We start from the raw sequence: 144,179 nt of genomic DNA on the forward strand, positions 1-144,179 counted from the left end.
TACTTACCCTAGGCCCGGGTAAGTTGCACAAACCATTGGTAGATTGATTGGTATTATATGATGATGTATATCAAGAGATATCTTAAAGACCATGTTAAGATGATGGTGGTTGTGGCAGGTCTGCAGGGGCAAGTGTGGAGGACCCTTCCGGATCAGTGGTCCGGCCTTGTTTACTTATAGCCTAGGACGACGGGCATACCTGTTTTACATGGGAGCTGTGCCCGGGTTTCTGGATGGATCTGGGTGTTTCGCTATCGGTGTTACTCTGTAATGATGTGAATTGGTAGACATCAGTGGCTGCAGCGTAGTTGACAACAGGCGTGCTCGTCCTGTGGGGGCCGTGTACCGTTTGGTGAATTATCAATAGCTGTCCGCACTCTTTCTATGAGAAATTTCTTCACTGTGAATAGTATGATTTGTTTCAGATATTCAAAATTATCACGACACTTAGAGCAACTTTTACTCTCTGAAACTTACCGTAAGTCATGAATAAGATCAGGACTAATAATGAGGGCAGGCTTCGGCTCTCGTGAAGTCCGGAATGTTCATTGCAATCAAGATTGGGTAAATCGAGCTTTATGACCTGGCGCCGTCGTGCTGAAAGGATCATTCTTGGTTATTAAACATTTTATTACTTTCTTTAAAATTTAGCGATTCGGCTTTCTTTACCACCCCACTCTATTTTAGCATCACAAAATACTTTACAATGTAAGAAAACGAAAATATATGACGACACGAAAATAAACACAATGAACAATCATATAAAAATCACGGGTTCCAAATTCAAGAGTATTATTTTTTATTTTTAATTATGACATTGTTTAGGGCCAGACTAATAACATATATACGAAATATTCGCCTACGTACTAACACGTACCTGGATACATCACGAAATCTCTGGAAGCATAAGGCTTAACAGACTTGAAATACGGGAGGTATATTGCTTTCGCCGAGTAGAGCTTAGGTAAGAAATAACAAAATTACACACTCAAGGAAAGTTGAAGTGTCGTTAAGTTTGTGAAGCAGGTGGGTTTCAGTTACTTAAAAAAAAAACTACTTTGAGGACATCTTTCATTTATTTCCATAAAATGCACATTCATATATTTCAATGTTTACACGTGAAGAAATTTTACAATTGGCGACACAATGAATTTTCTACACAAACACCGAGACCTTATATCTTGAATAGCTTCACATAGAGGTGATTTCACGACTAATTATTACTTAGCTACAAAGAACACATATGAGAGTCTCTAATTGTTGTAACAGTACATTTAGATTGTATTTTTATTGTCTGTATGTATGACAATATATAATACAAAAATACTACAGGTAAAACACATATAGATTGTAGATTTACATAAATATTGTAGAATGTATTAAGTTTGTGCAAATACAAGTACATTTATTCAAAAGAAAGTAGATAATAAAGATTTTTTTTCTAAAATGCGTCAAAAATATTTTTAGAATATTTTATTTAGAGAAAATGTTTGACAGTAATGAAAATATTTTTTTTTAATAATGCTAATTCCTGATGATTGGATGGAAGCTGGGCTGCCAGTCACTAAGCATAAATAAGCTCTCATCTCAATCATAATCTTATTAGGTAAAATAAATAAGTCGTCACACCAAATTCAGTTGCACAAATATTGAATTATATGGAATTTTAATTATTATTATTAATGAATTATAATGTCTTCTTTCATTGACAGAATTTTAAACTCAAGGCCTTTAAAATTTTTAGGCAAAAATATTTCTACATACTTTTAGTAAATCTAGATACAAAAGGAAAATTAAAATAGAAACCGATATTGTGCAAAGTAGTATTACCAGCAAATAATATACATGAATAAGATATATGTTTAGAAATACAATTGTATGTGGCGCGATCTGATGGTACACGAAATGGTTACACCTAGTATCGATCGGTTTCTATTATCTCGACAATTATAGCTATCATTGCAACCACTATGGAAAACATTTGCGTCTGGAGTAACCTAACGGAGGTAGAAGAGATTCTATCATTAACAAGGAAAAACATACCATATATACCTGCTATATCGTAGTAATACGAGAAGGCCGTCTTCGCCTGCAAAGATGGCGGGTAGTCTGGGGTACTTGCAATTAGTCTTAAGCCCAAATTTGCTGGACACTATCGCCGTAGCGTATATCGAAAGTGAAACTATATATAAACAATAATAAACACATTCTCTAACAGCATATATTAATCATACAGATATGCTCTGATATTGATACCTATTACATTGGAGTTTACCCGTCCATACATGACTTTCGCTGTAGTTTTGTTTGTAGCTAACACAGTAGATCTAATTTGACTTAATTATGTCAACGGTCGTTACATCAATATACGAATTTACATTTATATGTACGATAATAAACTTTAATTATTACTAACATTTTTTTCATTAAAAAATTTAACAAAAACATCTCAACAATAATGTTACGTAAAACTTATCAAATAAACAATAACTGGAAGCTAAAAAATCTCAATATATATGTTATTAAAGATTTAATATGTAACACTAAAGATATTAGTATATGTCAAATTCCGAATTAATATTCATAAGAAACTATATTTTTATTTGTACATATAATGAAGTTTGTAAATGAAACTGGCAGAAGTTATAGGAACATAAGAGTGATACTTCTTTTAAATTAAATCATAGACTAACTTGATAATAAAACTATTTCTCACAATCAAGATTATAAATGACAATATAAAACATCCACTGATAAATTTAAATATTCAAAACACTTAAATAATATCACAAAATAGTAAAAAATATATCAACTCGACAAAACTCTTAAAAATTCTGTACAAGATATTAAATAAAAATAATTTCTTAGCCCTGTCAATGTTAAATAACTCAATAATAAACAGAGATCGAATATTCGGATGCGAAGTGTCCGGAATTTTTTTTATAAACAAAAAATCCTTGTTGGTATTGGTAATTTGCGGTTGATGTATTATGAAAACCCCCCACTAGATGGACATGTTGACATGGTCAAGGTCACAGGAATTCGCTGGATAAAGACAACACTAGACCAGTCATCGTAGTGATCATGATGATAGGGTTCTTTCATTAAAAAATCTCGGGAATTCTTGATGGATAAATTTAGTGTTCTGATTATAAAAAAGGATGTATATTTAATAACGATTATGGTAAGCCACTATGCGCGCAGAACAGAGAAGAGATCATGAAGTCGCAAACGCAGCAGGACATATATCCACAAACTGGACAGACGATCTTATTAAGATCAACAAACGTAGGACCGTTAGAAATCTATATACAGGCCTATGTCCATTCGTGGACGTGTTTCGGCAAAAATCATATTTCGTCCGAATCAATTGTATTCTCTTAGTCGACAAACTTCTAGCATAACCGAAGATCATATTTTTCGGTCTTTGGTGTAATTTGCGTGTGTTTTTCATCTGTGGTGTTTTATAGCCTTTGGAAACCAGCTTGTTCGGGAAGCCGAAAGTCATCAACACTTATGTTAGAGACGATTCGTGATGACTCAAGGGTGAGACAGCTCATAATCAGCGCAGAAATTATATACTCATCATCATCTTTCTTGAAGAACAGCACCACCTCGCCATGCTCCACTTGTTTTGGCTCCCAGAAACACAGCTTTCAGTACCAGTTAAACACAAGGACACCCCAATAGGCCAACAGAAACAATATTCTCTTCTCGTAAGTATTTTGCACTTTATATACTAAAAATAAGAAGAATTGCTCGTCTGAAGTGGGCGGGGCACATAAGTTATGCTACCGACAGCCGTTGGGGTCAAAGGTTCTCTAGTGGCGACCACGAGCTATTGGTGACGTGGGTAGGCTCCCATTAAAATATCTTTAATAGTATTTTGACTACTAGTTTTTTATCCTCTAGCAGTCTGCGACAGACCAAGTTAGGCGAATAACTCCGTAGCGACCTAAAAGAATGCACAATAATTGGTCGTAACTTTAGTAACGCAAAGACCGCATCTACATTATGCGATTATTTATTGCCTATGCTGGCGCATCGGTCGACTTCGGCTATCTCCGCGCCGGTCGTCGCTCGCCATTATAACCTATGCTCGGCGCTAGATGCACGCTTCTTGCTATCGTCATTTTTGCCAACTCATTTTTAACGTAATAAGCCTTGCATTACGTATATTTTACATTATACATATTTTCGCTTTGCCATAAAATCCTATTTAATGTTTTTCTCCTTGGCTAAAATTAGTTTCTATCTCTTTCTATGTGTGCTGTGCTAAATACTAAATTAAACAGTTTAATAGTGAACTTTATTCTTTGTTCTTTCTTATCAAACTATCGAACTTATAAGTTAGTGAACAAACAGATATTAACTATAACTCCATGGTCACTGAAGCCTCCTCCATAATTTCAAAGCCACGAACATGCATCCGATTATCCGATCTCCGATGATAATATTAACTTTAGTACCTTGATGTAGTAACACTAAATATATAATTAACATTAAAAATTTCCTAAATTGATGTAATCATAATTTAGGTTCTATTATTAGAAATATTTTTGGCTTATTACAGCCTTGCTTCGCTTAGCTCAAATACCCTTAATCCTTACTGACGATCTGGACGATTGTTTTAATAATTTTATTACCCTTCTCATAATGCAACAAGTTCAAACAAGGGTCATTGATTTTTTCTTCGAGCAGATTTATTAGTTCCACTCTTATAGTCTTCAGCATCTCTGCGACCTGTTGAAACAAAATTAAGATATCATCATTAAATTAAAAATAAAGTTAATGGTAAATTAACCTATTTACATAAATTATTTCTTACAATTCTTCTTGGCAAGTTAACTTTTAATCAAGCATTTGCCCCATAAGAATAATTATAACCACCAAAAACTTCTTAGTGGAGAGTGTTGACCGATACTATATAACCAGATATTATAGATTACAGTCAGAGTAATAATGGTAGTAAAAGCACTGTAAAGCGATAACGAACTTAGGATTTGTTTACATATGAATAGAATATATCTAGATATACGATTTGTACGGTACGGATGCAATGTCCAGCCGAGATAAATGTTTATTACTAGTTGGATGTTTATGTTTACGTAAAGACTTACCGAACTTTTAGCTGGATTATTACCTTTTTTTGACCCCCTTTTTTTAAAGAAAAAGGATATATACATATATATATTTATGCGTGTGAGTTTGTGTGTGTGTATTCATATATATACGTATTATTTAAAGATATATATAGTGTTACAGGTTCCTGTTCATGTTCCTGTTAAAGCCACAGACTCAAAAGTTAGAACTTCAGTTTGCAATTGGTGAGAAGATATTTTTTTGAACAACCACCGTAGAATTGACATTACCTCATGCTTTTCAACCTGGAACATTATCCAACCATCTTCCAAAGATACAATAAATGTACCATTATGCAACTCCACGGCTAAACTGCAACCTGCAACATACGTAATAACATCTCATGTATATACATACTACCTTTATTTTTCGCTATATTCTGAATTGCTTTAGAGTAATGTTAGTGACAGTTATTTCAAAGTATTTATATACCCTTTTTATATAACATTTCTATGATGATGGCGATAATTAGTCGTGATCTGATCAGTATCGAATTTGGAAAAGAAACCTATTATAATTTTAGTGGTATATATTATCGACATATAATAAATAACGTGCCTTCATATTTATGTACATAAAATAATTTTTTTATAAACAAATATTGCATGTACCGAAATAGAAGACTGCTACAATAAATGATCATCAGTTTAAAGCTAAGGCCGTATTAAAATACGCACCAGAAAATAGCACCAAAGGCAGTTGCGGCACCATAGAGCACTCCCGGATGAACACCCTCGAGGTTTTAACCTTCTCCTGGTAAACCAGATAGGGGCTGACGAAGTGTCCCACTACCGAGTTGACGGAGGAAGGATGTAAAGAAACATAGCCGTCGCTCTTAGTTTTAAATTTCAGTTCATCTGGAGTGGGTTGACGTGGTATAGCACCACCAGCTTGCTTGTGAAAAGATTTCTCTGGGGTAAGAACCTGGAATAGAATTATTAGTAATTACTTAACATCTTAATGCTTTTGTTTAATTGATCAACATTTTAGTGGTAGATTAGTGGAAAAATATTAACTAAAATTACAAATTGATTTCAGCCATGGCAAGCCCATACTTGCTGCACGCCTAAAGACGAAATCTAGAAAGACTTTCATGTTAATGTTTCATGGCTCGTATATTCGAGAGAAGATAAACCGGTCTTATTAAAAATCTATGGAAGAGGTCTATGTCCAGCAGTAAACTAAGACAAAATAATGATACTCCTAATGATATTGAATTGAATTGCCAGTTGCCTATAAAAAATAACTAATTTTGTAAAGCATAGAGAAAATTATAATGAGCTTATCTTTTATTTCAAATTTTAACCTTATGTAATACGCTGTTTCAATTATATTTGTTTAAATTTCTTATGCACATATTTCAGATAATCATATACAGGGTTATAATTGGTTATAGATGTAAAAGCTTTAAATGGGTGACTGTATATAATAAAAGCGTTTTAAATGTTGGATTACAATTTTTTAATTTTAAAATTAAATCCATACCTGCAGACTTCGTACTGCTAAATGTTATTGGCTTGTTGCATTACAATGGAAAAAATAAATTAATATAATGTATTTCAAAGTGATCACTTTAAACAGGGCGATTGTAAATAGTTGCGAGAGCATTAAATTTTTATACTGTCAAATAAGCTATACGTTCGACTCTTTAAGGCTTTTACACCTAAAATCACCAATCACCTTGTTTATATTGACTATGTATAATCACATTTTTTCATGAAACTTGGCTCTAAGAAAAAAATTCTTGACCCTAGGATATACCAGTTTCGTGACGATTTTCTTTGTGATTTTTGAGGTGTTGGCCTCATAGAAATTGCCCACGATCATAAATTACAGTTTTTTATCAGTGATTTATCACTGCTCTAAAATAAAAATAATTGAATTCGGTTACCTTAACGACGTTCGGATATAAAGCCGCGCACAAAATAGCCGCCAATAGCTTCTCGTTGTTTCCATTTATGTTTAACTGAAAACAATTTCTGATTTTAAAGATAACATCTCTTAACGTATATAACAATATTGTATTGTTCTCACTTAATTTCTCGGCATTACATTAATTAATGGGTCCATCGCGTTATAAGGAGTGGAGTCAGGTACGGTTATCGGGGCTGACGACCCGCGTACCAGATTTAAGGCCTCTTTGCGATGCATTGGTCGATCACCTTCATCGACCAGATTACTCTCCTTACTTTATCAAAATTTAATTGATTCTACTAAATAACTTTGGAAACCCATTCCAGAAATGAGTTGATGTACACTCTCTACAGGCCTAATTCCTTTAACAGGTTATAGAGATTTCGCTGTGATACCTCTCAGTCCTTCATCCTAAACAAATTAACTACGACTTTATTTTTAGTTACTTCGTTGACTAAGTCATAGTAATTGTTCACCATATTTATGTGGGCTTTAGGTATAAAGTTTCAGTTTCTGTCTTCTTTTCGGCCGATAGACGCCCACCCAAGGCATAAGCCTCCCCCAAGAATCGTTACGACAACTGGTCTGTCAGTATCCAGGGACTTCTTTGTGAGTTATGTACTACCAACTATGTCGTCAGTTCACCTAGTATAGGGCCCACCCACGACGCATCTCTCTCGTATTCGTCTCTTGAGGACCTTTTGGCCCCAACAGCCACCGGTTGCACGAGCGATGTGCCCCGCTTATTACCACTTTAGATGAGCAATTGAAACTACGTAACCAAAATTTATATGCCCACTGAAAGTCCAACATCTCAGTCCTAATCATGACCATAAAAATGAAAATATACCCAGATATAATAAATTGAAATTAGGCGTTATTTTATATTAAGCAAAAATTTAATAGGCCTGATGTGGGTAACTATTTTTTTACCTCTTCCCCAGTAAGACTAGTAACGGAATCTCTCCTCATCTTCCGTCTCAAGGCTGGCATGTCCGGGACGAAACCGATGGATGCCAAAAGACCCAAGAGCTGATGCTTGATATCGGCCAGCATTAGCAGAGTTTTGTGGGACAGATAGTTTTCGTTGGCAAACACAAGAGCGGCATGTGTGCTTGACTGCATCGCGTACTGCCATTTCTAGAAAAAAAATTGTAATTTTTACTGCATAAAAGGAGAAAAAACAAATAGACCTATTGAGCTGTAGACCACTTGAGACGGTGTAATCAAAAATAAAAAATGCCCAACAGTTAGTGTTCCTGAATTTTGCTATGACTCCCGCCTGCGAACTAAGGAAACGCTCGCACAAACTCACCTAGTGGATAGAATTTTTTAAAACTCTTTGGGATATTCTGACCAAATTTCGAGTTTCTAAGCCTTGAAATTGTAGAAGCTTGAATTGGAACTTTTACCTCATCGTCACCATTTACCAGATCTAGCGCCGTCGAATTATCAACTTTTCAGATAATTAGAACATACATTATATGGTAAAAAATTAAATGGAGAGCCCACCTTAAATATTTTTTCAATTAAAAATTGTAATGCCTTTTCAAAAAGAGAATCAAATAACTGCCTTTACGCTGGCAGAGTGATAGAAAATGGTGGAAATTGTTTGTTAATTAGTGTTTAAGATTTATTTAATAAATAAATGATTTTCGTTCTTTAAAAACTCGGTTAACTTTTCAACTATATTAAAATATTTTTACAATTCTTATAGTAGATAGTTAATTAATTTTGAACGTAGTTTTGATTTGGCTTGTGGAATTTGTTTGAAACATAAGGAAATTAAAAAATATATATGTAATGAAACGAAAAATATTATATATATGCAATATTTAATCATTTCTAATGATTTTATTAAGGTCATATTATTTTAACTCTATTTGTATCAATCACGAACACGTAAAAACCGTTAGGTATTTTTACATTTATTTTGGCTATGTTCTTGTGGAACATAATTTTCTGTTTTCAGCAAATTATGTAACTTACTCTATAAGCTCGCAAAGTCGTCAATTGGTCGCTATTTGCGCAAGAAAATTCTCTTCTCTTTGCATCTGCTTCTGGCTGAAAAGAGAAGAAAAGTTTTTTTAGTTGTGAATAATTTAAAAAAATAGATCTCAATAAACATATTCTATAGTATTTACATTCATTACGCCACTAAGATTTTCAAATAAATACATTACATCTTTTGAAATCGCACAATTTTACTATTTCCAACTGCTTTAATATGGTTGTTGATAAACCCGAATGTTATGTGCAAACAGTTTCGAAAAATTCAATATAATGTTCTAAAAATATTTACAAATTCTGATGAACATAGCATATTTTTAGCAACCACATAGCAGTCTCTTGTACAAAAATTAATATATATACCCGGTACATACCACAAAAAACACTCATCTGAGTTTGTTGTGCGCTTTTTTTAGATGAAAGCGTATTTGGAACTCTCTTATATTAAATTGAATTACAGCATTCAATCTGATACAAATTTCTATAAAATTTTGTTCTGGGATTCTTCTCACTACTTACATAAGTGGCTATTGTATATTATCCTAATTGGATGATAATAAACAAATATTTTGTGAACTGGCCATACTAGTTAAATTAAATCCATGCTAAAATAAATAACTGATACTGATGTAAACGATTTAATGATATTTAAAAGTACTTTACAAATATGGTGTATTATTATACGCCATACTAACTATTTAAGTTCACGGACTCTTCCGCTCCGTGAACTCAGTTCCGATGATGCTGTAAAAGCCTCCCAGCTAACAGCATCAACTTCAACCGAAAAGAGTCAATACCAATAGAAATTGCTTAAATAAATCATCTTATTACATGATTTACTTAGCGAGGATTTTAAATACAGCAAGATAATTAACCTCTCAAATCACGTTCTTAATCTTAACTAGATTTTTTTTATATTAGATAGGTTGTTTCTTTACTTTAACAACTTTCCCAGCTGAAACATAAAATAAATACATGCTTCATTCATAGTCATCATATTTTCAGCCGTAAGACATCCACAGTTAGACACATAAGCCTCACTGGATGTTGCCAATAGGACCAGTTGGAAGGGGGCTTCATCCAGCGACCTTCATAAGGTCATCTGTCTACCTTGCAATACTAACTCATCATCATAATCTCGATCGAAAGACGATCACTCCAAGACCCTTCATCAAAGATAGCCACGTTGACTAGTCATGCGTCTCCTGTATCCAGAGAGTTCCCTATAATGCCGGTTCACCTAGTAGGGGCATCCACGTCGCATCTACTGACTTGTTGTCACCACTTGAAAATCTTAAAGGCTGTAATACTAACTGATAATACCTAATTCATATAAACTTACCTTCTTCCCAAATGGTGTAACGAATGGACTCTTATGGCTTAGAAAGGCAGCTATACTTAATGCAGAATCCACACAGCAGAAAATAGCACCGAACAACATCAGCTTTCCTATTCGCACGTCAACCGGCAATGCAGCCAAATGTTTGCCGAGCGCTGTCAGGGCGAAAGCCTTGTCTAGCGCACCGACGTCTTGTAATCGAGCGAGGGCGCCATCAATGTTAGACTTTAACGGCGGCTCTATTGTTTTGTCTGAAAAAATTACAAACTGTTTTATGAAAGATCCAGTATATCTCATCTATTTTCTAATCATAAGTCATAATTTAATTTTCTAGCGGAAATGTGATATTAACTTTGTCTATATGACTAAAAATGACTTTAAATATTAGTAGAGTAACAAACAGCTCAAAGGTCAAGCAAGCTTACTACGTCAGACGATCTATGGAGTACTTGGTTGTAACGTCCCAGAGTACGAACCTCTGCCTGAACTGGGACACGATAAGCTTTTAGAAATAAACAAAACTGTAGATGTAGACAGATTTTCTATTCTAACTGAATTGAAATACTATTGTGAGAAATACACCACATGGTTATTCCACAAGGAATTATTGTTTCAACAAAATTGCATAGCTATTTATATACCCGCGGGTAGAATTTCTTAGTGTTTAGACAGCCGTGCGACGAATTAATAGAACTCTACGGCGTATTTTTAAAATTTATTAACATATCAAACACCTAAGTTATGTAATTTTAAATCACCGTCATCATTATATCAACTGATAGACGCTTTCTGCAAGGCGTCCCAGCCTGTCCCAGAGTAAAATAACCGGTTTAGTGCTGCCTGCATCCAGCGATTTCCTGCAACTTTAAGTAAATTGTCCGCTTAAATAGTAGGTGGCCTACCCACCCCGCTTCTACTTGGTTGATGCCACTCAAGAACCTTCCGAACCCAACTGCAATCGGTTACAAAGCAATGTGCCTCGCCCCTTACCTTCACTTCAAAAGATATAAGAAAGATATTGTTTGAGCTACGACAGTAATCTCGGTTCTTCTGCGGATCTAGTTATTTTTAATTAGCTCCGAGCATAAGTCTCTCCTGTCGCACTTTTGGTGACCCTGAGACTTCCTATAAGGCCCCTCGCAAGTGACCACGTCTCGGATCCGTTAGTTATGTGTTTATTATACTATTACAATAAATATTCTCGTAGGTTTTTTTCTATTATAATATAAATTCTTCTTAACTTAGTGGCCTCATTTCTCAAATTCGCTGGAATATAATAAATGTATATATTAAAATAGTTACCTAAAACTTCATTCACGTTCATATCGCGGAATAGCGGCAGTATCTTGATCTTCAACAGCAGCTGTTCCAGCGGTATCCTGTGTATCTCCGGCACCGGCTGTTCCGACAGATGATGGTGGTACCGATGAGAAGTGAACAGGTGTATGCTAACGCCTGGCATCACACGACCTGCTCTACCTCGCCGCTGCTTGGCATTCGCTCGGGAAACCCACACCAGATCTAGAGATTCCATATTCCGGTTTGAATCGAACCTGAGAATTAAAAATTCAATATTTTTATATTATTTTCTCATTCCTATCAAATAAAAGGTCACATATTGATACTGTTTGTCTTTGTTTTTAATACCAATATATTAAATTATAATGACAGTCATTAATTTTACAACTTCTACTAATTTTGCCGCAACTTTTGAATTGAATTACTTGCCTTTAGCCGCTATATCAAAGTATACAAAAATATAAAACAAAATAAATGTATAAAACAAAATAACTTGATTAAATTTAGGTTGGTATTTATAGAAATTTACAAACATGCCTGTACAATGTATATGTACAAAAAAATGTAGAAAAAAATAATTTTCATATACCACATTATGTTAGGGTTAAACGGATCATAATAACTCTCATAGAAGAATTATTTATTACTGTTGTTCCCATCGGGTGAATTTAACGTACCATATTAAAAACAGAGATACTGTTTAATTCTAAAGGTGTTTCTACGTAGGTAACAAAGCAGACACTTTATTGTCATGTCATCATTGTACCATTAACGTTATGTCAGCCGACAAACGCCCTCTCCAAGACGTCTCCGCCAAAGATCGCCACCATGACCAGTCTTGGGCTGCCCACATCTATCACCTTACCGCGACCTTGACAATGTCATCGGTCCACCTATTTGGACGCCTACCCACACCGCATCTAACGGCTCGTGGTCGCCACTAGGGAACCTTTCGGTCAAAACGGCTATGGTTACATGAGCGATGTGCCCCGCCCACTGCCACTTAATACGATCACTTCTAAGAATTATACCGGTGACCTCGGTTCTACAGCAAATACTTAAACTTCAGTTAAATATGGAAGGCAATCTTATTTTATATTTATTTACCTTTTCTCCTTCATCCTGCCACAGTCGATAACAAATACACAATCGTCAATAGTAACCGAAGTTTCTGCAATATTAGTGGACAGCACGATCTTGCGAACGCCAGGCCTTGGTTTTTTGAATACCACCGATTGCTCTTCACTCGACAATGTGGAATGGAGTGGCACTAATGTATATTTACGGGTCCTGGAAAGTAAGACATGTCTGATTAATTTCAGTCTAAGAATCAACATATTGAAATCTGATAATCTATAACAGAATAGATTAGTTATAAAGAGGGGATAGAGGAAGTTCAGTGCTCCTAGCCAAGTGATGATGTCAGTGAAAAAAACCACCAGTAACAAGATTTTATACCTCTAAATTGTTTTACAATCTTAACTATATGGCATCGGTTACGTTCAGTGACTTTTTTTTTCAAAGCTGACCCTTTATTTCCCATATTAACTTTTTCAAAAATGTTATGAACAATTTGAAACCTACGTACATGTTAATAAGTCTGTTAAATCTATAGTCCGTAAACTTCATTTTTATGTTTTATAATGTGCACTTGTTGCTCAGTATTAACATAAAAGGAAATTAAAAAAACTAATCTTTTTATTTATACTACGACACGCGACGTTTTGTTTAAAAATAATAATTCATGTAAGTAAGATATTTTAATTTCACTATTTAAAAGTTATTTATGCATACTTCAAACTGAAGATTGGATTTTCTAGCAACTGATCATGTAAGCTCATGATTTCAGCGATTCCTGGAAGAAATACCAATATCGCACCCTCCTTTGGCCATTCATGATCTCCTTCTACTATGTATGTGAGGATGTGTTCAATCAGCTCGAGATTTATCTGCAAATAAACAAGAAGATATTTTTTTTGTTATAACCATCAGGAGATAATTTCCAAAGCGTTGACGGAAGTGCTGACAACTCGCGTTTGCGAAGTTAAAGGTTGCAATGCATATGAGTTCACCTTCACCCACCAGACTCACCTCCATACCTAATCAAATTTGAAATAATCCTATTATTGCTTATTCGGAAACCCTTTCCAAAAAAGAGCTGATATTTATTTTTAGAGGTCTAAAACCATCAGCAAGTAATACAGGAGATTTTGTTATTATACCTTTCGCTCTTACCTCTACCACATATTAACTATGAATATATTCTTAGTCATTTTATTAACTAGGTTGTAATACTTGTTTACCTTAGTTGTACGTGTTTAAGATATATTAAATTCCCAATATAACAGAAAACTCTATCAATAGATGTTTCAATGTTTTCAAAAGTAATATGTGTGTAGAAGCTAACTCCGCATTATCCTAAAGGATTCTATATTATTTCTCATATGTATCCATCATAAGTGTCCAATCAGCCTCAACTTCCGCAATGTAATTGTGCCTTTGTTCACAAAATATGGGTCTTTTGTTCGTTATGATTTTTTCCTGTACTCTTTCTACTGACAAATGAACCACTTTACATATAATCATAAATTCCATCATAATGACTGAAAGTTACATGGATTCCAAGGATTCGAAAGAAGAATCCGCAAGCAGGAAACTATATAATTAAGTCTTAATTAAATGTTTAAGTTATATTTTCGTTTCAAACCTTAAACGCCCACTGTAACATATAGACCTCCCCTAAAAATATCTATGACGAGATATACCAAAATCGCCACGCCTGGCAAGTTGGTTGGCAATTAGTGTTGTATTATGGTCTTTTGCGTACCATAATACCAGACTGCCCATCCTCTGGAAACTTCTTTGAGAGCAGTGGTAAACCTATATAATAATGCACAGAATTATGAATTAAATATTAGTCTATACTGTAAATCTACCCTACAATAGTAAGTCTCTGTCCTCTATGATTAGACTATCACTGCTCTAGTTCTTCTGCTAAAGTTCTCTAAATATTAATAAATACTATATACATGTCATTACATTACCTTTTCCGAATCCATTAAGTACATATTCTTGCAAGTGGCTTTACTGCAATGTGGATATCTTGCTAACATCTGGGATACGGTCAGATTGTCATCTCGGATGCTGGCTTTAGGAGCCTCGGTGGCTTCGGAACGGACATCGCAAGTCTCCAGTTCGGTTTCCAAGTCCTGACGCTTGTCTTTTTCTCCTGGAATATAGTAATTTGAACTATATTTTTAACAAAAGCAGCAATGTATCTTACTAATAAGAAAACACTAAATAAGCTTTTAGTATGTAAAGTCAATTATTAAGACGAGGTATAACTGAAAATAATTTATTAAAACGAAAATGATTCATTTTGGATATAATTCTGGGTCATTTCATGTCCTTAGTTAAAAATTTGTAGTTGTTACTTGATATATTAATTTGGATCTGATGATTTAAAGTTTTAATTTACTTGACATATTTCTTTTTTTATAATCAGATTTATATTACTATTATTTTTCTGACGAAATTATTACATGGTAACATCATATAAAAATGATGCTCTAAGTCATTTGTATGTTATACATTATGTATCATTACAATATTTACTTAACCTCTGTTATGAAAGTTCTAAAGTTCCGAGTGACCATATTGTGAAGTTGATTCATAAAATACAATGCACTAAACAAGGAGTTAAATTTACAATAATGAGTATAATTACGTATTAGTAACAAAAACATGTTTTAAATCAAAATATTTAAATACCTTTTTGATTATACATCTTAAATTTCATTTACTACAGTCTGGGAGTCATTTTTTAAAAACAAAATCTTACTAAAATTCAAAATTTCACAGTTTCCTAGCCATTGCCAGTTTTGTTATAATTATTTACAAACCTTTTTTAACTTTTCGTGCATAAGGTCCATTTTCTTCTAGAACGTAGTTGGTTTTTTCCATTATATCCTCCAAAAATAGTTGTTCGACAGGGAATGTTCTGCCTATTAAAAAAAAGATAATATTTTTAATTGAAAATCCATTAAAACATTTACAGCGCATTTGTTAGTGACTATAAAACAAAAAACATATTTTTGGACACTTCCGAGATCATGTATGGTTTGGAGCCCTCATCGCTCTATTTCAAGGAGAGTTCAGTTGATTCTGGTTTGTACCAAAAAAATATTTTGTCATTCATCTATTGACATACACAAGTAATTGTGTATGTGTAATCATCATCATTTCAGCCATGAAACAAAGCCTCCCCTCTACTTTTCGAGATCCTTTAAAAGGCCATTTGTTCTTTTTGTGGATGTTCTACGATGCGTCGCATCCCATCTCTATTCCGGAACCTGAAGGCACCAGCGACCATCTGTTCTGCGCGCTACATGGCCTGACACTGCCAGTTAAACTTGGCAATACACTGGGCTATACCCGTTATTTTCGTTCGTTTACGGATCTCTACATTTCTAGTTTGATCTAATAATAGTGTAGTACATAAAATAACTGTTGTTTACACCTACCTGGTATCTCTAGAACTGGAACCTTGTCAAAATATTCAGAAAATAAATCAGCATTTAATGTTGCACTCATTAGAATAACTGTCAGATCTTTCCTCACTTTGATCAGGTCCCTTAATATAAGTAAGAGGAAATCACTTTCTTCGGATCTTTCGTGCACTTCGTCCACTATTATATGGGTGATTGATTCTAATTGTGGATCATATTCAAGCCTGCGTAGTAAAATTCCGGTAGTGCAGAAAGTTAATCTAGTTGTGGACGATATTTTGCTTTCTAATCTTATCTACAAAACAATGAATGAATAACAAAATAATAACAATGATATAGGACAATAAAATGTTGTGTATTTTTTATCTAATTCTTAAATCCTAACTTTTTTATAGTTCTACAAGTAAAATTATATTATTGAAGGGTTTGATTATAATAATGCCTAATAAAATAAAAAAAATCATCAGCGAAATTGATAATACTGCATCTCATTTTTCAGTCAAAACAATTATGGACATAATATGTACATTTGTATACAGAGTGATTAATTGATAAAGTTTATATGTAATAATATTTACTTTAAAGGTGTAAATGTCTAACTAAACACAACCTATCTAAATATCAATGGTTTCAGGAATATTATAAGAATATGATAACATGGTAATCAAAAACTTATTGAAAATTCGATTTACTGTCTAATAAAATTAGTTACTGTTTATTATCTGTCGCTGCAGGCTTTAAATTGTTAGAAATAATTAGCCTGTCGCATTCCGATATAAATAATAAATTAAATTCAAATATTTTAGAGTACAAGTGAAAACTTTTACACATATAAACAACGGACCTGTGTAAAGTATATGTACGTTTTGTTAGACTAAAATCCCAGTAACTATGGTGTCCTTCAAATCGAAACATAATTTATAGATACAACGTATGTCGCCATATGTACGTCTGCCATTACTAATAATAATTTAATAGTAATGTCGAAAACGTTAATGATTAAGAATAATAGCTATGTTAATATTTGGACTGCTGTGAAGCCTATTAATACCTTCGAATATAGCCCATCAGTATAACTGTATTTGCACGACAGATTTAATATCATAATACAGGCAACTTAGCTGCAACTTAGCGGCAACTTAACTAAGCGTGCGTTTACATGCACCTTTTGTATGGTGTAGATTCGTTCTGCTCATAAACTAACTAATTGTTCCTATTAATTGAATAGTTTGATTTTTTTGCCTCATTTTTATTTAAATTCTTTCTTGATTTTTAGAGTATTATAACAAAAAATATCAAGTACGTGAGAAAACAGAGTAATAATTGACAAAAAAAAATCACTAAAAAGTGCACTGAAAGAAGTAGCCGCATGTAAACTCTATTTTAAAATTCTTACACTGTTTACAATTGCAGATACACTCAAATGTCATCTATCCTTTTGACACAAAGGTGGAGAAAGCATATATAATAACTCTGTCCAGTAAATAGGGTATAAATTGGATTGACATTTTATAAAAATTAGTCTTTCTTGTCTAAAAACTATGTTCGATATTCAAAAAACTCTAAATCTACAATGGGTGTAATGTTATGATGTGTTTTTGTACCTGGTATCCAACAACTTTCCCAATTCTTTCTATCCTCTCATCAGCGACCCTTTCTGCAACTCCAATAGCTGATATTCGTCGAGGCTGAGTACAAACTATTTCCACATGCTCTTTGCCACCCTTACCAAAATTATCTAACCACTCATCTAGAATATACTGTGGCACTTGTGTACTTTTGCCACACCCTGTTTCACCGCTTATAACGATTACCTGTAAATTGATAACAACATGTGGATATTATTTTGTACTAGTTTTATATAACATAAGTAAAATAAACAAACCAAACAATTAAAAAAATGAATTTCTTGCCTGAAATCAATTGCTATATCTTTGGAAATATTGATATCCGACAATCGAATTATTGCGATAACACTTTATTATATAGTTACAAAAAATTTCAGCAACGTTATTAAAATCTGGTACATAAAAAAAGTGTATATCTTTAAAAAGCTTATAGTATTGTCGTATTTATATTTTAATAAAGCTTATAGTAAAACCCTTTTTAGATTGCTATGCATTTAATTTAATTCTGATGACTAATTTTATATGATATCTATTAATTTAAAAATAAATCAAAATATGCAACAGTAGTAAGTCTACATGCAATTTAGTAATATATGTGATTTCACAGTATGTCGTTTCAGCCCATAGAAGCCCACTGCAGACCTCCCTCAAAATTATTTATGGGAGAATATAACATAATTGACATGTTTGCCAGGAGGATTAGCGATCTCAGTGTGGTATTAGGGTGCCCAGAGAACGCTGCTGCCCATCCGCTAGAAACTTAGTTGTGAGCTGGGGCAATGTTACATAATTAATGCACAAAGTATGACTTATATAAGATTGTATGCGGGGAATCGAGCTTGCGACTTTCGATTGCAAGTCTCTGTCCTCTTCTGCTGGATATTATCAATATGATTTATAAAATATTCTACAAGGCATGAGTATATGGTCATCAGAATTTATAAGAAAAATATTTTAGACAACAAATATATACATCTTCACTATTTTAGTAAAATTAATAGTGATGAAATATAACATATTAAATTTTAAAGTTTTTAAATTTTAATACTGTTACTAAAATCTCAAAAATTGTGATTTTGTATGTGTTTGTTATCACAATCGTCTGACATCAATAAATATTACATTATACAAACTTACAGTAAATATTCCTTTTTATTTATATTTTTATAATAACTAACCTGTGATTTGCTTATAGCATCTAATATCTCAGTTTTTTTACTCCAAGCAGGAAGTGCCTTCCTGCTTGTAATCATCCTACAATATTTACTATTATCACGCTTCTCTAACCATCTCTTAGCTATATCTTTATTCTCATTTAGTATTTCATTAAAGTCTACTTTAGCTCTTGTATTATTTCCCTGTCCTTTCTTATAGTGGGATGGGTATGTTTTCTTATCTATATCTGTATTCTGCACTAACTGTGGATACAGTGCCTCAGAAGGTTCTGGAAATGTCCTTGTGTCAAATTTTATAAAGTTTGTAACGTCTTCTTCATTCTTTAAAAGTTCAACCAAGGAATATATACATGGTATACCATCTTTAGCTAAGGTTTTCGCTTCATCAAGAAGTCTTAGAGTTATTTTAAGACATGTTATTTCTGGTATAACCGTTGTTGAAGTACTTGCTCTTAATAAAATTAATGGAGGTTCAAATGGATAAGCAGTATTATCTGGGAATCTTATCTCTAACTCATATGTTATACTTTCAATGGTTTTCGTTTCTAATTCTTTGGGAGGATCATTTTCTGTGTTAACTTCATGAAGGAATCTACACTTTGTACCAAACCGACAAGGTCCTTTAAGATAAAGTTTGCACACTTCTTTTTTCTTCTTCACATTACTGTTATAATTTATGTTTTCTTTTTTACTAGATACCAATTCACTATTATCATACATTTTTGTTATATAATCTAGATTTACATAGACACACCATAGATTACTCTCTTTTACTTTAAAACTGCTATCATAAATTGATTCCAAGACTGCTTTTTCATCCATTCTCATTTCAAGTAAATCTGATATAGGAGGAAGGTCATCAGGTTTATTTTGTAAATTAACTTTAAAATATTTGTAGAACAGGATTTCTAATGCTTTATCAACATTTTCACCAGCTACATCTAATGCTTCTGCACAATGTGCTTTATGAAAATTATATCTGGGAAACAATTGTAAAAACAACCATTTAGCCTTAAAAATATAAACTTTAATTACTATTTATCTTACAGAGAGGTAGGTTATAAGTGTGAAAGCTTTATTAAATGGGTGAATGTAAACCCAATTAATGTCATTTATTAAGGTAACAATATGCAAAAGTCAATGGTTTCAGAAATGATAAATAATGTTATGATAATTTAATAAAAAAAGCATTTTTAAAGTTAGGACTACTATATATTGAAATTAATTGTTGTTTACTATTTACCGCTGTAGACTTCATATTGCCGGAAATTATTGGCTAGGCCCATTCCAACAGAAAAACTAATTTAATGCAACATATTTCAGAATGATAATTTTATATAGGGTGATAGGTGTAACACATTCAATCCTTGAAGGTCTTAAAATTTATAACCAATCGTCCTGTATGACTTGAGTTAAATTTAGAAAAAAAAACCTTTTACCTAATAAAATGACTTTAAATTTACATTTTTTTACATTGGTATCATTCTATCAGCTGCATATCAAAATATTAATCATATTTACTCTGCAGTTATTCTCTCAATTGCCCTCATTTTCAAGCATAATACCCACAGTAAATAATTACAAATATTTGCAGTCAACATAAATGGGAACCATATACATTCTATGAAATGTGGACATAATTAAATAAAGTGGAATGAATTATGTTTTTAATAGTTCAAAACATAACATAAATGACACAATAAAAACAACATCAAAATGATGCTCTATACTGTATCATTATCGCTAGCTAGTCTTATATATAAAATGGGCACAGCATATTGATCATTACAATCTTAAAACTATAACAATTACACATAGGCACTGCACGGCATATAGAAATTAGCTAAAATATACAGATTTCAGAACATAGTCAAATATATAGATGACACATTATTAAAACTGCAGTAAAATGATGTGAATGGAAATTTATGGCACAAGATTATTCTTGGATTGGATTGTTAAAAACAGAAGAAAATATTGCAAATTAGTTATGTCCATTTTTGTAATAAAATTGTGTCTGTGATAGAGGGCCACTGTTTGATTAGTCACTGTGAAGTGCGCACTGCTATAGAATTATATTCTTATAAGAAAGACTTAAATTTAGTTTAAATATTAAACTGAAAATATGAAACAGATATTCTTTTGGAAATAGATTACTCTTCTTATAGAACATAAATTAAAAATAACTCACTTCTCCAATTTGGCTAATGCAAAAGCTCGTAGTCTTGCTTCTGAAGTTTCAATATCAGGTTTTGGTGCGAGAGAATAATCACAGCCACCTTGAACTACCAGGTTGCCTCTTTCCATCCAGTAACGATTACTCAAGTTGGAACCTTTGTCCTATAGCATATTAAAACAAAAGCTGTTTAAGTAATATTTTTTTTACAAAACATACCATATGGAAACATGTTTTACTTTCTTTATTAGTGCTGTTTATATTTATTGCAAATTTATTATTTATAATTACATTAAAGCAACCAAATTTTTTTTACTTTATTTCCTCGAAATCGTATTAAGTATTAAATACCTTGTAAATGCTCGCACTTCCTAATTTAAAATCTGGCCCATGAATAAATCTCAATGTATCCAAAACTAGCTTCTGTGAATCAGAACTCAGGCGGATTGTTTGCATCTCCACTTTCAAATTGGGATGGGATTCTTGTTCAGGTTCATCTTTAGGTTTCCTGTTAATAACATAAAAATTTTTGCCATTAAACAATATTGAGCAATATGTTCACAGATTATGGCTTGTCCTACCTTATTCGTGCATCAACAGGTTCACGAAGAAAGAAATCCTCGGCTAACTGTTTGCTTTGGTAATCCATTATTAAGTATATTACAAAATATGTATAAAAGAAAAAAATAAATTCAAGAGCAAGATATCGACATTAATATTGTAATGTCAAAATTGCCGACACCAAATCGAACTATTGAGTATTGACAGATGTATACTCATTGACCAAGACATGTACCGCTTTGTATATTTTTAATAAAAAGTAATTTACCACTAGCAAAATTAATTTTTGTTTTAAGATATAAAGGTAAGAATATTATTTAAGAATAAAAGATATTTTAATTGACATGCTTATAACGAAAAATGTTTCGTCGATGGTAAATAACAAAACAACAACTAGTTTATGGTACGGTACATGTGCCTTTTTCTCATTTATTTATCATTAAAATTATGTACTTGTCTTAGAAATATTAAATTCTGTATGAATAATCCTATATAAAAATTTAGAACATTATTTATTATCATGTTATTTTCATAAACAAGTAAATTTTGTATTATAGTTGCTAGTCTGTATAATGATTTTATTTAAAAAAAGACATTGTATTTATTCTTAAGCACATTAAAACGTAGTTATGTATCTCATATACGAGAATGACTGCTGGATATACTTCCTAGCCTTGCTTCTTTATAAATGTTTCCCTAACAGATATTTTATTGCCAAAGTTGAAAGCTTGTAGTTAAAACAAAAAAAAAATATTTATGTGCCTTTATTCATTGATTTACTATCTTAATAATAAACAATTGTTACTAATAAATACAGTTTTACGTAACGAATGGTCACTGTTGCCCCACTGACGAGAATATTTTGAGGGTTCGCCCGCAGGTAGTAGATAGCGTGTAGCTTAAATTTCGTTTTTGATTGCAAAGATCATGGGAATTCTCAGAAACCACGGCTTAAAACCCTATTTACTATTTTAGTTATCTAATTGAGTGACTGCTGACTTTTTAGGTCGCTTTGGATGGACGATTTATAAAGTAATCTCATGCAAAGGCCCCAAAAAGAAGACCTCGGCTTGGGCTGAATAAGAACTCGTTTAACATTTTGACCCAAGGGCGCCCGAGGGCTGAACTTTGGCTTGGTTATTTGTTATTGTCTGGCTAATACCACTTCCGAAAGCATTGAGACTCCACTCCTTTTCTTTTGTTTATAATTTTTGGGGACTGGGGACATCCATCATCATTTACCTGCTTGTTTTTCACTGGCTGTGATTTAATCTAAATTTTGCTTGTCTTATTATCGTAGCGTCTTCCGATCGCTCGATAGCATGTCTTGGCCTCAGAACAGCACGACGTTTGAAGATCACTGGAAGTTTAGTGTTTGTAATTTACGGTCCTAACCGTTAAGGAATTTGGGTGTAAGGCAGCAGAGCAAAAAAACACAAAATAGTTTTCTGCAACCTTGTAATGATATAATAATATTTTTATTTTAATGCTACATCAGTGCTTCCCAATGTGGTTACTACACCACGGAGAGGGCAAATCTCGACACGAATTTAATCCTTTCACTACGGAGCATTTAATTTTTCTCTCCGTAACAATCATCCTTGTCGAAAATATTTTGGCGTTAACAACAAAATTGGCGATTCAATAATATTCATTAGAATAAGAATCTTGTTTCATTGTCTGCTTAGCTTGAAATATTCACCTTCTGTCATATTTGCTGCTAATGAGACAGTAACGCTGTACAGCAGAGGTGCTAACTCCGAAGTTAGGCAAACGAAGGCAAAATCGTGTTTGTAACTTAATACATTGTTATAAAATTCGTTCAGATCCGATTTTATCTGGTTACTAAATCTGCGTCATTTTTTTATTTTTATAGAAAATAATTAAGAAATAAAACGATTTAATTAAATTGATTTATATATACAATAGCTTCCTCGTGACATACGCAAGGGGTCACTATTAATTGACCTATGTTCAAAATAATATAAGTAAATGAACAAAATAAATATAAAAATTGTTGAAATTTTTGAGAATGAATTCGAACGCACAAATATTTTATATATAGTTAGTCTTTTACATTGATTGTTAAGTTTTAAGTTCTCATTTCTCACCGAAGAAAGTTGTTTGTACATTGAACTGAATGAATGAAAGCAGTAACTATACTCAGTACATTTATATATCTTTTAGTCACACATTCGCTTAGTTACTATGACTTTTTTATCAATGTTCCCGTGATTGCTGTTATTTTATATGTAATTATTTTAACCGCAGGACCTCCACTGGATGTTAAAGATAAGTTTCTAACGAAAGCCAAAGAAATTTGCAAAGCTATGTAAAAATTGTACAAGTTTAACTATTGTAATTATTACATATTTATAGATAATTTTAAAAATAAACATAAAAACTATTTAATAAGCCATATCGTTGTTTTCCAACGAGGAAGATTTTTTAGATTCAGAAAACGTTAAAAGCAGATTTTAAAAAATAGAGAATTTTGCATATAAAATTTAAACTCTTAAACAGAGTAATAATATAGAGATTTAATTAAATTTAAAAACAAACTATCAAGTCAAAATAAATGAGTTTTTAAGTTTAGTAACTTAAGTGATGATACAGTTTTTGTAATTAGCAATAGTGTTTACCGGGAGGCATTTTAAGTTTCCCAAGCTACAGAAGGAGCTTAACCTAAAACTCTTCGTAGCCCTGCTTCGTACCTCTAGGGCTTCCTCAAGAACCTCTGCTCTGGTTTCTACTTTTGTCATTTCATTGGATTACCGAAGTGTTTGTCTCCACATACGAAATGGAAATAAAAAAATCTCTTTTAATTAAAATAATTAATTGTCTTTGAAAATGTGTATCCTTGACAATCATATATTTAAATCAAACGACCCCGCCACTTCATTGTGTATTCCGACAGCGGGTCGTTCGCTCGCTAAATCGTTTTTAATGGTGTAGCGCTACGTGGTCGCTACGGTGATGAATAGAATGCCAATGGGATATGAGAGACAGGCCGTCTATTCGTTTCTGATATCATTTTAGTCTTGACATGGATATGATAAGGCAAATTAAAGTTGGCGCCATTGTGAAGTGGTTTGTGTAAGAACTACTTTAGCAACTTGCGTACGCTATCATTATAAACATTGTTATTGGATTAGCCTTGTAATGTTCAAACATCTGGAATACAAGCCTTCTACTAGAGAACAGATATCTGCGGCATGTCTGGATGTCACGAATATTAGATTTTTGGTCAATACCATATTTTATATAATGAGTTAAATTTATTCCTGACTCCACATTGGCATGTAAGAGTATCTATAAATAAACGTGATTATATATAAAATTTTCTGTATAATTTATTTATTAAAAATTACAACTTATTTATGCATTTTAGTCATTTCTTACTACGCATTCTGTGTTTAACTTGTTGCTGTTAGCCCGAAAGTTTTAACAACGAAAAGGTCCGTGAACTTAAAAACATTTCTGGTAAGACGTTGGCGGCTGCACTAGTTCTAAACCGTGTCAGACAAGGAGGTTTCAATGATGAATAAAACCTAAAAATCACATTGTCGAGTAATAAAAGATACACAATACATGTAATAAATTTAATATAAGAATTAGGAAACTTTTCTTTAATTTTAATTGTAAATACAGTGTATCGGTAAGAATCTAAAAATTAAAGAAATGTAAATAAAATGTAAAAGAGAAAATAGTCAAAATAGAAATGGAAATATAATATTGTGACAAATGTGGCGAAGGATCAAAGCATGCACAATAAAGTTATAGAGTGAAAAAAAATGTGAAGGATGAAAGAAGAAAGAATGAGAGAATATATGATGGACGGAAAAGGAGAAGTGAATAAAATATTAACCTGAAATAATTACTGAACGTAAGGTCCCTGTCCTTAAAAATTAGAGACTCATGAAAATAACTGTTTTGCAGTCACAGGTTCGTTCTCCTGAAGCGACAAAATGTAATTAACATAACCATAACCATAACGGTCAAATGACCGATTTTTAACTTTTGCTTTAATAATGTAAAAATGCGTTGAGAGATGAATCAAAACTTTTATTTTTGCGTTTTTTTGTAGAAATGGTCAATACAACAATATTTTGGTCAACTATAATAAATTTAATTTTTATTTCCCTTCTGACAACTACATTTCATACGTGCAAGTAGGAACATAAAGTCGGGTCATTTGACCCTCTATGGTGGAAACAGGTGCCTAGTAAGTATTGGTATGATTAGAACTTTCTTTTATACGTAATTAAAATTTTCATTCATTTATACGTAAATATGCATGTTTGTGTGCGTGTGTGTGAAACTTACATTACACACTTGAAATAAATTCAGTGTTTGTTTTCATACCATATTAATGAAACTTATTAGTGTTTGATAGATTTTGTTTGATGATATATTTGATAAAAAATTGCAGAAATGCACAGTTAGACTACAAATAGCGCTATCATATGAGTACTTCATTAATTTCTTAGGATTATATATGAGTGCGAAAGCATTCAAGTGAACGTCAAATAATCTGATAAGATATAATGACTTGGTCACTCAATGACTTGTTTATAAAAAAAAATTAACCCTAATTGGGGCAATAGAAGTGTAACGAATATGTTTACTGCATGATAAACATTGTCTGAAATTAGCTTGGTCTTTTCTACGGCCTTTCTTTAATAAGGCCACCGGTAAAACACTGCGTCCATCCGAACAGACGTAGTCACATGAAATGTCCGGTGAAGTTGAGTTAAAGTTGATATCGTTAACTTAATTAAGTTATGACAAATTGCTATTAATAAATTTCTTTTATAGGATGATTGGTTATATGTGTAAAAGCTTTAAAGGTGTGAATGTATAACTTATTGGTCAACAAAAACCTTTATAATTTTACACATACTTCAAATCACTCTGTGTAATGTGATCACTCTGAAATATGTTACATTATTTTTTTGTGTGCTAGAATGCTATAGCCTAATAACTTCTGGCAGTAATCTGCTGGGACAGATAGTAAACAATAATAAATTTTGTAGTAATCGGAATTTCGAAAAATTTTCATCTCAGTATATTATCATTACATTGTTTATTATTTTTTTTAACCTTTTTAGGTAAAGTGCACCATTCATTGAATGATATCAAATGAGCTATATATTCATCTCTTTAAAACTTTAATACCTATGTATAACCAATCATCTTGTACAGCATACGTGTCACATGTATTCCTCGAAGACCCATTTGAGATACTGTGTACTCTATACTATTGTTCAAATCTTTTAGATTTATTGTCCCATGAATAGTTTAATATTTTTACACAGTTTTTCAGCGAAGGTTCTATTGTATATCTCTATATATCTTTTGTATACTTACTCTCCTATACCTGCCAGCTATCACGTCATATTTAGTACTGTGAAAAGCTATTGGTATATAATCCAATAAAAAAAAAATTAAAACGTAGTCCAGGAGATAAATTTATTTATTAATACATGTTAATAATAACGATTGTTGATAAAAAATAGTTTTAATTTCATCATAATGATTTCAAAAATTTTACTGTAAAGCTTTTCACACATTGTTTTCTTTTTCATAGAAACGAACTCGCTTTTTATTTAGATTTAGGTATGGGTTAGATTTTAGAGCGTTTCATTAAACTCTGCGGCTTGTATGGGAAATAAAAGTGTTGTTTTTACTATTTTGCCTCCTTTCTATCACATCAAATTATTACACATATAGAAAGATAGCTAAGTATTCCGCATGTATAAGGAACTTGTAAAATGAAAAAAAAAGACAAAATGATCAAGCCGTTCTCAAGTAGCTTTCAGGATGCTATGTAAGCTCGTGGGTGTTCTAAGGTATGAACGTGATACGCAATTTTTTTACCGCATCAATTTTTAAATTTTATAATTACCTTCATTAACTTATCACCTCCCAAATGGTTATTACACATTGCCTTCAACATTAAGTTCGCAGTTATATTTTGTATAACAAGTGTATGTAGAGATAAATAAATTATGTAAGTATGCCGTTCACGTGTTGTCCTTTTCACTTAACAATGAACAAACACTTTTTCATATAATTATAAAACATTTATTACCGCAATATGCAAAAGCTACATTTATTACCGACGAATAAGATATCAGATATATCAATTCACCAGAGCCTGTAACAACTAGGACCCGTTGGCTTGACAGAAGATATGTTATATATTTTACTAATAATTTTTCAATTAGAAATATCGGAAGATTTAACATATCAGTAATTAAAACGTACTTTATTTAATGTTGTAGTAGAAGCTTTTTCTTTAAAGTTTCCATAGATCACATGACGGTTCTTTATTTTATTTATCCAGTGCATTATGTTAATCTGAATCATAATAAAAAGATCAACTTATATTTCATATCCATTGTTCATAAGTCATAGAGATCAATGACCATGAGACGACACAACAAGTCCGACAGGCAAATATTTGCTTGGAAGACCTAATCGCGATTAATCCGCGTGTTAAGGAATTAACGTGAAAGCCTTTAAACAGACGTCAACGTCATGGAGCATCTGAGTACTTTACATTTTTTATTCGTCAGCAATGAAACGTTTTTAGCGTAAAACTTAAAAAGGTTTCATTCCTTTCACTACGGCATCCTCACAGGACAAAAGCAACAGTGTGTTGTAAACATTAGATAACACAATATTTTAAGTATTATACTTTTATTTATTTATTCCGTCATAGCTGCCAATTTACACATAACAGAACATAAATATTATTAGATACTCTACGTCAATTATTAAATACACATTATTATCTATTTAAAATCAAATTACGACAGCAGACTTAAAAATGAAACAGAAGCATTATTAAAGTGACTACGGAGTAATGTTGAGTGTTTGTGGAGTATGTATTTGATTTATAATATTATTATAATAATGTATTTTTCTATAATAATAATTTTATAATAATATGGTATATGTAAAGATTTATTCTTTTTTCCATCATCGTTTATTTTGGTTTCACCTGAGAGTGGGAATATCACGTAATACCCTTACCCTGAAATTTTATTAATATTAGTAATATAACTTTTTATAAGCATCTGTACAAATAATGTGATGCCCTGGCTTGTAAATTAGTATTGGCTACATTACAGAAACTACTATTTCCAATGTTAGATTAGTGAACCTCACGATAAATTTTTTCAACAAGCAGTTCCAAGGTTTTACCCTTGTCACTACATAACTATGTAATTATCAAATATGATACCAAGGAATGTTGTTAAGACCCAATTTAGTGACCATTCTGGAGCTAGCGATAATGACTTGGGTAGTAAATGGACCTTTGATTTTTAGATAATAAGCCGTACTCCCGTCTCCATCTTGAACAAAATCTTTATTAATTGTGGCAACAACTTTCATCACACGATTCATAGGGACCGAGAAATAAATCTATTGATATTCTTCTCAAGAAATTTATGGGTAGAGCCTATATCTAGCAGTAAACGTCCTGTAGTTGAATTAATAACGTTGATGAGATGATCTGCATACAAATTGTAAAAAAAATAGTTGACAAGAGATCGAGTCGCTAAATAAATCAAATACGAGTAGTATAGCAGATAAAACACCCTAAAGCACACTTGTGTACACAGGGTGATTAGTTATAGCTATAAAAACTTGAGGCTTAAAGATGATAGTAAAGATGACAGTACATTAGCTTCAAAGCATATTACCAATGACATTGTATAGAGTGATCACTCTGAAATATGTTAATTTATTTTATATAATTTATTTATATGAATGCAACCAATCGCCCTATATATCGAACCAAGAATAATAATTAACGTTTGCCAGTGACATACTGCCGATGAAATTATTTGTAAAAAAAATATTGGTGTCCAATGAAACTAGAATATTAATACAATTTTTTAAAATGAATTTAAATAAACTAAGCGACCATGTGTAAAGCCAGCATAAAACAGATTCGTGTACATTCAATATCATGTTTCGGAACGCATCATTCGCGGATTCCAAATATGCTGAAACATAAAGCTTTTAGGGTCAGTCATGATATAAATTTGAAGCAAACTGTGTTTTGAACATAAAATATTAAAAAAAACGTCTTAATAAGGTATTTATTGTATAACATAAATATTTGCGAAATTTAATGTATCTGTTATTTTATTTTTGTTTTCATGGGTCAATAGTTATAAATAGAATGGTGTTTTTGAAAATAAACAGGTAAAGCATTATAAATATTTCTCCTGTGTCAAGGTTTCTTTATGTCCGAAAATAGATAGAATTCAGCATAATCACTATGAAGACGATTCCAAGGTTTACCGCTCTATGATCTTCGTAAAGATTTTGTGTTCGTTGTTTCGTCATTTTATAGCATATTTTAAAAAAATTGCCAGGAATTTGGAGAATCGGAATTGGCAAGTTGGAATGACAGCGGGCAGGCCAAATAACGCACAGAATAAATGGCCGCTGGGACCTTATGGTACTGGAGTGCGATCCATCGCTCTCCAAAGTAAGGGCTGGCAAGTGCGTCATACGTCAACCCACGACATGAACAGAAGTGACGACATTAATAAGTTCGACTTTGCGTCCAGCGGTTTCACGATGAATGCAGGCCGCTTACCACTTGTACAAATGTAATTTAAGGGGAGTGGGGCCCAGAAAACAACCTTGTATTTTCTTACAATGATTTTAATTAAAAAAAGTATTTTTAGATAAAAATCATTATGCCTTGTATTTATGAAACTTTGAGAAGATGCTAAACTTTACTTTTAATAAAAAATATACCTTTTATTTAATTCAGACAATGTTTTTTCTTTCACTCTTTTTATTTGGGTTTTATTATGTTTTTCGTTAGAAAAAGAAACGGCAACACTCACTGGCAACGGATACGTCGGAGTCAGCCGTCTGTGACCAGACAACGCGGACGTCTTGACATTTATCGCATTGTTTCTTAGGGTTAGATCAATTCGGAGAAACATCTGTACCTCTCAAATTCCGCAACCCATCGCCAAACGAATCAAATGGTTTTTTTTTTCATCAAAGTTTTTTTAATGCCTTCATAAAGTAATCTATTAATAGTCAAATAAAATATGGTCCCCTTAAAATGTGTGAAATGTACATAAGTACTTTATGAAACTACAAGCAGTGGTAGCCCAACGGCAGAGGATTGGGACTTGTGATCGTGGGTGGCGGGTTCGGTTCCATGGATACAATGTTAGATTATTCACACTTTGTGCATTAATTGTATAAGAATGCCATTGCTCACAAACAAGTTTCCAGAGGATAGGCAGCAGCGTCTTCTTCGTACCGTGATACTACATGACCATCGTCAACCCGCCTATATTCTCGCCATATATATCTTTGGGAAAGGCTAATGATAAATTGAATACCTTACCGGTTTAAATATACAAAATAAGTTTATTATTTAGTATCTGTTTCTGTAATTAAAATATTGTTTTGATTGTCCATATTTATTTTTAGGTTTATAATACAAGTATATTATACTTATTATTATATTTGGAATTATTTTAGTCATTATTTTTTTATCTTCATTTTTAGCAATAACATTAACTATACCTGTAATAATAAATTTGGATGTGTAGAAACTCTATTGATTATGTATGTTACTCACTTTATAAAATTAAAAATACCGTTCTTATTCAATTTAAATAAATATGAAAAAATAATGTAAATAAGGTTTACTGCGTTAAGTTATTTTTGTCTGATTCGCAACAGGTGATATATGTTTAATTGATTATTAAACTGCGTTCATAAAACTGTATTTAAAAAGGTCATAACCATAAAAATTTGATGTTTACGCCTGAGATATGATGCTTTTAACAAATTAATTAACCAAATTGTACGCATGTTTATTGCGTAAGTATAAATTTACTGTTACATTTGATTTATCATTTTTAAATAATTTTCGATTTCATAGTTTTTTTATTAAATTTTTAGATGTAAAATTATATGCATAGTCTGTATTGTACTCGATTGATTTAGTTTAAATATACCTTAAATCAAAGAAGTATAATATAATATTAACAACATTTGAAGTGTAATCCTTTTTCTCTTTAAATAATTATGATGTAAGACAGAACTTTCTAGAAATTAGACTTTAACAAACAAATATTAACTAAAAGTAACAAAAACTATTTAGGTCATTCGCCTTGGCCTTATTAAATTTTCCTACTTTTTGAAATTCAAACCATGTTGCTGATGTTACTATAAATTTCTATTTGCAATTGATATTTAGATATACAGAAATGTCATTGAAGTTGGCCATTGTTAAAAATACCTGATAAGAGAGCTTAAGTTGTAGGTAAAGTATGATACACGGAAATAAATGTCAAAATTTAAATATACATTTTGACATGTTTAACGACGTGTAGGGAAGCGTACAGGGGACGCCCATTGATGTACAAAGTCAAGAAGGTCGATATTTGAGGAAGGTTAGAGAGTAGATTTGTCGACGCGCCTTGAGATGATGCTTATTTATGCTGAATTTTGGACTTAGTTTTCCTTTTATCTTAAATATCGTTGTTAGATCTGCTATTTTTATTGTTATTACGTTATTTGGATGTACTAGAATCATATTATCTAACCACGTATTAAATATATTCGTCTGTCTGTCTCTTTTCTAATTAATATTCGTCTGAAAAGGCTGCATTTGACTAAGCTTTACACAAATAAATGTTGTCGATAAAAACATGCATAATAATAATTTTATATTAATAACAAACGAAAACGTTATTTAACGGAAAAAATCTCAAAATGCTATTTTTCATGGATCTGCATAACGCCACTAACGCCAGAACAGTTTTAAAAATCGATTCGCTGGTTGTAATGACAAAATTAAAGTAATAGAAAAAAATATTATTCTGATAGAAACATGCTCGTGATTTTTATTGAATGGTGTTATAAATAATATGTTTCCAGGTAACATTGTTTAGTTAACGTTCTCCTGTGTTAGTTACTTAATATAAATAATTAATTAGAATCTTAGTAAATTGAAAAAAGTTATACCATTAACATGGTTTATTATAATCATTTTTGATACGCAACGGTGTCAGTTTTATTTTCTGGTGGATGAATAAATTATGTTAATGCTTTTCCAACACGGTAAAAAACAAATTACAATTGGCGTAGTCTAAAATATGAATTTTTTAATATTGATGCCACAATGCATGCAATGTATATATGCATGTATATATTTGATTGACATTACTTAAAATTTTGTTGCTTTTATTTATTCAAAATTTTGATAAGTAAAATACTATAGTATAGTTATTAGCAAAAATTAAGTATTCCCTTTGAATTTAAAAAACATCGAGTTAGAGTTTTTGATATTTTAATATCTCGGATAAACTAAGTTACCTAAAGATGACGATAGTTCATAAACAGAAAATTTGCATCTCATTATTTTTAATGCCTATGTAAAAGTAACACTTTTCATCTTAGAGGCAAGTTGCAGATGTACGAAAACCGTAAATGCAATCAATCTGGCAACTTTCAAAAGTTGTATGAGCTACTTTTTTAAAAATAATAGATACGTCATTCGTGGCAGCGTTTTACAAGTTTTCAAAATGATTGCGTTGTAAAAACACATGTCGCACAACACAGGTCGTTGGATGCGGGCAGCGTACGATCGGTCAGCGTAGAGATATTTGGGAGAAGCCTATTACAGTGGATGTATATTGCCTAAAAAGAAGAAGAGAATGAAAAGAACCGCGCAATAGTTGACGCGTGTACCGGCGGAACCTTAGGATCTTTGAAGACGTTATACTATATATATATATATATGTATACACATATATATATATAAATATAAATATATATATATATATATATGTATATGTATATATACTGATAGTCGAATATAAGAAGATTTTTAAGAAAATGTGCTGTAATAGAAGTTAGTTGTAAATACCAACGTTATGACGTCGCAAAGCTGATATCAGTTGTTTAAAAACGCTAATGCGACTATTTCTCTAACATATAGTTTATAGCAAAAAATAGAATTAGTAAGCAATAAGCGTGGTTTACCATTACAAAATTTAAACAAGCATTACGCACGTAGTATCGAAAATCGACACTTTACTCTAATTCGAATTACTATTCCATCGTTCATTGTTTTTATTGAAATAAGTGTCAAATATTACGTTTTTTTGTTTATGTTTGAAACCATAAATCTGCGACCAGACAGGTCGTTGCATATATTGTATGAAAGAAGAAAGTATTGAAAGATTATAATTTATAAATTTGTAAGTAAGGTTATGCGTGTATAGATACATGGTTATTAAGGTTCCACAAATTAAAATGTTCTCAATACCCTTATGAAATATTACTCTTAGATTATAGTCGGCCTGATGCTCTAGTAATGTTATATATTTACGTATACCAAAGCCTACGCGGCGCTCAATTTTTATAAATAAAGGTAATTTTCAAAGATTATCAAACCGCAGAATTAGCAATATGAATAACGCGCTATATTGATTCGATTTCGGTATCCGAAAAATTAATATTTGGCTTCTTTAATAGACGTATATTCCGCAGCGTCGTTGTCTGTCTCTTTTTGAATTTTAAGGTATATACACATACCGGAAAAAATGGGATACAGTTCTACCTACGTAAAACAAATATAAAAATGTGACAGATCACTTAAGGTAAATGATACGTCAATTAACACCGTCAAATAATCGTGACTGAAATATACCTATCTCATTCTTCGTTATAACTTTTTGACGACAAGGACAAAATGTTACTCTTAGATGCCCAGGTCCAGTTTATTAAGTTAAGAAACGTTATTTAAAAAAGTTATTGATGTACTCGTTTTTAGAATTTTAATTTAGAATTGCAAAATTACAGTAAACAACACAATCTTAAAACATATACAAAAATGAAATATCCCATATTTTTTTGATATGAAAAGAGGTATATGTTGAAGAAATCAGTGCTTATATTTATTAAAACATTCACACCGTCCTGGGAATGTGGCGCTGGAAACAGATGCTCAAAATCTCGAGAACGGCGATCCCTACGACGTTTCCATTTTGCAGGATTCAACATAAAAGAGAATTTATCGTCGACTGTGCAAATAAGAATCCTCGAGTTCTTTGAACCTATGTAGTGAGGATCCGATAGAACGTTTGCTGATGCAAGATAAAGTGGAAAGCAAGCGATCTCGTAGACGCTCTTCAACAATATGGACAGATCTCATTCAAACTGCTACTTAACATTTAAATGTGTGCCCTCACTCCGTCAAACACCGTACATACATTGCGTGCCGGCCGGGGCATAACTAAAGACCCCTCTGACACAGAGTGAACGACTAAGAAGAAGATAATTTAACATAACCTCTATAGTTAAACAAGAAGTGTTTTCACTGACAGAGACTTTATTAGAAGAAGATTCAATTAATAAGCGACATAACAAAGAGCACGATAATTTTTTTTGTTCCGAACAAAATTTTGTTGTTGATAACGCTAACGCATTGAATTAACTATGATGACTTTACACGCGTCAATTATCATTCTCTGCAACCCAACGATGACGTAGTAATGACACGTATTTAATGACGTATTTTATAAGGAAAAAACAGCCACTCCAATATATAGTTTAATACAATTTGTGTGTATATGACAAAAGACGTTTTTTATAAAATTACATGCATAATTCATATTAAATAAAATATATTTATACAGGCTGATCGAATATCGATGCGAAAACTTTAAAAAGGGTTATGTATACTCCTTTATCTCTTTTCTTTACTATGTTATCACTAGATTATTTTTTTTTTCTGAAACCATTTAATTTTCCTTTACATACATTCATTGACAGCTGAGTAGCTTTACATTCAACTCTTAAAAGTTTTTACATCCATAACCAATCATCCTGTATTTCACTATTACTAAACCAAAAGACTGAACGCCTGCCTACGGCTTTTCTCTTACTGGAACATTGTTATACTTGAGCTCTAATTTTGGGAAGTACTATGAAGAAACCAGCGCTACGTGATATCCAAATCAGCGAAAAAAACCTATCACCATTATAAATGTTTTGGAAGCTAGTACTGAATAACATGGCTCTTACCGGGCCGAGTCAAAACGCCTTGGCCGTGCTTTTTGAGAATTATTCCTTGACAAACTGGTCTTCAGTAGACATGCTCTTTGCGTTATATTTATCACTACTTAGTATCATGACGCATTTTTGGAAAGTTTGTCGCGCACTATGTTACGTCATCTGTGCTGGTTAAACAGGCCTTTTTAGCTTCACCCGGAGGAAATGTAATTTCTTGTTCCTGAAAATTACGTTCCACTTTTATGGCTATCAGGACTGAAGGAATTATTTCAGATACATCTTCCAGTCCGGCGCCCGTTGCTGAGCAATTTTGTATCGTAACGAAATATCTTTTCTTTTCCTCCTTAAGAAAGGTTCACCGAAAGTTTCACTGGATCTCACAAGACTGACAATAGATAACGGACACCCTCGTCCGCCACTCAGAGGGTTATGTCCCAAGAGAGGTCTTAAGGTAACAAAACTCACAAGTTTTTCTTCTTAACACATTTCTAAGTAATAAGTCTTTTCCCGTTCGCCCTTAACCATTATTCGTATTTTTAAAAATTAATTTTCCCACAGACCCCGATTACCGCGTCTACGATGCAAGCTTGTCAACAATACTCTACTTCCTCGAATATACCTTCGCTCTACAATAACCTTCATTAGCCAATAATTGAATATACTGAGTTCTCGTCACTCCACTCTAATGTGTCTGGCTCCTCACGATAAGACAGGAACTAGTTGGAAAATCCTTTGGATTTTTTTTAGTAGAAGAGTAGGCGATAGGAATATTCTTAGCAAATTTTAAGCGTCTGAGACTTATGGTCCCAGAGGCAACATCAGATCAGTCAGTACATAGGTGAAAATATGATTTATAAATATGGTTTTCATTTGTTTAATTATTTTTTATTACATAAGTTATTTTCTCCATACGTTTTAAGTTTTCTAGAAAGACGTTTACTCGTTGTTGATAGAGAATGATTAATCGTCACTTTCTATGATGATTGTTCATTAAAACTCAAATAAAAATACCATATTTACCATCTCTCTAAATGATTGTGATTTCGATAATGTTTGAAGCATAGTGAGTAATCAAATATAATTGCTAAGAAATTAATATTGTCAGCTTATTGAGCAGCGTTGTAATTATCTTTTGGAGTACATGATTATAAAGCAGAGGGATCTAACTTTTCTCTTCGAAGCCTTCTATATCTGTTTGAATTCTTTCACGCCATCCGTTCCTGCTGAAGGTCTGGATTGATTATCTTCTTATAAATTTATAGCTTATACTAATATCATGACCAATAATTCAAGCTATTGTTGTTATGCTGTTATGGTTTATAGTTTGATTTATAATTCTTTCTTCGTTAATTTCCATTAAAGAACTAAGAAATTTCGGTAAAATTAACTATACAATGATGTAACACCGTCTCGTAGACAAGCGGTATCAAGCGCAGAATCCGCTTTAATCCGTGGCCATAAACGGAAATCTTTCGCTTGAACGCGTTAGCATTATCATTATATCTCTACATATAAATATATACAGCGATAGCCTTACACATTATCCTTTACGACGAGTTAATGCGAGACGTCGTCGTCAAACATTTAGAGCTTGCTATATAAAAAAAGGACGTATACGCGGGCGGACCACGATTTGCGCGCGCGCGCCTCTGGAAATCATTCAAACGCATCGAGCGCTCGAGTCGAACGTGAACTCGAGCAAAGTGACAGTTACTTTTTTATTTAAATATCTCATTGGACGATGCATTTACATTTAAGCAGATTTAAACTCGAAGTCAATGTGCCATAGTGTTGCAATAAGTCAATGCATAATCTACGACGATGATCGAAAACAATCCGCGAAACGAAGGGTGCTTGAACCGTTTTACGGAGACTTTGAAAGTATTGAGATTCCTGATGCTGCAATTAGTTTTGCCAATGAACAGAATAATTTGGATTTTTATGTGATTCAAATGAAATATTTGTGGATATTTATTATTGTGAACGCTGCACTGTGATAGTAAATAATAAAGACGAAAGTTAAATAAAAACGAAATCAAAATGATGTCCAAAAAACAATTGGCGTGTATGTTGGCCTTACACATAGTGTACCTCCTTGTTGGTGCGAGTATATTCTACCACATCGAGAGTCCTGTTGAGGTGGCGCAGAGGGCCGAAGAAAAACTGGAAAGACTTGAAATCCAAAGTGAGTCCATTGCCATTTGTTTATTTATCGTTCCTACACGTAAACGGCCTTAGCTGTCAATCGCCGCATTAGAAATTATATCCTTTTTAAACTACGGTACTGGCTAATTGCTCTTTGTTCCTTTTAAACATAAAACCTTCTAGCAACAATTAAGTATAAACATTGTAATGTTATTAACTTTCTAATCTTCGATTAATTAAAAAGTATTAAATAATATTTTATTAAAAAGGATAACCGATGAATTTATAGTTTAACTGGTGGTGATAAATCTAGTCGGGATATGTATGTTTATCGGCTAAAACGGTTGCGGAAGTTAACAAGTAAAATGAATGTCGATCACAACTAAATTAATAAATTATTGTTTCTACGATTTGTTAAGATGACTGACTATACATGGTGAATATACGCTAGACTTATTAAAATACTTGAATGTGAAATAAATATATCGATTTACTCTTTACGATATTTGTAAATAGTAATTAAAAATTGATTGTCAATTAATTTGGTTGTCTATTTATAACATCACGTAAAGCGTAAGCAGTATTTTGTTTTGGTATAAAAATTGTCATAGCCAATATAATTATTGGATTAGTCAGACATTTAATTTCCCAAGGTGATTAGCGCAAACGCATTGCTGATGCTTAAGGTATTATAATGGTAACATTTAAGCCCTCGGGTGTAACATTTGGACAGGGAGTGACACTAACTTTTGAAGTTCTTTTAATTTCGTTAACTAATAGGAAACACAAATTCACCAGAAATATAATATAATGTCTTTTGAAATCACTACAAACTATGCATTTGACATTAATTGTTCTGAACTAATATTAAATACAAATATGAACACTGATTGCGGTCGAAAACACCTATGGAAATTTTACAATATTGTCACACATATTATGATGGTTCTTGTTGTTAGTTTACAAAATTATCTAAAAAAGTTTTGCTTAGATACTTACAGAATCATGCTAACCTGACCTGTTAAGATATTCCTTATTTTTGGGCAACCATTATACAACTAAGTATAGTACAATCTTTAATGGAAACAGGCGTTATATTGCGGAAGTCCATCCTACAGTACAATCATTATATTTTTGCCTTAGCACCAAAAAATATAATGGTTGTCTCATATTAATAAGTCATCATGATAGTAAAACATGGTATATTACTTCAGGCCATATTGGTAAGCCCAGAGTCGCGTCATGGAGGGAGCTATGATGGGGATTTCTCTATGAGATCGAATCAGGAAGATATTAAGGATGACGAGATCCGTAAACGAATGAAAGTAACCAATATATCCAAGGAAATTGGAAAGCTGTAGGGGTAGGGGACAGGCCATAAAGCGCGCAAAATTGATGCCTGCTCTATAGACCTAGCATACGACGTCATCCATGTACAAAGTGGACAGACTAATTTGTACAGGTATCCGAAAGGGATGCAGGCCGCTTCCAACCGCACCAGTACATGTACGGCTGAAAATATGATAATGATGATGTATAAACATTTTACACCTTTTTAACAAACTACTTAACCATAAATCGGTTGATTAATTAAAAATCTACAGACCCTTCAAGTCCCATTGTAATACTATATAGAGACCCGTGTGTTACATTGGACGTTCCGTGGCTAAAATGACGACGATGATATTTATTACAAATTTGTTTATAAATACTAACTTATGAAGCTTTTAGTTTAGTTCAAATATAATTTGAGATTTACTTTTGACGTAAAAAGAAAAAGACAAGCTGTAAAAACACAGTTGGACAATAAATCCTAAACTGTATATTATTATAAAACGTTTAAATTTTTATAGTGTTAGATGTGTATAGCTCTAATCAGATAAGTGAATAAATGTAGTTTCCTCCGCTTTATGCACTTCAATGATGTTTGTTCATATTATCGATCCACTTAATGTAGTATCGATACTGAACTATACGACCGCGCAGTGGCAGTCCTCGGTAACAATTAGTGGATTTCATTAAGTTGATATGAAAGAATGTCGAGTGTTTACAATCTTGTCTTACACGGTTGGCGCTGTATTGTTGACCTTAAGTATTACAATGGTTCATACGCGATGATTTTTTTACATTTTTTCTGAAAAAATAGCACAATTAATTATTACATTTGGTGGTAATAAAAATAAACATAATTTATTTAATACTTGTATACTTACGCGTACAGTCGAAAATAAATAAAAAGTTGCTGTGTATATCGTTTGAACCATTTACAATACAAACATGGTTAGCTTCTTTAGACTGTTCTAGGTTAAAAGTCTCAAAGATTTCAGGTGTAAATTTTAAACAGAGAAATCTATATCAAAATCAATTCAATAGTTTTCGTTACCAGTAAAACATTTACAATTTTATTATAGTATAGGTATGTTGTAACATGAAAAACACAATATCACATCTCGTTCACAAGATTTCGCAGTGTATGAACATAAAAATAAATTCTTCTGCTGTGGGAGTACTAGTTTTCAAATAATAGATTTTACGTGTTTTGAATAACATTCGCGATACATTGCTTATTCCTATTGTATACTAACAAATAAGATTGATTGATTAATAGTGATGATAGATACTTGCAATAAATTATTTTAAAAATCGCTTACAAAGAGATGAAGTCTCATAATGTTAGCTGTGAATAATAGCTATTGTTGACTATTTTAATCGTTTTATATTTTCAGTATTTTTTTGCAAAATCATAACCCAGTACCCTTATGCTTTTACATACAGGATGATTAATTTATTTTTATAATTCGAATGCGATATGCAGACATGCGACTTATATCTTCTTGTAGTACAAAGCCTACAGAGACAGTAAACAATATTCAATTTAATTATAAAGTAATCAGAATTTTCAAAACGATATTGCAATATCAACTTAAACAGGCTTTGATTTGGTTTTGGTCTTAAAGTGTTTAATAAAAAAAAAATCAAGAAGAACGATGATTTATTTTTGTTTTGCCCAGAATATACAATTGGCCAGTGATAGCACCATTTGCTTCAAGATATAAATTACAACTTAAGGGTCGTTGGTTTCAAATGGTAATCTTAGAATTATATGCTAATGTTCATAAACGGTAAACATCATCCACCTGCCTAATCCAGGTCGCTTGAAGTCGAAGGCTGACATGAATGAATGAACGGCAGAGGTCGCTTGGTGGATTATGACTTATACCTTCTCTCTGTCTAAGTTTTAGAAATCCTTCAAGAGGAACAACAACATACTACATCGTGTTTACTTTTTATTTATCAATAAATTGAATATACATGTAAATATATGTGTACATCAAACATATATATTTTATATATAATATATATGTGTATATACATACTTATATATATTTATATATGTGAATGTATATAAAAGTTACAACTTCAAGAATTTTGTTTGTGTAACTTTTTCCGTAACATTAGGTAAATTTTAATGTTAAAGTAATTATATTCTTCTAATATTGTCATCTGTATCCGCCTTTCGTGCCTTTCCTGCTCCTATTGTTTGGTCTATTTTCCACGATGCTCGATAAAAACTTGAAACAATCGACATTAATTGTCTGCTTCCATTGAACAGTAACTGTTCTTACTTACCTAAACTTGAAATGAAGTTGCAAAACAGTGTAAATAGGAACTCAACTTGTAATTACAGAATCTATGACCTAACAGAAATTTTTTTTACAAAATTTTTACGAAAAGAAAAATATTTAATATTAAAAAGGATGGTTTGTGTTTAAAAAACTAAACAGATACGGCACTCTATTGATTAAGGGACAGATGTGGGTATCGTTATTGGCGAAAAGAGAAAGTCAGCCTCGTACCTCTACTTGATCATCAGCCCGACTTGGCTCCACATTGGGCGGCAGTTGTAGTTTAATTTATATAAATTTTTAACTAAGACAACTGTGTAATAAACTTAGATATGAATATCAGGTCAAAGTCTCTTTGATAAGAACTCAGAGGCCTCTAAATCTATTAAATAATAATGTAACAGCTTAAGCCGACTCTACTCTCTCTTCTCTTTCGAAAGGAATTCAGAATGGGTGATCCAAAGACAAAAGAGAGTCGATAGCCCAGCGGATTAAAAAGTTGTAAAGGTATTGACGGCCGCTAATGCCTCAAGTATCTGAGGAGGAGACCACCTGCATATTCACCTGCAAGGTGGACAGATATCCTAGTCAAGGACTTCAGAAGACGTAGGGCTTGAGCCGCTTCCACGCAAACCTATTTGAAAATTACGGGAAGGCCTGCGTTCACCAGTAAAAGTCCTATGTCTGAAATGATGATGAAGAATGATGCCTGTATGATCCTAATACATATCTAAATAACATCATATACATTTGAGTATTATTCATGAATTTTTGATTTAAATTAAATTAACTTTACGTTTGTTTTAGTCATTGAAAATATTTTTTTTAATGTTGTACACCGAAGTGACATTTGAGTGAAAAAATTTGCTTAGGAATAATTATGTTTATTAACACACATCTAATCTAGATAATTCTGTATAATGTAAATAATATTATCTTAGTACGTCGTAACCTGTAATGCGATTTATGTTGGACGTTGCGTCGCTTAATTATAAATTTTGTAATGCCATACAATAAAATAATCTTTTTTACAAATACACGTCAATATTAAAAGATAATAAGTTTTCACGTTTTCCTGAATTGAATTTATAAAACTGAATACAATTGTTCATACTCACGTAACAACTTTAGTATTATTATTTTCAGACATGCTTACTTTAAATTTGAATTTGTCGAATTTACAGTGGTCTGCATATAACTTAGATAGCATTGCCTTCTTATAGTTGTGGTATACCAATATAGTTATGTTATGTTCATTTAGGCGATAAATTAAAGATCATGTTAATTAATAAAAAAGAAGATTATTAGGAACGAATCATTTTTGAGAGTACATTAGATGGATGTAAACAATAAAATGAGTTGAATACGGGCTGCGCAAGACCGGTCGTCGTTGGGAACTTTTGGGGAGGTATATGCCTTGTAATAGTTATTTATCTGTTGAACAGGAGAAGAAACAGCAGGATCAGCTGATTTGTGAATCCATCAAAAACCAGCACACGTCTAATTATAGACATTAATGCAAATAATAAAGGATCAAAATTCTGTTATCTCGTTTAAATGTAAGGTAGTAAGTTTCATAAAGAGAAAAGAATAATCTTTTGGATCATCACTACAAGTGCTAGTCGCCCCATGAGGTATGTAAAGGGCAGAGCAGGGAAGGTCAAATCAAATATCAACCCGTCTATTCTTAAATATTACCTGTGTATCTTGTTAATCACGCCTTTCACCGCTTCCATAACCCAGGTGTGCCATCGATTATACCACTACGACTCACTTAAAATTAATTAATCTCTTTTGTTCCATTAATTATCAACAAACTATTTATTTGACAATGGAAGAAATTTTCCAGAATTTTCTATAAGTATTGACTAAGCTAATACATCCATCGTATAGGTTTTAAACATTTATAGTATCAATAAAATAGGGCAATAATCATACATTTGTTTGTAAAACTATATGATGCGCCCGCCATAAACTCAAGAGGGCTATTATCTAAGCTGGCGAACTTTTTTACTATTATCTGAATGACACCTCGGAAGTACGTTTTAAGCCTCAAATCTATGCATGTAAAAAGATAAAGTCCAGTTGAGTTAGCAAGGAAAATAATATACATTTTTAACTGCCAAGAGAAATCTCTTTGTTCTATCTATCTTAGCCTTTCGTTGGGTGCGAATAATTAATGTATCGCGCATAGTTTGAGTACAGATTTTTCGTTCAAATAGAGTGTGTAGAAGATTAAATGAAACTCTGTAGCAGACACCATGATATCAAAGAGCTATTTTATTTCACTTATAATATATTTATATTCGTGCATTTCCAACACCTCTCACTTTATGACCGCGTACTCTATTTTTCTTTATTAATCAAATCAGTCATAGCAGTAATCTTTCGAGGAAGTCTATGCCTTGCAGTGAGCGTCTATCGGGTATATTGATGATGATCCAATGTTTGTCTGGAAGAAATCGCCGTTTGCGGCAACACCGTATTTTTAAGTTACCATTAAAGAAAATATAAATTAATTATTATACCAATTTGTAAAGGATTGTTTGCTGCTAGTTTTTTAATTATGTAGCGATTTAATTAATTAAATGTATTTTAGTTACAACGAAACTTATCACTGAACCATATTAATTATTATAAAAGCATAGTTATGTAATTATAGTTTATTCACTATTAATATTATGTAAGAAGGGGGAAGTACTCTTCATATTGGGCTGAAAGTCATGCAAAAACTACCTAACGGTTGTTTAAAAACATTATAGACATCATTTAATTATAGAAACGAGTTACAAATAGTTAATAAAAGTGCACAAACGATTCGTAAACTAGAATCCGGCTGTGTCCCATAAAAATTTTTGCGAGCTTCTAAACCATTTAAAATTTTTATCTCTTCTCTGAATACAGGCATACAAACAAATGTTATTTATATTACAAGTAATAATGAAATGTTCGAAAACAGATCAAGCATTTGTGCAATTTGTAAAAATTGTTAATTTAATATTTCAATTTATTTACGCGTTGTCTCCTCCAAAACATTTATCGCTACATAATTTTATAACGTAAATTAAAACTTAAAGCTATCATTTTATTGTTTTATATACTAATGAAAAATAAATTTAGGTCGTATTTTATTTCATTTTATAATTGAACTATGATAATTTAATTTGAAAGTTTTGATGAAACTTATTAAAAGTTACATTCCATATCTGTTGTCCAGAAATTCGCTTAAGTTATTAGCGTGTATTAAAGGTAAATCTTTTGCCTTGGATTAATAAACCGAGACGGATTTTTAATGTCCGACAGTTGAAATGAAAATTGACACAGTTACTTAAATCAAAGTGATACTGTTTACTTCAAACTTTGACAAATGTGCAAAAAAATTATAAATGGTAATTAATACAAATTAGCAACAATTATATACCAAGTCAATGATACCCAACACTTCCTGAGATCACTGACACAATGAAAGAAGCGTCATACAAAACAATTAAAGAAATAATGTTGAGACATTCGTTCGTTCGAACTGATCGAAGACAAAAGATGCTTAACAGGCAATTACGTGACAGACTGTTTGCGTAAAAAGTAACATTTCCATCAATATTTCCTAAGTGCTGAATAATTAGCGTTTCAGCATTTACGGCATTGTTGGCAGAAGTTTGTTAGACTACAGTACAACTGTTGCGGTATAAGGCCCTCTTAACGTCTTTGTAACAGACAAATGAGTGTGATGATTAATATAATGAAGCATTTAATATTCCTGTGACAGTTACAATGCGATTTGAACTCTAATAGGTATCGATTGTGTTAATAGTTAGTCATCAAGAAATAATTTAGAGATGGATCTTTAAACGGACCGGGTTTAAATTTATTTCATCCATTTAAATTGTTAATAGATATTTATTCTTGATATATCTTACAATTATTTTAATCAGCCCGATAGGTGGAAACTTGATTTTGGTTTCTCAACTGATGGGTTTTAAAATGGACATAAAGAAGACGATGTCTAACGCCCATATCGTGTCGGTCCCAATATCACTTACAGATTACATTTTTTAACTTGTTGACTCGTAAATGTATAAATAGTAAAACTATGTAAGTAAGTAGTTTGACAAGTTGAACTAGCAAAGAGCAGGCCATCCAGCACGCAAACAGACAGAAGCTTGGGCTTTAAGGTTCTGGAATGGAAACTATGGTAGCTTCCAAAAGGTGGACAGAAGACTTTGTTGAGATCGGAAGACCCTGAAGTTTTCGCTTCTAACCGATCCTTTAGTAAATCTATGGAAGTTCATCTCGAGCTGAGGACGTATAATGGCTGAAAGGATGATGAAGATGAAAAATGAATTTGGCCAAAAAGCTTGATCCTTTTTATTACTTACATGTCATGTACAAGTCAGCACCTTATTTATGATATAAATTATAAGTGGTTACTAATAATTGCAAATCTTCTATTCTTACTACTTTTTATTTAAGTTTTTTAACTATGTTTTTGTAACCAACTTTAATTTTCTTTTGAACAGACATGCAATTGACATTATAAAGTAAAATACTACATTATTTAAAAATTGTTGTATATTTTAAATGCTCACGGTCATCAATGGTGATGTTTTGTTCAAATACGCCCATTGCAAATTGATTTTAACTAAATACTAAAGTATAATATATCCGTTAATAATTTCTATGGCATAACGAATGCGTGTCACAGATACATTGCGAGAGGACTAGGAAGGCTAGATTACCTTAAATTCATAAGTCGGTCATGAGCAAGCTACTGCAGCAAACAAGTCTACTCTGAGTATTAAAGCGAGAGTAGCACGCGTTCAAATATCATTAGTTTTAAATTATTTAAAAGTGAAAATTATAAATGTCCTAATTTCTGTTACGGCTAATTACGATTCTTTACACGTTTTGTCATGCGGGCTTTGAGTGTCAAGGATCCCAATGACAATCAAATATTCAAATTTCGCGAAGGTCTGCCGTAGAAAAGCATACTTTGTTAAGTCCATGCGGTTAATCTTTTATCACTACATCTACATACATAAAATTGAATCCCCGTCTCCTTTGGTCACGTCATAACTTGATAACAACTTTACCGATTCAATTCATATTCTTTATAAGTTTCCTTTTTAAAAAACTTGACGATTTCCAGAAAATACTATAATCATTGAAACTGAGCATTTGACGGTTCGCGTTGAACTTCGCGCGATTGACAGTTCATGCGTTGCAAATTTATAGTCGTAAAACAGAGGTATCAGTCAGTATATGCATGTACTTTTAAAAAATATTTATGAAATATCAAGTAAACTTAATACGTACCGCGAATTATAATGTCTATTGAAACTCTGTCCATTCAACAGTTCATGCATTAGACAGTTCGCTTTCATGTTAGAATTGATCAATATCTGTCCGGTTAGCTTGTGTTCTTTCGTTCATTCAATCATTCATATCAGCCGATAGACGCTCACTGCAAGGCACAGGCGTGTCCCAAAAATCACCGCAATGAGCGGTTCTGCGCTGCCGGCATCCAGCGACTTCCTGCGTCTTTCTTAATGGCGTCGGTCTACCTAATGGAGGCCAAGCTCTTGGTCGCCATTCCAAAATCTTTCGCCCCAAAAGGCCGTCGACAGCACGGTCAATATGCCCCTCCCACTGCCACTTCGAGCGAGCTTCTTCAAGCTACGTCAGTTACTTAGTAATCTCTATGTAAATAATATTAATTGCGTTATTTATGATCTGTATAATAAGAAATATGAACTTATTACAGTTAGTTCACATCAGTTTGACTACTCTGTAAAATCATGGGTTCTTCTTTCGCAAAGAAATCATGTACGTTTTAAATAATGAACTACTGACGCTTGTTTGCTTGTTTGCAATTCATTTGTAAAAGATATCAGTAGTTGACACTATAGATTATACTATTATTTTGTGCTTTGCTGTAGTTGATATGAATGAGCAATTCAGTATAACTTTCGGAACTGATTGGTATTTGGTCACCTGGAACAAGGTATATTTTACTACAAGTATTGACTTTAGAGATATTTAACGTAGGAAACGTATCGTATCTCGTCACAGCATCGAATAGACTGCAAAATTATCAGTGCGTTTTGAACTTAATTTCTTATTGACATTTTAGGAAAAAATGACTTAAACGTCAACTTTTTCATATATATAGCGAATTAATATTGTCATTAATGTTTCTAACAGAGTAGAATGATGTTAGAATATTTTATAGCTGATTAATTTATTTTTATACAAATTTGAGCACAAAGTTTTCCTGGCATTAATAACGACCCAAGGAGGACTGGCGGCGCGTGTAATGTTTACAATTTCATGCGGAAATTTCTAGAAAAATATTGTCATTCTGAAGTGGTCGCATCAGGAAGACATAAGGAAAAGTCCGCAGAGACTCCGCGCGAACCGCTGTCCTCCCCAGTCGCCTCGTACCCAGAATCTATGATGATTTATGTAGGATACATGATTTTCCTCTCCGTACATACTATTAGTAATGTTTTGTGCGTTCAAATTAAGATCTATTTAAAGAGTGAGCAGGGAAATAGGTTATAACAATACGAAAAATAGAGTTTAAAAATACGCTCGTGTATTATTTTTTGCTATATTTATTTTTTAATTTTGTAAAAAGTTTTGCCGCTTTGACCGTCATCATTTGGGCCGTAGCACAGACATTCAGTAGGACCAGTAGGAAGCGGCTCGTATCCTGCGTCTCCCGATAACCTTAATAAAGATGTGAGGTCCTTGAGGGTGGACGTCATACACTGCACTTGCTTTACTGTGGCCTCCACTTCAGAATCTCCAAGCCCTGACGACTATCTAGTCTTCACACACTATCGCTACAACTTACCAATGGTGGGGTATATGTTGTTGTATATACAGAAAATATTGAGAAAATGCTTTATTATAAACCTACGCAACACAAAAACAACTCTACTAGACATAAAACATTTTAGTTTTTAGTAAAATGGTGTAGTAAATTCAAGCAATATTTAAAAACGTTTAAAAAAATTAGGATTTTTTTTTTAATCATTGAATTTGTCAGTAGTCTTTAGTGTTTTTCCAAAGATACAACATTATATATTATTATTATAACACAGTAAAAGGTTACAGCATTACATACATTCTTTATAAATATATGTTAATAGTTGGTAAATTCAATCAGTGACGTATAAGACGCGTGGAAACAGAATCAATAAAATCTAAGTAAATAGGAAAGAGAAACGTATTCAATGCATGCATATTATAAACATATATCCTTCGTATCAACGGAAATCATTGAAAGTTGTCAATTTTATGTGGTAAGTACAGGAAAAAGGATAATAGTTAAATAAGAAAATTGACATTATAATTGTATATATGGCCGTTGCTATAGTCTGAGCAAATACAACTGGCCTCCAATGGCGTCACTTCGTGATCTGAAAATTACTAATTTAGTACGTCATTTTGTCACAAATACTTGTAAATGATGTAACAATGTACATCTATATGTTGATAATCTCCTGATAGATTTCGATGGTCGCATTTTCCGGTCAAACAGAAGTTGTCTTGTATGAATGATGTGTAAACGAAACTGCGTAAGCAAACTTGAAAACATATTTCTTATCTATTTCCGGACAGATGATTGATATGACGATCTATTTGCATCGCTGTATGCATTGTTATATTTTGATTATATTCACACTAGCTGTACAAGTTAGTTTCCACGAGTATTTAATAAATTAAATAGTTCGTATGTATAAATACATAAACAAATATAAATATATATATGTGTGTTACATATACATATGTATGTTTTTTTTCCTACGTTTACTGTGCGCATGCAGTTGGGAGTGAGATTGCCACTATTTGGTACGGATCTGTCCTCTTCCATATACCGTACATAAAATATTATTTATCACTGTTAGTAAATTCTGTATAATGTTTCTTTTATTTTTTATTTTTGCTTGAAGTCTCTACTCAATCGGTACAGACCATTAATGCCTTGAGTTTTAAAACAATGTGTAGAGCCAGCTCATCATAAAGAATCTGCAGTAGATTCTTTCTTGAGAAGATCTGGCAACTTGAACTGTAGTATACCAAAAGCATATACACATAAATTACATCGTGAGCGGAAGTTAATCGTATTTAATCTGGTTATAAGTTCGGCCTACATATTTATTTTAAAATGGTCTTTCAACCATTATGAATATAAATAGATAATTAGATGTATTTATCAAACAATCATATGGTATTCGATTCAGTTAATATATTTAGGTTACAATTTAATTAATTACCTCATTAAAAAACTATATTCTAATTCTAGTATTTCAATTGGCTATTTAGAATTTCATAGTACTACCTGAGAATTTGATGTGAGTTGAATTGAATTAAGAAAATATTTTTTAGTGTAAATGCTTTTATCCATCCGTTTCTGTCTACCTTACTAAGGTTATCTGATGTTTACGTTGCTGTAAACACTGCACTCTATTTATGCTTACTCTACTCTACAACCTTAGAGCCCTATAGCCCATCTGCCCTCCGCGCTACGTGGCCTGCCCTCTGTCACTTTGGTTACTTTCTCGGGCCTGGAATCAGCTCATACCTAATTCGATTTCGTAGAGAAATCCCATAAACATAACATATCCCATAAACATAACAGAACATAGCCATCTCCACTACTCAATGAGCGCATTTATGTTAGTCAACATTGGTTGTAGACTTCCGTCTTTAGGTATTTTTACAGGTCTAATTTGAAATCTATGTAAGAGGCTCTTTAGAAATGGGCGTGTTACGATTTATCTTAAATATATGTTTCTTTTTACTTTGATAATAGTTATATTGTATATCATTTAAAAAAAATACCAGGCCCTTGTTGTATAATCTTGACAGTGACTCCGACCTTCAACCGTCGACCATTATACTTGCGGATTGAATTGACGCCATGTCGTAAATCGATTTTATGTCCGTTTCATGTTAATCAATCGACAGTGATGCTTAGCCGCTCCTTCTTTTCAAACGCTTTATAAAAGTGTTTGAATGAACCACCGCATGAAAACCACTAATGATATCCGTAACTGCATGGAAATCATTAATCAGGTGTCAAAGGAATTTAATGAATAAATCAACGATGAAATATCTTTAGACTTGAGAGCATATTGATAGGCCTCTATCGTATTGAAGCAAATTGTCTCTAAATACAAAAATATAAACATAGAATGTTTTAGTAAATCACTATGTCAGCTGATAGACGCAAACTAGAAGGGGAACCTCCCCCCCTACGCACACAATCGTCCAAAAATCGTCACAATGATGTTTTTTTCATAATTATTAAAAGTAAATTAGACCAACACGCCAAAACAGAATAAAAAGAAAATTCTACCTAATCTATTTCATTTGTGTTGGATCAACCATAAAATTGACACGGGTAAAAAAACAAATCCTGACTAATTAACGCTCTATATCTACAACTGTTTGTCGTGATTCCGTAGTTGTTAACGTACTTTGTTTAATATGTTTCTCACGAAGAACAAAACATAGTGCATTTCGTGATTGTTTGCAGTTTCGTTAACAATCTCATTAACGATATTCATAAATATAGTGTGAGATTTCGCTGTATTTCCTGCGTTACCAGGAAGATTGGTAAAAGATGTAAAAGCTTTTATGGTAAATGCATATTTCATTAGCTCTCAATTAATGTATAGTATGTAGTGTGGTATGGGTATAACGTATGGCACCATATCCAAAATCAATCGTCTCAGAAACACATCATAACAAAAATAGTTAAAAAAAGAGTGTTCAAAACTCAGTTTTCAAATTACTGCGTAATAAAATTAATAATTTCGCATATTTTGTATCGCCAAAAGGTGGCCTATAACATTACAATATAAAAATAAATAAATGTTACATATTGAAGAGTGATCACTTTATGTTATTATGTATTGTAATGGTTACTAGAAATAGATTATACACCTATTACCAATTACCATGTATGCTTACTTCTTAAAATATAACGGAGTAAAAAAATCATAATAAAACTATTGTGTTTGTTCATATTCTAAACGTAATGGCAATCTAAGAGCTTTTCAAAAAATCACTTCAACTAACATATAATATGTATTAATTTAATAAATGCCACAAAATCAGTAAAACCATTCATTATTGTTATCATATTTTAATCAATAATAAAAGTGTAAACTACATAAACTATATAAATTAGATAATTTTAAAGTAAACGCAATAAACATACTGATTAAAAACAAATAATTAATAATAAAAAAATATTATTTCAGATCTTCTATACGAGAACTACATTCCTAATGATCCTGAGAAGCAAGATAGCATCCTTCGGAAGCTCTCGGACTATTGCGGCAAGTCTATGTTCAATTACACAACAGAAGATGAAGAGCCACCGTTTAAGTGGGATTTCTACCACTCATTCTTCTTCTCTTACACCGTCGTCAGCACTATTGGTAAGATTTATTCTTTAATATCACATCAAATATGCAAGCGTTATTTATTCAGGTGCGATGGAGATTGCCCAGGGTGAAGCTGGTCTATCTATTTTTTTACTCAATTAAATAGCAACTGATATTAGACCATACAGGCATAATTAGCTTGTACATACAATGTTAAAGATCTACTCAAATCTTCTTACTCGATCGACTAATATAGTATCCCTAAAAAAAACAATAAGTTAAAGAATATAACATAACAAATGTATACTTGAAAATAGTATTGTTGCACTAGACCGGTAGAGTACTGATACTTGCGATCGTAGGTCGCGGATTCGATTCCCGGAACACAATCCTTTATAATTCACACTTTGTGTTATTATATAGCAGCACCTCTGCATATAAACAATTTCCCAAGAGGAGGGCTAGCAGCGACCACTGCGTACCATAATACCACACTGCGGTCACCAACCCGCCTGCCAAGCGTGGCGATTATGATATGTCCCCTATAGATATCTTAAAGGGGGGCCTATTCCTTGCAGTGAGCGTTAATGGGCTGAAACGACAGCGAGAATGAGGAAAAAAATGATTATAAAATATTGAGTTATATCCCAAACCGATGTCCGTTCTTCAGGGCCCTGGCCCTTATTCACTTCATGTTGCGCTAGTGCTAGTTTAACTTAGCGATCTTCCAATCTGGTAAAATTACATGTGATGTAACAGCCCGAGTCGTAATTTCCGAGGAAGCCTTCGAGCTAAGTTATGCAACAGAGGTTTAGACTAAGTGCCTTCCATGCTCTACCGCTTCAAGCACGCGGAATCTGTGAATGCCAATAACGAAACAGTGTCCACAGACAGAAAAAAAAATATTTTAAAAATTACTTTATTAATTTTGGGTAAATGGTTGTTATCAATGTCGATCTATTTTACTTCTAGGGCTTGAATATAATTGTATCAACTACAACAACTTCTTTTGTTTCAAAAGATGCCAAAATGCTGCTTTTTTATACACCAATGTATAGAATATATATTTTTTATAACTACCTTGTGCCCCCTTAAGAGATTAGAAACAAAAAAACACTTGTGTCACAAAATTGTTATTTAATACATATGTAACTGATATTATTTCTGAAACAAATATTAATCTTACAATCGAATATTGCAAATTGAGGTTTTTTTTTGACTTTTTTAATAATGGAAATATTATAAAATAACGGATTTAATTACTTATTTTAATTTACTGTTACTTTATTTTAAAGCCATCTATTTTTGATAATATTTCAGGCTACGGTAATCTGGCTCCAACAACGCACTTGTCGCGGATCCTAATGATATTCTATGGACTGTTTGGTATACCTATCAACGGTATTCTTCTTGCAAACCTTGGCGAATATTTTGGACTTCAGGTAAATTGTTTCCTATATTATTAACCGTAATATTATTATGCTTTCGTGCTTCAAATAGTACGACAAGTTTCCTTAAGGAAAGATCATCACCATCGTCATCATTTTAGCCATGTTCACTGCTGAACATAGGCCTTCCCCATAGATTTTCAATAAGACCGGTTGGAAGCAGCCTGCATCCAGTGTCTTCTAATGACCTTAACAAGGCTGCTTACTTTGTCGGCCAAGAGGTGATAGTTTTTTTTATGGTTACATATACATTTATATGTGGTCATAAAAAAAAACTATCACCACACATACACTTATACATTTTTCTATCAAGAAGATATCCAAAATATTACCAAAAAATATTTAATTTTATTATCCAGTAATAGCTACTAGTAGACAAAAAATATCTTACTGACATCGCGAATTAGGTGTAAATAAACAAATACATTTTTGAAATTATTGTAGTAATAAGCAACAAAGTCCGTGACCGATTGAGTTATAACTACTAGAACTAAGGCTACTAGGAAACATACCTTGAAAAGTTAATAGTACAGAAAAAAAATTGCTCATCGGCGGAGCGAGGGTTCTACGCGGTAATATTTGGTTAGACATGCAGTACCTGTGATTCGTATGATAATTTAACCTCGAAAATTTTTCTGGTGTGGTAAATATTAATAAGGTTTAATTTAATAATTTTCAGCTTATTTCAACATATCGGAAGTACAAAAAACGAAATGAGAAACGTGCGGATAACTTGGACTACTTCTTCAATAACCTGGGCATGCTGGGGCAGATTATGTTATATTTAATACCTGGATTTCTCTTCTTCATATTTCTACCTGCCTGTATTTTTGTCGTATTCGAAGGCTGGGATTATGTGGCTGCTGTTTATTACGCTTTTGTCACTCTCACAACAATTGGTTTTGGTGACTTAGTTGCAGGTTTGTGAAGAGAATATATAATTTTTTTTACCTTTTTATTGACATTATTAATGTATCTAGAAAACGTTTATGTCTGCCAGAAAGAAGAAGTGAATTTAAAGTAAAAAACTGGTTTTTAAAATTATTAGATTTTGGAAAAATTGCGTCTCCTAAAACGCAGGACCGAACTGGCAAGCGTTGCATAAGATGTCCACCCACAGGATAGACAGAGGACCTTGTTCACGTCATCAGAAGTCGCTGGATGGTATCAGAGGTCGCTGGGTCCTACTGAATATTTACGAAGAGGCCTCCATCCAAAAGTGGACATTCTGTGACTGAAATGGTGATGATAAATTATCAGAAAGAAGTCAGGTTGTAGGTAAAAGCGGACATTTACTCGGCAAAATAAAATTTCAAATAAATACTATTAACTAATACTTTCTCGTGAAAGATTGTTAACGGTTTTTTTTTTATTATTGACCAAACACTTTTAATATATATTTTTTGTTTCTTCTGTATTCCAGGAACAATTAACAACGGCTTCAAATATGGGTTTTTCTTTACCTACCAGATATTCCTTATAGTTTGGATCACCTTCGGTCTGGGATATATTGTTATGTTGCTTGGTTTCATTACTAGTGGAATGAGGTCTGAACGCATCCACAGATTGGAACAAAAATTAGCGTATCAATTAAAATCAACTCAGAGCAAGATATTTCAAGGATTTACAAAAGACATGGCAAATATAAGAAAGATTATAAATGAAGCGAATCTATTAAAGTTAAAGGTAAGTATCTATTTCATCCAAAATGGCACTGAAAAAAATAATTACTCTATTTCAAACAATGGAGCATCTGTGATGACGTTGTTCAAAATATTTTATGCAGATTAATTTGACTCTATTTCCCTCTATTATTTATTAATACTGAATGCAAAAAACATAAATAATTACCATGCCAATAAATTAAAGAAATTGTTATATTTTATAGTAGTAGCATGTTTTCAGCTATTTTTAAACATACAAACCTTTTTTTGATACTTTGTTCTCTTTTTTTAGTTAAACATTTCATTCGTTCGTTGTACTCATCATTTTCTGAAAGATTATATTTCGCACTGAGCCTTGTGACATATTTCCATTTCGTCACCATGTGTTAATTACTGCTAAATACTGCTGTTGATAAAAATATTTGTCAATTTTATAATTAAATGTACAACTTTTTTTTCAGCCAGTATACGTAGAAACAATACCTCAATTACATAGAAGTGCAAGTTGTCCTATTTTAACTTTTGACGTAGAACCTAGAGGACCAATAATAAAAAGAAAACGTGCGAACTCGGAGAATATTGCATTGTCGGCTAGAGATATGCTTCGTATTCAATCGGATACTGATTTACTAGGTATTGATAAAGAAAAGACATTCACAGCTTCTGCTATTGTAAAGCCTGCAGAGCTATTAGCGAGAGTCGTTAACGTTTTAGGAGGATTTGAAACTCAGAAAGAAAGAGGTATTAATATATTCGATGACGATCATATATTAGCAACTGAAAAACCACCTTTGTTCAGTATAGGCACAGACATTATATCCAGTTCTCCAAAAAGAACAAGAGCACTAAGTGTGGCTGTACCAAACTACCGAAAGGAATCTGTATCAAAATTAGATCATGACTTTACATGGACTAATGGCGATACTGCAGAAAAATACAGAAGAGAAGCAAACATAAGAAGTGGAAAACTATCCCTTCCTGACAATATTAATTCAACCACCACTGATAAGAATCCAACATCAAGAAATTTCTTCTCTAGACTTTTCAGAAAACCCAGTGCGCACGAAAGTCCTGCAGAATACATTAAAAACACTATGAAAGGAAGAGTGAGTCTAGCTCAAAGTTTTAGTGAAAATGTTCAAGATATTTCGAAACCAAAAGGTTCCATTTATCCACCATATGGATTGGGAGAAGAACAAAAATATGATGAAAACGCTTACAAAGAAAAAACTAAACGAGGCAGATACAGTATTTTTCAGATGTTCGATTTCAGTAGAGAAGAAGATGAAGAAACTAAAGCTTACAAAGAAAAAACAAAAAGAGGTCGTCACAGCATATTTCCCAGTTTTGATTTTTCAGAAGACGAAGATCTTGCAGCAGCCAGAGCATATCAATATAAACCTAAGAGGCATAGCATCTTCCCCACGTTTGATTTCAGTGAAGATGAAAACACTGCTGCAGTTAATGAATATAAAGATAAGACTAGATCTGGTAGACATAGCATTTTTCCTTCATTTGATTTTAGTAATCAAGATGAAGATGCCAAACGATATAAGGAAGGCACTAAGCGTGGGAGACATAGTATATTTCCTACATTTGATTTTAGCAATCCTACAAGTAACGATGAAGATGATACTATGGACGAAGAGGAAGTACAAAAATATCAGAATAGGACACGAAAAGGTCGCCTTAGCTTATTTCCTTCATTTGGAAAATCAAAGAAAGAAGACGATGATACCTTACCAGAAAGTTCTGATGAATTGGTTAATTACAAGGATAAAACACGTCACGGCCGAAGTAGTCTCTTTCCCAGTTTTGGTAAGGATCGAAAAAATAGCTCGCCATCTGAAAGCACCAGTGATCTAGAAGCAAGTATAAGGCAATATCAAAATCAAACTAAAAAAGGTAGAAGTAGCTTATTTGCAGGTGATATTCAAAATTACAGACGGGCTACCGAAGGTGGTCGAAGAAGTTTAATCTCTAGTGAATTAGATGATTATAGAAACACGACAAGACGTGGTCGTCCTAGTTTATTTGATCCTGATGTAGATTTATCTAGTCTTTCTGAATCGGCACAAGTAGAGGTATTAGAACAAACTAGCGTTGCCGATTTGCTCCGTGCTTTGGCTGCAATAGAAACCGCTTCCCAAGTAGCTAACAATACATTTGGGTCTGTTGGAACATCTGACTACTCGCAAGGTAGAAGACGTGGGTCGCTGAGGCCTGATGAGTCTGTATCATCACTGGCTTCTCGATCAGAACAAGAAGAAGTAACTGGACCGAGGCGAAGAAGAATTTCAGCTCGTGCTATTGCTCCCCAGTTTACACCTACTTTAGCTACAGTTGTTGCGGGAGCAGAATTACAAATAACAGCTACAGCAGCGCGTGAAAACAGAATGACAATGTTGAATCAACCTCCACCTCCATATTCTGAAAACACACCACAAGAAGAACCTCAACAACCAAGAGTGAGAAGATATTCACCAGCACCTACTGACCTGAGTCGATCGACAGGTCCAGTACCTCGACTTTTCTCGAGAATAAGAAAGGAAAGTGGCTCAAGTCCAGAATCTAGTTCCAGACGCGGTAGTTTAACAGATATTGTTATAGATAGTAATAGTAAGGAAAAAACATAGCATTGTGCCTATTTAGTTCAATTTTAGAAATAAGTAGATATGTATAATAAAATTCAGTAACACGCCGTCCATTACAAGAATTGCCTCCTAACATTCCTTAACGGAGCGTCACCGCCCCGTTGTATAATGAGATTACTGTAAGTTTTATGTTGCTTGTTGTAACTTAAGTACAACTTTAAGCTTATATTTAATTATTTATGAATATAAATGTAAGTAAAAATGCAAATGATATGTGATATGTTTTAATTAGTACTTCCGGATGAATTTAGCCTTATTTATATACAACATTCAACATAGTTGTATCTAGTCTTTACACTAATATAGTGTATAAAATAAATATAATCGAGTGATAAAACACATTATGTCAACAGTCATTTTGATTGTCAAATCTCAAATCCAAATTTTCAATAAGTGTAGTAGTGCCTTAAATATTTACTTATTTGTCATTATAAGATACAGATAAAAATTGTTTTTGTGTACTTGATGGAGCCTTGTAAAATTTTATTTACAATATTAATATTTGTATAATAAAAATTTTGAAATACATGAAAAGGCTTAATTAAAAAATTACTGATAGAAATGCCTGTATTATTTTTACATAGTAAATTTTTTCTATAAAATATTTATTATTTTTAAGCATAATCTTTTTAAATTATTCATTACACTAAACAACTAAACCGTTTTATTTCCATATAAATATAATTCATTCTTTGAGTTTCAAATTATCGTTACGTATTTTAAATTGAATCTTAAAGCGTTAATTTGTTCCTTTTTTAAATGACACTATTAATTATTATTATCAGCAAATTTAAATTGATCTTATCTTATTCTACTCTTTCACATGAGTATTTTAACACTTATCGATACAAAAATTTCTATAACAGTCTTAATAACTACAGCTATTTACAGACAAACGTCTTATAATATTTACAATGCGTCGTGACCTCGTTAATAGAAAGTTCTACTATTGTCACCGGTCCTCGTGAAGCAATATTCCATACTGCCAGTAGCATACGCAATTAACACAAAGTCATAATTGCTTCACATGTTTCAAGTGGCTAAACTGTCTCTTCTAACATTTTTCTCCACACTTAAATTTGAATAACACTGATCCAAGTTGCCATTGTCATCTTTAGTCAGAGATTCAAAAATGGAAATAAGGTTATTGATACCAATGAGGTAACCATCTTCGTGATTGCCGACCTTCCAAGCGGAATTGTGATCGATGGTGATGTTCTCGGGCAGGGGCACAGTTTTCGCAAAGTCGATCATCCATATGGAAGATTTTCTATTGTCGTGGACGAAAAGCAACGAACTTCCGATTAGTTCGTGTGTTCGGAAGAAGTGCGATTCTATTAGAGTATCTCGAATATTCTTCAATCTTTCTAAGTACCGTGGCTGTTGAAAAGAAAATAGTTTAAATTAATAAACCGAGAAATAAGCAAAACGTTATTATTATATGAAATATAGACCAAATAAACACATGTATTATTATTAACTAATATTTTAATAGTATTTTATCTGAGGCTTAATCAAAAATTAAAATAGAGTTCAAAGTAAATCGATGGTTATCAAATATATTTTTGAAGAACCGACAACAGGTACGAATTTGTAAGATTATTTAAAATACAAATTTTCAAAACAAAAATAACCAATGAAGCCGAAAAGTTCAGTGATAATATTGAATAGGCGTATCATAAGTCTACGTACCACAGCGTTAGGAAAACTATTCGTAAAATCTTGAAAAGCATCAAGAATTTGTTCCCTTGTCTTTGTGGTCTTGAAATCTTTGGAACTTGTTCCATCAGCCTTCTTTACTCCGTCTATTCTGAATCCAAGAGTAGACGTGGAGCTTATAGTCTCCCTCCATATCATATATCTTGGTTTTGTTACACCTTTACTTCTATGCTCTTCCTCCGTCGGCGCTTTTGGGTCAACTTGAATCATTTTTTCGTACATATCCTGTAAAGTAAAAAGTTAAAAATTACATTACATTTCTTAAACTTTAACTTTATTTCCTTAAATAATAAAAACCGTAGAGACATGTGGTCAAACCACATTATGATTTACTTTTTATAACATTCACTTAACTTATCTATGTTAAATAAAATTATGTTGATAATCGTTATAATAAAAGCGGACTTAGCGTAACATACAGAATATTATTTGTAACGAGATAACTTGACTTGTAGTCTGTACACATTCGATTTTATATCACAGAAATCTATCACACACATGAGAGTATTTATATAATCTTTAGAAATGTGTCCACGTCCAAAGAATAAACAGATATTATTACAGTTTAGGATTCAATAGTGTAATGATGAAAAAAACGTACTTTTCTCAGTTTTGTTTTCTCTTTTGCTTTTGCTAGCTCCTCTTCTAAATATGTCCGCACTCCAATCTTGCAGTCCATTACACAAGGAGAATCGAAGTCACTTAAGAGATCTTGAAGTTGTAGGTATACTGTTTACAAGTATTGGTTAAGGAAAAAATTAATAGTTTTTTTCTTATTGCTTATTTATTTATTTATTTTGAATTAATTAACTTACTTATATATTTAGAAAAAAGTTTAAAAGTATTATTAGTTGCAACTATGAATGCAATTAGTTTTTTTTTTACTAGCGATGTAAGACAATAGCAGTTTATCGTGATGATTCAAAAGGATACATTCTCCGTCTTCACAAGTCACTTGACCTTTGTATTCAGGAACAAACGGTCGCAGAATATCGTTCATCAGCAGCTGTAAAATAAACGAATATACTTTAAGACATAAACAGAAGTCAGTAAGAAACTTTTACGTGTTGCAATAAATTCAAATATTTCCTGTATGTTTATTTCACTGAATGACGTCTTTAAATGAGGAGGTGCCGATTTAATTACAAATGTTTTTATGAAAGGTAAATGAATCACTTTGCAAACGCAACTCGTATATATTAACATCACTATGTACGCGATAATTATGTTAGGTGTTATTATATCACTCGGGTGACGTGTTTTTTTTTTTATTTTACTTTCAAATATGTCAAACAGTATTAAATATTTTAACGCCAATAAACTACATAGGTTTTTATGGATGCGGCATTCGCGTTACGGTTACTTCTTTGATTTGGTTCATATTCCTAAAGATAATGTCTATTACATGATGTAACATGTGGTTTTTGATTTTTTTAAATTGCTAATAATTTACGTAACTTCATGGCGTGAAACTGGTATATAAGGTATATTTATTTTTTATTCATGAAGGCTTTACAATCAGCTAATTTTAACTGAAACTATTGGCGGAGGATTTTATTTAATTATCTTTACTCTATTTATGTATTATACAGTTAGTATATGTAGAGGTTTTTATTACAGTATATACACTTTTTATACGAAGTATTTTACAAAATTATTTATCAGCTATACTGAGTCGTGGTAGAACTATAATAAATACAAAAATTATATTGTAACCGGAAAAATGTGAACTTGATATTGTTTCGTGAAGTTAGATTAGTTATTATTAAGAATACAGTCTTAAATATAATTCACACTTTGTGCATTATTTATATATATAGACTGTTACTGTTTGGAAACGAATTTCTGTAAGATGGGCAGCAATGTCCTTTTCATACCATAAAACCACACTGCGAACGTCTATGTACATTACTACTACATTTTCATAATTAAGTTTGTGTTTATTAGTAATTAGATAAAACATATAGAAAATATATTATGTAGATATAGCATACTATAATTTAAAGGTTTTGGTATAATTATTATATTACGTTATTTACATGTCTGCCTACATTTTTGCTGCGCCATTCTAGACCGACCGAGAAAGCCAATAAGACATTAAATCAGCCGTTATAAAATTACGAGAGTAAATCGATATATTCAAAGAGATGTGTGACATACATTTAAATAGGGGCGCTAGTATTTCACAACCATACTTTATGAGATAGTTTAGGTCTAAGAAGTGAGAATATTAAAAGATACTTAACTAGTCTTTATACAAGAAAATTTAAAGGTGCTCTACGAATCCAGTTGTTTTATTTGTGCGATCCTGTGAAAGCAAAGGCAACATTATGTTTCGTTGCCAATGTCAACGAGACTTGTTTTTGCGGTGTGGTGCGTAATTAACAACTGAATAATTCACTCCTCATTTATGTGCGTCATTGCACAATCAATAGAGTAATCGATAAAAATGTAGGTAGAACTCTTTTATGTTATTAATGAACGGAGGTGTGACTTGCGCGGCCGGTGAGCCAGTCATATATTGCTAGTTACATTGCTAGTACAATAGCGAATTGTATATCACACGATACGTGACCCATGAGGTGACGTTTCAACGTCACTTGTTTTTTTTTTTAATTAACATATGATTTTTATTTCAATTGTTATGTCCTAAATTCCATAGTCAAGTTGGTAATCAAACTTCTATCATAAATCTGTATATATTACGTCCAAAAATAAAAGATTTATACTTAAATCAAAATCTAAATAAGCAAACGTAAGTAACAATTATATGTATTCCTTGCAAATATTTGTATTCTTTTGTACATTATCACGGGTCTAATAAAATATGTTTGGGAAAAATGGAATGCCATATTAATTAAGTTTTTTTCCTTGTAAATAGACAATTTTTTTTTCTAATTTTGACTGTGCTTAAACATTCTCGTCCCCGTTTTTCCCAGTGTATATAGTTTGAATCTTTTAATTGCTTGAATGGAGTGATAGAAAAATGTAATAAGTAAAGTTTTAAGAGAATTTCATATGGACAAATTTGTCATTAAATCTGTAAGCGGTCAAGCAACAAAGTTTAATTTTATTTAATTTTAATAATACTGATTTAAAAATAATTTGCAAGGTACAATTAATGATAAATTTGGGGCTTGGGTATAACCGAATTTGTATCTTTGATTGACGTCAATGGAAACGAACATATATTATACAATATCGCCAACTTTGTGATATTTAATATGTCGAGAAAAGGTAAAATATTACGTCATACTTTTAAATTTTAGTGTCACATATAATGTTAAATGTACTACGTGAATACCACTTTTTTGAAATATTTAGTAAAGAAACCTTTCTTTATAATAAAGTACATAGTAAACATATTTATTAATTAATACTAATCTAAATCATAACTAATTTCATTCTAAAGTATAAAACAACATTGATGGAAAATTTATATTTTACATTTTATTTTCAATAAAAAATATATAGATCCATTGTAAATTGTCACAAGCTTTTATGTAATCATTTTTAAGAATAAATGTAGCACTTTGACAGTAGTTAAACAATTCTTTCCCCATATTATCTAATTGCTATGTAAAATATTTGATAAACAATTTTAATTTGTCTAGGGGCAAAAACCATCCGTCAATCTTTTTTTGTTTTTATCTATACGTATCAATTTTAAACTTACCAGAGGCGAAACACGTGATAAGAACACAATAGAGTGAAATTATTTGACCTCAAACACTAGCGTCATGGTAGGATAATTAAAAAGATTATTTTTTGTCGAAGTATAAACCGTTGATTGTAAACCACAATGTGAGTCTTTGGTAATTGTTTGACGTAGATTTAAGTCTGTAATAAGAACAGCTATTGCGTTAAGTTCTATGAACTCATCAACTGATTATTTTTATCGTTTAATATTTCAGTTGAATTATAGTGCCTCGAATAGGTGTTGCCGCATATCTCCGACGAAAAACGTATTCGAAAAGCTTTAAGCCAAAAATATTTATATGGGTTTTATACGAATTACCTCTTGAAGGAAATCATTATTTGTTAGACGTCATTTCGATGACGTGTAATTTCAGTGAACAAGTTGTAACAGGCTTTAAAATCCGTGCATATGATTTATCCCTAAAAGCAACTTTGACAACTACAAAATAAACATCTGAAGATCAAAAATTTAATTCAATAATTACACTAGCGTAATTATTTTCTCCTTTTGCTTGTTTATTAATTTAGATTTTTTACCAATAAATCATAAAGCTTAAATGTATTTTATAATCACCATAAAGCATCTCTCCTCCTGGGGACAGAGTTTCTTTAGTATAGTCCCTTGATCTGGACCTGCTTTGAAGTTTCCTTGATGTCCTGCAAGCTGGATCCACGGATACCGTTGCTTTTTGTAGGTTTGGAAGAACGGAGTCCACTGCACAATGTTACGAAGCTTTCTCCATCTCTCGGACTGCTGAAAACAGACATTAACAACTTTTAAAATGTGTAAGAATTGAATGGCATAAGGTTTGCGGAAAAATAACGAATGTAACACTCCATCCGATCGAACCTGGTGAAAACCCGCAGGGAACACCCTGGTTTGATACGTCAACATTATTGTAATGATTATGACGTTAGAAAAGTTCCTTATTGTATATTCGTGACGTATTCGTGATGTTGGAATTCATTTAATTTGTTGAAGATTAAATAATAATGATTTTCCTAGACAATTGTAGAATTTTATTTACATTTTACCAACGCCTGATAGTAAAATATAATAACATTAATTAATTGTGGAATTAAAAAAGCAATTATCTAATATTAAAGGAATATGTGATAACCGGAATACCCGGACCGTTAATTAATATTTCCTGTTAATGTTACACTAAGTATATTTCATTGCCGCTAATTAGTGGTTTTGTAGTATTCTCTTCATAACTATGACGTAGTTTATTGAATAATAAACAAACTTCTAAAGAATCTTAAAACGTAGATTCATTTTAAAAGTGATAAAGTACTTAAGTTTTATTTATAAATGTACAGTTTAGAAAATTGATTAAAAAAATAATTTGTATTGAAATATTATTAGTAATGTTTTGGTTTTGAGCAAAGAATCAAAAAATCGGAGAATTTATTTCTAGGATACAATCCCAACTAACTGTAAGACTTCGCGATCGCCGATCGAAACTCGTTTAAGCGAAACTGTAAAATTTATATTAGCTCAGAAAGGCTTAATGATGACTCCGAACATATTATATTTTAAAAACTCCAGAGGAATCGATTGATCTGTAAATTTTTTTATTTAAAAATTTCTCACAAGAAAAAGCTTACGGAGATCAAACTAGGACAGACTAAAGGATAGGTTAAGCTAATTCTCGGCTAACCAAATAAATTTTATTGCTTCCTTCCTTTTTTCTATAAGAACAATGTCTGATAACAACCAAAAGGGTCTCAAAGGACATGTACAAAAAACTTACACTCTTTTCAACAAAAATAAATATTCTTTTAATATCCTTTTTTGTTGTTGTGTTCATATGAAGGAACAATGTATGTTTACTTACATTGCTCCCTCATATGGTACACTTACGTGGGAAAAAAAACATTTGATCAATTAAAACGCCACTTATCAGTATTTCGCAGTATCAAGTCATCTTACTAAAAGAACAAAGTCTACAGAAAATACGCGAGTTTTCTGCACAAGTATCCACATCCCTGAATAGTAGATATATATATCTTACGTGAAACGTTTTTTAGCAATATATTGTAAAAAGTAACATTATAAATTTATATATTAATTGAAATTTTCTACTTAATTTTAATTGATTAATCGAAAAATTGATTAATAAATTAATATTTAAAATTAAAAATATGTGGGTATATATTCAGTATTTTACTAAGAATATCCCCTTTGAATTTGAAATTGCCATGACGTTTAATAATTTCAAAATATTACTTGATTGTTTTCTTTAACTTTAAAAACTGTATCCTAATATACCAAATATAACCAGCCATTAATTACAAAAAAAAATATTTTGTATTAACTAAATTAACATGAAATAAATTTATTGTTTTATACGTCAATTTACTCTTACCTTTTTGTGTTGAGAAACATAAGCCCAAAACACAACATCCACGAATTCATCGATATGAAAGCATATATTTCCAGATAACATTTTCATGATCACAAAAACTTTAGTGCACACACAAAAATCAAACTTTACTTCACGCACTTAAAGTTCAGATTGCAACGATAAAATTCAAATTGTCGCAATATGTTTTACAAATGACACACTAGACGGTACTGGCCGTTGCAGAGAGCGTAACGCTAATATAAACCATAATGCCTCTTGTTCTGACTCAGTTGAAACCGCAAAGCTAGATATGACGTAAACGCAGTGCGGTCTCACAAGAAAACCACGGATTGGTGGAGAACCAGACCGGTTAGAGGTGGACTCATATTTAATTGCTCCCTCTGGAGGCGATTCGCATGCTTACTAACACATTTCAAGTTAAAGATTATAATAGTTAAAATCTTATTGAATATTATTGCGGTATGCGCAAAATTTCTTTGAAAAATATTAAGGTAGTCATTGTTATTATACTCGTAATTAAATCTTGCTCATCAATACTTATTATCACCATTATTTGTTTTTAGTAAAAGTGACTTACTTTTCTGCTCGGTCCTTGACATTTACACTTAACCTTTATTTGCAATATCATTAAAATCACTAATAATAAATTGATTAAAAAAAACGTTTTACCGTCGCTTTTTATTTATTTAATTACTGTACAAATCAAAAACACATGTTTATACTTGGGTAATGTTAATCTAGAAAGTACCCATTTATTTAAACTTTGTTATAACTTAGAATAATGTACAATGAATCTTTATAAACACAGTACGATCTTCGAATGAGGCACATATGTTTTAAGAATAATATACAGGGGGCTTTAGATTATGCTTATTCATTGTTTATGTATTTTAAGTTTAGCCGTTGTTTTTATATTTAACGAGCGATCCCCCACTCCCTTCGCGTGGCTCGAACCGTTTTCGATGTTTCAGTATATAATTATACTAGAAGCATTTTTATAAAATAAAAGTCCTAAGTTACTCCTTATTTCATCTGCTACCTGCTAGTATAAGTCCCGTCGGAATCGGTTTAGCCATGTCAGAGATTAGCCGGAACAAACAGACAGACTAATATTTTAAAAAATGTAGTGTTTTGTATAAGTATTATATATATGCGAATGCATGTAATAGCAGTTATTTTAATATAAAAAACAGACACTATAATTTCATTTATTTTTATATTTTTTATTTAATAACTTTTCCTGTATGCTTTATTAATATAATTAATTCTAAAATCAAAAATAACAGTACAAGACGTTAAGATACCATGTGCTTTTTCTGTGTGGTACGATAAACAACAATAATTAGCAAGTTTGAAGGTACCTCGGATGTTCATTATATTCGTCCTATTAATGACCATGTAGGTAGTAAACAACCGTTAACGTCAAGAATACAAAAAAGTTAACTACGATATAATCCGTTTAAAATTTATTTTATTGAATTGAAAGTTTACGATTAATAAGTAACAATAAGTCACAGTAATAGATAATTTAAAAGCTCTATATAACGTATTTATACAAGTAAATAAAGTTTCATCAAAGATGCTTTTAAAATCCTTGTAAATTGGGTTGTATGGTTTTTGTTGAATTTTGTAATACTGTTGAGATTAAAAAACAAAGATCGTGAAAGCAGTACTTATTTATATGTAGTTGGTGCAGATACCCTGTCCGGACATAGCAAAAGACATTTAATCAATAGAAATATGCCCGAGAGAAGTCAATGTCGAATTTTGGCTAAAGAACAGGTCGTATTTAATTTTCAATTGATTTAGGTTATGTATATATTTATTATAATATTTAATCTTATTAAATATTAAAAATAACTATGTTAGAAAATGTAGTTATCAAAAATAATAATTTTGGAAAAATAATAGTTCATACTTAACAAAATATCGATAATCCTCGAAAAGCCTCTGTCAACCAACTTTTTGACGGCCAAACTATCTACAAGTAACTATGTACAGGTTTCTATGAATCGAATGAAACAGACGATGCTTCTCAAAAGTACAAATATTGCAACTGCAACTGAATAAAAAAAGGATGAAATATTTATAACACATATTTATTAAAACACCCAGTCTAATTAGTCTAGTCATCTTATTAATACACATTTTACCGATCAATACATGGTATCTGGGATCGTACTCCATTTGTCGTAGTCATTGTGAAATTGCCATTTAAAAAGTCGGCGTCATTTCTGAAAAAAATCATAAACCCAAACAAAACTTTCTGGAATGTCCAGTCCGCAGCTCATGGTGATGAGTGGTAACTTGGCTCAACAATGGAAATAATGGCAAAAATGGGTGCAATGTGTATAAATAAAAAGATTAGATTAATAAGACTGGGTGTTTTAATACCTTCAGACAATTATTACAGACAAAAAGTATCAACTAGCTTGGACGTCATTCTTGAGAAAGTAAATAGTGCTGTGCCATACTCCTAACAATTTAGACATTTAAATGATCGAACAACTTTCGTCATTATATTTTCTAAAATAACTCTTCTAAAATTTTGTCACAATAACAAAGAAAGATATTTGAAATATATTGCTATCAATTTTGTAAACATCAATCGGTTCAACAACCTGTCATTTAAACGTGACGCGCAATATATGAGTCATGTTTAATACAAAAATTTTCGGAACACTTGTGACGACAGGTAATTTGAAGAAGTTATTAACTATTTCTATGTACGCCGTACACGGGAAATTTAAGAGGATTTTTCATCTGCGTGTCATCGCGTTGGGAAATATAAATTGTCATCAATTGACCAAGATTAAAAATAAATTAAAAAAACAATATATAAATGGTTTTAAAATAATGCCATAATTTATTTTTAGACAGATACTTGTAATGTAAATATGAACTTTGGTTGGTTATTTATTATTTATGTTTAAAACTACATAAATCACATACTTTAACAGGACCTTTAAAAGGTAAATTATATAACTAACTAAAGACGATATGGAGAAAATTAGCAGCGCATCTGTGACTAGAAAAGGGAAAAAAATATTACACGTAAGCGATGCCGTCACGCAGGCATTATCTAACTTGAAGGGAACTGTGAGCTCGCTTGCGGTTCTTTACTACTTCCAACATATATTACATAATCCTATAGCTTCACGAAATAAAATGCATATTTTTAAAATGTATTATTCATTTCAGTTGTACGGACCCATAAATTTTCTATAAAAAAAAGTTGGAGGTCACAAGGTCGTATCTCCGTCTTGTGGATTAGATGTCGTACTCTGCCCTTGCCAGTCTGTGTTCTACAATCCACAGCCATAAAGCCCCAATGTCTGTCTAAAACACTGTGATCTAGGAATGTAGGTGAAGGAAGGAAGGAGATGCAAGAACGAAGATCTACAAGCAAAAAATTACAGATCATGTAAACCGTAAAAGGAATGAATAAAAGATAATGTGAGGGACTAAAGAGAATGTAGAATAAAATTGAAAAACTCATTTTATCCCGAAGTTGAGACATTCTCTGTCTAATACATGTCTGACGCTGGTTGAACGAGATGTCTCCAAAACGAGCAGCATGAAATGAAGAAAAGAGAATAAAAACTTGGGCCATTAAAATGATAAATCCTATCAAAATATGTGCAGAATGCACGCTAAAATCATACACTTTCAGCTCTTTAAAGCTTTTTAATTTACTATTATTATAAAATTAAATATTTATACATCAATATTTGATTAAAAATCTTTAAAGAAAGGTGAAGTTATAATTTAAAATCCAGAATCAACATACTCTGTCACATAAACTTCAATCAAATAAAGTTTAGGTAAGACAATATCTGAAGCTTAATAGCGTGTGCCTTTTTAAGAATAGTAATTGTTGATTTTATATAAACGTTTTCATTGATATTGTACTGAGATAAGCATGTGCTTCTTTTATAATGATAAAATCAAAATATATGATTCAAATAAAAATCTCTAAATGGGGAATGTTTAAGCATTAAAATGCTTATGTTTTACGATTTAAAAATTATCTTTTTATAACAGACTGGACGTTATTATTCTGTTATTCCACATGTTATGATAGTTAATCCATTCTCATTTGTGGCGCCGTCTCCAAGTTGTCCCATGTGCATAACTCATAACTGTGAGCATTACACATAGATTGAAATCTCGCGCGTCACTCAATTGGTGATTTTATGTGACCACGCTACCACACCGTGATCACACAACCACAACATGATCTTACAATTGCCCCCGTTCCCTCAACATCAAACTGATTGCTTCGAAATTGATTTAATAACTTCCAAACATTACCTCTCTGCGTGATTTTAAGATAAAATACATTAAGTTTATATATTATATCCGACGGATCATATAGTTCAAAAACAAGACTATTATATTAGCGTAAGAACTATAGTAAATAACTTAAAAACATGCATATGTACCAAGAAATTCTTACGAAATTTTAAGCGTATTATTCATAAAGGTTTTTCTTCCAGTAAAGATAAAAATAAAAAAAACGAGGAAATGATAATTACAACTAATTTCTTTACACCGTATAAATCATACAATAAAACACGTGTCCTCAGATGTCAAATAAATAACGTAAAGCAAAAAGAAAAATGGAGTGATGAATGTATTCTGATTAATAATATCGTGTACCATAAAGCGTTACAATGAAAATATAATATAAACCCACCACGTTCTCCCGTGATTTGCTAAAAAAAATATTCACGTTCAAAGAGCAGCAGTATCTTCCCAAAACTTTAAAAAATCTTTTTTTTTATTTTTAACCTTTTTAGAGAATTAGCAAATACCACTTACAAGAGATAAGAGATGCAGGCTGTTTCCAACCGGTCTTATTTGAAGTTGACGGGGAGATATTTTTCTTCAATCTCCTAATAATTACAGTGAGGTCATCTTTTGCATTACGTTAACTGTGTACGCAACTGTTTTTGTTACTAATACAGTAGTACTACACAATGTTTCAATATATCTTTACAATAAATACGAGAGTGCAAGAATTTCGGCACGCACCGCCATGGGGTCAGGCGGTATTATGTCAAGAGCGAATGTGACGCACGTTGCGACTTTGAACGCGTCTGCTAACAAAGCAGTCCTTTCGACGGAGGTCCCTTTGCTTACGCAACTTGCACACAAATCGTTTGCAATATTTGCGGAAATATGCACGAGGATCTTCACGTTTCGATAATATAATGAAATTTATTTCAAGGTGGTTTAAAGTGAAGTGATAGTTTATTTATTTATAGTCATAATAATAAACAAAGGTGACTTTCTAAAATGTCCAAAAAGCTTCTATTGCAATGCAAAGAACTTTTGTGTTGTAACTGTAAATGACTTCGTAAAAGATACCACACCTTGGGAATCACGTGTTGGACTCTAGGCTTTTTAAATATTTATTACATATGTAACTTAACTCTTTAAAAAAGGCCCGCTTAGTTACACTCACATGTTCATCTCAAGTCTGAGGCATTCGAACAAACTGTCGAATCAACTTGATGTGTATATGTAATCTATTTATTGTATGTTGAATAAAGAATTTTAAATTTGTATTTGAGTTTTCTATTTCGTATATTCCAATGTATTCTATTTCGTCTATCATGTTAATGTTATCAACCAAAGATAATTCTATCGTGCCATTTCTTGTTTGTATTGTCGTCAGATGCTGCCATGGACCTGTGTTTTAATTACTTTGCGTTTTTGTATAGGAAAAAAGCATAATTTTTATTGGCGTTCTCGCTTTAGTAAGTCTTTATAAGCATCCACCTCGTATTTCGCGCTTAGCAACATCTTTAGTAATTCATTTATATTTAAATATTTTTTTCGCATTTACCTTTACAAAAAAAGAGAAGTTTTGAAGTCTTTAGCATTTACCGCGGTAAATATTTACATGATTTTGGCATTTTTATGATAAAAGTCAATATAAGTAAGAGCCAGTAATTTATACTTAAACATATTGTAAATCATGATATCTATTAACATTAATATTTTTTGCTTAGGAGCGTAATTCTGAAGTAACTGGAGAACCTTAAAACTTAGTTTTTTTCTGAAACTTTACATACCACATGGGGTCAAATGACCCATGTATCATAATTTTTGCGTTTGTATTCGAAATAGTCAATATATTATTTTATTTAATTATAATAAATTTAATTGACATTTATTTCTTAATAACCATTCAAACAGTGAATATAAAGTCGAGGCATTTGACACGCACTAGTAGAAATAGGAACCTAATAATTGTCGGTATGATTAGTGTTAAAAATGTAGATGTGTAATTAATTTCAGGTTAATAACAATACTCTAAAATGCATCAACTTCTATGTCCTCGAAACCAAAGGACAAAAATAGACTGATAATGACGAAAATACATTAATATAATAATAACAACAAACATTAGTATCCGCTTATCTATGCAATTTATTTCAAGGCAATAATCGGGCTCACAATGTTAGTGCCATTGAGTATTTTTTCGAATAAATAAACTGTTTGCACGCCTTTGGTGAATATCTAGAGGTCAGTAATCTTATGCAATTTTGATATTCTAACAAAACATAAAAATTATTTGATTACACTATAAAGATCTTACCAGAATTGAGACACTTAAACGAAAATAACCAACACAGCTTTGCGAATTGGCAAATTCCGGAGTGGACACCGGGAACCAGGAACGCGATGTAAAACGTCGCCCTCTAGTTGGACAATCTTGTTAAGATCGTCGAATCCGGATAAAGGTCGTTTCTAACTGGCATTATTAGAAATCTAAGGTCCCGGTGTGGACATCCTACGACTGTAATGATGATGATTATGAATGCAGTCTGAACTAAAAACGTCCACTTTTCTTGAACACAGGATAACTTTACGTAAAAATAATAAAATTTACATATGCTTTATATAATCTTTCTAACGCGTAGTGAAACTTTGCCGCTATTGACTGACAGATTAAAAATTAGACAAAGGACAGGCGAACGACATATTTCAATACCATCGAAAATATCAAGGCCCTAATTTAAATATACGTAATAGTTGTAAATAAAAAAAACAAAACTCTGTCAAAAAAACTGACGTGATGAAATTCAAATGTGGCAAAGGCTGTATAAATATTATATTTTATATTTAAACGTGTTATTAGATGTCCGACGCACGTAAAACTACGAGACGTGTGTAACGTGGATGTTGTATGGAAAATTCCCGCTATTTTTTGTAACACCGGATGTAACATTTTCCGTATTCCTGATATGTCTCATTGTGATGAATTTTCCTAATTGTCAATATAAAAATATGAGATGTATGGTGTGGTTAATCTAGTAAATATAATGTAATGTTGTTCAAAAATTGTGTAAGCGTTACCAGATTTGTGAAAAAACACAATATTTATGTGATTTTACACATATATGGAGAAATTGATCAGTGTTGTCAGTTTAAACTTATAAGTGTGTTTAAGAAGAAAAATTAAAAATATTTAATATTACTTCTCAACTTTGTTTCCCAAATGGTTTAAGCAGGTTTGGCAGGTTTGAGTTGGCAGGATACAATAGGTGCTTAACCTTTTTTTAAACGGAAATCGAGGGCTTCTGGGGAAGCCCCGGCGCGATATTGAATGTATTGTATTCCTTGTCCAAAAAATTACCATTTTCCCAATGAAGTGTGATATACACAATGTAAATACTAGAAGCAAAAAAATTATATACTTAAAACTCGATTTAAAGGAGCGAGCAAATCTTTCTATTGGCCACGTATATAACTCAGGTCTGATGCATTTATTATCCGAACTTGGTAGACTCAAATTGACGTCAATAATAGATATACTCTGTCGAATATTAAATGAAGAAGTTTTGATTTTAATAATAATAAGCGATAAATAACACGTTCCGTATCATCGCAATTATCTAAGAAATAATACCCTGGAACAAAGAAATCCTTTTTAGCATTTCTTCTTCTTTTTTTCAGCCGATAGACGCTCACTGTAAGGCCTATACCTCCGCCAAAAATCTTGTGATGCCCGCATTTAGATACTTCCCGCGACCTTTACTGTGTTTTTTGCAGATCGCGTTAAAACCATCATGGAACTGCGTAAAATGGCGGGTTAATCTTATAACAATTATTAAATAAAGTTTCTTAAGAAATTTTCTAAATTTTACCGCTTATTCGGAAATTTTAAGAATTTTTTTTTGCACAATGGAAAATACATTCACAATAACATTAATCATTGTTTCAGCGTTGATGTCCACTGCGAGGCATAGGTCTCCCCCAAAAATATCTACAGAGGAATATATCATAGTCCCTACGCTTGACGAGAGGGATGGCGATCGCAGTGTTGTATGGTACGAAGAGAACGCTGCTCCCATCCTATGGAAACTTGTTTGTGAGCAGTGGCAATTCTGTATAATTAATGCGCAAAGTGTGAATTTTATAAAATTGTATCTCGGGAATCGAACCCGTCGCCTACGATCCCTAGTCTCAGTTCTCTGCTACTGGGATTCCTCAACTCGACAATAACATTATTATCATAGACTAAATAAATAACATAGTTATTGGACGCAATCTTCCGTCATATATTATATATTATAGATTAAAATAATATTTAGCCTTTTATTATCGCCGAGCTAGTCTCAAGTCTAGTAGCAAAGTAACCGCTAAAATGTCAAGGAAATATTATTAAAACACAATATTTAAATATACAGCTCATCAGTTTATGAATATCTAGTTTTTGAATAGTATTATTTTATATAGTTTGGTTTAACTTATCTTTTGAATCTGTGACAACTTGAAGTTCGACACGCCCATACTAAACAATCAAAGCTATATAATTTACTTTAGTAACAAGAAAAAAAAAGTACCTGTAACATTAAGAAGTACAATGAAAATGGGCGGAACGGACCGCAAACCAAAACTACTTGTGCGTATGTGTAGACCACAAAAAGCTCATTTTATTAATGTATCTCCAAGATAATGATTGATACCTCTTCTCCGTTCTCTTAACTAGAGATAACTTTAGAAAAAATGTTTGAGATTAGTTGATAATTATTACGATTTCTTTGACAATTTAAATAAATCACTCAGAATAGCAACCATGCTATGTGTTAACGAATTCTAGTTTATCAACCAATTGAAGAATCTTCGCGAAAAATATTCATTAAAGTAATACGATGATTAATGCTTAGTCACACTTCCAAATACGGCTCCGTCTCAGCTGGACCATCGACCGTTTCAATTTCCAGAAAGCCGTTTTATTGAAACCATTATACGCTTGATGAATGAAATCATCGCAACTAAAACAGCTTGACGCCATTTTGTGACTGGCACACACATAAAACTGAATACTTTGTTTTAAAGAATTGATCATCCTGTGTTTGTTGGGGCACGGATGGTTGATCCGTGTCCTAACATACAACATATATAAATGTATACAACTAGTATACAACTCATTTCTACGCATAAAATCTGTAATAAAATAATAGAATGACCAAAAGTAAATAAGAGAATAAATACTTTAATGCGTCTAAACACCCGAGTAAAATACGCACTTGCTTTGTTTATACAAATGTCTTTCTTAGTCAGAATAACAAGTAATTTTATTATAAATTACAGGTTTATTAATAAAAAAAGAAAATCTTTTACATATATATATATAAAAAATTGCACCATTTCATTACTTTAGGATATTATTATAGTATGCACGCATTACTAATCAGCTCCTGAGATTTGCGATCGACAAAACGGGAGAGTTAGATAAATGTCAAGCCATCTTTTCCCCAATTTCTCGTGTGCATCTTGTTAATCGCGCCTCCCTTCTTATCTCTCGTATAGTTCAGACAGAGACTAGCACTACCACAGACAATACAGAGAAAATAATATAGCAGTTTAAGTAAATACATAATACAGTCTAGGTAAAATTTCTGAGCTTTGTCTCCTAAATCCGTGAAATTTGTCTATGTTTGTAAGACAACAATGACCTTCCGTCAAAATATTACGTTTTAGTTAACAGAGAAATATTCAAATTTTCATTTTTTAACCTTCAAAAATATATTCATGCCTTATTAAAAACATATACATTATTCATTAGATTATCTAAGAAAGTATTGTGAGCGTGTAAGTAACAGTATACATAGTACGCAGAACGGATAGTGGCCTTAAGATAACTTAGTATCAAACATCAAAAACTAGATGCACAGACGACCTTGTCAAGGTCGTCATAAGACACTGGATAATGCAGGCACCTTCAACCGGTCCTATTCGAAATTTATGGGGGGGGGCCGGTGTCCAGCTGTGGACCTCATACGGCTGAAATGATGATAATGAAGCTACTGTCCTTTTTTACTTCTTTTCTGCTGTCCAAATTACTCACTAATGCTTGTCAAAGTCTGTAGACAAAATGCTACTAGACTTTTAGTCCGGTAAAGAATATTTACCATCGCTGTAAAGTGTTTATAACACTATGTAAATGTTACAATAAAATCATCATCAAAAAATAATTTAAGATTATTGAGTCTATGATCGTAGGATCCACCATATGTACGAAAAGTAATAGAATAAAAAGATTAATATTTGTTTTATTATTAATTAATTACCGAAAATACTATTTCCTACACTACTTGACCATGGTTAGCGATGTAGTTGAAGGGGCTTGTGAATTATAAAAGATGTATCATGTCCTTCGAACATCATAATAGCTTCCCGAGTAACCAAGTTTTCCTCGCCATTGTCAATTTAAATTTTATAGTGGCATCCTTAGATATCGTGACCTTGTTGCTAGCGAATAAATCTTAAATGTTTACTTTCCTTGTATATTTAGTACCATCGTCTTTATCCGTGAGCATTATAGACACAATCGGACTTGGCGCATTCTCGCGTTGTTGTTTATCGTTTAACATTACTAAGGGCTTATTTAAACTAACTTAATAACGAAAGCTTTACTCAAAGATTAATGCTTTAAATAATGATGGCATAACTTAAGATTATTCGTCTTTCGATGCTCACAACAATTGTCAGGCTTGGCTACACTGACCAATCACGAGTCTCTCGAACGTCTGTTACCTTGTTTCATAAAATCAGTAAGTGCTTCGTAAATATCTATGTACAGTATCAATACACTCCTGTGTAAAGTCTTTGAATTATCATGTCAAGTCAATGTCATGTCAAGAAATTTATTAAACAAAAACTCAGAAAAATATTAGCTAGAGATTTTTTTGAGTAGAAATGATTTGGTCTATTACTGTATTAAATATATTGTGAAAGTTACAATACATGACAGCCCGCCTTAATTCTTTATGTGTTCTTCAGATCATGATGGGTTTGAAGCCTATGGTTTAAAGAAGAAGGATGTCATTATAAGTGTAATAATTTTATAAAAGGTAGTTTTATTTTTCTTAAATTGCAACACTACTCGACCCCGTTACTCTTTTGTGACCACTTCCGATATAAGGATTGAAAGTGGTAGGGTTGAAACAGCGTTTTGATTATTGAGTCGGGAGCTCGGACACTCGTTCGATAACCATCGAAGTGATAAGTTGTCTAGTGGAAACTATGCTAGTTGACCTATAAGAGTATTAAAAGTGGAATTAAAGTATTTACTGTGTAGTGAATTGTAGTTTTTATGACACAATATTAAGCTCAATTTGATTCTAGCTTCTATAAAAGTGTACTATTCTTTCATTTTTACTTCGACCTATATAAATGGTCACTGTAAAATGAATTAATAATTCGAACGATAACTAGCAATCGGATTTTTTTGGATTTGATTCCTGCCTGACGCTCTTTTCGTATAATTTTAATTTCACTGTTGCTTTCTAAGTAAATGTTTGTAAACATCGCAAGGATACCAACAAATCCCAAATTTATTAATAATATAATTCGTTTTAAAATAATATTTGACACCTGCTAAGACGAAATAAGCGCGCGTAGTGGATTACATTGTACACTCTTACTGAACTTGCCAGCCAACAATAGCATTACAAGGTCCATAACTAATTAGAAGAAGTATTCATCACGCAAATCCATTTTTAAGCCAGATACAATGCTTTGAAGGACTTTGTAAATTTAATATTATTCATCTTTCAGAATAAAGTCAAAAAGTGCAATCGAAGCGTTACTTAAATTAAAAGAATATGAATAACAGGATATCGTTACAAATAAAATAAAAAATATGCTACATATGCTCAGTAAATTAATGTTTACATTTTTCCATACGAGATGGAAACTAATGGAAATTACTTATCTGAATAAACTCGGAGAGACTAAAATACCTCCATTTTAGTCTCTCCCACACGGTTAATTTTGTGTGTTTAATACCCGTACGTAGACAAATATTAGTGAGATAGTCGAGTGTTATTTCTGAGTTTAAAATACATTCGGACTCCGAAAGTGTTTAGGAAAACATTATACTAAGAGTATATGACTTTATGGAATTGAACTTAGTAAAAAATAATTACACAAAAAATGTTCATTAAGACTTGTTAAATAAAAATTATGAACTACAGAATACTAGAATTATCATCGCTTCAGCCATTGGGCATTCGCTGTTGGAGACAGGCTTCCTCCAAAGATTTCCCATAAGACCGGTTGGAAGTGGACTACATTCAGCGCCTACCTTAATTAAGACGGAACATCTTACTAAGATCCACCGGTCCACCTTATGGGTAGACGCCCTTCACCTAGCCATGGTCCCCACTCCAGAATCTCCCTATGTAGCTTGCCCATTGCCACTTCTACCTGCCAAGCCGTTGAGCTATATCAGTTAGTTTCGTCAGTCTTCAGATCTTTTCGTATAGAAATCTCTTTCATCATGACATGCCAATGAGGTCCAGAATCTATCAAGTATTTATATTAATATTAGGTATTAGGACACAAAGTCTGTCCTAAAGTAAAGATGCCCAAGACCGGATTTGTGAATCTCGTTGTGAATTTTAAGTCCTTCAAAGTTTCATATAACTGGTATCTCATACCGCAACCTATGATATTAAACTATAGTTGATGTTATGTTACACCAAAGGTAATAATAAATTGAAAAGATAATTGTAATTACCGCATCACTTTCAGTTGAATTTATGTATCTTTATCCAAAGATTAAGCAATAAATGAACGTTAAACAGCGTTAACTAAGAATTTACAAAATAACATCGCACAAAAACCTGCAGCAAGTCGGCTATCTCGGCAATAAATCTGCCATTTGAACTTATCTTTATTAATGTTAGTGCCCATTTCGTACACCACGCGGTCCCTTGTATGGACCTGCGCGCCATGTTTAATGACGGAGATTCCGTTTCGTTCTTTATAACGATGCTCAAAGTGCTACGTTGTTCCTATTTATTATAACTAAATAATTTTACTAGGAAAACAGAATGACCACACTTCATTAAAGTCAAAGAATGACTAAAAGAAGATTTAAGTTGACATATGCGTAAATATATATTTTTGCTATCACTTATGTATAGTACACTCCATCAAAAATCATTGGTTTTAGAAATAAAAATAACGTATTGAAAATATGAAAATCTCCTTACGAAAAGATGGAGGAGGAATGGTAATGTAAAAAGAAAAGCGTTTCTAAAAATCGGATTGCTTGTTATAAAAATTAACTATTGTTTATTATGTCTCAGCAGATTTTGTTATTAGCTTATCACTATTAATGTATGATATTTTAAAGTGATCGCTTTATACCGAACCTTAAAAATAGATGTAAAAACTTTAAGGGTTTTTGCTGACAACTTAGGTATAAAATCTCCCCTCTAAAGCTTCTACACCTTTAATCAATCACCCTGTATATCCCACTAACCATATCTTGTTAATAAGAAATATATTAAAGCGTTTTAATCTGCAGCATTCTTAATTAAATTTTATGACGCCAGTATGAAAATTATGTTGCGTAATAACAACTAAAGATGCCGATCTGGTTTCTGCGGTTTGGTTTCACAATTCAATGTTATTCGAATACTCTTGTGGTTTTAATTATAATACCATAATATTAATTTTCTTATTTCTTCACAGAAATGTATTTCAGTGATATCTTTCATTATTTTCATGTTTTGCATTATAATTAAATTATAATTTTTATCGTATCTTAACCTTTTTAATTAATATTGTTCATCAAGTAATACATTGTTATGAAATTACTTTCGTAGTAATTTATTTAACAAATTAATTTTTATTTATTGCCTCGTTGTCTTTTGACCGTTACAGAATGATATTAATGCTAAGAAATTTACAAATTATCTTTACGTGATGATAATATTTCTTTGACAGGTGTAAGGTTGAATAATACCGAGTCATACACGAATACACAACGACCGGTAGACTGCGTGGGTAGCAACTCTCTGGGCGGTCTGATGACATACTCAAGGTCGTGGTAAGTCGTTAGACACTGGCAGCGCATCACCGGTCTTTGGGGAGACCCATAATTTACATTGAGCGTTTTTCGTTTATCTTGCTATTTTTTGAGAAAGGAGTAAACCGACAAGTCAATCCTTATATTTATGATATGAATAAAGAATAAGTTATAAAATAATAAACAAAATTAAAACGTGTGTAATACCGGACGTATGTTACTCTTACTATAGGCCGTATATAGACGAATTTGTTTGTCATCAAACTTACGTCATAGCTAGTACGAATAAAATGCTAGCATTAAAACTTGCACAATTTAAGTCTTTTGTATATGGTCGTAAATGTGATTTCACTGTTCCATTTACGAGTATATAATATTGAATAACAAGCAGCACCGCAATCTGATTGCCGTATCACTTAACATCAAGTGAACGTCTACGGCATCGTACCACTTTATAGTCTTTAAAAAGAAACAATAACCTGTTCTGCGTGATCTCCGTATAAAGAATAAGTTCTCCACCATTTGCTACAAACGGATCCTGGCTCTTTCGGCCTTATAGCTTGGATACAGCAGGAGTGGCCCGATAAGTTTGTTGTCGTAGGAAAAGTAGAGGAAGAGAGACCGCGAAGAAAATCACCAACACGATAGGCAGACTCTGTGCAATCAGAAAAGCAGGCTATAAAGACCAACTCGACAAAAACTTTCCAGGAAGGGTATGACCTTCAGCAATAAAGAAAAACGATCAAAAAGAATATATAAATAAATTATTTACATCTATTAATTATGGCTGTGTATTCATTATCAATGAAAGCTTTATCTATTTATGAACGGTGAAGAAATTTTAGTGCGGACTGTAGTAATAAACCTATGTTGGTGGTATTTTAAACAAAATAAATATTCAGTGTGACCAACGCCGTAACGTAAATCTGTAAAGACGCAAATTTTAACCCTTAATTAGGCGCATTAAGAAAATCACTCAATTAGGCGCATGGGGTCTTAAATGACCCCAAAAAAACATTGGGAAATGAGTATCAAAAAGGAATAAAACTTAATCGATTTCTATAGTAATTAATAAAGTTCTTTAATATACTTAACTTTAGGAAACAAATACTTACTATGAAATTAAAAAAATTAAAAAAAAAAAACAAAAACAGTAAACCTCTCTTTAAACTAATTTTTTTGGCATAGCCGAGATCAACGTAAGAAATAAAGTTTATTCAGCCTCATCAGCGGAATCTTCTGTTCTGCATCCGACGCAGTAAATCTTTGAGTGTTGCTGACAAATAAATTTACGACACTTGAAACATTTTGTTGGCACTTTTTTGTCGTCCTTTCTAGGACATGATGAACAGCGCCCGCGCTTAGCTGTCGATTGATAAACCGTCTTGTTCACATTATAAACTTCATGGAGCCGTTTTTTTGATGTCGCTGGTATAGCACGTAGTTGTACGCGACGTTTTTGGTGATCTTCCACAAGTGCCGCAGCTATTTTCTTCAAGAAAATCCGTCTTGAATATGTCAAAGTCTTCTCAGTATTCGCTTTGTGTATGACAAATGCGTTGATGCCAGATATGTTTATACTCCAGGTAAATGTAAAATAATATTTTGTGCTCGGATCCTTACTGCGTTCGATGGTGGTACTTTACACCATTTCACTTTCGGGCCATTTCTCTGAGTATGTCGAGATAAAAAATAATTATCTTCATGATGTCTTGGATATGTTCAGACTCCTCAATTTCGCTTTCTGAATTATGAGCACTATCAATGACAGCATTGTTTAAAGTTTCGTCTAGCGAATCCGAAGCATCTTGCTCTTCATCAAGCACTTCATCCAGCCATTGCAATACTTGTTTGTCGTTAGGCATTTCAATTAAAAAAAAAAAAGAAAAAGCATAGAAAAAAAACCAAAAATACATAAAGAAATCATACTGTATCAAAATACACACATTCAAAGATAAATAGTAAACAATATACTAATATAAACACAAAAAAAATCACAATAGTAAAAACTTACCTTCGCCAAAAAATGGGACGTAACTGGGCGCATGGGGTCAGCTCTCTAAAGGACAGCGATGCATGCACATGCGTTAATGATCTGGATGTGACTAATTCGCGTACCCCGGGGGGAGTTAGGAAGCTAGAAAGAGCATTAGTACGTTCTGAAGACTGTAAGCCATAATTTTTTGAATTTCAAGTGGCCCTGACCCCATGCGCCTAATTAAGGGTTAATATTACAAGTCCATTAGGCCCTTAAAGGACGGATGATTGGAAACAGTAGCGTTATTTATGGTAATGTTACATATCGTTCGCTAGGCAAACCGGCTCATTTGAATATTTTAACCATTAATAGGCAAAATTAGCGTCTTTTCTTGGACCGCGTAGCGTTCGCCCAAATCTAGGTTAAATCTACTTTGACTGTAATGTGATTTACTTTTAGTGAACGGTTTAGTACGTGAACGATTTACATCGTGCAGGTTTGTATTAACTACGTCTCTAGATCATTTATTATTTATCTAAACAGGGTGATTACTTATAGGTATAAAGAGATCTTTAGAGAGGTGAATACATAGCTCATTAACTGTCAATTAATTATTGTTACATCATATTCTAAAATTAACGGTAATAGAAATAACAAATAACAATGATAACATAGTAAGAAAAAAGTTTAAAAACTTGGATAACATAATATTAAAATTAATTATTACTCAAGCTCACTTTTAATCTTTAACACCTGCCACCATTTCTTTTGGTTACGCCACGTCTCGTATATATATTTTTTATAAGTTTCCTATTACTCTGAAAAAGATTTTTTGTAAAATAAAAACAAGAATTTTCACTTTTGAAATATTGCGCACTTGACATTTCGCTTTGAACGAAGCGCGTTTAGCAGATCATTTGTTGTTATGGGTGGAGCTGTTATTGTTGCTGCTCCTGTCATTCGAGTTTGAATTTTAGTTATTGCGAACTAGTTTACACGCCAGTAGTTCATTAAGATTAATTAATAATTAATTTTTTTAGAACAAAAGAGTTTAATACTTCACCATCATGATATCAGTCGAAAATTCTCCACCACAAGGCAAAAGCCTACCCCAAATTTCGCCACCATGACCGGTGTCGCACTACCCGCATTCAGCGACTTCCCGTGACCTTAATTATATCATCGGACCAAGAAGTGATCATCATGCCTGCCCACGTTACCTCTACCTGTTGTCACTTGAGAACCTTTTGTCTCCAGCGGTAGACGGTTAAAGATCACGATAGTGACGATGATTATATGCTTCACGATTTAGCATAAAGGATAAATTGATAACTATATTTCTAACGTAATGGTGGATTTACTCAAATATGATCTGCTCACCGATTTCCAATTCTTAGCAACTTTCGATCGTTACACAATTACCTGAAATTAAATAAAAAAACATTAATAAGCATTTACATTGTAAATTAATTAGCGGCACTAATTATTTGAATTTAGAAAAACGTAATGTTCTAAAGTGAATGACGTCAATCACGACCGGAAATTATAGTCATAAAAAAAGTCAGCCATTGTCATTCGCTGGAGCGAATCGTACCGGAACGGGCAACGACTAACCTAAAAAATTCCCTCCAATGTTATCGACATAACTTTAAAAGTATACACTCACTGATATATTTTAAAAAAAAGGGAATGTGTTTACTTTTAGTTTTATTATGTATCACTAGTACTGGTTAGACAAATACATTTTTTGCATTTCTTTTTTATATTTCACATTTATTCATTCAATCACTGCAAATAAGGGTTACAATTATTGGCAGAAACCACCCGGGTGTATATTTGTGGTAACAAAGTTGACATTCAGCTTAAAATTATAAAATCAAATTATTGAAAAATAAGTTAAATTCGGGCAATAAGTAAAATAGCGTGTCTCTGTTTGCAGTGGAGTATAAGTATATACATTGAAATCCGTCGTTCCTCACTTTATTTAAGTAACAACAACAATAAGCTATTTTTCTAGCTTTTAGATAGTTTGTTAACCAGTCGCAGTAAACGATAGCGTTACGAAACAGTTGTAGAGCTTAACGAGCTGGTCTGTGTTATCAAAAATACAGGATCTTGAAATATATATTACTGCATATGGATGTAGCAAGGATGCACAGTTATATCTCAAAATGAAAGTTGCTAATTACTGAGATTGTTTCTAGACCGTAAATGAATAAGGAGACAATATCTCTCCATTTACGATTCAGAAACATGACCCTTTAAGGCCGATCTGGATAGTAAATATCGTATAGTTTTTTAAAATTTGATGCTAAAGTTTTTACTACGTCTTCGTTGCAGATGTGGACTATCTTCCGCTTCTAGGAATAACGAGATTAGACTCGGCATTAGCTAACCTAAGAGACTCCATCGAGATTCTCAGCATAGGTACGCTCATATTGTTTGACCTAATCGGGAGTAACGCAGCATAAGATAGATGTATTCGGTACTATAAAACTGATATATAAAACCTAAAAGATGTTATCCTGGCTTACCTCTGGCGTTAATCAAATAATAAAAATACTTTACTCAAAAAAGTATGTAATAAATCAATCACTGACACATCTCTTCGAAGTAATGATCGAAGAAAATAGAGTAACTCAGTTATGTCCTATAAACCGATCTTTCTAGTTTCACAAAAAAAAATTGTTTAATGTTCAATCAGAAATGAGGAGATCCAGAGAAGAACGAAAATCACCGACGTAGCAAGAAGAATTGCTCGTCTGAAATGGCGGTGGGCGGTACTTTGCCTCGTCGGCCATATAGATCGAGAGGTTATCGTGTAGCGATACAAGGTGGACCCAGAAGAGTCACGAGGGAAGTCGCTAGATGCGGACACCGCAAGACAGATCATTGCGCCGCTCAAGGAAAGGGGTAGGAGTAGGTGATCTATGTCTTGCAGTGGGCCTCTATCAGCTGACATGGTAATGATGATGAATACTAAAACTAAAATTCATCTTTTCATGTTAAAATCACGGAAAATGTTATTGCGCACACCAAAAACAGAGCAGCAATCACGTGCCAAATGGATGAACGTGAAAAAATTAATATTGTCACCAATTCTTTTTAAGATGACACCGAGGGCAGGTGGGAATGTAACAATCGTAAAGTGGGTCGACAGTGACGTCAATAGGTATATAAACTGAATGCTGAGCACCTCGAGTAACCGCCTCAACACGTTTTAGGATTGCGAAGCAACGCGGATTGTGAAATCAAATAATTTTCAATGACAATTATTATTATTATTATTAAGTTAAATATACGCAATTCACGATGCAATAACTATAATTATTTTTTAATCCATTCCTTTTGTAATTACATTTTAATGTAAATTAAAAGGTTTGTAGAAAATTCAATATCAATATGATGTTATCGACATATTACAAAGTTACAGAAATTTTGTTATATCTGTACAAAACCTTTACCAGTTAAACTCTACTGTTTGATTTAAAAAATACCACAATGTAAAAGTAAATAACCTTTTAGTATATTAGGCAAATGTACACCACTCAATTACATTTTAAACTACAATAAATATAGATTTTACTTTATTTGATTCTAGTGACCAGTATCTAATATACTATTATATCTTAACTGCAACGTATAATAAATCAAATTTATTATGCTATTTGTCAAATTGTTTTTTTCACAAAAAGATTTATAATCTATAATTTGCTGCAATTATTTATATCTTTCAATTTATAATTAGCGTGTAGCGGTAAAGTTAGTTCATTTTAATCCAATTCGTTAGATTGAACTCCTTATTTGGTGGTTAATTGCTAATATTGTTGTCTAACTGTCGTTATTTGGTGCATTGCTATACGTCTAATGTCTAATTCCGAGCTTGCTTCGTAAACACGCCCCTCGTTTAACCAAGTCGACATGTTTCTGCTTGCAAAAGTGACTTTAATTAGAAAGCCACTCGTTAACTTCTTGGTGCATTGACAACGGTACAGTGGCAAAACGATTTTAACCGATAAGATTTAGTATAAGAACATGAAAATATTTTAATGCAAGCCTATAGGTTTATTCTCATTAAGAGCTTTACATATTATTTTCAATGTTGACTCTGAAGTATCTATTAAATATTTAGGTTAGTTTCTTTTCACAGATGTTACCTAATTAAGACGTTTTACGCGCCAATTTTGTCAAGGTTGCGGGAAGTCGCTGAAAGAGGGCAGCACAAGGGTCATCGTAGCGATCTTTGGGAGGGGCCTTGCAGAGGGCGCCTATCAGCCGACAATAATGATGACTTTTAGATGTCGGTAATGTTAAGCCTTTTTTAAAACAAAAGCTATTTTCGTACGTATTCTTCAATACGGAAAATAAACAACATACATTTATTCGTATTATTTTAAAGTAAGTATTATTTACAGTGGCCATTTGTGTGATGAGAAAGTTATTTTAAGAACCCCCGTTTGATATGTACCAAAATCAGATGGAACTCTTCTATATATAGCCTCCTCCAACTTAAAGCTACAAGGATTTCAAACGCGCTCTGATCTGAAAAAAGCCCACAGCAAACTCAGACGGGTTTTTTGTGGTCACTTTTACAATATCTTTAATAAAGCATTAGAGCAATTTATTCCATAGTTTTATTTCTTGCAGTTAAAAAAAAACCTTCACACGGTAATAGAAATTATGAACAAGTTTTTTTAATGATTTTTTTAAGTCTTTTACGTGTTTTATAAACCTTACACGGGAGTGTATTGTAAAAACATACACGGCTGCCCACCAAAGAGTTATATATTTTAGGAAGCTTATACAAAGGTATGAAAATCTTATCTTTATATGTAGTGTTAACGTTATTTTTCGCGTTTAAATTTATAAATATACTTATGCATACCAGATTATCGTTCATAGATAAACTACACACCTTTGTAATATTTTCTTTACTAAATTATTTACTATTCTGTAGGCACGGAGTAATCAATTTAAGTGATTTTATTCTATTTCAAACGCATATGTCAACGTAAAATATTTTTTTTGCAATTTGCGTAAATATAGTGTACACTAATCGCATGCTTATTCTCAAGCAAATTATGAACGTAGACCAATTAAGTTTTAAACAAATATAACAATATTTCCTCGTAGATAACAAGGTGGCAGTCGATCATCTCAGCCGTGACACTGATAACCGTCATCAAGCGTAATCTGTTTTTAATTGAACATGACGTTGTCCACGAGATATCACCAGCTAATCTGAGTAGGTATGGTACACTCAATCTAAAATCAATATAATAACCATAATAATACACTACGATCGTTAACCCGCTGCCAAGCGTGGCGAATAAGGTACATCCTCACATTGATATCTTTAGAGATGGTATATGCGTTTTCTATGGGTTGAAATAACGACCATTTCAGTATGATCACTTTATACAGAGTGATTGGAAATAGGTTTGAAATTCTAAAGCTTTTTATTGAGAAATGAGCTATATATAACAGCATTTAAGTTTTCACACCTGCAACCAATCATCCATGTATGAGTATACATGTCCTAATCTAGGTAAATTTAATAGGTAATTTTGGTAAAAATATACTTAATGAAACTTGCGTTGAACAATATATCCAGTTCCATTTATAAAAAAAACAATACGAAAAACGCGTAATATTCACATTAGGCAATTTAAAATTAAAATATTATTATGAATCCTTCCGTGTTCGGTTATAAAATTTCTACCAGTTTCGTTGCCTTTTAGAGATATTATTTACATGCATGTTGAACTTTAATTTATAATAATCAAATTACCCAATTTATAGATCTCATCTCTTTTCAAGCATAATTCTATTAATGTTCTTTATAGAATAGATACACTGTTTAAAAAAACCGGACTTGTAGACATTTTGAAAATGGAACGTCAAATTTATGTTACTTACTTCTTTATAGTATTTAAAGCGTAGTTTTATTTCAACTGATAATCAGTTTTATCTTACAATAAAATTCTAAAATACACTCTTCAACGAATCGAAGAAAGTAATAAGGTATTACTTCCCAGAAAACTTGTTTCTGTAAAAATCCTGTTTTGAGTTTTGAATATATTTGTTGTAAAAATGTTTTATTTGATTTAAAGCACAAATTACTTCGACTGTATATATTGATGAACCACAAATAAGTATAATGATAGTATATGATAAAAAAAAGTTATTTGTGATTTAAGCCAATATTAGAGTTTGTTGTAGATTCTCCTTAGGTCCTGGCAGGTAAGAAACCCTCCTGGGCTTTAATATGAAGGATGTTATTATAGAGGGGCTAAATTAGATTTATGAAATTAGTTTCTTCTAGAATTCTTTTTCTGACTTACATTAGCCAGTACAGTAATTGACAGTTATAACAATGTGTAATAGTATCTCGAAATAAAAAATAAATTTAAATTCATTCAACTATAATTACTACTAAATCGTACAATATGAAACTTTGAAAGGCCAGTAAATGGTCTAACATAATGTTACCGTAATTTAAATTCCACAAAGTAATTGCAATAAATATCAGCAATTACGGTCCAATTGAGTCATAATTATACAGTGGAGGCAGTATATGTCGAAAGGATTAGAAGCCAATAGGCTCGATAAACAGCCGCTTTGAGCGAGAGGGAAAACGTATGATCATTAGGAGTCGGTTACAACTTGCTTGTCGGCTACAACGTACCGGCTGTACACACAAAAGTTCCACGCTCTTTAGTTGTATCAAAATAATGAAATACATTTTTTTTATTTGAGGAATTTAAGTGGGCTTTATGGGTCTTAATTATTAATCTAGTTAATTGCAAAATTCGCAGCCTACCTACATTGACAGCGAATTCGGCTTATCAAGACATCTATATACGATCATATTAGATAGAAACTCGATAAAGAACTTGAAAGACTTGAAAGAAAACTTGAAACTTGAAAGAGAAACTGGAAGAATTAGCGGAAGAAATTCCAAAAAAATCTTCCGTCACTTGTTCCAGCGCTAACGGTTTCCAAATTTATATTAATGAAAGCCAGCAATAACAACCAACTAAGCCGAGATTTGGTCAGTTGGATCGGAATATTAAAAAAGTATAAAGCGAGAGACCAAGTCGTGGTCCCATCCCGGAAGCGCTCGTGCCGGGATAAAGCTCGGCGGCTTTCTAATCGCACAATATAGCGGCCGGGGCAGAGGCTCTTCATATTTATAAAAAGAGATTGAGACCCAACCTGCAAATATCATATAACAGAGTAAACAAAAAGAAACTTTAATTTCCCTTTAATTCGACAATAATGTTTCCTTCAAGAATAAACACCTTGTCAGAGAACCTCTTAATTGCTAGCCATCTTTGGAGTTATTTCTTATGTAAAATAAAATCTAAATGGATGTAAATATATTGAAACAAAGTTAATTTCGAAGAGTCGTGTCTTTCAACGTGATAGAATTGCCGAGTAGATTGATATGCCAATTAAATAATAATCACGTACTAGATATTTATCTAGTTATCGAACGCGCTTATAGTCACGTTTCGCCAGCGATGATCGAAGGACCACCACGGCTGCTTACCCTAATGGGCGGTAATCGCGTGACGTCAGACGATAGATTCAATGAACCGTCAAACTATCATTATAAATCAAACCCGTGTTTCTCTATAGTCCCTTTACAAATCATATTAAAATTAAGTTTCTTTTTTTTAAATTAGTTTGTTTTTGTTATGTACTTTATAGAAAACATAATACTATTGATAAAACTGTATCCCGGAATTATCACAGCAGTATCACTTGACATTTATTGGAAAGTATCAATTTTAACAGTATTAATGTTATATAATTAATGTCGACCCAAACATAGATTTAACCAAATTAATATATGAGTTAAATCAATATTTTTTCTTACATTTGCAACGTAAGTAAAAGATTTAACATAATCACAAATATATTATACACATCCATACAAAAATATCGGCCAGTTCTTTTTTTAAATGTTTCGTAATTTGTAGATAATTATGAAAAATAAAAAACATATTTTTACAGATAAAAAATACTCGTTTCACTTGATATGGATTTCCGTGACAACCGATTAAAATTATCATTCCCCTGTTTACTGAACTCGATTCATACGGATGCGCTTTTTAACGTATATAATATATATTTCACTATAAATAGTGCAAGATAACGGAACTTTTATAATCAAATGGAAAATTTTGTGGAGTTTTTTTAATACTTCTACTTCAATTTATACTTAAGATTACTACTTATAATTCTAATGTATATTTACAGATACTTTACAATTGTAGTCGCAATAGAAACGTGTTATTAAATCCGATAAGACGTAAATATCTTTATCAATGTTTAAGACTTAAACACGAACGTAATGTTAAAGGTCGGTACACACTATGCCACAAATTGCAACACGTGTTTTATATGTAGTACCTTTCTACTTAGTTCTAGTCGGCACTGCAGCTACTCATTTAGCGGTTTTTCAGTACCATTAATCTAAACCAAAATTTTTACGACAAATCCTTAAACAAAACAATTTATTTAAAATCAAACCAAATAAAATTAACCTAACCTAAAAATTTTGAGCTGCGGTAGCGTCGATAAATACCTATTTCGCTACAAAAAACGGCGAACTATCGAAAAGAATATGTAGGAAAATAATAAATACTAACACTAGTTTTAACATATGTAAATAGATAACATTTAAATCTAACTAGACAACAATTAAGTTTTTTTGTAGCGAAATAGGTACTTATCGACGCAACCGCAGCTTCAGATTTTTAGGTTAGGTATGTAACGTATATAATTTTTAAAAAAAGTTGAGGAAAATTCCCCCTTTTACTAATTATGAAAAAAAAATATGTACCGTTGTATATGACCAAAAATATTTATTTTAAGGAGTTAACCACAATTTTAAATTAATACGTAAAATAAAGTTGATTATCAATAAAAGCAAACGAAGTGAGTTAATACTTGTATTAAAATTCGTTAGTTCTGTACGAAGTCTTTTCGACTAGTACGCAGGTTACTTAATTTTAAAAAAAAGTTATAGAAAAAAAATCTTTTTTAAATAACCAAAAAATGTACAACGTTATAACATAAAATGCTCGGTTTATTGATTTAAAAATATTTTTTAATTAAAACCTAAATTGTGACTGTACACTGTAAATGAAAAAAACAGTTTATGTTATTTTAATATTTTTAGAATCTGATAATGTCTACACTTTGTAAAGTCTCTGTTTATTTGGCGGTTCGATATATTTAATTAAAGATTTGCTCAGTAATATGAGAACGATGTAATTATCGCAGTGAAAAAGTTGTAAGCAGTGATAAAAATAACAAACTCAAAATGTAAAGTGATAACATTAAGAAGCAAATGGATGCAAAAGGATCCAATTAAAAGTTTCATGGTGTTGAATTACGTTTAAGGCGTATTAATTATTCTATAATAAAACTTTCAGTATTGTGGAAAAAGGGAATATGTATAACGCATTATGTAAGTATTAAAGGAATTTATGTATACCATTAACAAATAAAGTTTGTTAGAATATAATTGTTATTTATTTTAAGTTCAATAATAATACATTTTATATGAGCGATTAAATAAATTTGTTGATGATGTTGTTTGATGAGTACTGTTATCGAGATCTCTACGAAATCGAATTAGGTAGGAGTCAGGAGATGAGGTGAGTGGAGAAATGATCACGTCGACAAGGTTGATAGACAACCGAGTTGAGGTCGTCGGAAGACACTGCACGCAGGCTGCTTCCGACCGATCCTGTTGGAAATCTAAGAGGTAGCCTAACCTATGTGCAGTTGTGGCAGAAAACACGACGAAGATGAATAAGTGTAAGTTGAAGGAACCATCCGTTCCGTTAACTCAGTTTCAAAGAAACTTTGAAAACGGCTTACAGCAAAAACATCAACAGAAACTATAGAAAGATGAATGAGTCGTTTAGATAAAATAATAATAGTAATATGTACTAGATAATTATAAAATAAATTAAACTTTTTTAAGAAAAAAAATGTAGCATTGTATTTAAATTGAAAATAAAATCTTGAAAATTATAGGCAAAGGTAATCGATATGGAGATCATTAAAAGTTTTTGTCTTTTACGTTTACGTAGAAGATTCTAAGATAAAAATACGTAAACAATGTGCCATAATTAAATTTGCCACTTACGTGCACATTGAATCATTGCGGAAGTGACGCATGTTTCTTTATTTGCTAAAATAATTGTTATATTGTCTGTAATAAATGTTAATAAAATGCGCATTTTACTAGATATAACTTAATATTTTTAATTATAATTAAATTAGCCGAATTTTGGCATTTGTACAACGATAGTACATCCAAGTCCCAAAATTTAAATTAAGAATGTTTTCAAACTTTTACTAGTAAATTATAAGTTTAATGCAATGGGACTAATATAATGAAAAACGTGCTGAAAATCAGCAAACTACAGCGTTAGCTGAAGAAGAATTATTTAAAAAATTAAAGGATTAACAATTTACTACTAAGCAATTCCTCCCAATCATCCCACGACGAAAAAGGTTTGCGGCAGGTGCTCTCAAAAATATATAAAATAAAAAAATAAATCGCACTGCACACCTTCATCGCCGCCATACAATAACCAATGTGTTGTCGGAAACCAGATCGGATCATAAACGACGCTAATCCCCGGTTTTTGAACAAACGATAGAAGCTTCACTGCAGTTTCTTCCGCCATTTCTCCCAGTGCTAATGCTTTCGAAAGTGGTAGTACTAATGTTAGCAGGCAATAGCAACCGACTATACGTTGGTTCGGAACTCTCGAGCGCTCTTTTTCGAAAGGCTAAGCGGGTATTGTCGACGAGTCTAGATCTCTTCGTGGAAGCCCTTGTTCACCACTAGGGGCATCCACCGAAGCGATCTAAGAGCTCGGCGGCCGTCCAATCCGGTAAAATAGTAGTAACTCAATAAAATCAAGTTTTAGGTATGTATAGTTACAAATAAGTAACCTGAGCCTCCATGAAATGTTTTCAAAAAAGGCTTTTAAAAAAGGTCTTATTTAAATTTAAAACATAAACATAAATTAATCTATTTAATGGTGTAAATATATTTCATATCACATATCTGTTAAGGAAAATATACTTATCGTAAAACCTTTAACGGTCAACTTCGTTTGTTTACTACTTTAGGTGAGATGATTCATAGATTTTCGCACCGATCGACAATTAACGGACTATGACGTAGTTGAAAAACCTTCCAAAGAACCAACGTAATAGTGGTAATTTAAAGAATTAGATGTCTTATGCAACTCCATCATAGCTTTGCTATGTTCAGCAATAGCCATAGGTTTTAGCTTGGTTTGTTACTTTTAAATTCTTCGTATAACTTCGTTTAATGTAGCTAAAGATGAAGATTATTTGAAGATTTAAAGCTCCTTTATTTTAATATTTCCTTTATTTAAATAAATAAAAAATATTGCTATATAAGCCATCTCTGTCCGTTTACTGCACATAATAAAAGAATGGTAGTGTTGAAAAATAATTTCCTGTAGAGAATAGATTAAATAAAACATACATTATGTCTACACGTTTAAATATTCTCAAACTCTCTTAAAAGTTTTTAAGTTTTCTATAACAAATAATAAGAGATGACAAAATCGGCCTTCACGTTGTTATTGTTTGCTTACTTTCTACATTTTTTTTCCTCAATGTCAAATCATATTTTTATAATTTATTTATACATCGGCGTGACCGCGTTGAAAAATTGATTGACTGTTGAAAATTATTTATTGTTGGATAATAAATATTATATAATTAATAAATATTTTTTTTAAGTACTGCTATTAAGTTATTTTCATAGAATATTTTATCGACTCGCCGACAACACCAACTAAGTTGTCCCTTGAACAGCCAAAGCGTTTGCATTCCTTAAGGCACTGTTACGCTGTTAGTCGAATACACAAGATTCTTTGAAACTATGTTGAATTGAAGTTTGATTTAATGCCCAAAAATTAAAAAAAAAACACTACTCAGACTATTTCTCTGACATACATATGCTATATTATCATAACATATATCAATATTTGGACTATGCCCTTCCATAAGACAGTCTTTTATCGTATACTAGCAGATCCCGCAAACGTTGTTTTGCAACAGCAAGTTTTTAATTAACAAATGTAAGATAAGGGTTGATCGTAGAAGGGTGAAAAATTAGGTTTGTATGTATTTTTGTATGCTGTATCATAATAAAAAAACCAAAAAAATTGTCTAAAAAATTAAAAAATAAATTTAGGGGTGGACCACCCTTATCACTTAGGGGTATGGAAAATAGATAGTAGCCGATTCTCAGACATACTGAATACGCATGTAAAATTTGGTAAAAATCGTCGGAGGAGTTCAAGTTCGAACACCGTGACACGAGAATTTTATATATTAGAAGATTTAAAGCTACCGGCTGCACATACGCTCCGATCTTAAATTAAAAAAAAAAAAAACTCGCCGCGAGTTTACAATTTTGCTAATGTAATAAAAATAAATCATTTAACACTCATTGTACAATGTCGTATTACTACTATAGCAGACATTGGAAAGGAATTGCTTTCTTTCTATAACTTGATCCCTTTAAAAAAAATCGTAGCATTTGTCGTACAAAAATATTCTAAAGTAACCATCTCAATCATTTCAACCGTATGATTTCCACTGGTGGAAAACTAGTTGGACAGTATAAGCGCATAAATGTGTAAAAATTGCTTGTAGACTTAATTTTATTCGGACTAATAGCAACAGAAAATCTGGTCATAGCTGGGCATAGATATGCAGCTTTTTTATAGTGTAAATATATAAAAGGTTTACTGTGAAATAGTTTCTGTATACTTTGGTTTAGTTAAACTCCAACTTTTTGGTCTCATAGAGAACCTATTTATTATCGCTAAAAAATTTTTTATTAATTCATTGTAACGTCTCAAAGTTTTCCTTGGAAAGTTAGGTAATAAATTAATAATCATTTAAAAAAATATATTTTTTAAAAAATAAACGATGAGCAGTGCTCCTTCATTTAACATGAAAGATAGTACTTAATTAAATAGTTTTAATTTAAGGCACAATGTAAATAGCAAAATTCCATCGGCATTTCCGGATACAGAACGTCTCCGCCTCGACTCACAACGACGTCATTAACTTTGCCTTGTTTTATTGAAACATTAATAAAGAAAAGGTAAATGGGACTACATTCTTAAGAAACGACAAAATATAAAATGCACATAAATTATTCATGCCGGGACTATAAAACGATTTACTGTTTCAATGCGCCGTTCATAACAAGAAAAAAATGAAAACCGTAGAAAAATTATAAGCATGTTTAGTTACAATTAATTATCGCAAGCCATGACATAGAAACTGGTTATATCTTTTGACAATTCTTTTTTTCGGCGAATATGCCTTGCTTTGCTTCCTTCTTTAATAGCGATATTCCAGCAAGGCTAATAGTACTATGCAATGCTAATGATAGTAAAATTGTCATTATCAAACCAGCATCTACTTTAGGGCTACCAAAACGGCTGTACCGCGCCTCAGATATGTGCGTTGAAAGACAAATTTTACATGGACAGATAATAAAAAAATAACTTTAATGTTTGGTTTTTCGAAATTTCAAAACGTTACGCATTACGTTATTTATTTCTATAGCCTTTGACTTTTGTATAAGGTGTAATGCACTATTTTATAGCTTTGACACCTATACCCAATTATCTTGTATTATGTCATGCCAAAGACACGGTAGAGCTATTTCAGTAGCGTTATGTATGTACTTTTTCAAGTTTTCGACTAGTTGAATATTATGAATAGCCTATACCTTTACACACTTTACACCTTGTTAAATAATGACATAATTTTAGTTACAAGAATTATGAAAGAAATCTGGCGGCCAAGAAGCAACGGTTTTCAGAGTTCACGAAATAACTTCTGCATTGTAACAAAATTACAGGCTCAAAACGAGCAACGGAATTTTTTAATCTAAAAGAGAAATGCAAAGAAAAGTAATTTCAGTCAGTTAATGAGATATGATATACCTTAAAAAAAATTAACTAAAATTGTATGCGAGTAGTTTATTACTTATAGATAACGCCAAGATAAATCTTATATCATAACAATGAGAATATGCAAATACTAACTTTTTTTTTAATTTTATTATCGCATTGTTGATGTGACGCAAGATGTTTTTGCTTATTTTTTTACTAACGATGTGTTCGTCGTTTGGTTAAACGGTTGCCACGGGACGTATAATCAGTGCCATGAGCTTTCAGCTTTTTTATTATATATATATATATATATATATATATATATTCTCAATAGCACCATACCGCAATTAGAAAAAAATATTTGTCCCATGTGCCTAAAAGCTCATGGAACTGATATATATGTATTTATATGTATTTAATCCGGCAATAACGCGTTTGTGCTTGTATCTTATGTAACTGCTTTACCCGTACAGTGTTTTATAAAATATGCCGATGTTAAACCAACTATATCCAGTAGTTGATGTCTAAACAGTAGTATAGACTTCACGCACTACTTTTTAATGGCAGTAGTTCATTTTGGTTATTAGACCAAATTGAGTGTGAAGCATTTATTGTTTCAGACTACTTTTTACCTGTTAATTTAGGCACTTTCTAAATAATAAACATTCATAAATCATATCCATTTTCGTTACAATAGTGATTTTAAAAAAGCATTTGAAGTAGTTCGGAATGATTAGTAATATCACATATAATTTATCAAATCCTCGAAATTAAAATTTATGTTAAATAGGAGTTAAATTATATTATGCTTAACGTAAATCAGTTTTATCTGCGCGTTTGTTTCTATTTGATATTACACATCGGCTCTGAGGCGACATCAAAAGTAAACATAACATAATATTTGCTGTGTAAATTAATAATCGGTTTATCTATGCAAAAACTTGTCTAGCGGTGACTTAGTGAGAGTGGTATCCGGTTGCTTTTTTAATGCGATATCCGTAAATCAATACGTATTGTTAATAACCTAACAACGTTCTTATTATCGTAAAAAAGTTCAAGCCGAATTATTGCCGAAATATTATATTTCGGTAATAAAAATAATGTATAATTATATAATAAAATACGACTTATGCAGTTGCATATCTTTGCTTAGCGGATTGGCGAGTTGAAGTGGCAAAAGGCACATGGCGCGCAAAAAAATGCCGTCTGATCCTTAAGATTCTGGAGTAGAGATCATGGATCAGCAAGCGCAGCGAAGGACATCCTCCCACAAGGTAGACAGGTGACCTTGTTGCTAGTTGCTAGCCGTTTTTAACTGATATTGAATCTTAGAAGAGATTTACAAATCCATATATATATATATATATATATATATATATATATATATGGATTTGTATATATACATATATATATATCTGGATATATCCAGCTATGAAAAGTTGCAATGATCATGTGAATTTTATAAATATGTTACGTCCTTATCGACTTAATTCTCATATGTCCTTTAAGACAGATAACATACTACATAACATAAAGAACATTCACTGATCATGCCAAATGCCTGCGGTGTTACGCTTGCAACCTTTACTGATAACTTACTGTTATCTAACCTGTAAACCTACAAACTGCGAATCTTACTCGACGCGTGTTCAGTATCGTTTTGTGGTACAGTTATCCTTGTCACAATTCAATAAAGATGTTTTAATTAATGTTACATATTATCAGTAATTAATAATAAATTTGACTACCGTCGGCAAGATTAAATTATTAAAGCGAAAGGTAATATTTTACACCATTTAAAAAAGCCCAATTTTGTAATTTATCTTTGTGCCAATTCTGTGGTAAACATACAATTCCTCACACAACGACACAAAGAAACTAAGTCATACCCTCCTTTAAAGGGTGCGTACGCCATCGAGAAGATGTTTGCGCTAATTGCAAGGAAGACATTTGTATTTACTTGAATGAATATGACATAGTAGTTGTAGAAGTCTTTGAATAGTGGTATCTTCACTACATCAAGCAAATCTGCAATATATCTGACTCTTTCTGCTCTCTCTCTACATTTGCTGTATCTTTTAGAAGATTAAGTCACCTATACCGTGTAACAGGAGTCACGAAATAAGCTAATGTCAAAATGAAAATTGTAAGAAGTAATTTCTTTCTAAGTTTAATTCACCACGATTAAGAAGAGCCTTCGATGATAACTGACATGTAAAATTGAAATCTGTAAAAAACCTTGTCAATCAATGCCTAATTTTATATTCGTAACGATTTTATGCATTCACTTTTGAAGAATAACATATCCGTAGTGCGAGACAATAGTGTAAGAGACAAGAACAAGCAATATTGTCGAACGCAGAACACAATGAAGCGATAAATCTTTTAACACATCGGACACTGTCAGATTGGATTACAACAAGTGAAAGCCAACTTGTAAACTGGTAGCGCGGCTTTTTGTTAATTTATAAATGCGCTTGAATAAATGAAGGACGACGTGTATACAAAGGATCTCTTTAGTAAATACAGGATGTGCCTTAAAAAATTATTCGTTTTAGATTAATGAATTAAGAAGTTTTTAAGTTTTTTTATTTAATAATCTTACCTAAACTTTTATTGATCGCGTAACTCTTTACTTCAAACAATATTTTTACGATTATGATGTGTTATTCGTGACACATATGTTCTTTTAAAAGCACTAGAGATCGATTTTCAATGCATAGACATTAAGATAGATTAATGTACTCGTCAAATTTAAACAAGTTTAAATAAAAATATACGATTTTTTAATGAACATCAATTGTGAATGTACGGGCATTGTATCTTTGACAATTTCTTAACGTATGAGGTAACTAATACATATTTATTAGCGGTTATTATTGAATATCATGATTATTATCACATTCGATTGTAAACGGTGACGCAGCGATAGTTAGTAAATCGTAATAACATATTATAAGCAATTCGCTTTATGCTTAAAGACTCCCACACATACACGCCATTCTTCGACATACTGACGATGGCTCATTCCGTTTTGCTGCATTAATATAAAATAAACAAGGAAATAAATGAATGGCCTATATTAATATTTGAACACCACGCTATTAATCGAATAGGCGTAACAATATAAGTCGGCAAAGCTTTGTGGGCGCCGAAAGTCCAGCGTTTTGCAGTCTTCACTCGGAAACTCGGTAAACGTACGGAATAGTCGAAACAGGCGACTTTAGTTTGGTCGGCTTCCTGACGTTGACCTGACTGACGTTTGTGTTTCTTTTTAGAAAATTTGTGGCGCACTACGTGTCGCCATCTGTACCAGTCTTTGACCTGTATTGCATACGCTTCTGTGATATAAAGTGTGATCCCATCAGCAACAATATCATCAGCTTGGAAAGAAGCAGGGTAAACGGCACGAATCGCAGAGTTCTCTCTAATCAAAGAACTCTACCCCGAGTTCTAAGGTTTTTGATAATATTATAAGATATAGAATTGCCTAAAGAATCTTTTAAATAACATTGAAAGGTTACCCCAAGTTGGAGTTCATTGAAATGTCTATATCCTACTCCAGCTAACATTAGCACTCATAAAAACCAAAACTTCAAATCATCCCACGTGTTCATTTGTATTAGCATCAAAAAACACGAACCGACGTAAATAAAATAATTATATAAAACATTAAACTAACGAATTAAACGTGAGTAGGATCGCAAAGCTGAAAACAATAGAACAGAGGCCGTGACGGAAAACATTAATGAAAATTACATTCAAAAAGAATACATATACTATATTATACATTTACAACACATTTACAATATTACCAACATTTGTCTATTGCGTTTGTATAATTTATACTTACGTAATGTTCAATAACATGCTTACCGGTTGTTAGTCAAATTCCTTTCATATCAATATAAAAATTTAAAAACAAACTTAACCAGAATATGAGAGTTAGGATTATAATCTAGGTGTTAAGCATTATAATCTACACGGAAAGCGCTGAATGCAGACCGCGTCCAAGCAGTAAAATGTATGAGGAGGCCTATGTCCGGCTGAAATTATGATGATGTCGATTGTATTATATCACAATAAGGCTTACGGCAAAATTTTTACTACAGTTATGTCTAGTAGTAAAAATTTTGTAGAAATTTCTACTTTTTAAAACATTTATCAATATGGACCCACAATCCAAATATAACTATACATGGTATAACGGCCCTAGCCAAGAGCCTGCAAAGAACCCTCGAATGTAATATAGTTACTAAAAAACTAAATGTCCCAAAAGTATTGCTGTGCTTAGTTAAAACTGACGTATCAGTACTAAAAATCTAAGTAATTTAATCGAAATGGCATATTTTCTCCTTGTTATACTTAGGTTTTATCAAAGTAACTTTATGCCGTCAAACAGTGATGGTAAACCTTACCATATTTAGGCTAATTCACGAAGTAGCTAGTAAAAGTTGTTAGCTAAAACACTATCCAGTATGCGACAAAAGGAGAAGATAAATAACTTCACATGATAATTTATTTTAAATTCTCGCGGGGGTTAACCAACTTGCCTGATCATCGTATGATCGAGCAGCACGTCTTTTCTGGTATTTTTTTATAATTTAACAAAAATTTAATAGGATAACAAACTGTGACGTTACTAAAGCTTTTTAGAAATCTATGGAGAAGGCCTATGTCCGACAATGGACGTCTTAATTCTAAAATAATAATTATTATGAACCTATGATCATTAGTTTAGAGCATTCATTTGTTTTCTTAATATATGTATATCACAATGAAGTTATTGCGTTGACGTAGTACTGACAAATTAATTGTTACACAAACTGTCCGGCCTCGTTTCGTTATAATTTAATGATGAAACTCAACGACGCGATAATATGTCCCAACAGTGTGATAGAGCAATTAATTATAATGAGATATTAAACATTGACTCTCAGCTGTACAATAAACAATTATTAATAATATGTAATGAAATTTTTTTTTTATTTTCTCGATCAAAATATAATAAAAGGCGTTGACTTCAAAATAGACGTTGTATCAATGGAAATGTTTCATTCACAACACGATGTGTCAATGCATGAGATGAGTGGAAGGAAAAGGGTCACTGGCACAACAAAAGCAGCGACTGTGGTTACCATAGAGTAAGATTTCAATCGGATGCGTGACTGTCTTGTAAATAAAATAAAGTATATCATTTAAACATTTTTATCTTAATCTATTGATAGCTTTATGTAACGTGATAGTAACATAAATTACAATTTATACGTTACAACTATTTAAAAAAAAATTCTAAAATTTAATATTATCATCACTGTTAGGTACGAGTAGCTTGATTTATGAAGTGCTGTAGAGTGTATCACATCACAGTATCATTCTGAGTGGTCACCGACCGGTCACAGCCGCGAACTATAAATGATTTAAGATAAATCACTTATTGCGACATTAATATAATGTACATAAACTTTAAATATAACTTACAATAGACAATATTAAGTTAGATAGACAAAGTCAGCGAGACTTAGAACCCTATTAATTTAATAACGAAGTGAGATAAACAGAGACTTTAAAAGCATTATTAGTACTACTCTACTGCTACATGACTCCGTCTTGGATTTTAAATAGATCCAGTTACAAGCAGGCTAAAAGCATAATTAATATTAACTAATAGAGAAAAAGAATAACTGTATACAAATCTACACGTTTATCGTATCTTTATTTCATTCATTAAATAACATATCCTGGTAATATGAGAGAAATTGATGGTCTTCGCAGAGCTGACTAACGGTAAACTCAAGAGAGTACTACGCTGACACCTTTCGTAGTGAAAGTATTGAAATCAGACACAATGCGTGCCGGAATATTGATACGCGACAATATTCAAACAGTAATCTAGATCCAAGAGACAAGGCCGGACGTTTACAAATGTTGCTAATGCGACCAAAAGACAGGCATTACAGATGTAAATGACCTTAACATCGGTAATATAATAAATTCTTACATTAACGGGAATATTAAGATAAACAATTTTTTGGTTGCTGTTTATATTTTAGTTTACTTGTCTTTTTTTCCTTGCTTATCTGCAATCAATCTCAAACTATAACCAGGTTTGCTCCTTTTCCTTTATCACGTTTAAAGGGCTCCTCAGCTGAAGATACCTTATACTTCATTTAAACTAACAAACATAACCACCATCCAAACTGCATGGTATATGATAGTATCTAAAACTAAGCACCATGTTGTGTTATGCTAAAATAATTATACGTCCATATACTATTGTTATTGCGAGATGTAGCAATCTTGCAGTTCCGTTTTTTTTTTAAATTTTCAACACCATTGCCTTTCATTGAGAAACCTTGAATATACAATGTTCCTCCACTATATGGCAAAGAAAGCTTCCACATATTCACTGCTCCTTCTCCGGTGTTAACCTAATCTATTATATATCTTTTAGTATCGGGTGATAAATTTTCTAGATGTTCCAGATACTCTGCCTCTGAAGGCGGCAAGATTATGTGGTTTTGCTACCCATTCAAAACCCCCAATGTTTGTCCTTAGCACTGTGTGAGCGACTGGAGTATCTCCATTAGGAATTTTATTATTCCTCGCAGTACCTCGTGCTGTTTTGTTCTAAATAATCCGTCCCGGTTACCATACCATCATGATGGTTCTAGACTACTTAATCCATAGTCCGACTCAGAGTCGCTGAAAACTCATACCTAATCTAACTTCGTCTAGTTGCCGGGTCCATCGCGTTGTAGGAAGAGAGGCCAAGTATGTTTTTCGGGGCTAACGACCCGCATATAAACTTAAACAACCAGACTCCTAAACCAAATTTTAAATTATTCTACTTATGTTGCTTTGAAAGCCTATACTAGACATAAGCTGATTTCGTAACCTAAAAAAAAGGTTTTTTGTTCTTAAATAAACTAACAGCAACTCGTTAATTTATAAACAAAAGTAACAACATAAATCTCCTGTTAAAGTACATAAATGCAAAATAAAGGAAAGTACTTAAATAATTTCATTAAATGCTCATTGACGTAATGGTTCCCGATAACCTTTTGGCAATAAAAAAAGTTGAATACGCACAGTACAATAAACAAGCTAAAAATAGGAGGCACACGATAAACCTGTTTATATTCCGTTCACAGCTATAATTATTAACTAGATTACTATGACGATGTTATTTATCGCGTTTCAATGTTATCAAGAGCTGCAGGTTAACTAAAATGTATATTATTGGAATGATAGATAGCTATCGCAAAATAAACTTTGACATGAGTTTTAGTCCTGCTAAATTTATAATGGCTTAGCACATATTATTTAACTGATACTAAAGCTCGGAATTTACAAATCCAAAGCATATTAATATAAAATATTCTCTAGAAATCGTACTTCTATAGTCGACTCAACTAAGTCATTTTTAACATTATATATATTTACTATAAATACTTTTTATTTTTTAGATCGCTTTATATCTATTTATTTCTTGAAGTTACACTAGATTTTACTGTTAGTTCCAATCTTCAGTAAAAAGGCTTAGCCAACCTTTTTTACTGTAACTAAAAGGTTCCCTCGGAATTTTCGACACGGACCGTTACGTTATTTATTTCATCTTATGATTACCTCCAAAATATTTCTGCAACTAGAGTTTAGTACATATACATAAATGGGATCCGGTTTAAGAAGTGCGGTAGTTAATAAATTCTTCAAGCTTTTTTGTAGAGTTTTGTTCTTAAAACGGACATTCTTGTCTCATATTATCTTCACTTCTTTACATCTTTAAAACATGAAAGTTTATGAAAGTTTTTTTAAAGTGTTAATGTGTTAATGATCTTACGTTTCGTAACCCTTGTTCCGCATTTGTCAAAAATATCAATTATGTCCCAATTAATTATTTATATCTTTCATTGTCAGACGTAGTCTTAAAACAAGTTTCATAATTTAAATAATCTGTCTATAAAAATTACATCTAGTGATCGGATCGGCGGTAATAATAAAGGTATGCAAACTAGCAGTTCTGTGTTCTAAAACTCCAGATTTTTTATCGTAACGAATGCGCTATAAATAAAAATTCCATTCAATTAATTTCAGATGAGTTTTTGAGGAAAACGCATTGAAGATCATTTGATATTCTTTTTCTATTATTTAATGATTTAGCCCAAAGCTGATATTAATACTATAAAACGGAAAAATCTTATCAATTAATATCCAAAATGTAATATTTTACAAAACGGTAAATTAAAACTGACAGAAAAGATTGATAAATCGTTTACTTTACTACTATTTTGATTTTACTTTTACATTACTAACAGAAATATAGGCATCTGTAATAAAAAAAGCTAAAGCAAATAAAATATTAATTATTTCTTCTCAATACATGTACGCAAATATATTATATGGCTACAAAAATATTACCGAATTAGTAAGTGACATATGCAATATAAATACTAAAAGCAAGTTTTGTATACCCAAGACTAGACTTCATCGAGTAAACCACTGTATGGATAATGTAAATACTTTGACAATTAGAACTCAGGTAATGCTTAAAAAGTTTATTTTATATTCAAAAATATATCAAAGAACTTTTGCGTGTTATATTTAAATGTCATTTTAAGTTCGTAAAAATATAATATACTTATGTAGTCCTGATAAGTCTCTTTCGCATGCTCTTCTTAGGTCTGAGACATTTAATATCCGAAGAAGTGGTAAACCCATCCTGGCGTCGATAAGAGATATAAATTCATCCCATTGTGAACAAAGAATTATTAAGTTCTCAATTCAAATATTAATTAAAAGGATAATAATTCGGAAAATGAAATTAAAAAATAGTTAAGGTCGCGGAAGACGCTGCGTGCCGGGAGCGTAAGACTGATCATCGCTGCGATATTTGGAAGAGCGTCTTGCAACTAAATAATTTTATTTAAGGTAACGCCTGATTCCGTTAAATATTTTATTTATCCCTTAAGTTATTCAACAAACAAGATTTATGATTACACTATCACAATATTAAATCGCCGCTCCTACTCTATTTTAAAAGTACAATTGATTCACGTCACAATAATGACTTAGCTGTTGAGAAAACATTTATGAGTGAATAGCGATGACTCAATAAGCGCTTAAGAATGTTTGTTTTCGCGAACATGTGGACAATAATGCGTTCAGTGATATATGTTCTAGTCGAAATTTTAATGGCTCCACTGTAATGCATTAAAGTTAATATATCGAGATATAACTCAAACTAAACTAGCCAAGGTCCTACAAATTTTGCACTGGTACTTACGCAAATAAAGATTACTTTATCATTCAATGTATTCATTAATACTAAACACATATAGCTTCTAACGATATATTTTTTATGGTAATAAATCTTTTATAATAGACATTGATTTATATATACCGAACATAATATGTTGTATAAGAATAATCAGAATAAATTTGTTGTAATTATATAGAATTGTAATTGTAAAGATGGCACAAACCATTATTTAAAAATTTCTTATCGTGTTTGCGTTAATGGAATATCGGCCTGGTTTTTAAGATATTTTTTGCGTTAACGTTCTTGAATTTCAAACCCAACTAACTTTCAAAAACCCAGTTTCGTATAACGTTTAGAAAGAAAAAGAAATTCAGTTCAAATTTAATTTTAGCATGTAACAGTGTCAGTACATGCGTTGGTTTTCGAAAAGCTTCGCTTAATTTGCAATTCAATTGACTTCGTTAATTACAAATTCTGTTGTGTCGTGCCACTCTATCGATATCCAGTTTTTTACTTGCTTTAACGCTTTCAGGTTTCCAATGCTTACTTACGCACTCGTAAAGCCATAATATTTTTTGTATCACATTGTTTGTATCAATTATGACGGGATATTGTCATGTTGGTATCATCACGTACGTCGAAGTTTTAAAACTAATTTTTATTGAAATTTTATTTTTATTACCTTCGGTTGCGGTGACACCGGCTCCGGAACATCGGAGTCCCATTCCGAGCTGAGATCGTCACTAGACGCCTCTGTGAAATCTTCGTTCCACGGCACTTCCGACAAAGAATTCTGCATTTGATCATAACCAGGCGACATAGTCGGAGGTCCATAGCCTGGCGGCAACGGACTCGAAGATCTACAATCTTCACAATTACACGGTTTTGGTCCAAAAGTTTCTTTGATTGGCAAATCTGGTTTTAGATCAGATTTGGAGTTTTTTCTAGAGTCACGTTTCCTTGCGCTCCTCGGAGACAGTTTGTTGTTACATTGCGGAGGAATATAATACCTTGTTGGTTCAGACAGTCGTCTTCCGCTGTCAGGCGCCTCGATCTTCACAGGAGTTAATAGGGACATCTTTTTTGTCAGAGGCTGTTGCCTTTCGCTTTCGGGTGATCTATCCTCCGAATCCATGGTATACCTAATAATTGGTATGGAAAAAGGGAACGATTCGGTACACTCTGGCATTTTGTTATATCACCTGACACAGAATAGTCTCCCGCCAGTTTTCGGGAGAAGAGTTAACGACATTTTACAACTGTCACTGATTAATCCGAGCACGTTTCACGCCGGTTGAATGCGTTGTAACGGAGCGACGCGCGCGCCTTCTTCGCGCGTTATTCGACGACTGGCAGCGTACTAGTAATTCTTTTCGGAGGCTGTATGCGCACTAAAATAACTCAAACGATAAACGCACGCGTTGATAGCCAACGTTTACTGGAGATGGCAAATTTTTCTCTTCATTCAGTGAAGTCTCATCGTTCATGCATGCACGCAATATACAAATTACAGAATATGTCTCGTGACGTCAAGAATAGATAAGGGTCTGCGTTTATCCTTAACGCTATATGGTGAGCCAGTTACAGTTTATTACCACATTTCCAGCTACTTTATTAGCATACGTCATTTGTTTAACGTTTTCTTTGTAATCCTCTATTTTTTTCTTGTATTATTTTAGAGAAGCCATTTTTGGAGTGATCTATATTCTCGTGAGAATCAAAAGGTTTATCGCAGTTCAGCGCGGTTCATCCAAAAATAGCTACGAACATTTGACGCAAATGTCGTGTTCCTTGTTATAATAGCGTAATTTGTAGAATAAATTCACGTTGCTGCATTCAACGCTCGAATGACGGTAACACCTTAGTAAATATTATCAACGGAGACGTAAAAACTACGGTAACCATGCTTTCGCAACTCTGCGAATAGTCCGCAGCTTGTCTTAATTTGTACTATAATGACAACCGTGTATTTAAATACTAATGAATGTATGTAATTTGTTTAGAACTATTCACTATCTTTAATTGCAGGAAGGATTAATATAAAAGTATGTTCGTTTTTTTTTGTGACTTCTTAGTCTTTCATAATCTGTATTTTGAGATGGATTCCTCTTTAAACCATGATAGGGGTACATTATTAAAAAAAAGCCCGTAGGCTCCGATTGTCGTTGGTTATCAGGCAAAACGTACGGCTATGTACCACTAAACAAGTAACTACAATCAACTAACTTAATCTAGTTCTGCAAAAAAATTTAGTTCAATAGGAGTATGTGTACTAGATACAATGTGTCTGACCAGAGAAAGAAGTAAAAAAAAAACTAACGTCAAAAGGAACTTACATTACGAGTAAAAAGTATACCTTGGTTATTTAAAAAAAAAAACAGTACGTATCCTAGATGTAGTAAGAGGTATGTTCATACAAATATATCCTTACTCCATTGTGTAAGAGAAGTTCAAATATTGGAGGCATTGGACAATATTTATCATATCCTCCTAATATATGTTAAATAAGTTATAAATATCGAAATACATGTTCCGTAGACAAATCATTAATCATTAACTGTATCTAAATAATGTGGATATCTATATATGACAAACATAATATATGCATATGTTATACATTCACAGATAAAAAAAATAATTTTCTATTCAATAAAATTGTTACAAAATTAGTTTCCTATACACAACTCGATCCGATAACGCTTTTAAAATATTTTAAATCAATGTTCTCAAAAAGATAACTGTGTTAAATTTATTCTTCGAAGTTTTTTTTGATTTATCTTTTGCGAACGTTAGTAAAAGTAATGCTCGTGCGTGCCGCTTTACAATAATACAGATCAGCAATTTTTTGTCATCGGTTAAGATTTTTATCGCTTGTATACTAATTGCACGTCGATTGACGCACATACACGTTTGTACTTACAAGTGTTATACAATATACGACCTTGGAGCAGGAATGTATAATGTCTTGTGTTTTACATTCGCTTATAACAAATTTTGTTACAAATCTAGTGATGGTCATTTCACTGCAATTAAAGATACAAGAGCAAAAATGTGATTGTATTAACGTGATCCATCTTAAATTGAAGAACTGGCTATACCGAGACTTCTCTTGTAATTTCTTTTGGTGTCTGTCATTGTAAGCATTTATAATAAAAGTCCAAGATATATCTCATACCTTGCTTTTTTAAGAAAGTATTTGGGGTACCGGTAAGTAATGTCGTTTCTGCATATGTCGATATTTGATTGTCATTTGGTAGCTCATTGCGTACTTGAATTACTACCCTAAATGTCAAAAGGTTATTGATAACGAAGGTAAATATATTGTTGTTTAGAAATAAAAACGTGTGGTCGTAGGATTTTAACTAAAGAAATCGACATTACTTTCCGGTCCCCCTAATATATTATTAAAGAAATCTCATTATAGCCTTCAAGTATGTTTTTGATCGACTTGGTTTGTTGACTAATTTGTTTTATATTGTATGCAGCAAACGTTATTAAAATTAAAATAAAAAGGACTGTCGTTTTTGACCGTCTCTTTAATAGGTACTTTGAAAACAAAAACGTCATCGCAATTGTAACATGATGACTCTGACCCACGCATATATCAAATTTCATTTATAAGACCGGAGTTGAAAGATTCTTTGTCTCCGTTATTTTTCATTAAATTAATCAAATTAACTTATTAAACATCGCTGCAGCGGACTGGATGCTGTAAATAAGTACAGTCATCTTGAGTAAGGGCTGGCTTTAAACTAACCAACTAACTTCAGAGGCATTTCTGCAGACCCTTGACGTCACCGGCGATCTCGGGATTCTGCAACCTTACGAAGGTATCAGTCGACTAAAGTACATATTAAGTTGGATCTCATCCACTGCCATCTTTGAAAAGCCCTGTGGCAAAGCGTATCTTTGTACAAAAACGTGAATCAGTCTAGTTTATCACCGAAACATATTTTGTCTTCACAATGCACGCTTTAAAAATGAGCAGTTTATTATTTCTTTTATTTCAACTTAAAAATGCACATATTTGACTCATCAATGTCGTTAACTTTCATATTTTTTTAAATGATGTGAATTAATCCACAAACATAAATATTAAATCATGAATAAATTTTATATGGCGCACAACAATGGAAAAATGCCAGTGACTCCAACCTTAACATTATACAAAGGCTACAAAATGATATCCTTAGAACCATTTCAAACGCGTCATTGTTCATTACCAACACAGAGACTCATTAAGCACTGAACATAAGAACTGTTAAGTTGAAAGGAAGTAAGTAAATACAACGACTGCTTACCGTATAAGAACCTGTCAGCTACACTAAGCTAGTGAAATGCTATGACATACAAATCCTTGGTGAAAAATGTGATATCTCCAGCTGAGGAGCGCCTTTAAGGCGATAAAGGGAAAAGATCAAATCTGCTTCTAATCCTGATTGCAGATAAACACGAAATATATATGTATTGGTGTTATTTTTATAAACTACTTGTTTTTTTTGTTTTATTTTCTTTTTGCTAATATATAAGTAATAACAATTTCTGTAAATCTATTTGACTTTATTTTTATACTGTCGTAAATAATATTTAGGCAAAAAATATCGTTTCTTTTTTTAATTAGGTTATGTCTGAATATCAGAATAAATGATAGGTTTTATTTAAAAAATATATATATTAAAGTAGAAACTTTTATATTAGCGAATTATAAGCCAAAGAAATCAGTGTCATTAACAAGAAGGCACGTTGCAAATTAAAGTCGACGGTTATTACACTTAATTAAGTATCATTGGGTCCCTTATGGATGGTAATTTTATTGGCATTTCGTCGCCCATTTATTAAACGGTGGGCCACAATTCCAATTATTATTGGAAAAGCTTTTCCGCTGTCATTTTAAATCATAAACATTTTGTTAATCGAACTAATAAAGATAACCGCAATAAACAAGAGGGCAATTAGTTATTCATTTTAATATTAATATTAATAAATGAGTTATAACTTTTCTGATTCATAATTTAATTACATAGAATTTATTGAACAATTTGTGACAAACTACCTTTGTAAAAGTGACCACAAAATAACCTCGTCTGTGTTTGTTGTGGGGTCTTCTTACGTAAGGATGCATTTGGAACACTAGTATAAATAAGATTACATTATTCAAGAAAAATCAATCTAATTCTGATTTCTATCAAATTGGACTCTTCTGGCATTCTTCTCACGATGTACAAAAGTAGTCACTGCTAAAGATAACATAAAAAATATATTCCTAAATCATTTCGGACGCCACTATTAAACACTCTTCCTGTAAATAATATCCAAAATTGTCAAACTACCTATGAACTTGTTACTACAAAGAAGAGTATTTTCGCTATCTTTTCGTAAAAATTTTCACTAAAGCATCTCTAAATATATGTCAATGTTTTTTAAATTCTCTCATGGTATTCAGTAATTGCATAGATTAAAATTGTAAAATCAAATTGCATTGCCGATAAACTAATGTTGAACCGTCTGCTTCTATTTTCATCCACTGGATCTGGGTAAACCATAAACATTTATCCACATTCTTACCAATATTACAAACATTTGCTAGGGAATCTTCTTTGTTCCGACAAGATCGTAGCTTATATGAACTTGCGTGAAAATAGAAAAATCATGTATTAAATATGTTTCAGCAAATTCCATCACATGAAAAAGACTACACGATTTATTTGTGCCGAGGAGATAACGTCGGAATTAGCAAAATTAGAGACTATAATAAAAAAAACTCGGGCTAAGAAACTTTTGCCTTTTATACAAAGAAAATGTATCAAAGTCAAAGGTCATATGAACTAAAAACCAACGCCTAATTATAAACGCAAATTGTATAGCTAAGTATACGTTCGCAAAATTTAGCCAAGGATTTGTTTAAATTTCTTCTATGCTATAAGGCGTCGAGACGTTGAAGTTATTTCCCTGGTGATTAATAATACATCATGTAAACAATAAAGTGGTGTTACCCAGACACAGACTAGCGTTATAAAAATTAAGACGGTCTACTTATTTTAATTCGGCACTATAATGCATGCGTAAATAATTTTCCACAAAAGGTGAGATTCCGACTGTCTCGACATGCCTCTTGTAAAAGAGACCACTTGTGGAACTCGCCAATTGGATCTGGTAATTTAAATTTTACAACACGGTAATGTTCCCCCGTTTTAAAATAAAGACCCGAAACATTTTCTTATATGGCCTTATAGAAAGCGGAGAGAAAGGAACGCCGTGACGTATGAATGACGCACAAAGAGCGTTCAGCATTCGGAACGCGTCCGGTGACGTCACTAGGAACGCGCCGAGCCGATTTTAATCGATTCCTACATACGTAGAATAGTGAATCTTTATTTTTAACACTTAGAGTTCAATTTTGGAAAATAATATTTAGTTCATTCGATGCTAGATATGCGAGTACGCAACATGGAGGTAATACGTCAATTCGATAGAGCGCATCGATTTAAATCGCTTCATTATACTTTTTCGTGATTGAATTAAAATTGTACCTCATTAATGTCAGCATAATAATACCGATGCAGATTCCAGTGGGGACAGAAAGCAATTTCATTGAATCAGTGCAAAATGATAAAATAAGATGCAACAAGCAGTGGGAACTATTTTTAATGTTAAATATCCTAATAAATAATCGAAAATTGTGAGTATATCTAACGAAATAGCAACAGCAATTTTTAATGTTAAAAATGCACAATTCTCTTTATGGGAGAATCTAAAGACAGATGACAATATTAAATCCCATATTTGGCATTGGAAATACTTAGAAATTCTACAGCTGGGCATTGGATTTTCCTATAGGGTTAATTGGAAGCGGCCTGGGTCCAGCTTCCGACGACCTTCAGACGGTCGTCAATCCACCTTCAGGTGGACATTCTACACTACAATTCATTGTGTAAATTTCTTACGATCACACTCACATAAATCCTGCTTTTGATTTTAAATTTCATGTTCTTCGCTCGTTTGTTATTTATTTATTAGTATTGTTATTTACCCGGGATCACATACGGTAACCTCTTGTTTACGCCATGAGAAGAATGCCTTAAGGGCCCAAAAAGCCACCCTTATTTAAAAGTTACGCAGTTCCTAATGCACTCCGATTTAAGAAGAGCCATCAACAAATACATATTGTAACACATTATCAACTTCATATAGTTTTAGAGGTCGAGCATCACAGTCGCTTATAAAACCTTGGAGAGGGTAACGTTCGGGATTTTTCTCCGAAATTGAATTAGAAATTAGAAAATCCGTGGACGGTAGTAACAGCTATACCGTTGGATTTGCAAGTTAAAGTAACAGTGTGTAATCCATATAGCGCGTATAATAGATGGCCACTTGAACTTTAAGGTTCTGGAGAGGAAACCACGGACCAGCAAGCGCAGTGTCAGACGTCTACTCCTAGAAGAGCCTGAATCTGCTTCCAATCTATGATATTGGGAATCTATGAAGGAAACGTGTATACAGCAGTGAACGTCCTGCTTCTGAAATGATGACGATCAGTGTCTATGCTAGTAGGGTTCTCGGGAGCTTGAGATTGGGAGGCCGCTAAACTATTGAGTCGCTTTGGCGGACTCTCCGTGGGCTGACTAGACGCAATGGCCCTCAAGGAAGAACTTGCCTTAGTCTGGCACTATATACGATTTTAGAATTTCAACTAAAGAACGACCGAGTAGCCCGAACCACGACTTCATCATTTTCAAATATCGAGTTATAATAAAAACAAAGTAGTTGACGAAATATATGAACACCTGCGAAGGTCAGGGCTAAACTATGCCAACCAAACTCATCCTTGCAAATTATTTGTAGCAGACAATTTCTACACTTCATGGGTGTTGTACATTTGTCTTTTATCTAAATAATTTTCTGTAAAATTATTTTTTGGCTTAAAAAATTTAAATTGAAAACATGAACATGTAAGCACGTTTACATTCGTTACAATAATCAGACAGTTATCGTATCCCGTTATCATTTTAACGCGGGCTGACGTAAAATGGGACGGTCTCAGACGGAATTCACATTAAAACAGACAATACTGATTCTTGTTACTAATGACTCGGGAACATTTTGTGACACACCGATACGCACAGGCGTGTACATAATAAGCGTGGAAAAATTAAAATCTATTAAAGACCTCGGTTATTATGAAAAAGTAATATTTCATTTTAACATATTGCTAAAGATGTCATGACTTCAAAATATTATTTTTGATACGGACTGCCGCTGTTACTATAATTTACATTACACATATTGATTGAAAGTCCAAAAAGCTGGCTGATAACTTGAGATAAGAGCTTCTGAGAGTTGAACCTCGGCTTGGACTATCACTCAAAACGCTTTAAGCATTTTGATTCAAGGATACTGTGAACATTATGTATATTTCCATATCATCTTGATAAACTACGGCAACCAATATACTAACCGTTAATATACTGGCCGTTCTTCACAATCTTCACAGTTAACCTAAAAATTAAAAACATTTGCAGTTTCTAAAAAGCGCCATCTAGAAAATGTTTGTGTACACTACAAGACGTAAACGATTATTTGATCTATCGAACTCAAGTAATCAATGCACGTGTATCGAGGCGATATCTCAAATAAGACACTAGATGGCGTTAACAGCTACATTAAATCAATTTATTTAAATTGCTGCTTAAATCTTGCGTGTATATTCACCTACAATTTAAGTTTTCTTTAAACTTATAATAAAATTTTTCATTCCTTAATTAAAAACAATAAAATTTTGTGTAAATAGAGTAAATATTACAGTCATTAAAATATTCTTAAATCCTATGAAGTCAACAAGACATACTTAAGTTGAAAAAAATTATCAATTAATAAAATAGACATTGTTTTAAAATGTAAATAATAAAGAATATACAATGTTTTAGTACATAACTTATTCTACTTAATAAAGTTTTTAAAAAAATCTAATCTCTATTGATGTTGTTGAAAATTATTATAAGGGGGAATGATAAGAAATTTTATCGTACTAAATTTTACGCAAGCTATAAGGTAACTTACGCGACTATGGTATACACAATAAATAATTTATTTGCATGTAATATAAATTATTGCATAAATATCTCCTTAAAACAAAAAATAAAAAGATTAGTATCATTCCTTATAATTAAACATACCTTTTTAAAAGACTTATCAGCCAGACTCGGCATGTAGAAATCGACGATTCCGAGCAGGCAGTCGTCGCAGCGGCATACGTCGCTCGGCAGCGAGGACATCGAGCCGAAACTGCTGCAGCTGTCCAGCGAGTCTGTCCGGACTAGTTTCCCTGTGCTCAGGGCCTCCATCTTCGCCACGAGTAGCGACTCCATCAAAGACCGCGGTCTCGCTGGCGACCGGGAACGGCGCGGAAAGTCGGGCGAAAGGGTACGTTCCAATAGGTCCGGCGACAAGGGACGCAGTCGAGAGAAATCCAAAGACAAATCCGGAGATAGCGCCCGGTGCCGCGAAACTTCCGGGGACATCGGACGCGACTGCACCAGGTCCGACGACGACGCCCGCGACAATGGCGGCGTCGCGCTCCTACAATGCGACGACGTCATCTTCGTCGCCCGCATCTGCGACGCTCTAACACCTCACCCGCATTAATTACTCCACCGTCATCGAAGATGAATTCGCGATCGTATTACACTTGTCCACTCAACCGAACTTTTATACGAGTCCTTTTAATAGGTCACGTTGGTTTCATCGATGCTTTTCACATTATCAACTGTTACGATCTCTACGATTGCGTTTAAATGAATCGTGTTTACGTGTTAATGCACCGTGCAGTCATTTTGACATTGCGGCGAATTCGCAGCAATAAAATTAACGGTAAGCCGGCGAGGAAAGGTGTGACGACTTGGGTAATAAATATAGTCACATTATTCAGTCGGTCCAAAATCAATGACGAAATATTATCGTAAATATGACTGGAATGAATGGTCGCCCACTGATAACATCATCTGTATCTTTTTATGTGCATTACGTAACGAGGACATTATTTATTCTGTCAGCGAACGTAACCTTCTTTGTTAAATGATAAACGTACGTTTAAAAGCGTTGGTTGTACGGAAAATAAGTGTTGTATTGCGTAGTAGATTAACTAAAGACAACTATTGGAGCTAAATAGAATTGCGATATCTAGTTTATTTGTTGTACATATTTTATCGATACTTTATCTGACTTTACTTCTTTTATTATAATTTTAGCCTTGACAAAAAATTTTCACGATGAAATTTTTTTTTTAAAAATTACGTAAAACATATTATTTCGATATTTTGTACACATTGTGTATTTATCTCTACTATCTTTATTTGTTACTCTGTATAAGTTCCAAATTTATGGATTAATACACTTGAGAACTATCTTGTAATACAAAAATTCGAAGTATCTTTTTGAATCTGTTCTTCCTAAAAAAGATTAGTAACATAAATTTATACCTTTATTAATTTTTAAATTATCATTAAATAGCAATACGAATAAAATAATCACCTAGTTGTAAATAACACGTGCTCCTCGAGACAAGTTTTCAAGGTTTTGGAATTGAAAATCTTGAACTGCCTATTCTGTGTACTTACTGCCGAAAGTTCTTTGAAATTGTTTTATTGCCTTGACACTTTAATTTACTATTGTCTATATGCGTTAAGAAAAATATCATAAATCGTTGTCACTCAGGTTAGCCACGCCTCTTGACTCAAATAAGAAAACTGTCTTCTCATTGACCAGGTGAAGCAAGTCCAGAAAATATAAATCTGGGCACTGGGTATAGGCCTAATCCATATAAATCCAATAATATCTATAGGAATTGACCTGCATCCAGCTTTATCCGACGACCTAAGCATGTATCTGATTTACAAAGTACTAATTGGTCACAATGATAATTCATTATTGTTACTATTATTATTGCTACTGCTTGACGGTTGAAATATCACGAGCAACGTACCACGTTACCTAAAGAAATTTTCCATTAACGGGTAAGAATTTTTATTGTTACTATAAATAGAAAAATGGTTTCTTTTTCGGTTTGGATCTTCACTGTTGCATTATCGGAGAGGGCAATTAAATTTAGTTTCCTCACTTAACTCGACTAACTACTAAACGGCTGGTAATTGAGGAGGATAAATGAACCTAGAGAAATAAAGAAGAACAGTTACTAAACAGAAAAAAGAGCACTTGTACTTCAAGTTGCTTTGTTTGATTTAAGCCTTAATTTTGGAATTAAAATATGTTTATATTATTGATAGGTTGCAATTTCGTCAACCTCTCTCGGATAGTTTCATCAACATCTTTAAAAACGTTAGTATTAGAAAAATAACTGTCAATCGCATACTGTTAGAGGTTCAAGACTGTAAACAGTTTGCGCAAATCATGATTAAATTTTACTCAGAGCTCTTTTTACATAACAAGGCGACCATTTATCAATCCCATTGATTGACTGAAATTAATGCATGTGGAAATGTAGAACAGAGCTTTGACAAGACTGTATGTAAATTGTAATACCCTTACAATGTTTTCCATACGTCTATGTCAAACTGTCAATTTACTCGAACCGACATTCTCATACATCGACCTACCCCTACAACGGGTTCTCGGTTCATATCTATCGAATTATTGATATCATCGAGTATTAACTCGATCGTAATTACATCACATGCGTGCATATTCAAAAGTTTTCCATAGAAGTTTTCTATTCTGTGTTAATGACTCGTTATAGAAATAATAATGTATTAAGTGTGCCAAAGTAAATTGATTGAGAATTGCTGAAAACCCTAGAAAAATAAAAAAACGTAAAAATAGGTAGCAAAATTTTGCTAAAAAAATCGTATTTAAAGAACAGAAGAGGTTTGCCTCTGAACACCAGTCATTGCTGTTTAAAAAATAGCATACAACCAGTATCTCTAAATAGCTGTTATAAATTGTGTCTATTTAAGCGATATTTACTACCTATAGTTAATGCCATGTGTATATTAAAATTTCCTGTTAAAATAAATATGTTTTTTACATCAATTATTTTAAGTTTAAGTAGGACGCAGTGGGAAGTTTCCAAAGAATAATTTTTAAACTTGTTGCAAAAAGGTTTTAAATGTAATTGATTTTATTTTTTAACCATGCTTATCCTTTTACTCGTGATATCTATGTATATAAACCAAAGTCGAGTTAGTCATTTTTAACTCTAGAACGAATGGACCTGGTATCCGTTCAGAGTAAGATAAGTAGACAATATTAATCAATTTTAAAAATGTCATTAAAAAAAGATCAGAAAACTGCAGCTTAGCCGTGTAAAAAATTGAATTTATTAATTAATTGCAAATTCAAAATTCCGAAACCAATTCTTCATTAACTGGTGGGATGGACTTTCGCCAGGTCAACAAGTATTTTTATAAAAACTCGAACGTTCGTCGATGAAGCTTATCTCTAATGATGTAACTAACTCCTGTGAAGATTTCTAGGGGGACATATGCAATCACTACGCTTTGCAAGCGGATTGGCCACCGCAGTGTGGTATTATGGTATGCAGAGGACACTGCTGCCCATCTTCTGGAAACTTGTTTATCATTCTTTTACATAAGCTATCTTTATCATAATTATGTGTTACCTTTACATATTTTGTAACAAACTAAACGAGAAAGATGTGCTTTAATAATGTCATGCAAATGACATGTCTGATTATATCTGTAATTTCATGAACCTAGAATCTGAATCAAGACGCTACGGTGTTACTAAAACAATCTGTCTAAGGAACAACCAGTAAAGTAATTTATCTAATCCTGCCCAAGATTCACCACACTCAAACTTATTAATCATCCTGTCAGTCGATAGATGACTGCTCTAAGGCTATGGCCTCTCGCAAAGATCACCTCGATTACCGGTTTTCGCTGTTCACATCCAACATCTTTCCGTGATCATCGGTCTTAGTAGTGGGGAGACTACCCCGCGACTGCCGTTTCACTTTACCGTTTAGTAAAACTGCAAATGTCATTTAGACAACAGTGACCTCCAATCTAAACAGAAATAGTAATATTTGTCTAGAGAATTTTTATATTTAATATATGATAGTATTTTAAAAGAAATTCCTCATGATGCGTGTTTATATGTGTTGAAAAACAATCCATTCGAAAAGTCTAAACAAAAGGATGAAAACACACGATAGTAATGTAACAATACGACAATTGTTAATGGAATAATAAAACAATATGTTTTATCTATGAAAAAAATCGTTGAAATAATTTGAGCATTTGCGATATATACGAACACATTTAATTTTATTCATTCTATACAAGATAATTGATTAGATGTAAATTCTTTTAAAGGGGTGAACGTTTAACTCCATTTTGTGCCGACTAATCGACATTCAAAAACCTTTAGTTTCAGAAATAATAAATAGCGTATTGATGATGAAGTACGGTATAATGTTTTCAAAATTCGGATTAACCCATATGAAAACTAATTATTTTACTATCTAACAGATTTTGTACTGTCTGAAGTATTAGCCTATCTCGTTCCTATTTATTTATATAAACTTTCTTTACACTGATAACTCTTTACACAGAGTTTGGAAATAGAAGTAAAAGCTTTAAAGCTTTTCACAAACAAATGAAGTAAACACTCACTCTTAGTGATTGTATTGATAGTAAAAATATTTTATAATTCTTCTCAATTCTTTTCGTTTTTTATGTTATTGGCATTTTGTTAAAGCAACGAATGTATACGACTTAAAACAACTAGCTGTTATTTTTTTTATTTTATTTGACATCTCAATGTTCTGTATCAGCTATCGTTTTAAACCTAATAATTATACAAAAGCTCCGTCGCTAACTAAAGCAAACTGTATCTACAGCTGTCGACATCTATGTGCATATCTAGCAATGGATCGGGCGTGTGGAATTGCACAAGCTCTGGTCTTAAGCATATACAATTTATGGTCAATCTATAATCGATAGCGATCACATGGATAACGCGTTTCTATTTAACCAAACGACGCTTAGCTTAGAACATTTTAATATACCACTCATGGTTTCCTTTTTAAATGGCATGTACACTCGCCGTGTAATTGCCAGAATAATAAATACATTTTCGATATATTATTTTAAAATTATTTCACTGAAACAATATTCCCAACCCATCTGCCAACTTAGTGACAGACGTCCATCAAGTGGACGGACATCCTGGTTGAGGTCGTCGGAAGATGCTGTATGCATAGGGCCTATTTGAAATCTATAGGGGAGGCTTATCTTCAGTGGACATCCTATAGCTGAGATAGTAATAATGACGATGAACCCACCAACAGTAATATTTTAAGTAGTTTTTTTTATTATTAACGGTTGGCATTGAAAAAGTCGCCTAAAAATTCACATTTGTAAATTAAACGATCTTAGTATGAATTTAAAAGTTTGTAGCATATTGTCTGCAATAAAGAAAAATAATAAACTGAAACTTTTAGAGAAAAATTAATTTTACGCAGCTTTTTTACGTTTAAATTAAATCGGCAAAGAAAACGTTTGCGATAGATGCAATCTGTTATTTCCAAAAATATTTTTATTAACTATTACAATTATTACGTTTTTTTTCAACGTAGTATAAATTTTCAATATTTGTACATAGACCAAAAAGAAATATTACACGTAAAAGTCTTACTTAATATAAAGTAGTAAAAAGTAAATCTTGGTTTTTACTGTAAAAACCATCTATAGTCATTGTAAACGGTTCGTACAGCAAAACAGTAACTGTTATATCATCTATCAAGATAGCGATCTCTATTACAGGCCCGCTTGATTGAATTAAACCTCGCAATTTGTCCCATAATATAACCAAACCTTATTTAGGAGACAGAAGTATTTTATGTACCGCCTTGAATGTAATCAACAAGCCGGAGAACTTAAATTTTAATGAAAAATCAATTCTATTACAAAGAAATAGCAGCGATGTTTTCAGCAAAATGTGAATTTGTATTCGATACGTGTTAGGCTTGCATACATAGTGTCCAGAATTCTATATACGAAATAATATATAACTTAAGAATCAATAAATAAGTTTAATAATATGAAAAATATAGGTAGATAGGTGTAAAAGCTTTAAAAAGCTGAATAGAGCTTAATTCTCTCTAACTAATGTATGGTACGCTTTTTTAAAAACATACGGTTTCTGAAATTATAAATAATGTAATGAATTAACAATAAAGTATGAAAAAGCATTTTCAAAATTGGGATCACTGCATTTTAAACATAAAAAATAAAATAACATATTACAGACTAGTCACTTTATACATGGTGATTGAAAGATGTTGTTAAAGCGCAGAAACTTTTTGCTGACAAATATAATACATATTTATACATTTATCTCTTTAGAGCTTTTAACCAATACCGCCTATAACTAATCAATCTGTATATCTGTTGTTTTCAAATATAAAGAAGTTTCCTCTGTATTTTTCTTATTAACCAAGTCAATAAAATGGTTTTCTGGAAGAAATCGATACATCGGTAAATTCATTCAGTATGAACTTAATTTTCTACGTATTTATTTCGATTTATTTTTTATGTTTTGTTAGTGTAAAACAAAGTTTAATAAATAAATAAATTACAGGTTTTAAAATCAAGAAGATTAAAATTAACTAGCAGTTTTAAAAGGCTAGAAATAAAATGCATATTGATTGAATATTGAACAGACGTATGGTCGTTCAACATTTTCAACGACACAGCGGCTATGATTTAGAAACTCGGGTCGGAAAAGATCTGGACATAATATTTATAACTTGACAGTTTAATAACAAATTTATAGTGACAAAATAAGGTTAACTTTACACAGTTCAATATTACATCTATTACGGTGTTTATTTTTTGCTACATGTGCCAGAGATTACCATTTGTGTTGTATTGACCTCTGATATATTCTTCATTTTATTAAAGTGCTTTTGATTCACATTATTTCAATTTGCAAATTTAGCAAAGAATATTGCGTATTGACGTAACCCATAGTGACGTTTGTGAACCCATTTACTTGTTTATAATCATTATTTATCTTTATATTAATATTTATAACAAAGAAAGGCATTTTAAAGTTTTTTTTTTTTAAATAAAATTAAAAAGAAAGCGTTTTATGTAAGTCATTCTTTTTTCCTCCTTTTGCTACGGACGTTGGTGATCCCTCGCGTGAAACTATAGTTTGGATTTTGAGATCACGTTTATTTTTTCTGCGAAAAGCTTTCCACGGAATCCAAGGCATTTTCCTCTAATACCATATCTCGTAAGCAGCTATACGATCTACATTCTTCAAGGCCAATTCATTCTTACTTTATCTACAAGTCTAGTAAATCTCTAGTTTTTATACGAGTAAGAATGGCGCTTGATGTGACCACCTGATCATATCACCAACATTTCAGCAATAGGAAGTTCACTGCTTAACATTAGACTGTCCTATAGATTTTCGATAGGGTCATTAAGTATCCTTCTACATCCAGCATCTTGCAATGACCTTAAAAAGGTCGTCTATCACCTTGTGGGCTGTGACGCTATGCTTGCTAGTCCGTGTTCTTTATTCCAGTACCTAAAAGTCCCTGTGTTCGTGTAACCTGTGACATCAAAAATAAGTGCGGTGTAACACAAGCTTTTTAACGACAAAATCGTATACAATCACCTCAATTAACTACTTGGGAAGCATAAAGAATGACGTTTCTTAGGCCCAGTAATTTAAAAAATTATAATATTTTCAAATAATCACTAACATCGCGTATCTGTAATCTATGTAACTTAACATTTCACTCAAGGACCACCGCTAGGATATGGTTGCTATAAAAATCATTATAAGGTACACGTCTAAAGCACACGACGGGACTAATTTCGCATTTAGCAAGTGTCGATAGGCATGCGTCACGCTGTGGGTGGTCGCCGCAAAGCGTGACAGAAATGCAAATAGACCTATTAGTGACCGATAAATATTTTACGATTATTTACGACACTCATGCGCAATCGATTCAAAGATTTTAAAAAGTAAAGAAGAGACTCTACGAGTTTATACGCATTTAGCAGGTGACGAAGTAAATGAAGGCCAGGTGTAATTGACGTGGTGTGAAATTATATATACACAGACTGTTATACAATTTCGATCCAAAGATAAGACCCAAACGCCTATATTACTAAAGGAGACCGAATTTAAATCGGAGTTCGAATTTCAATTTGTACGTGCAAGAATACTTTAACTGAAAAAAAATTTTGGCGGTAGTGGACAGTAGTACGGATCGTTTTGTCGCGAACACTGCAACTTCTTTATTCATATAGGGAATACAAATGGACCTGTTTATAGTTGTATTAAAGAACACAGAGCTGATTCAGCGTTTCAAAGAAGTCTGAAGACCGTGAACACATATATTATTATACTGCACCCGGCAGTATATTAAAATTTGACAAATCGAAATCTTTAAAAAAGCATTTGCAAACGTCGGGTTCGTTTCAGTCCATAGACGCCCATCGCAAATCATAGGCCTCCCCCATAGATATCTATAGGGAGAATAATCACCATAATCGCCAAGCAATGGCAGGCGGGTGCGCGATCCCAGTGTTGTGTTATGATAAGCAGAAGACGCTGCTGCCAATCCTCAGGAATCTTGTTTGTGAGCAGTGGTAATCCTAAACAATTAATGCACATAGTGTGAATTACACAAGATTTTATTTATTTAATGCTCTTTCCTGTACACGCTTGAAAATACATATATAGTTGTCTAAACACACGAGGGTATTTCTTCGTGACAACCGTAGTATAGAAACAGTAGAGAGATAAATAACGGGTAGTTACCGTGTATATATAGACAATACATATTTTTGTATCCCGAGAATTGAACACGCGATCATACATCGCAAGTCTCAGTCCTCTACCGCTAGGCTACCACTGCTAGCCGTCGGATACCTCAAAATAAATTAAAATTCAGTAGTACTATACACAGTATATTTTTTTCAATCCAAAATTCCTGTGGTTTAAATAGACAATCAATAGTATTAGCTCTTAATTTTTATTAATGACATGGATTTTTAAATTATCTTTGAACATTTTTAAAATAAGATAACAATATTGTTGTGTAAAATTGTAAAAAATTCTAACGCATAATATATATATATTAATATCAACATAAAATTTAGATAACGACGGTATCACCAATGTAGTTCCTTACTTTCGTATCTTAATGTTGGTGATAAACAAATCACTGCTATGTTGGGAATATCGTGTAATCACGGTTATAATGAACTTTTACATAGTCTAGTTTTATTGAACCGCGCCAAGTCTTTTAACACTCCTCTGGGGTGCGTTCGGAAACGTGCCTCTCAAACATACATTCCGAAACGTGCGTTTTGAAACATGGGAATCACTACATACTTAATGACCACAGCTTACCGTATATTACTTATAGTAATATTTATATATACATAACATTTTAAACATCGAAGTCTTTAAAGAACATAGACGATAGTGTTATAGCGAAATTATGCTATTCATTTTTATATAATACAAATATTTCTTAAATAAATTAACGAAAACATTCCAAAAAGCAACGCAGGACACTACTCGTATCGGTTTGTGTTTTATAATTAATTTAATTACAACTTAAATACGAACGTTGTAAAAAATTATGCTGTCAGTATACAGCGATATGTAGGTCGCATGCTGTAATTATTAATCATAATTGCCACTTTGTTAATATCTGGTTAAACATTCACATTCGAACACTACTGCTGTCTGCAAATATAGAGACCTAAAAACTTATTCCATTTTAATCTCTAAATATTAGTCCTAAAATGCATGTTTACCTATTTTAATATATATACAAGGGCTGTTTTATATATCTGTGACTATTTGAATCAAAAAACTATCCGCAAAGAATCGTTTTATTTTTCAACATGATATCCTTTTAGATTAAGACATTTCTGAATCATTGACATTAATGGTTCAGGGTTCCCGAACTATAAAATCTCATAGCCTTCTCTTGATTACTGACGGTTTATACAAAATATAATGCATAATCCACACACGAAATTCACTTCTTTTCCGATTTGTTAAAATTGACGAGGTTGTTTATTTTTAATGGCTGTCATACATAAAATGATACAGCTTGCTCAAAGTTTTACAGAAGCTTATGATATAATAGATGTTGGTTGACGGCAGCAGTGTTGCATTTACTGATTACTGCGAGGGATACCTTGAAAGCCAGTGTTTTTTTAATTTTGCTCTCGTTTATGTGGCCTCTCGTTCAATCCCTATAACGTAATATATAACTTAATCACTATTTCTTTTTGTTTTTATTTCAATACTCATCTTTCGTCCTTCTCAATGTATTTTATTCTTCTCTTTAATTTTCTTCACTATATCTTTCTTCCCTTTTCATACTCTCCTTCCAAATCAAGGTGTTGTAAACAGCCCTCGTAACGTATTTCATATTTGTTACAGAAAAACAATAAAATGAATTTATTCATATGATTGTAAGTAAACACTTGTAAACGTAATAAGAATGCAAAAAGAGCATATAGAAAATAAAATGGAAGCCACGAGAGTCACTTGTTTTAACGCTTGATATAATGTCGAAGACCTAATGTATGATTTAAACATTTGGAGAATGCCTCCATCCATGAAAGATTTCTTTGTTGTTTTTTGTCATTCATTATTGTTCAGTATGCCGGACATAGCCTTCAAAAGAATTACAATTTTTTTAAAACCTAGAAAAAGTTAAGTTCGGAATGTGTTAAGTTTGAATGTTATTTAATTTTTAACATGTGATTGCAGATGAAAAATATCCATATAAGTATTACAATAAATATATTTTTTGGCAAAATTAGGATAAATCGTGAAAATGATTATTTTATTAGCATATTGTTCCTAATTAACCAAAGTACTACGTAATGAAAGTTTAACGCAATAAAAAAAGATAATTTTAATGTAGATAAACAATTGGAACCTATTTAAGTAAACAATGTCAGGAAAAACATCTCACGTGGCGGATAACTTCGAAGGTAAATAAGTTCAATCGACACTGTATCCATATTTGTGTGGCGTATATTCCCTCAGCTGATCATCGACACTTCCTCTTTAAGACTTATAAAGATATATTCACGTGATAATAATCACTTTTACGTATATATATATACACACCTAATATAACGTAGTGTTTATCGTTTTTAAAATAATGTAATTTTCAGCCAATCACATGATTTTAGTCCAAGACAAACACGATGTTCATATGACAATATATCATTACGAATATTTTGTTTCTTCTCCAATATCAGTATACGTATATTACGTCATAATGCTAGTCACCTTTTTAGGTATGTGAGCAGTGAGAGGGAAAAAGAGTGCGATTGATTATATTGTCTTTGTTTATATATTGACTTTACATATATAAACTATTTAAGGAAAGAAAGCTTGACGTTTGTCTACCTTCAAAACTTCCTCACGCTCAAAATTTTCTTTCACCACAGCGGACTTTGCTCAAGACTCAGTTTTAATATTCCCGATGGTTTTCTTTTCTATAAAAATAAGTAATAAATCCTTATATACTCGGATTTCACATTTACCACAGCAGGCATAATGACTGGGCACTTCGTAAAAACATACATCTGGATAATTAATAAATTAATATGGAAGCTTCAGAGAAACCCCGCTGCTTAAGTCGAGCCCGTTTTATCCACGGATGGCAATTATGTTAATGATATTTTTTTGCCATTACAAACATTTCCGATGCATCGGGCTCGCTTCATTCGTCTACAGATTTAAAAAAAAATCAAGTAACTCTTCATGCTGCCATTATTTTCTTGATGAAGCCATAACACTTATATTTTTATTACACAAAGTTAAGTAACAGTTAAGCTAAGTTCATCGTCATCATTTGAGGCAAAGGATTTCCACTGCCTGACGCTAAGCCTCGCTCGTAGGTTTTAATCGGACCAGTTGAAAGCAGCCTGCACTCATCGTCTTCCGACGAATTCAACAACGCCCTCTATCCACAAAAGTCTTCAGTCGTTAAACATAATCCTATGTTTATAACGAACTAAAGAAACTTTGCGTTAATACCTTAAAAAAACTATATGTTGTGCAGACCACAAATCTATTAAATACACTTAAACTAATAAATGACACAGCGGGCGACTGCAATCAACAAACACGGGTTATTGCTTCGAACACCGCTGCGATTCAATCTAATTTCTCTTAACGCCACCATTTTATTAATACGTTTAATACGAAAAGGCGATCAATTTTGAGATAAATACATTTTTTTTAAATACGCGTAGGTCGTTAATGCTTATTTTAAATTAGCTGACTTAACAGGCGATGTACTATTTTGCTATGAATATTCAATTCGAATGATAATAAATAAAAAAAAATATTTCATGAAAATAACATGATTAGTTTTATTTTCTAGTGCCTAAATAAATGATATTCGATATATAATTGGATATGTAAAAAACACGGTTTTTCATGATTGACGCCACGTGCACTCAAAAACTGCTCTTGCGGTATATTTATCGACGTTACAAATGCAAGCCGCAATGATTTTTTTCTTTTATAAAAGAACTTTCTTAACTTATAGAATAATTATGAATGAAGTCGATAAGGTTATCCTCAACTTACGGTGTAACCAAAGGTAATACTTTTAACTACTTAGCTTACTTGTAGTATCTAAAATAAAAATTATAACAAATAATCTATGTTAAAAATACACCAATAGAGTACTACTTAAAAAAATAAGGTCATATTGGTGGTAAACCCAAAACTTGAGAACCGTCCAACATTTTTTTTTTAATTTTTAACAGGCACGAGAAAGATTCTCATGGAGAGAAAGACGGAAAAATTGCGAGAAAATATTAGATACTTCCTTTTTTGAACAAGTCACAGATTGAAATGAAACTGGTGACCGTCGCTGTCAAACAGATAAAAAAGTGATTTAATTGTGTGTGTGTAAATGATTGAAAATAAAAAATATCGTATATCATACGATTACATTTTAATTGTAGTGCTATCACAATGAAAAAATTATCTTTGCCTCATTACAGTTTTCCTGTTTATGAAATTAAAAAACTTATTATAGTTAATGATTATAGTTTATTATAAAGACATTATATCAAAAAATAAAATGATCAATCTTTAATACGTTTCTTAGCATGACACGGTTTTTGTTATTTCTATTGGACGGCGACAAGCCAATTACATTTGACAGTACGTAATCTGTCGGAGTACATAGTTAACAAGTAAATCATGTTATTTTTTTTATTAAGTTAGCATTATATTGTACAAGATCGTATAAAAATCTGCCTATTTATCATTTTTATAAAAAACATAACCATTTACGCAAACTTCTAAGATTACTAAAATTTTAAACACTTTAAAAAAATTAAGTTAAAGAATTCCCCTTTTGATTATTTATCTACCATGATTTACCGCAGTAAACTATATCGTATAGTAATAAATCACAATTTCACACCTGCTACAGAAGTGAGACCAGCGGTAATTGTGGCTATTACGGATCATTTCCTCTATTAACGATAGAAATATTACGTTTTAAATCAATATCAGACGTTATAATGCGACTATAAAACACCATTAAGTTACATGATGTGTGAAATGAAAATTACAAGTAATTTGACATGCCTAGTTGCTAGTCCTCCTTGCTGCAGTTTCGCCGTAAACCCCATTACTGTATATTTTTTATTAATTCTAATTTGTATCGCTAGTGTTTTTTACAATATTATTTTTTTATGTTTTACTAAAAGCAGACAATAGGGAGAGTGTTGCCGCTATTTGATACGGTTCTTTCTTCTCCCAACTGCGAGTCAAAACAGCGTTTTATCATTATTTACAATTTTCCTTATGTGTAAATACAGCTAAAATTTATACATATAAACAAAACAATTTGGAAGTTTTACTAAATTATACAATAATTGATACACTATTTTATTCCAACTCGCTGCCCAAGCGCTACAGGCTGTTCAATGCCTTGAGGTTTAAGACAATGTGCCGGGTCAACTCATCAAAAGATTCTGCCGTAGTTTCTTTCTCGAGAAGTTACTAAAAATATTGTTTTCGCAACTGTGAGCTTTCCATCGAATTTTTTTTTTTGTTATAGAAAAAGTAATTACGTATAAGAGATCATACGTGTGGGAAAATTTATAATACAGGTATGTAATGGTAAGTTTTTTTAAGGTTATATTTAATTTGAGACCATATAAAAGAAATAATCGTAATTGTCATTAATGTCTCGTTTTTCTACACTACTTTAAATTATTTCTCGTATGCTTTGCCGTTTTGAGGCGTAGGTCGATTAATTAAAATTCATGAATGCCTTGGTAATGAGATCACATGCCGTTGGAATTTTCGCTTGTTTTCGCCACACAATTCCACAGCTTTTTTTTTAGTTCAACCTCACGATATGCAACTTAACGAACTTATCGCGGTGCATACCGCGCAATGTATGAAACACAATTATTATATAACCGTTTTCTGAAATGGAAGTTAAAAAGTTTACAAAAGTATGTATGCTAGTAGCAAAAATATTTTTTAAGTTGTTAGTATTTTAATGTTCATTTAATAATGTTTGATAATACTGGCGCTGGTTATTTTTATAATTAAATTTACCAAATAAAGTACTTTTCAATTTTATAACAATTTCCATTTATGTTCTATCTTTTAAATTTCATATTGTCACAATAAAAATTGTAAATGTTAATTGAAACTTACAGTAATAAATCGAGTTATCGACATTCAAGAATTACTTTGGAAAAAATGAGATAGGCTCAAATTTTACCCTGAATAAAGATTGTCTATGAACCAATTTTGGGAAAGACTACCTACAAGAGAGATTGGGAAGGCGATCAATAGTTACTAAAGCGGGTGCGGAACAACTCGTATAAAATACTAATAACTATACTCGTAATAATGTAACAAATATTTACAATAAACACTACTGTTTAAAAATTTCTTAAATGACATTGGCCTAAAATAAAATTAAGTCAATAAAAAGATAAATATTTTGCAGGAAGACGGTCAATAACTTAACGGAATACGACCGATTGAAATCGGCTACACTGGTCCATATTTACAAGGAGATGTCAGCTGCGGATACAATGTATCGTCCGGGCAATATATTCCACTCACACTCCGCCCAAAATATACGGGGCCATTGTTAATTTTGTTTATGTCCCGAACATAATTGAGACATAAAAACGTTTATCACAGAGCATTAACAGGTACAGTAAAGTCGGCAGTAGCAAAGGGTGCAAAGAGTCGATCACGTAACTGCTTAATTCTTCAGAGTTGTTAAGGAAGCGAACGTGTAATTTTCAGCTTTTAAAATAAACATTATTACGCACTGTACACCGACGAGAAGGACCAAGATGATACCAGTGAACAAATTGCACGCCACATAATTACATTAAAACGAGTCGTGTACGCTCAACTCTGTTCGCCGACCACTTAAAGATGATACCAATTTTCAGTAATCATCGTGTGAGGCCCATTCAATGTTAGTTTATTTGCTTTCTCATTTATTTAATTTTTATTGCATAGCCTTGGAAAATAAGTAATAATGACCGAACACGATTATAAATACAAAGAAAACCCCCTACGCTTTTGTACTAGTGCAATGATCTTTTTTAAATAATGTGTATTTAAAAAAATACACGTAATTCATAGTTATTCTTAATATTTTTTAATAAATATTATAATTAGCTTGTAATAGGATTATTAAATTGTAATTTCTTTTACATTTACGGATAGACGCAATAAAAGCCAAGGAGTGTTTAAAAATATTACATATAAACTTTACTGAAACCGCCAAATAATATTCAATCGCCAAGCGTCCCAACCAAAATATAGTCATCTTATGCATAACATATAGTAAAATATAATACGTATACACGTATACCAAGTAACGCAAAAGGTATTATATTTTATTCAGTCTTACGAAGCACTTCATCTTTGAATTTATTAGAGTATAATTATATTATATTTAAATGAAATACAACCAACTTTTGCTTCATTAGGTTCCCGCGTAGCACCAACTTTGTGCTGCAAAATTTTTAACTGTATGTTGTGTACTATTATATCATAGCAATATTGTTTCAGCCCCTAGATGGCCTCTGTAATGCGAAGGCCTATTCCACAGATATATATATGGTTCCCTCATAAAAATGCGACGCTAGACATGCATGTTAGATATATGAGATGGTACGTATGGTATGGTAAGCTACGGCAGCATTAAACGTATAGTTAGTAATACCTATACACAGGTACTGTGTATAGGTAATACTATGTGTATAGGTGTAATTGCAAGATGATGTAATAATGTATTGATAATAATAGAAGCAATATAGATTTAAAGGGCTTAAATATCGAAGTGAGAAAGTTACATTGATTATGAAGTGAATTATTATTGACAAAAAGGTTAAGTTTAGCTATAAATCTAACGTTGGTTAAATGAATCGATGCCCGCAGGCCGCTATGTGAATGCAACGTCAGATACCCAGCAATTACATATCGTTTAACTGTTTTTAAGTACACGATCGTAAAGTCAATTGCACGAGAGATATTTTGAATTATTATTTTTGTTTACATTTCATTCTTAAACTGCATTTTTTACTTATCGTGTGAATTTTTAATCTAATTTATAGTTTTTACATGGAAAAATGAAAAGTAAAAAACATCTGAGTGTTCTCCCAGCGATGACGTAGATTTTGAAGAAAAATTGGATAGAAAACTAAAAATATCTTCATCTATTATCTACTTAAAAAGAAATCAAATTCGAAAATTATGTTTGCATAGACTATTCTTATATTACGGAGTAATCCTAATTTACTACGATTTAATTAGTAGGATAAGACGAATCGTTATTTTCTTAACACAAAATGACTTTAGTAAGATGATAAAAATTGAGTCCAAATCAATGTTGTCTAACCTTTTTTGTGCCATGCTCCACCTTCGCATTTCTAAATTTTTTCCAGCCCCCTATGTAACATATATTTTTAATATTAGAGCAAAAGGTTTAAACCTGCGTGGAGTCCATTTTCGGGTTGTCTCCTTAACAATCAAATTGCCCCCCACGTTTGGAAACACTGCTCTGAATTGAAATGAGTCTAAACAAATTGTATTGTGTAGTAATGTATATAAAAAACAAATTATTGTAGTATATTTCAGGGTGATCACTTCATTTATTGATTAAATCAATAAATTAATTTTGTGATATATACAATGTATCTGTCGAATCACTATATAAATTTACAATTGAATGCACGCACTGTCAAAATCATTAGGTTTTTTTAAAATCATTTAAATATTTTCGCAATTCTCTATCTATTTTTTCATGAGAACCATTTTTAAAGTCTTAAGAGTAGGTAGTAATTTATTTTTATAAATTGAAATCATATCGTAAATCTTGTAAAATTTCTATTGTTGCGTGACACTTGCTTATCTTCATTGAATAGAAATAATTATACAATCCTGGAGAGAAACCCAACAGAGTTCGGTAATTTCTATCTATATTTCCGATTTATGGTTATAAGATATGTCACTGACCCTGAAATCTCCTCGCTATAGCGAACTTGTGTGTATTATACAAATTCTACGATATTGTATAATTCACAAAGATGCTTCTTGGCAAAATTTGAGCTACAAACTACAATCAATAAATTCTAGTGTCATCGTGCTAGAGTAATGCCGTTAACTTTTGTAATAGTATTATTAATACCATCTGTTGAGAAGGTAGAGCGCTTAACTTGCTTAACCTAGACCTTTTTAATTACCAACATAATTTTAGCTGTAGAACATCCACTGCAAGATATGAGCCTCCCCAATAGATTTACAACAGAGCTGGTTGAAAGCAACTAGCATACAGCGTATTCCGAAGATTTTTATAAAGTCATCTGTCCACTTTGTCGATGGATGTCCTGCGCTGCGCTTTCCGGTCTGCAGACTCTCTCTCACTCTAGAAGTTTAATACCCTGCGGTGATCTTTTATGCGCGATACACTACCTGAACACTGCTACTTCAACTTGCCAATCCGCTATGCTATGTTGGTTTAAAATCCTTTACAATTATGTATATAACAATACAAAAATATATTTATAGACCATAACATCGTAAACCAAGTACTTAAACTGCTCGTGGGCGGCGTAAATACTAAGTGGGTGTCGTAAAACGCCGAGGAAATCATTTAATACGAACAACTGTTGCTTGTGAATTTATGTCATCATTCCGTTTTATAGCATCCTTACTTATAATATACATAAAGAGTCGTACATTTTCTGTTAAACTCTATACATATATATTAAAAGTAGTATGTTATATCCGTCTCCTATTATTCCTCAATACGACACGGACTTCTTTTTAGGGAGAGAGAGAGAGAGTAAGCAATGTAGTCGATTGCATAAATCTCAAGAAGTTGGCGAATCAAACCATTCAGAATTTTAATGTAGTGATCACTTGACTATACATTATATCAGAACTCTACATAATATTATTCTTCCTTTTTACAATGAACATCTGTTCGATGGAAGAGGGCTAAAACTTCTAGAATATTGCAGAAATAACCACGTGAGTGAAAAAGAGAAATCATTGCAAAGGAAAGAATTTCTTTTATATTATTACATAAATGTATTTTAGATTCCCATGTTAATATTTTTACGTTATAAAAATTCTTTAGCGATAAGCACTTATATAGGGTAAGTGTTTATAGGTGTAAAAGATTTTAAGCTTTTTATTGATAAGTGAGCTATAGTATTAGTCTTTTAAAGATTTTAGACATAATCCAATCACATTGCACAACACGTATCGTTTCAAACAATGTGTATATAGAAAAAGGTCACTAACACTTACATAATATAATTTAAATTCATTAATTATAAACAGCTAATTAAATTTCAAAAAGTCCTTAAAGAAAAACGTTGATTGCAAAAAAATTACATTCCAGCTTCGAGCATTACGAATTTCCGACAAAGGCCTACGCATTACACAGATTATAAAAGATCATTAATTATTTTCGGCTTAATTTTAACGCGTGTCACAATACAAGCTTTTTGTGCTTCGACGAGTCAGATTAAAAAATTCATTCTTATTACATATCCAAGTGTAATGGAAGTGTGTAATTATTTAAGAATTCAATTAATTAAATTTGATAAGAGGGTTATTTAAAAAGTATCCAAAAATGGTAGTTTTTCTCACAAAAAGAGAATTAAAAGGAATTGATTTCGTGACTATTAGAATATGACGTTCACGTCTTTGAGAACAGATTTATTCCTGTTTTCACAAACATTTAAACTAACAATAGAATTCATTGTTCCCTGGGTAACAAATGTAGTATAAGTAATACGTCCTAGTAAACGAAATAACTAGAAATAATTTCGTAGTGAATATGAATGCAATAGAGGTAAGGGTGAAAGGTATAACAGCGATTACTCTTTATAACCTGCTTAAGAATTCAATCCTGTTGAAAGCGAACATCAGCTCATTTCAGGAAAGTGTTTCTAAATCATTGTAAGGTTATTTAAAGTTCAAATACGTAGGGAGAACAGTCTAATCGATGAAAGTGGATACCTAGATATTGCAAAGAGGCGTCCTTAAACATGCTATGCGGGTCTTCAGCCCCACCGTACCCAACCTCTCTTCTTACATGATGACTACCGCACCCGCATTTTGAATCCATTAGATGCTGTAAAATCTCAACCCAGAAGTTTGGATCAAACAATACTATAGTGCTACTGTAATTTTAATCGTTCTTTACACGTAAAAACTCATAATATTTCATGCATAATATTTCGCACAAAGGAACCCAATTTTATTAAAAAAGGCATTTTTTTATAAAATCCATTTATTTCTTTGCAATCTTATATCTTATACGATATCGGAATTGTTATTGTTTTTTAAAGTCATCGGTTCAAGTCAACTTTTTTTGTCTCCAATTTACTCCTTGATTCACGAAATCAGATAATATCGGCGACGTATAACGGTGATTGGAATCGATAAATCGCTTAAAAATAATTACTAAAGATAAAATTAATTACGTATTGGTCCCTTTAAATAAATCGATTATTAAGGCTTTTATAAAGTTATATAAACAACACCGCAGATTTATTGTGAAATAGTTTTTTTTCACGAAAGCTTTATGTATTATCTTCATGTTGCTGAAAAAGTTATAGTTGGTATCAATTATTTACAACCACTCTTATCGATAAATTTATTATATAACGTCATCATTATCGTCATTTCAGTCACAGAACAACCCACATTGTACATAGGACTCCCCCATTAATCCCCAATAAGATCGCACGGCTTCTTACTTGTTTCCACCTTGTGACGTCTTAAGTTACTTTTGCCGGCCCGTGGTCTCTACTCAACCTAAGAATCTAAAGTCCCAGCGGCCATCTGTTTTTCGCTCTATATGACCCGACTACTGACATATTTAATTTGTACCCTTAAAACATGCATTCTAGAATCGTAACATGACAGCAACCAAAGTATTATCTACATAAGAAAATCCACTTTCGTTTAAGTTCTTAATTTCTCAAAGACATATCTAGACAGATGATAATTCTTTTAAATTACCTGTGTGTATCGAATACAGATTTTAAAATTCGAAAGCTGTACTTGAACGCTTGGGTACATAATAATAATATCATTAATAATCTAAATCAAAGCGTAATCTGAGTAGCGTGAAAATGTTTTTTCTGGTGCCATAAATTCGTTTTAAAATACAACTTAAGGAGTAGGGAATTGATTTTTTGCAGTAATTTTCTGTTATCTTTTTGGCTTAAAGTGGTGATCTCTTGCAATTAATGGTGACGTATCGATAAGAGTGTACACACCGGTCTTAAGTTACACAAGTGACTTAAAAACGATAAAGGAATGACTTTATTTGAGAAAATTTACATCATGCCCAACCAATAAACTATCGCTTAAGACTTGATTTATTTAAAAGTAAAGTCTGGTCCAACTGCAGGGTAAATGATATAGCTATCTCAGTTCTCAGTAAATTCCCTTGATTACTTAAATACCAACTGAAAATTTATGTTAAAAGAAGAAGCAGTAAAATTCCTCAGGATATGGCGGTGACGTCTTATAGACCTATCTTTTCCTGTGCATATATATACCACGACTTAGTCATTGAAATAACAAAGAAGGAATTGATAGTGAATTATAGTATATTGATATTGAAACATTGTTAGGATCATTACATGAAGAGTTGTGGCGGTTATGGTGAACAACAATATACTGTATCGTCCCCTGCGTAAACATGCAATGCTAGTCCTATGCTCCGAGTACCTTAGTCAGCTTTTCTCTTCACACAATTTGGACAGGGTAACCGCTTGGTTAATGCAAGGAATGTAAAAAAGTTGAGACGTTACTTTTTTTAATTTAATTGGCAACCTAAATTTGAAATTGTAAGCCATGAACCGTAGGCGACTTAAAAACTCGATCCAATCTGGTAAACTTAATAACTTAACCAAAGCCGAGATTTCTAACTTACTCTTTTATGCTACACTAGTAAAATATAGCGGATATTAATGGCAAAGAAAACTCCTTAGGCATCAAACAACTGTCAAACATAGTCAATAAAATAATAGCTTGTATTCGCGAATAACCAGTGCTAGTGATGATATGAAAATTGAACGTGGATTTAGCAGCTGTTCGAAAAACTGCCACAGAGATAATTTGTTTTTTTTTTTTCTTTTGAAGTAATGGCGGTATCGTCTCTATAGTAATTTATCGCATGAATGCCACACACGAGGCGAGTCGATTTGGGTTCGGCATTCATTGCGGAATACGGCACAACTTGTGCTTACGTTGCGTTCGAATCGTCAGCTTTTGCGTACAACTCGTTAGTCATATCGAGCCGCTTGTCCGCTGTCACATTATTTGTGTTAATCTTTATCGCTAATTACGCCAGAGCAAGTTTCACTTTGCGAACAATTCGAAGCCAAGTAAGCGGCGTCGGCGAATGAAATTACTCGCTTGTCTTCCGAAGCGATTCGGTACATTTTATAGAGCACAAAGTTTTACGATTTTTTAATTGTTTTTAAACGTGTTAAGAGTATTGAATAAATGAATTAAGCGAAATTCGGGTTAATTATTTATAATTAAAACCGGCAAATTACTATTGGATACAGCTCCGACGTTGTTATGTATTATATTCACACCAGCCTTCACTGAACTTATTTTTACATTAACAACTGGTTTAACACCTTTTTCTTTCATTGTTATTTTTCTAATTTAAATTTTCTATCATTTTCATGCAATTTCTTCCTTATTTATACTTGAAACCCGTTATATTCAGTGATCTTTACCAATGGTCGCCGTAAATCGTTTACGAGAACCGTAACAACCTAAAAGATTCCAATCGTTCGTCCGCGGTCGACGAAAACAAGATAATTTCATCAGCTGAATCACATCGACCAGTTTTTATTCGCGAACATTTATCAGGTCAGACTGATATAAAGAAACACACGTCGAGTTAATATTTATATTTCAGAGAAAGCAGCCCCGTTAAATCGGTTACGAATTGTAAACTCAAACAATTTGCGACATTTTCTTTGACATTTAAAGAAACGACTGTAAGGAATGCGATTGTTTAAACGACAGATTTGGGGCGAGCTCCTTAATCTGGCTTCTTATGGAACAGCTTTCTGAGTTTATTAAAATGATGCAAAGCGTTCTGCAAGCGTTGCGTCGGAGACCTGAAATTTACGTTATTTATTACGTTTGAAATATTATTATGCTAAATAATAATTTAAAATATTATTTTTAGAACTGTATAGTATCTACCAAATATGAATACTACCAAATCAACGAATTTCAAATTGAGAAATTTGGTATTAAACGGATGGACTTTAACGGCGGAACATCAATAAGGCCCTTACAGATTTAAGCCACTATTCTAAGTGCTGAAGAACAAATTTTGAAAATTTTAATCTCATATTTTTATTAATCAATAATATATGAATGTGTTACAGTTCAAAATTTAGAACAATAAAAAACAACAAAAACAAAATTTAACATTAGGTGAAAATGAGACAAAATTTTAAGCGGCCGAAAAAAATAATACACTTTGGCTGCTGCTAAAAACTGGTCAAGAATCGTATACAAAGACCGATTTTCTGATGTTATCCCTAGCATTATTTCTGGGAGCTGGTTTGGGTTTTAACAATGGAAAAATTACGATATTTTTGGAAAAATTTTAATTAGGACATAAGGGACGCTAACATGCAACGTTTTTTTTATTTATTTTAATGACGCCCGCTATTGGGGGCCTTTTGTTCCCCTATCTTATTTATAGGACAGGGACGTTTTAATGATTAACTTTCTTTTCTTTTTTATTTCCATGCTCTTCTGTCTTACTTCACATGATCTATCTTTTATATACTTACATTCTACAATTTCTATCTTTCTTTTACTTACTTTCTACCGTTCATTCATCGCCTCACTTCTTTCACCTCGTTCCTTACTATCACAGCCTTTTGGTTATCACATTATTTTTATTAATCTTAACTTTTATTTTACATTTTATAATTTGGTAACTTAACATTATATTACAGATTACATAGTTTTTGTTTTATTTACTTTATAATTATTTCTATTATAACATGCAACGTTACAGCTTTAAGGTTTTCCACACTCGTAAAAAAAATAAAGCCTATTCGAGATTATTCGATGCGAGCACTTTGAAACGGCAGTTGAGGTAATGTTGGGTTATTCCCAAAAATAGAAGAATATCGTCGTGGAATACGGTTCCAAATGCCGTTGATGCAATTGATGCGTTCTAAAACGCTACAGAAAAGACCCCTAAAAGAGTAGTCAACGTATAGCTCCTGACAATTGTTTTAAAGCTTGCAACGTTGCAAAGAATAACAAGGGGACTATTTCGAAAAACTTTAAATCATATTTAATTATTTATTCACTCTTTTTATAATTTATTATTTGATACTCAGATTATTATTTTGTTTTTCCGAAAACAATTTGTGTCAACTCTAGTGCTAAAAAATGTTAAATAAAAAAATCTTTTAAGAAAATTAAAAATATCTTACTTCAAAATTCAGAAGGCATTTAACTAAAACATACCACTAAAAGAAACTTGAGCATTGACAGCTTTATTAATGTAACCCACAGCGGCAATTCATTAGTTTAATTGGTACAACGGTCTATTAAGATCGTAGATACAAATTTGTGGGCGTTCCTAAGGTAAGGCGTGTTAAACGTTTGTCCTGTATTTAGAACAATATAAAATAAAAAGTATTAATATTAGCTATTAACAGTAGATATATTTCTGTAAAGGTTATTATGAGAAGTATGAAAGTTGAAAAAAATATATGAACAGTCAAAAGAACTCAAAATTGTTTTAGCGACTGTAATCTGGTACTTCCTATTTTTCTGCTGACTTTCTGTGACTTTTGTATAAAAGTTTTTAACTATTGACTCCCTCACACTAATGTCTCATAATATTTTATACACGGTATATTGAATAAAGGGATCTGTATTATACCGTTAAATTTTTTTAAAAAATTCTTCCAATTGTAAACCATCGTTTTCATATAATCGTACGGAAAAAAAATTTACTGTCTACTCGACAGTAATTTTATTGTATTAACACATTCATTCAATTTGTGGAACAGAGTAAACATAAAACTTATGATATCTATAATTCGTAAGTATTTTAAAACCGTTGAAAATCAGCACAGCTAAAATTTATAATTGTGTTAGTTTTAAAATTAACATCATTATTCAAAATCAAAATGAAATAGCGTACTTCCCCGGTTTCCTGTGACACATTTCCATCTATTTTGGTGACAGCATTTCCACAAAAAAATATCTAGGGACTGAAAGGAAAGATGTTACACGTCACAAACTGGTATAAACTATATTTTGAGACGCCTATTAATTTAAGGAATAACTTTTAATTCAGACAGCGCTAATTTCTGTCGATTCTGTCTTGACAGAACAAAAAATTTAATATCTCTTTTTCTCAAACAAATAACACTTATATCAAGCTAAGAAACTCGTTCTCACTCACAGATAAGTAATATTTTATTAACATGCTGTTTATAAAGCAAAGCGTATATTTAGCGTTTCATTTTTAAACGACTTAGTAACTTGCCAGTCTTATCTTGTTTTTAATTTATGCAACGATTAATCTCTAATCCTTTTTTAAATACAAATTTATTAGATCTACTTGTTTTTATTTTTAATCAAGTGTAAAAAGCGACAAATGTTTCGTGCTGCCAGATCAATTTCGCATCTTTATTAGCGATCAGATGATTAGAGAATAAATCAAATTTCACTTCAATGTCGCTTGTGCGGCGCTGAGTGTGAAGTACAGGTTGTATATGATAAACTGGTTATTGGCCCGTCTCATAGAAAGTTACCATTTAGGCGTCGATTGCAACCGCAAAGAGTTGTTTTTACACGAAATCAATAGCTATAAATATTACGCGGGACGAAACGCTCGATCCTTCTCGATGAGCGATACAAAGTTAATTGTTTTTATGAAATGAAAATGTACGAAGCATTAATCTTATACACTTCTGTCAGTAGAAAGTCCGCAGGGACAGATAGTAAACAATAATTAATTTTAATGTTTTCTTAGTATGTAATGACTACGTTGTTTGTTATATATTTTTGAAACTATTGATTTTGGATATGGTATATATGCATGTATTAATTAATAGCAAAAGCTTTAAAGGCGTGAATGTATAGCTTTACATTCACGCCTTTAAAGCTTCTTTAACACTTTTACAGATGGCTGTGGTGGGAGTGATTGGAAACAAACACCCATATATCGGTGAGTGGTTGGGTTATACACGAGGAGTGTACCAATTGCGCAATTAAGAATGAATGCTTGGGCTTATCCGACGTAAGAAATTAAAGAACTCTACCGCTACTGCCCAAAATGAAGTAAAACCCATAGCGCCGAAAATCCCGAAATATTAAAAATTTATTGACCATTCAAACGCAATAGGTATTTGTCATAAAAAATCATGGTATCTACTCCCTTTAAAAACAATATTTGACATCAATTACAAAGTATAAAACACAAAATTGTAAAATAATCTAAAAACTCTAAAAAGGTTATTAAAAACGAACAACAAAATAGATACGTACTACGAAGTATTATGCAATGAATATCATTCTATAGAAAATTGTGGGTTATTTTACCACATAGACCTGTCTCAAATATTTCTTCTTCCTACGACCGTAACAAGGCCGTTGGTCCTTTTGAGATATCCTATACTTCCCGCACCGTTCCGTAATCACCACTACAGAACTTTAAGAGCCCAGCAGTCATCTGTTCTGCGCACTATATTGCCTGCCCACATCCACATTCACTTGCCAATCTGCTAAGATATATCAGTTAGCTTAATAAAAAGAACTAGTTACTTATTTTAATAAATAGCAATTTCTTAATAGTTGTTATAACAAAGTGGCAACACCCACATCTTTCCAAACGTATCGTAAATTAAACGCTGTCAATAAACAATACGGTTAACTGCAAGTATATGAAATTAAATTAACGAATTTATGACCCTTGCGTCCCGGACCTGATTGCGTTCACGACTTAAAATTATGAAGTGCCTGACCTCATGATGATTTATAGCAATAACTACATTACAATGGTAGATTGCTTGCTGTGAAATATTTTCTTTACATACACGTATGTAATGGAATATTAACAACGCAACGGTTATTACATATAACGCGAAATTATCGTCAAGTCTTTTCACTTTTGCAGTATTATACTATTAATTTTATAATAGCTTTAAAATGATAAAAGAACAGCTCATTTTCTGTCAATTAATATATGGTACATCTTTTCCGAAAATCAATAGTTTCACAAATAAATATCGCAATGCGTATTGCATATTAAGATTAATTATAGTTTGCTGTCTGTCCCTGTATGCTTCGTACTACCAGATGTTACACTATCGCAATGGGAAAAATATATACTTGAAAAAATATACACTTTATACAAGTTATAACAAGTGCAGAAATCTTCAAAGCTTTTCGCTGGAAAATGAGCAATGAAAACAACAAAAAATCTATCTATATCCTATTTAGAGTTTCTACATTTATAATCAATCATCTTACATAGTGAAATATTAAGAATGCAACAAAAATTTAATATTACATAAAATAATAGTCATAGATTTTATATTACGTATAAGAATAGTATCATATGTGATGTACAAAGATTTTCATAACATAGTCTTCAATAAACACCTTGTAACATAAGATTCAAAATAAACGCTGTAACAACAGCTTTCAAATCTTTAAAATCAATGTTACGTTGGTACAATATACACGTTTGAATGTATTTCTTATCTATATGAGAACAAATAAATAACAATAGAAAAAATATTTTCAATGCGAATCGCTACGTGTGACTGGTAGTAAAAAATGAAACACCAAAAACAAAATGCAACAGCAATTTAGTTACAAATTTAAAGCTCCATCGCTGTGTATAGAATATCAATGTGGTTTTTATTTTCATGGTTGCACGAAAAAGGCCATACGAGTTAGCCGCATGTACGTAAGCCATGGATTCTTTGTGCGTGCTAAATTTGGCGAAACTGGTAGTCGGTAAAATCAATTATTTATAAATGTGTAATATGGAAGCGGCGATGAATTATAGTTTTTTGTACATGCCTCACTCAAAATTCAATATCATCTATAAAACTATCGTACATTATGATTTTATATATATTTTATTCTGTAACTAAAAATTTTACTTTAAACATTATCCTATTAAGCTTTGGTATTAAAAAAGTTAATAAATAGTTTATCATATATAATTAATCAATGTGAATCAAAAGACGTTGGAATAGACGAATATTAAGAATAAATAATCAAATTTTGTTTACAATTTTTTTTTCTGACTTAGGACTATGAAACCATTAATAAACATAATCTTATATAATATTTAAGCTAATACTCGTTAGTTTTGTGAATAAAATTATTATAATAGAAAATTTACACACAAACATTAAAAATTACGAAGGGAAAGATAATAATGCGGCGGAATATTATAGTAATGTATTGAAACGCGCATATTCGCTCATCGAGCATGAAAGCTATGCTTGGAATATCTCTACGAAATCGAATTAGAAATGAGGACATCTGAAGACGAACGAAGGAAACTGATTTATCCCAAAGACAAGTTGTAAGTAGCAGTGGACAGGCCATATAGAGCGCACACATGGAATACAGATGGCCTATGGATTATGATTCTATAGACAAGAGGTCGGTCTAACAAGCGAAGCCTAGGACACCACCCACATGTCCACCATCCACATGTCCAGACGGCGGCAAATGATGGATGAAGGTCATTAACAACCGCTGGTATTGAAAATCAACCGGAGATATCCAGGCGTGGACGTCCTTCGGTTGAAATTATGATGATGATTGGAACGTAACTATCTTGCTGTATTATAACCAACCTTACTCCAACTTGAATTGTGCTTTAAATTTTTTTAAATTCTTACTATATTATTAAGTTGACGGCACATTGAATAGAATAGAACATTTTCGCAACGATACCATTACCTATATGTACAGCTACATTCAAACCCTACCTAATACATCGTGAGAAAATTGCCATAAGCATGGATCACAATTTCGAAAGGTATGAAACATTCATTCGTAGTTACTAGGCCAACGTGGTGGATTACAGCCCACCCTTTATTTGTGAGAAACCTTGTATGTAGTGTACAAGGAAATGCGAAAATGTTATAAGAGTAATAACTCCATACATTTGCGGCTGAGCGTTAAACAAAAGACTGCAATAGCGTTGTTCTTGCATTGACCATTTTAATGAGCAAATGCAAATAATATCAAATTTAGTACTGTATTGCCCTTTTTGTTGTGTAATGTACGTAATATTAAATATATATCTTGTGGCATATATAATGATATCGATTTGCTTGCATAGGAATAAAAGTGTAATATATATCCCAAGTTAATACATAAACATATATGTATATATAAGTAATACAATAATACACACATAGTATGAATGTCTGTATAGTAGTGTACGTTTATGTATGTATGTTTATGTGTATATGTATACATATTTATAAAGGTATGTTTGTTTATATATATCTGTGTATAGTAATTTATGTACACCCTAAACTGCCCTCTCCCTCATGTCTCTCATCTCCATAAAAAAGTTGTCTGGTAAAGACCGCCTCTAGCGATAAGACCGCCTTTGGTGCCTCTTTATGAATTGTTTATTTTATTATTATTATCTATGGTGTACAAAAAAGGTAAATAAGTAAATAAATAGACACTAAAATGTTTAGCTATAAACTTAGTTATTTTATTGCTAATATTATTTGGTGCAAAAATATTAAAAAATTCTGGCTGGGCACTACAAATTTATTAAATTTATCCCCTTGTTATATATATATATATTATAGATTTAATGATTTTGCTCTATCGAAACTCGCTACATATCATAATAACATGACTTGGCTTCAGCAATTCTGATTACAATATGCTGGGCGCGTACAAAGCCGGTCGCACAAGAACAAATCTTAAATTTACAGACCCTTGTACGCGCGGTATTATTTATTGGTGTAATGTTTGACAAACTCGAAGCAATGCGTGACAATTTATTGGTGTACATTCGTGCATAATCGATCTTTGGCTCGCACCGGTACAGTTCTGACAATATTTATGACCGGGGTGGTAACATTAAACATTCATACGTGCATTATTATGGCATGTTCACATGTTACGCTTAAAAACAAAACAACACACGATGTATATTTGATTCTAGTACTTAAATCATTTTCATAAATTGTTTAAATTAAATAGCTACTTTATATCTTTTTAGAATAATGTATTTAATGTACGGAAAGAATTTTGGAGAACGTAATTTACTTCACTACATGATAATTCAAAATCCGACAAACATATGTCATCCACCTATACGCTTCAAGCTCTAGTGATAACTCAAGTCTTGGACTCTTTTCAACAGTGGAAATATTACAAATAA

At 32.2% G+C, this 144,179-nt stretch overlaps 3 protein-coding genes across 3 annotated transcripts; 1 reads left to right on the forward strand and 2 right to left on the reverse strand.

The window, feature by feature from the left end:
* Positions 1-4,409: 4,409 nt before the first annotated feature.
* LOC137929268 (putative ATP-dependent RNA helicase DHX57) lies at positions 4,410-21,897 on the reverse strand. Its single transcript, XM_068772145.1, has 18 exons — positions 21,773-21,897; positions 21,543-21,699; positions 21,207-21,355; positions 19,019-19,994; positions 17,817-18,026; positions 16,228-16,507; positions 15,607-15,708; positions 14,749-14,933; positions 13,499-13,653; positions 12,812-12,994; positions 11,708-11,958; positions 10,409-10,656; positions 9,046-9,120; positions 7,990-8,196; positions 7,034-7,108; positions 5,820-6,066; positions 5,373-5,461; positions 4,410-4,743 (listed from the first exon to the last, which is right to left on the reverse strand). The coding sequence occupies exons 1-18, from the start codon at positions 21,838-21,840 to the stop codon at positions 4,600-4,602; spliced, it is 3,801 nt and encodes a 1,266-aa protein (XP_068628246.1). The 5' UTR covers positions 21,841-21,897; the 3' UTR covers positions 4,410-4,599.
* Positions 21,898-37,482: 15,585 nt separating this feature from the next.
* Positions 37,483-58,220, forward strand: Ork1 (open rectifier K[+] channel 1). Its single transcript, XM_068775388.1, has 6 exons — positions 37,483-38,019; positions 51,883-52,062; positions 53,329-53,450; positions 54,136-54,376; positions 54,880-55,142; positions 55,582-58,220. The coding sequence occupies exons 1-6, from the start codon at positions 37,875-37,877 to the stop codon at positions 57,754-57,756; spliced, it is 3,126 nt and encodes a 1,041-aa protein (XP_068631489.1). The 5' UTR covers positions 37,483-37,874; the 3' UTR covers positions 57,757-58,220.
* An 80-nt stretch (positions 58,221-58,300) lies between these two features.
* On the reverse strand, positions 58,301-106,473 carry IP3K2 (Inositol 1,4,5-triphosphate kinase 2). Its single transcript, XM_068775399.1, has 6 exons — positions 105,825-106,473; positions 63,767-63,946; positions 60,427-60,499; positions 60,095-60,222; positions 59,467-59,718; positions 58,301-59,154 (listed from the first exon to the last, which is right to left on the reverse strand). Exons 1-6 carry the CDS (start codon positions 106,329-106,331, stop codon positions 58,807-58,809), a joined length of 1,488 nt encoding a protein of 495 aa, XP_068631500.1. The 5' UTR covers positions 106,332-106,473; the 3' UTR covers positions 58,301-58,806.
* Between the last annotated feature and the right edge of the window lie 37,706 nt (positions 106,474-144,179).

Source organism: Battus philenor, unplaced genomic scaffold (assembly GCF_028537555.1).
Source record: "Battus philenor isolate CCGP_79_NKW_IND1 unplaced genomic scaffold, ilBatPhil1.0.hap1 SCAF_11, whole genome shotgun sequence".
In the NCBI taxonomy this organism is placed as follows: domain Eukaryota; kingdom Metazoa; phylum Arthropoda; class Insecta; order Lepidoptera; family Papilionidae; genus Battus; species Battus philenor.

Coding starts and splice junctions, on each gene's coding strand:
- LOC137929268 (XM_068772145.1), bottom strand. CDS start 21,840: ATGGATTACCAAAGCAAACAGTTAGCCGAGGATTTCTTTCTTCGTGAA. Junction 9,121..10,408: donor TTACACCATTTGGGAAGAAG/GTAAGTTTATAT, acceptor TTCTCTTTTCAG/CCAGAAGCAGATGCAAAGAG. Junction 6,067..7,033: donor TATATCCGAACGTCGTTAAG/GTAACCGAATTC, acceptor ATTCTATTCCAG/GTTCTTACCCCAGAGAAATC.
- Ork1 (XM_068775388.1), top strand. CDS start 37,875: ATGATGTCCAAAAAACAATTGGCGTGTATGTTGGCCTTACACATAGTG. Junction 38,020..51,882: donor GGAAAGACTTGAAATCCAAA/GTGAGTCCATTG, acceptor ATATTATTTCAG/ATCTTCTATACGAGAACTAC. Junction 52,063..53,328: donor CACCGTCGTCAGCACTATTG/GTAAGATTTATT, acceptor ATAATATTTCAG/GCTACGGTAATCTGGCTCCA.
- IP3K2 (XM_068775399.1), bottom strand. CDS start 106,331: ATGCCAGAGTGTACCGAATCGTTCCCTTTTTCCATACCAATTATTAGG. Junction 63,947..105,824: donor CGGTGTCACCGCAACCGAAG/GTAATAAAAATA, acceptor GTCTGTTTTCAG/CAGTCCGAGAGATGGAGAAA. Junction 60,223..60,426: donor GACTTGTGAAGACGGAGAAT/GTATCCTTTTGA, acceptor ACTTGTAAACAG/TATACCTACAACTTCAAGAT.